Raw genomic sequence first — 124254 nt, 5'->3', positions numbered from 1 at the left:
AAGTGAAGATCAGGTTGCCTGTGAATTACTTACCCTTGTGCACGGTTACGGGTTGCTAGACAGCAAACGACGCCCAGGAAGGTGGAGTCTAAGGCGCCCTTGCAGGAAGACATCAGACGATCGAGTCTATGATCAGACAGTTCTACCAAATAAAGTGACAGGTAGCCACTTTCACCGAATCCAAAATTGATCGTATCTCTCTCTTTTAATTCTGCCTCCAGGAGAAGAGGAGGCCGCCACGGGTTCAAGAGACAAGGCAAAGGAGCCTCGTTCCACTGTCTTTTCCCTTCCCAATAGTATTTTAAGTCATTTAAATAAAGTTTCATTTTAATTATATTTACGCTCTGTGTGCCTGGTCATTGGGGTGGCTTTGGGACCTCCTTGAGGTGGAAACTAGGAAGGGGCGTGACCTGTTACATCTGAGGTTCGCTCCGACCTGTGACAAATGTTTGTTTTGGTCCCCAATATTGGACATATGATCAGCTTGTACTGTGTATTTTTGTCTGTCAGTGCCAATAGCCATCAAATAGGCAATGACCAGGTACCTGAATTATCAAACTGTTTCTATGGTTACTGTAGTCAACTAGATGTTATAAAAACAGGTAAGGTTTCTTGAAAGTGGTAGCACAGCTTAGATATGGTTATGGTGCTTGAACCGTGGTACTGCCCAGGACTTGGGTGCAGACAACCAGCCATTTGGTTTCTATGGTTACCATAAATCAGCTGGTTTAACATTGACCAAAAGAGATTATTGCTCATATAGGCATCTGCATATTTGGAGAAAATTACTTCACAACTTTGTTGTTCATTTCTGGGTGTGTTTTTTTCATGTTGGAAGTTTAGGAAATGAACTCTTAAATATAAAGTAAAGTATGTAGAACATAAGCACACTTTTATATAATCTTAAAATATCTTGTAAATGTTGGCATATTGTTCTTACTGTCAGAAAAAAAAGGTTTAAATCTGTAAAATTTCTGTTGCTGGGTGGTACCACTCTAAAAACAAACTGTGCTAAATAGCAATAAAAGTGGCTCACTGGCTCGTAATCATAGGGAAACCATTTTAAGTGCCATAATATAGTACCTGTGTAGAACCAAATTGTGCTATTTAGAACCATTTCTGGTGCTAGAGTGGTGCTATATCATAACCGAATGGTTCTTCATAGGAGCTTTTATTGCTGTTTAGCACTCATTTTATATAATGTAAGGTTCTGGGCCCGGTTCCCCAAAACGTTCTTATCGCTAAGTAGTTCTTAACCTATTCCTTAACCTCTCTCTTAACTCTATGGCACGATTCCCAAAACGTTCGTACGCTAAGTATATCTTCTGTAAGTCACACTTTCGTAAGGTTGGTCTGGACCATTCGTAAGCTCTCTCTTAGCGTTGTTTGAGCGCAAAACGCTATCGCCGCAGTCTTTAGAAATCACCGCAGCGCAGTACAAGTCAAACTATGATATGCTGACAATGATTTTATGTTATGGACATTTTTAAGACTTATAATAAAATATGTTTGCAATGGATACAGGACTATTGATGCAGTTGACTTTATTTGGTATCAGAACTAATGAATCAAAGACGGCGCCGGTGTTTGTTCCTCATTGAAGTCTGTTCCCTCTATGTTTATAGCGTTTTCATCACGTTACATTTATAATTTATTTAGAAAGATTAAAGATTTCAATTGGTTATACTAAAAAGCAATAATATCATGTATTCTATTATACAATTTATTAAATATTTCATATTTGACCGTTTTATGTCTTTGAACATATAGCCTTTCATTTTCTTTTCTTTTTTTCTCTACTGTTTGTTTTAAAACTGTTATGTTTCCAAACATAATAAATATAGATTATACATATAATATGATTCATACTGCAAAAATAATTGACTTACAATCAAGAACAGTCAAGATACATTACATAAATGCACACATATACATCTCAGTAGCCATTAAAACTTTCAATGTATATAAAGAATAAACGTATAATGTGATAAAAATGCTATAAAAACACTACACTAAAGGGAAACATAACAGACTTCCACACAACACCGGCCGCGTAACTGTTTAATCCATGCCAATTTTTTTATTCGTCAACCCTTAAACCTTTTGACATTTTGCCTGACGTGGCTAAATAAAAAAAACGCCTTCCAAGACAACTCATTATGGAGCTGCTAGATCTTCTCAGACCATATTCTCTATCTAACTAGGTTGCTTTTTATTGAAAACATTAATGGTAAGCAATAGCCTACCGCATTAAACAGAAATACTGCAATCAATTCTGATTGTTAAGTACCTTAACAGTCGTATAAAAGTGTATTACATATTTTTTTTAAGTCAAAACCCATGTCAAGAAGCGGCACAAGTGGTGATCGATTGCAAATAATTCAGCACCTTCACTTGGGACAGCGCCATTGTACGTCGTTCTTAGAGGCAGCGTGTTAAGAAGCTTCTTAAGAGACACTTCGGGGAACACACTTAGGAACATCAACAACTTTGGTAAGATATATCTTTTTGAGTCTTCTTAGCACGCTAAGAGTGAACGTTATCGGGGAACCGGGCCCTGTTTGATATCTTTACAGGTCAACTAAACATAATACAATGTTGAACGTTTTTGGGTACATTACTGTACCTTTGTACATTTAAAGGTACAGTTAACAGGGAACTTACCCCTCAAATTTAAGTGATACAAAATTGTTACTTAAGCTACACAATAGTTTTTTATGGTATAATATTGTACCCCAAAAGTTTGAAGTTCAAGTTTGAAGTTTATTAATTTATAGAGCACATTTATATACAAGTGATGTACAGGAATGCATAAAAGATAGAGATAAGAAACATAATAATCGTTATAATAATATTAATACAATTGAAAGATAAAAGAAACTTAAACTAAATATATTAAAAGCCAGAGATTTAAAGGTTTTAAGAGCAGTTTAGCATGGAGCTATTCTAATGTGGACCGGAAAGCTGTTGAATAATTTAGGGCTTTCAATGGCAAAGGCTTTGTCCCCTCTGTTTATTAGATGCGATCTGGGTACCAGAAAGAGATTTTGATCTCCAGATCTCAATGTACGTGATGGGCTATGGGTGAAGAAGTTTAGACAGACAAAGAGGTGCTTTGTTATTTGGATTTATAGACAAAAAGGAGAATTTTGAAGTTGATGCAGAAATGAACAGGAAGCTAGTGCATGTCATGGAGGTGACATGATCAAATTTGCACTGTCCTTTAAGGAATTTAGCAGCGGTATTTTGGATTCATTGAAGACGTGCAACTAATTAATTTGAAATGCCACAGTAGAGGGAATTACAGTAATCTAAGCGAGATGCAATAAAAGCATGGCGATCTCCAACGTTTTCTCAGATATAAATGGCTTGATCTTGGCGGGGAGACGTGGAAGTTGGTGCCTACCACAGCATTGATCAGTTTTTCCATTTTTAAGTTACTATCAAGAAACATAATATTCTACCAAAAAAAAAAAAAACATTTCAATGTGTTGTATAAAAGTACAAAAATTAACCTTTGAGGGTACCACCCCAGTGAGAGAAAAAAATAAAAAATTATTATTTATTTTTTACCTTTTATTTTGACACTGTGTGGATTTAATCTGGTTTTACACTTTACAGCAAAAAAAAAAAAACATTGAAAAACTATTTTCTGGGGTGTACTGTATCTTATTATAGCTGCTTTTCTGCTGACATGTTTGTAATTCTTTCCTCAATCCAAAGCAACACATTTTCATACATACTTGACACATTGTTCCCTTCTGACATAATTCTTCTGACACACTTCCCCTTGGACATAATAACGCAGAGAAAAATTGTAAACTGTGACACACTACTGTACCAAGTCTGACATTTTCAATGTGACCTCTCCATAGACATGTGTTGCGGCTCTATTGCAGTGACTGGAGAAATGACGTGGAGCATATGTCTGTATTTACGCTAGGCTCAATACTGTCCTTAATGTAGGCTACTATCCATCTAAACTGAGAAATACATTAAGGATTGAGGGGATGATTTCAGAGGTGTGGTCATCAGAGACGTATATCTCATCCAGTGTGTCCCTGCTGTTACCCAGCAGCTTTGACATATGAGTGATCTGGAATAGATGCACACACTTGGTTCCAAATAGTTGGATGTCCATATATGTGGACATGATTTTTTTATGTTTGCACCATAATACTTAATTCTGTGTAACTGGGACCTGTTGTACACAAACGTAAACAATTACACTGCTTCATGTTCTTAGAAAACAATTTGTTATTATATTTATTGGTTTCTTTCTTTGGGAAGCTGAACAAGCTTAAAATTTCCCTCACAACCAACAACACATCTCTTTGAAGATGTTGGTTGGTGTGTGCATGCGCTATTCCATTTGAAGTGCCCATATAAGGACTTCCACTGTACTTCTAGCACTGCTAACGCAAAAAGAAAAACTTTCAGAAACTTGTACAAACCCAAAGTGCATTTGGCACAGAAATACTTAGTCATACGTCCAAATGGTTATTTGAATCTTTGCCCAGTTTAGCATTAGGAATCCAACTTTAAATGTGTTATAAAGTCAGAATCAAAAAGATGGACGTAGTGTCTGTGACGTCACCCATACGTTTTTAAAGATCGTTTTTTAAGCTTAATGTAGGCAAGCATCTTGCTCGCATCACTTACGGATATACGAAAATGAGTAAAGAGGGGGGACGTGAGTGAAGCTGACGTGGCTGGTTGCTGAAACCACGCCCCCCTAGCTTGACTCTAGTGACAGCAGTGGCTGTTCAACCGTCACTCAAGTGGCCACGCCCTTAATTATGCAGAACTTTAAGGCTTAATATAATTATTTTAACCCTAACAGTTGTCATGAAGGGCAAAATTAGCAATAAAGACTAAGAACAATTTTGTACCAGGCTGTAAACATATTATTTTCTGCTGTAAAGTTGGGCATTTTAACATGAGGTTCTACGGGAATTGACTGCCTTTTGGAGCCTCTAATGGCCAGTCGATGAATTGCAGCTTTCGTAAAGGCTTCTTCAGAGAGATCAGAAGTTTGCCCCTTGATCAGAATGCCCCCCAAACATATCAAGATCAAACACAGGGAGTTAACCTTAGCCTTTTTTTCTGCATAAATCAATGTGTGTAATAGTCAAGTGGTTAGCAAATAAACAATTCAAAATATGATCAACAAACAGCTGTCGTGATCATACAGTACATTTCATTTTTTATATAAAATGAAGTTTAAGATTCTATGCAATGAACAAAACCAAAATGCTTTTCATTGTAGTGTATAACTATATTCAAAATATTTTGTGACAGAATGCATAACCAGGATAGCATCATAAGTTTGTGATTGCAGTGCCCTGATGTGAATTGGGGCTTAAGGAGTAATTCTGGCAACAATAGAGAAACAGCATTTGCAAGAAGCCCAAGTCAAGGGTCAGTTCCTTTCCATCAGTGACAATTTCACAGTGCAGATGAGGCTGAATAGGCTCGGATCAATCAGATGAGCGACACAAGAGCCAAAAAGAGGAAATTGCTTTTTTCTTTGTCGTTTAGATGCAATTATTACTCAAGTTGACTGAAATGGTCCACGTGGGTCTCAATGAACTTTTCTGGATCTCCCTGTAGGAAGCGTAGGATTTTATTAAGCTCTCATTAATCATTTGAATTTGGCATCCTTTTAATATCTACACCGGATTTGTTGCCATTCACAATCAAATTGTCATTTAGCTTGTTTTTTTGCCAGTTGCTGTCAGGCCTGTACTGGAGATCTGTTTCATTAAAGTGTTTTGTCAGATAGCTGTACATGAATAAGACTTCTAAAACTAAATATGGTTTATTATCATTTCAAAAATGTATGTTGGTTAAAAATTATGGCATGAATATCATACATTTAAGACAGATTTTTTCATATTCACAAAATTATTTGTTGTCTAAAATAATATTTTTATAGAAATATATTTTTTATAGAAATTACTGTCATGGTTAAAATATCTAAAATAAAACAAATATCTAACTTTTAATGAAATAATGACTTGAATATACATAAAACTTATTTTCTTTTGGGAAATGGAGTCTGGAGGGCGATGGCTGGGAAAAACATGGAGAAACAGGGAAACACAAAATGGGAATGTTACAATTACATATCTATATATTTTTTTAAAGTTTATGAAATAAACTATTATTAGCTATTTCTATCAGAATTTCAAAACTAACTTAGTACTGCAGATTATTATGAAAGGGTTAGGTCCATATGCGGAAAACACAGACATCATTTTTTAAGATAATAGACAACAAGTATCTCTACCGTCTGGATTATTACACAATAACCATAAAAAAGTCATAAAAAGTAAAATGTGTGAGTGGGTAAAGGGGTGGTGGGTAAATTTTAAAATCACATGATGAAAGTAAGAATACCACCAATATTTTTGCTAACAGTACAATTTACTACTACTACAATTTACAACTACAAGTTATTAGAGCTATACTGTAATGGTTGAGACTTACATTCTTCCAGCAATTCAATTTCAGAGACGGCTGACTAATTATTGTGCTCTCATTGACCCCACTGATCCCTTTTATTTAAATAACATGGTACACGATGCCATTAACAAACCATCTAAATGGTTCTGTAAAGCACCTTTAACATCTGAAGAACCTTTCTGTTTTACAAAATGTTAAAAAAGTAAAAAGGGTCATTGGACCTACCTTTAATAAGGACAATTTGTAAATCTCAACTCATATATATTTTTTTTACCCTGGACAATAATATCAAATGTTAGAATTGTAGTAAATAAACAGTCCCAATTCTCTAGAGGACATTGCATGTAGGCTACTATCACCAAACTGCAAAAAAAAAAAAAAAAATGTGTTAGATATTTATACTGAAACACAAAATTATTAAGTATTCTTAAAAAATACATTTACTTGATAAGCAAGGTGGGGTCTTGTTTACTGAAATTATCAACATCAAAGAGGTTTATACTAAAAACAAGTCAAAATATCTGCCAATTGTTTTAAGAAAAATAAACTTAAATTTAGTTTATTAAATTAAGTTGAAACTGGAATTAAGTTTACTTTTCTACCCCATTGGCAGATAGACTATTATTTACTTTTTAAAGCATAAACTTCATGATTTTCATAAATTATTTCAGTTAGCAATACTTAAAATCCACTTAAGCCACTTAAGTAAATGTATCTCAATTTTAGAGTTCTTAGATATTTATACTGGAAAACAAGACAAAAATACTAAGTAAGACATTCATTTTTTTGCAGTGCAATCAATTGGATCACTTTTAAATCCACACACCAAAAAATACTTTCTTTCTTGTCTTGTCTTGTAATTTTGTCTTGTTTTCAGTACAAATATCTATTTTAAAAAAAAAATCAAGATGTATTTTTGATTTGCAAAATGATCTAAGAAAATAAGTATAGTTTTAGACAAAAAAATATTCAATTTAAGTGAATTTGAGCTTAAAACAAGTTTAAAAAAAACATCCATCTGCCAATGGGTTAAGCATATTTTTTTGATTTTTTTATTGAATTAAGTGTTGTAATTCATTTAAATTTGTTTGTTTTTTGTCTAAAAACTAGACTTATTTTCTTAGGTAATTGTGCTCATTACGAAAATGCTACTTAATTTAGAAATGTTAAGATATTTGTACTGAAACAAGACAAAATACTTAGAAAGTCTTTTTGTTTTGCAGTGTAGGATTTTTTGTTCAATACAATAATATAATAGTCTAGTACATAAACCAGTGTGTTGTAATGATTTTAATGACACTAATGTAAAAAATGAGATCGTCCCAACAAGTCCACAAGTTAATTAAGTCTTCCTTTGTTTGCTCACGAGAAAGACAAATTAATAAAAAAGTGGAAAATATAGAATAAGAAACCTGTATGCAATAAAAAAGCAATTGACAATAAAATCAGATTTTCACAACTTCGTCACTTAAAGGTTCACAAATTTGAAAATAATATTAACAGAAAGATATCCGGGCCATATTGGGTCTTTAAACTGAGTGGGCATCTGATTCATGTAAGAGTGGGCATCTGATTCCCCTTTATTTCACTTAATCCCCTCCCATCCCCCTTCAGTCATCTCCGCATTATCCTCTGTGCATTTGAATTATTTTGTCACGGGGGTCTCTCTCTCTCTCTCTCTCTCTCTCTCTCTCTCTCTCTCTCTCTCTCCTCCCGCCCCCTCGCCTCACATTTTTTGCCCTGAAAAGAAACATTTCATTTCTGTTTATCGTCTGCTTGTGTCGGGTGTTTGTGGACTCATGTTGATGCACAGAGATTGAAACTGAGCAACTTTCACACACTGACACTTCAGTCTGCAATTCACCTTCACGTGTACTGAGAGAAAAAATTATGGATTTACCTCTGAATTTGACCATGAACGCTACCGGGACATCGATCATGTGTGGGATAACATTACACTGGAAGTAATATCGATGTATGGCCGTTAACAAGGTGAGTTGCTATGCAACGTGATGTTTGCAGTTACAGGTGCGCGCGATATTAAATATAAAATCCAACCGTTTCTCGGATTGTGACTCATGAATTTTACCTCAGACATTGAGTAAGCAGATCTGTTTGGATTTATTTGTCAGTTACGTTAAAACGATTCATGAGTCATTTGGCATGGATCAATTTAATCGGATTTCACGGAAAACTCTCGATTTCAACGATGATTTAATTAAACGGAGAATGTCACGTTGGGCATCCGATGTGTTGTGAGTTCACTGCCCTCATAGTCTCAAATTTGTATTTCGTTTTCTATAACATTCAAACCACATCATGTTTTAGGAGGAATTAAGTGACTTTGCGTTGTTAATAAGGGTAAGTTGATGATATATGTGTTGTTTTAATTTATCCAATTGGAAACGTTATTTTATGGTAAGTAGTGCCTGAAATCAGTTAGCAACGTTCTGTATAAGTTTTTGTTATACGCTTAAACAAATGCGTTGTATAGATATTTGCATAGAAAACGTTGTAGAAACGTTGTAAGTTTCAACCAATAGGATAAAATAAGAAGCGGTAGGAGGCCGGTGCTTGCTGCTGGCACCCATTCATTTTTATTCATCCTATAACCGTGCACTGTATAAAATAATTATTTGTGGCGAAAATGAACCAAAACCCTCAAATGATCATCTGGGATGTCTATAATCTGCATGTCTGGCTATGTATTCAACATTCAGCTGTATGCTGGACCCTGGTTTAAGGGTTGGGGGTTGGGATGTGGATATCTTGGCTACTATCAGACTCACCTCATGAAAATAAATGAGCTACATCTGAAATTGCATTTTAGAGCATTGGTTCAGCTGACGCTTATTTAATTAGACCACAAGTAGATAAGGCCATGTGATGCTTTATGCTTGTATAACATTAAATAATAAATACAAGTAATAAATTAACTACACTAATTGCAGTAACATTTTACAATGCTTATCGAATCAGTTTATAACCATTTAAACACTCAACACCCAAATCAGGCGTTCCTGTATTGCTCAGTGCTAGAGCATTGCACGGGCAACACAAAAGGTCATGGGTTTGAGCCCAGGCAACCACACAAACTGATAAAAAATGCCACCATAAGTTGCTTTGAACCAGTGCAAGTCAAATTAAATCATTTGTATGACGAATTTTACATAATGATCTAACTCAAAATTGTTTATATGTAATTGTATTACATATGGGAATTGTACAGTGAATTAAAAGGTGCAACTGTTTCATTGATTCATTATTATTAAACACTGCTGATTCTGATTAAGTTTATTAATTATATATGAAGATGTACTAGTACTGACTTAACTGGGTGTGAAGATCAGGCTATGCAAGTGAAATTAGAATTGGAGTTATTGTCTTGAGGAGGCTAATAAGATTTTGGGTAGGTAATCCATGAATTAAAGGCGGGGTGCATGATCTCTGAAAGGCTAATGTTTACATTTGAAATTACCTAAACAAACCCCAATAGAACCTGGACTATCTTTTGATAGACCCGCCCCTAAGGCTGGACAATAATTAAATATCAATATATTTTGCGGTATATATTTTTTCAATAACGGTGATATGGTTTCTAAACACATTTCCGATATTTCAATATACATTACAGCGCCCAGTGGCCGTTTGCATGTAAAAAGGTGTGTGAAACGCGGATCAAGGCACTTCTTCCTTCCAAAGCGTCCTCCAGCATGTTTCATAGCTAAGCAACCAAGCACCACTTTCCGGGACAGTGCGGGAAAACGTAATGCCTGATCGGATTTAAATTGCTCATCTGTACCTCGTGTGAAATCATTGTTATTATGCGATCGATTACTCTGGTTGGGCTTTAGAGTGTTTGCCCAGAGAAGAGCTGTCACTCAGAAGTACGAGAAGGAGGGGCGGAGTTAGTTTGTGTCAAGTCAGAGCTTCTAATGATGACACCATATAGGGCAGGAGAAAGGGAGATGTAATGCAACACAAACTATGGATGAGAAAAATTGGCTTAAGCCATCAGGTGCCAATGTTAGAAAAGGGGAAAGATGAGAAGATGCAAAAGATAAAAGTATGCAGCTATGACACTCGTCTCATTGTGAGTATAATATTTGTACTTATTGTATTATAGTATCTCGTCGCATCCGATGAAAACCATGTATGTCCATTTTGCCGATTTTGGGAATTTTCAACGGATTGAATGTACAGGTTCATTTCCATATACAGTATGCTTCACATATCTAAATGGCCAATGAAAAGTCAGGGCTCCAGCATTTTGCCACCAAAATTTGAGAGTGTGACACTAAATTTTACGTCCAGTCGCACATGTGCGACCAGTAAATTTGACCTTTTCTTTGTGATGTGACACTGAATTTAAAACAGCACATTGTACTTTCTGCATCTATCATCAAAGTATTTTTTAGTAATACAGTGTATAACTTAGTAGAAATGTGAATATTTGGTTAGCATGTTGGTTTACGGTGTGTGCCCCTAAATTTTCTGGTTGCACCCCTTAAATTTTCAGTTGGGGGCCACTGCTCCTAGTGAAAAAAGTTAGTCTGGAGCCCTGAAAGTTGTGAAATCATGTCATCTGATTTTTATGTATATCCATTTGGTGTTAAAGCTGTTAATCACGCCGCGTATTTCAATTCAATTCAATTCAATTTTATTTATATAGCGCTTTACACAATTTGTGATTGTTTCAAAGCAGCTTTACAATAATAGAAGCAGTGGAAAGCATAGAAAAACGACAGATAGCACAACATAATACACGATAGCAGCTAAATTTGCTGCGGCTATGAATCAACATTATAAGCGTGCGTATTGCTAATGTAACGTAAAGAAGAGGGTGCTAAGTTAAGCCCAAGAAGGCTGCGTATCTCCTGCCCGGTGGAAGCATCTCGCAGGTCTCGTGAAGTTTCATCGAAGCTCAGCACTGGAGTGTATTGATTCATTGTCCCTTCATAGTTTGCAAGAGACATTTAATAAATTTATAGTTAATATATAAACTAAGCATATTTAATAAACTAAGACGTGGGCTATTTAATAAACTGAGCGTATTCATCTGTCAATATGAAACGCGACTTGGCCATTCTAATTAATGATCGGAAGAACGTGTATCGACCACCGTTACTGTAATATATGCATGTATGTCCATTTAAACTCAATTTTGGTCAAATGTGGATTATATCATTACACTGGCAAGAATATGGTTACATGTAAAGATGCCGTACCAAGTATGACAACGCTACATTCAACTGCTTTTGAAAAACTGTGTTTTTTTCACTTCCTGAAAAGTAACCGTTTTGGACATACGAGTTTCTACGGGCAGCGATTCTAATATATCATTATGTAGCTTGCTATGCAATTAAAAATAGAACTTTAATATACATTTTTCTGTCCAACTATCTGATGTAATAAGTAGCTTACTACCATTCAAAAGCTTTAGAGTCACTTTCACTTAGCCTATTTATTAATATTTTTCCACATATTACTGTAATAGCAAATTTATGAAAACTACGAAACTATGCAAGTTAAAACTGTGACTGAAGAATAAGTTATTAGAAGAATTATTTATTAGACCCTTGCATTAAGTTACTCCAGAGGAAAGGGTGTGATTTACAGTTTTGGCCAAGTGTTTATTGCAATGAAAATGAGTTAGAAAGTTGCAGTAAAAGTTTGAATTGGAGTTAAAGTTGGAGTTCAATTCAGGTCTCATGGAGTTTGAGGAAAAAAGATTAGACTTCTGCGATGTAAGATCATGCTGGTTGTACATAAGGTCTCCTTTCCATCAGGTGAAACTAGTCCCGAGAGCATGTGTAATATATTGTGTGTTATATTTGTCGGAGGTTTGGGTTTTGCAGTCAGGTTCAAGTGCATTTATTACTTGCTTCTGCTTCAGGTTTATGCTGGGCATCATCCCAAAGGAACAAAAATATTGTTTTCCTAGAACTTTTGTATAGAGTTGGCTAACCTTTTCTTAAACTTGACTATTAGAATGCTTTGTAACAACATCAGTCAAGAAAAGGGAAACATTTGGTAGCTCTTGTCTCAGAACCTACACTGTAAGACTGTGATGTACATTTACAATGAAATCTGTGTGGCACTACTAGATGCACAGATCGACCGGTCAGAGACCCAAATTGGCAGATTTTATGCAGTCAGTCTTACGACATTTTGATTCAGACCCTGTCCTTTTGTTGCCAGTTGCGCAAGCAATAACGTGACAGCCACACGCGCACACTCGCAGTGGAAGCGAGTAAGACCAAAGTCCGGACCCTATGTTACACATGCGTTTTCTCTTTTAGCTATTTACTTTCTCTTAAGCCTTAAATGGTTGTGTTTATGAGGATACTTGCAAAGATGGGAATTTTGATGCATATATGTATTTAAGGCCAATAAAGCGGGAAAAATGCTCACAAGCTTAATGAGCAGCAATTGCGCAACTTGCGCGCTTTTCACACACAGAAAGAGCAGCGGTTGCGTGGCTTACCTCACACACAAACAGCGCACGCATATAGATCTGTTGTTTGTGTTTCAATGGCTTAAAATAACTTGTTTTAAAACTGCGGTGCTTAAATACGTGTACAAATTATAAGTTTTCGTGACCACGCGCACAGGAGTGTGACGTGGGCACGTAACCTCGATAGAGACAACAGTCCAAAATCTCTACCAGTTGACAAATTTCTACCAGTTAATCATGTCTACCAGTTCATCGCCCATCCCTACTTCTACGTCACTCATCTCAGGGATTCCCCATGGTCTTAATGCTCGTAGCTCAAAAAACGGTATCGGCAGGTCACACCTAAGGAAAAATAGGAATAGGCCAAGAAAATTGCAATCGGTGCATCTCTAGGCACTACAGTATGTTTTTATATCATTTTTGTGTTCCTTGGGAACTTAATCCACTATCTTGGTGTTGCTGTTGCCATGTGTTGCCTGTTAACAATTTAGAATGATTTTGTTGAGATGTACATAAAGGATGTGCATTTATTTCATGTTTTTTTTTTTTTTTTTGATAAATCGATAGGTCTGAAAAACGAGTACTCTATTAACTGGGGGCGGGGCATATACGTCATGGTGAAAATGAAAATATTTTTATTAAAAACACTCAAATAAAACTTACTTTTGTAGAAACTATGACAGAAAAATTAACACAAACTAGATTATTAATGAATTAAATGTTTTTAACAGAAACCTCTTACAAGAATAGCTGCGTGATGAAGTGAAACTAAAGGGTTAATAAACACAAACTGATGCGCTTTCTATATGACACAGTCTACATAATATTAAGCCCTATATACAACATAAATGTATTGTACAACATGTTCATATATCTGTACAAATGCAAGACTTAAACTAAGTTATGTACTGGAGAGAAAGTTTAACTCCCGTTGTGGATGTGCACCATAACACGTCCAGCCAAAGCACGAGCTTCATAACATAAAGCAGCTTTTGCTATCATTTTAGCGATTAGCTGTGTCGTGTTGTCCTCTCACCTGTTAGATGTAATGCTAGAATCGCTATGGTATCTCTTGACATTTGATGTTTAAATATGAGATGAAATGAGGGAACTTGTGATGGCGCTGTACATTTTGCATCTGACTGTATTTTCGTCCTAAATCATGGCATCATTTTAAACCATAGTGTCTCAGTGACAGGTGTGTTCGGCTTCACAGCTTGCGCGGATCGGTGGGTTGCCGCAGCATGGGTGCGCAGACTTTATCCGTTTGTTTTTGAATCATGCATGGTAACGTACCTGATGGGTCCGTGTACGTTTTGATAGTTTGTTTTTTCGTTTAAACCAAAAAACAAAATAACGAGAAACCACACGTTTTTCGTTTGTCGTTTCAAACAAAAAAAACAAAAACCGCTAAAATAAGAGCCGTTCTTCCGTTTTTGGTTTCTGAATCTAAAAACGAAAAACGACTAAACCAAATTCAAATAACGGTCCGATTTTGGTTTTTGGAAATTCCTTTTTTCATTTCTCCGTTTGAAGATCTACATTAAAAGAAATACAGGTTGGCCACGTGACGCGGAAGTTATAGTAAATACAGCCTATCAAAATAAAAGCCGGCCATGCAGCACTAACGTAACACCAGAGTAACTTTAGAAGAAAAAAATCAATAAATAAATAGGCTTAGTTGTTACTGTTAGCGCAGAGTTGTTACTGTTAGCGCTATATTATATAATTAAATTAATATTTAATGTGGTTCCCACCAAACTGTTCCCCCTTTCTACCAGCAGGTGGCAGTATTTAAACGACTGACTGTATTGTGTCTTTGGTAACTGTGTTTTAAATCAAGATTACTGATACAGATGTATTTATTGTTGTTCATTTTGATTTCATTTTCGATTTTATTTGCAACTAGTTATCATTATCGTCATTCACCCCCCGCCCAGAGTTAAACCTGCATGCCCTTCTGTTTTAACCTGATTCTAACACTGCTATCAGCTTCTTAGCAGCTCAGATCAAACTAACATCAGAAATGTCCTAATGCAGTAGGCCATCTGGCCAAAATAATAATTTACCAGTGTGTTATATAGTGTGTGAATCTTTCTCCTCTATACACATTCCAGTGTGTATAACATACAAAACCCCCATTGTGTTACACAAGTAAAGATAATCCAAGTCTTAAACAGTTTTTCAACACATATAGCACATACATGCTTTCAATGACATTGCATTTGCAATCTATGGCTGCAGAACATTAACTGTGAAGCCCTAAGGCTTAATTCTGTTTATTATAATTGCTTCTATATAAACATTTTATCTGTCTAGTATAAGCTTCCTCACATTATCAGTTTGAAATTAATGTTTGGGCGATGTGTGTATGCAGATGTGAAAGAGGAAAGTCTACTGGACAAGAGAAGACAACCAACCATGTATTTCATTCAGAGGTCTGAAATATGACAAAATACCCCCCACCCCCGTTTCCAATTCCACATCATCCATCTGCACCCCCCCCCCCCCCACACACACACATATTCTCACTCCTCCTATTCTACTCAGGGAAATTAAAACTGTTCAATTTAAAAGTAGTGTAGGATCAAATACAGGAGTATTTTCCATTAAATGGGTTAAATACAATTTATCAGCATGCATATAAAATGGGTCACTCCACGACTACAGCACTGACTCAGATTACTGATCGGAAACTGATCAGTTAACGGAAATTGATAAGAAAAATTTGGTTGGTACAGTTTTGTTGGATTTAAGTGCTGTGTTTGATGTTTTAGATCATAGTATATTAATCAAAAAAATTATGTTGTTATGGATTTGAAGCAGCTCCTATTAAATGGATGGAGAGTTATCTCAGTAACCGAGAGTATACTGTGTATTTTAATGGTAGTTACTCTGAGGTTGAAGAGATGAGGTGTGGAGTGCCCCAAGGTAGTTGTTTAGGGCCTCTTTTATTTTCTATCTTTACAAATGATTTTCCCCTTGTGATGGAACATGCCACCATGGCAATATATGCAGATGACAGTACATTATATGCATCTGAAAGAACAGTAGATCAACTTAATAACATCTTAAATAAAGAAATGACCTTAGTTACACAATGGATTAGTGCTAATAGATTAGTCATCAATATAAAAAAGACAAAATGTATGCTAGTTGGGTCAAACATTTTTTTAAACACGACACCCACATTAAACTTGTTATCTGGAGATACTTTGATTGAACAAGTAGAAGAAACTAAATTATAAGTTATAATTGTTGATAGCAAGTTGTCTTGGAATAGTCAAATAAACCAAATTTTACAGAAAATGGGTAGAAGCATGGCTATTATTAGACGATGTAGTAAGTTCATTCCTTGTTGGACAACAAAACAACTGGTTCAGTCATTAGTGCTTTCTCATTTGGATTATGCCTCAGTTGTTTGGTCAAATACAAGTGAAAACAATCTACACAGACTTCAGGTTGCTCAAAATAAAGCAGCTCGAATTGTTTTGGGCTGTCCATATAGAACCAGTGTGATTGTTATGCATGATAGTTTGGCTTGGTTAACTGTAAAAAGTAGACTTAAGTATTTGTTAGTAACATTTATGAGAAATATTATTGTATCCAAAACTCCAGAAACAGTTTATAATTAATTGTCCTTTTTTCAGATGCACATAATTATTGCACTAGACAAACAGGTGAGATGCGATGTGTGTTGCCTTTATGTCGAACGAACCAAATACAGCGGTCAGTGTTTTATCGAGCTATGGTTGCATGGAACTCATTACCAGGATTTTCGGTGCTGGAAAATAATAAAAAAATGCTTTAAAAGAAGTTAAAACTTTTCTTGTTCACACAGTGATTATTGATAGTTGTATACTCTGATTTTTTATGAAGATTTATGTTGAATTCAATGATTTAGTTTTGTTTGTGGATATAGAATATGTATTGGAGTATAGAATGATACCAGAAAATGAGCTGTTTTTGAGTTTTTCTTTTCTTTGACATTGAGCTGCTATGAACTTATGTATGTGTATATTGTTATTGTGTGTAGGTGTGTGAATGGTGTAAAAATATAAGTGAAACATGTAATAATGCCACCTGCTGGTAGAAAGGGGGAACAGTTTGGTGGAAACCACATTAAATATTAATGTCATTATATAATATAGCGCTAACAGTAACAACTCTGCGCTAACAGTAACAACTAAGCCTATTTATTTATTTTTCTTCTAACGTTACTCTGGTGTTACGTTAGTGCTGCATGACCGGCTTTTATTTTGATAGGCTGTATTTACTATAACTTCCGCGTCACGTGGCCAACCTGTCTTTCTTTTAATGTAGATCTTCAAACGGAGAAATTAAAAAAGGAATTTCCAAAAACCAAAATCGGATCGTTATTTGAATTTGGTTTAGTCGTTTTTCGTTTTTAGATTCAGAAACCAAAAACGGAAGAACGGCTCTTATTTTAGCGGTTTTTGTTTTTTTGTTTGAAACGACAAACGAAAAACGTGTGGTTTCTCGTTATTTTGTTTTTTTGTTTAAACGAAAAAACAAACTATCAAAACGTACACGGACCCGGATGTAACAAGCACCCAGCCGCATTTAATGCTACCCAGACATACAAATAGCGCCATAACCACAAATAAAAAAACCTACATGATCATCGTTTTCGTGATCAATCATCGATGCCACGTTCGAGTCTGTGAGTTTTCAGAGATGTTGTTTGCAGATGGAATGTTGCAACAATGCCAGTGAAAAATTATATTTAGAAAAGATAGAGATGACATTTTACTTGCACAAATCACAGCCAGCATGTATCATGAGTTGACATTTTTAAACATATGGTGACATGAATTCTAGTGTTTCTTTTGTATGCTAATGCTCTTCCCCTGGGATGAATTATGAACTTGGCCAGCAACATCTGGCATATATGTGAGGATTTGAGTCAGGATTGGCCTGTTCTCTTTCTATCAGTCATTCATTGTCTGTGATGTAAGAACTCAAGAGAGGCTTTACATACTAATGAATTGTTGACCAGCAGGCATTAATGCAGAACTGACTGACTTAAAGTCTCAAAAGAATTGACTGCCTTAAAATATACTCTGTGGTAATAAAAAAGTGTCATGTTTTTGTTTAAAGATGCTGAAATATGCAGCACAGACCAAACAAGCTATATAACAATCTAAAAATTAACAGGAAGTGATAATAATATCCAACCTCCAAATATCACAGTTTGTTAAAGGCGCTGTATGTAGTTTACAGCGGCCTGTAGCGGTGATGTTGCAGATTGCAACCAATACGTTTACAAGCGTGTGCTCAAACTCATTAGTGACGGCCAGACTGAGATGTAACACACCGGAGAAAGCATCACACAACATGCTGGAAACTCAGGTAAACTCCTACTGCAACGTTTAATTGACTGCATTTATCCTATGTAATGTGGTGTTACGTAGGTACATTTACAGTAAGATAACGAAAACGGTTAGTGAACTACACTGAACAATTGCGGTATAACAGTAAAGCCTGGTATACACTGTGCTATTTTAAATAGTCATTTAGGCTTGATGCTTGCCACACTGTGATATTAATATCGTAGTTAAGTCCATGTGACACTGTATAATCTCAGTTTCCATCAATGTCAGACTGTACGAGTTTAAAGACTTTTAAAAAGCGGACGCACGCAAACAAACGCGTCCGCAGATTTACGTCATCGATCGACGACGGCTGGGCGAACACACGCTAAAGCGAAGGCTAGCAAACCGAAACAACATCTACAAAACTAAAGCACATAATCGAAATATATTTGACATGCTTTGTAGTAATGTTAGCTTACCTGTCCAAAAGGATGAAAGCCAACTCCGGATCCGTTTTTATACCCAAAACAAAGCGATCAAACTTTTTTGCGATGATTCACTTTGTGCAGTTTAACCGTCAAGAGGACAATGGAGTCACACCAGAGTTAAATGAATGAGTGCGTTTACATGCACAGAATAAGCGGATAACTATCAAAAATCTGCTTATTATAGAAAACTGTTTTCATGCGTTTACATGCAAATCAATAAGCCGGCTATGCAGTCAACTGCGTTTACATGGGACTTGGAGAATTATCAGTTTTCTCGCAGGCAGTGACGTCACCACCTATAGTACATAATAGTCGATCAAAAAGCCGATGGCATATCTGACTTAAGCTATATTGTTGTATCTCTTCTTGTGTGTGCAGAACCTGTAAATGTAACATGAGCTTCTATTTTAACAGTTTCTCTGCCAACTGCTTTAGTCGAGCGGAGACTTTTATGCGTTACTTTGCGCTTACTTCCGCGTGTGACGTTCATCTTTCATACGCGGGGACATGCGCACATGGACAAAACCGTGAGAAAGCTGGTTAAGGTGTTTACATGCCACGCGAAATCGGCGTAATGAGCAAAAAACTACCTGTGCCGATCGGTTTTTGCTTACGCCGTTTATGGGCTTTCCCCGATTAAAGAAAACCGCTTTACGCGTTTACATGACCCCACGTGTTATCAGTTTATTGAGCATAATCGGCGTAAGACTGTGCATGTAAACGCACTCAATGTTTGACAGATAAACCAGAGCAAACTGGTTAACGGTATTTAACAAATGATCCAGCTGTGTTCATAGATATGCATCACTAACCATATGACATCTGGTCATTAGGGTTACTTTAAAATACTGAAGCCGCGGTCACACTAGACTTTTCGTCCCATTGACTTCCATTCATACATAAGCAAATCCGTCAGACTGGAAACGCAAGTTTGTGCAATATTACGCAGGTCGCTGCGTACTGTAGCAAAGTTCAAGTCTGATGAACTCTGACCTGCAAAATGTCACGTGGAGCATTGTGACCTGTATGCCACTGCATGACTTTTCTCTCTTCTGAAAAGCACAAATGGATGAAGCCAAAGATCATATTGATGATCATATTGAATCCCTGCTGCAACGTCCGTCAAAGTCTAGTAGGCTTTAGGCTGTTTAATAATGACCAAATGCCATTTAATCTTCATTTACAGTACATCATGTGGTGAATAATGGCTAAAAATGGCTCTCAGTGACTTTAAAATATTATATTAACATTCAATAATATTCATTATTGAAAGAACATAAATAGTACCAACAAAGGTAATTCTTACGATGTTAGCTGTTGGTCTACTCATTTAAATGACCCTATGATTGATTCAGGATATGAACCGATATTCTCTCAAGGTTTTTTAATGTGAGTCCTCTGAACCATATAATGTGTTTTTATCGCTCTGGTAGCTATCTTGATCCATTAAAGTGGAAGAATACAAGGGAAAATAAGTCACAACAAGATAAGAAATAGACTGTGTCACTACACCAAATTAGGCTTTATGTGCACTTTATCACATATTTGGTGTTAAGTACAGTATATTATATAAAATGGGTTTGCTGGCTCAAAGAACTGGTAGATTAGCAGTAGTTGTGGCTATAGCAGCATGACAAGCTGCTAATGGGCAGTTATATTCATTATCAGCTGCCTGTGAAAGAGGAACATATTGAGATATTTCACACTTGCTGTGATTCCAGGATTTAATCACATTATAGCCTCATTATTTTCATTTGGGTCATATTGCATGGTGGAAACATGAATGATCTCTAAAATATTTAGATGCATAGGATGAATAAAAAAAAATTATAACAGATTTATACTTGAGGACCATAATTACAGAAACAACTCATTAATATGAGGTTTCAGTTTTTAAATGATTATTTTTGGTGCACTAAAATGGACATGGACAAATGGCGCTGTCTGGTTTGCCGCACTCAAAAACCTGAAAACTGGCTGCAACATGCGTTTGCAGCATCACTTGCATAGTGCATAAACATATTGAACATCACCAAATTTCTATTACACATTTATCGAGAAAAATTATATTACATTAATTATTGTTATAGTCTTATTGCCCAGCCCTATGTTGTTAAACCAACATAAGCACATTCTATAAGAGTTTAACATTACGTTGTCAATTTTTTACACTGATGCATGGTTACAGGGTTATTGTTTTAATCCTGAAGAACCCAAGAACCCTTTTCTTCTTTGGAAAATTATGAACTGTGCATTAAATTACTGCTATAAGCTCACTGAACACCAAAATATCCACTTTTACAATTTTAACCCTTTATTCCCTAATTTAGCATTATGCAACTCATCCCATTCTCACTCCCCAGCAGGGGCGTCACTAGACCCCTTTTACTGGGGCACGTGCCCCAGTGTAAATCTTTTGTGCCCCGGTGTAAATCTCAAGTTTAAATTTTAGCAGTTAACTAGTGCAATCCTTTACAAAGACAATCGCGGCAAAAACGGATCTTTATGCAAAGTAGTTATTCAATTTAGGCTTGTAAAAGCAACGAAGCAGTCGCATTGACGCGTGCACGCATGTATCCATGGCCGCGCGCGTTTGCGTTCACCGCGCACAACCGCATTCAAAAGGTGACGCCACGCGAGTGCTTATGAAAGCGTAACGAAACTAAAGTAAGTTTCTAAATAAAAATGCTAATATTATTTTGACTCGATCATTATTGGCTTCTGTAGATGGACATCAGAAATGTTTTGTGCAAAGCAGGGAAAGAGAAGAAGAAATGAGAGATGAAACGTTTAAGGGAGGTTAGACAAACTACATCCTGACCCTGTCAGGTCTCAAACATTAGAGGAAAAATCTCAGGAAAACCTCTTGTCAAGTCTAAAGAATTGCATTGTTGCTGAGAAAATCAACAGATGTATGTGTTATACTGTTCTGTATTTTCAGATATGAAATTAATATTTAGTTTACTAATATTTAACTCTAGGAAATAACACAAACAGTTAGCAGTAACTGTGACTGAGATTATATAGTATAGCAGTCATAAAATGACTGGTTTCTTAAAATATTCTTGTAAAAATAAGTTATTAATCATTGCTATCATTGTATAATGTAGAAAATATTTCTCTGCTGTCATTATTTCCAAACATGTTATGCCATTTATGCCTCCAAACATGTTAATAATGTTAGGTATGATGAAGAATACTCTTGTATATATCTTTCGCAGTAACTGTTGCACTGTAGAATAGTGGGTTAAGCAAAGGACATTGTATAGAAGTGTTGCACACCTCTTGCACACAGCAGGCTTTAAAAAAAAAGTCAGCAAAAAATGGGGGGCCTGTGCCCCATTAGAGCTTTATGTCTAGCAACGCCCCTGCTCCCCAGGCGTCAAAATCTGAAGCATGTTCAAACGCCTTCAGTGACAGTATGATCGACGAAATGGGAACTCCATTGCTTTCATGCTAATTCCTCAACGTCGTATGTAGACGAAAGGGCATCATTGTAGTGTGATGTATGTAGGGCTGGGCAAAAAAATCGATTTTTCGATTAATCGTTTTTTTATACGTTGTCGATTCAGAATCGATTCTCAAAGAACAGAATCGATTTTTTTCCCTGCAAAAAATGAATGTAATATTAACGTTAATCAAATAACTCGTCTTCTTCACTAGATGTCACCCTCTTTTTTGCCTTGTGCGATGTTACTAAGGAGCCTGTCATTCTTTCATTCAGTGCTTAAAATGGCGGTTTTAGGTGCTTCATCGACGTTGATGCCACCTAAATATAAAAAGTAAGAGGTATGGAAGCATCCCGAGAACCGGAATCAAAAATTGAATTGAGAATCGGAATAGAATCGATTTGATAGCTTGTGAATCGAAATTGAATCGATCTGGAACATCTGAACCGAAACCCAGCCCTAGATGTATGCGACGTAAACGTATGGTCAACGCTTCTGGACGTTAACTACTCAATTTTTGTTCCAAATTTTTTCCTATTGTCGCTGGGTTGAACTTTCAGTTACATAAAATTACATCCTAACCCAAACCCAACCCTAACCCCAAGCGATAATGGTATAAAAATCAAAAGACAAAAAGTATAAACCAATACAGACATCCTAACCCGAACTCTAACCCTAACCCCAAGCAACAATGGTTTAAAAATCAGAAGACAAAAAGTATAAACCAAAACTTAAACTGACATCCAAACCCGAACTCTAGCCCCAACTCCAAGCGACAATGGTTTAAAAATAGAAAAAACTGAGTAGTTACTGTCCAGAAGCGGCATAATCCTGCCGATCGTCGCATACATTGACGTCGCATAATGTGACAGCCTCACCTTCCGGGATGCCCTTTTGTCTATATCCGATGCTGAGGGATTAGCATGAAAGCAACACAGTTCCCATTTCATCGATATAGTGACGCATAGGGGCACCCTTCGCGTCTTCATACTGAGGCCGAAGGCGTTTGAACATGCTTCAGATTTTGATGCCTTGGGGAGTGAGAATGTGTTGCATTATGGCCAAATTTGACCCTTTGGGCTTTAGGCGTATAATTTCAAAGAATCACAATAACAAAGACTGTTAATGTAAACTATTTTAAATTTAGGAAAATAACCAGTCAACCACACATCTACATTTAACAATGTTTTTTGCTTTATTTGTTGCATGTTAGAACTGGATTTCAAATGTACAAAAACACTTTGGCCAATGGAAACAAGACTGTCACTGTCTTGGGCAGAAGATTCACCACCATCACTTTATTGCGGTTGAAACAATTCATTAGAATCTCTATCGCTGTCCAATTCAGGGCCAAAGTCACTATCATCAGCTTCAAGTTGCTCTAATATTTTTCTTACAGTGATCTTTCTCAGTTGCTTTCTCTGTCCTGAAAAGGGAGCGGCCATAGTCCTTGAAAGGATTTACTACTTTATTAGTCTCTGGCCCTGTACTGCTGAGGTTAATTAGTAAAATATATTATACAAATGAATTTATTACAAGGCGTTAGCCAAATACAGGACTGTCACCATTCTCCATCAAAGTCACTCAAAGAACCAAAGGATCATTTTTGACCCAACATTTTTTTGACCCATACACCCAGAGGGTCATTTTTGGCCCATCGTTTTTTTAACTAGCTCAGAGTGACTAATTTACCTAAAAACTAGGGATGCACCGATATGGAAATTTTGGCCTGTACCGATAACCGATAACTCTTTATATTTGGGGGCCGATATATATATATATTTATATATAGGCCGATAAATATTCATATTAATTTCACAATAAAAAACTCCCAGACCGCGGACATCTTGTCTTTGCGCTAGACTAGCATACTCTTCTTGAGCCCGCAACACGTGTCATCTTCGTGCTATATCACAGAAAGCACCAATCAAAACTCCACATGGCCAGCAATGAGCAAGTGAAGTGGTTCAACAAACTGAAATAATCCATCATTTATCGGCCTAATTTTGCTATCAGACCGATAATATTAAAAATAAGCAGTTATCGGCCGATAACGATATGTCGGCCGATATATCGTGCATCCCTACTAAAAAGAATATAAAACGTACTTTTAGTCATTTTAATTTTTGTATATGCTTGCACATAACTTGAAAGGCTACCCGGGTGCTTCAAGGGGGTTTTCCGGGGGAGAAGCGCTGCGAGGCATCGCGTGTACAGTAGGACAACTCACAGGTATTGCACACCGCACGTGCATGTTAAATAGCGTGAGGTTAGTCAGAGTCTATTTCAAGATCCAGAATATGCATTAGCAGCCTATGTTAATCATTAACTGTTTAGGACAAATATGATGTTGTTAATGTTAAAGCTAGGATAGGTAATGTTTGAGAGCTAGCAAAATTAGAAAATGGCACCTCTTCTAAGCTACACCCCCTCTCGTTAGCACTCCGTCCAAAGCTACGCCCCCACAAACATGAACGCGCATCCACAGTCGGAGTCAGCTGCAGGTCACAGGAAAACCGAGTATTTCAACACATTATAGGCATCAACCAAACGACTCCATGTCTCATTCACCTGTAACTCAACTGATTTACACCGACAGAGAATCTAATGTTAGCATTGGGCTAATACTAGCTACAAAAATAGCTACGTTGCCTAACGTAACATTTATCATGGAAATAACAAATCCCCCCGAAGCAAAACAAATTATTACCTGTTCAGCAGAAAGACCGCAACCTCGGCATCGCTTTTCAGGCCCTTCAGCTCCCTCAGTTGTCTCCACCGTTCAAATGCTCCACCGATGTTTACGCGAGATTGTCCTCTGGCTTTATCCAGTACCTGTTTAGTTGCAGCCTTTTCTGCCTCAGATTTTCTTTTTCTAGGTTTTTTATTAGGGCGAGCAGTTACCAGCAAAGCTGGCAGTGGTAGTTTTGGCTGCTTTTTATCTTCCATTGTGCCGGTGCCGCAAACTCCTGCTTACTCGGTGTAGTGTTCAGGGTGACGATGACGTGATTAGTGCACGCAGGACAGCGCGCGCAGTGGGGCTGGGCCACGAGACATGAAGGCATCTGATTGGTTCTTTACACACGCACCGAATGGCAGTGATTGGTGTGAGTTTTTACTGTCCTGCAGCTGCTACAGAGGTCTGATTGTTTTCATTCCGTTTTCTGAACACATAATGTATTAACTACTCTCAGGATAGAAGGACCATTTCACCCAGTATAATAAAAAATGTATCTGAACAGGATTACCTACGCTAGCTTTAAACTATGTGAGTGGCGCAGCAGGGATTTCAGCAGCGCCCAGTGCGTCACCTCCATGCTGCTCTTTGTTATGATGACGCATGCAGCCATGAAACGTGGGTGTTGCCAGATTGGGTGTTTTTTTCCGCTACACATTAAGGCCTGTTTACAGTGTGTTTTAGCCGGGTTTTCGCCTGGAAGACTCTATTGAAATCTGGCACCCTATTAAACGACGTGTTAAACTGAGAGAGCGTGCCGTTCACAAGCACCAGAATGAACAAGTTCACAGTAACGTTCAGTTCACCTTCGCCCAAAATATGAACGAGTCCATGAAATTCTGTTCAATGAACTCATTCAGGCACAACCCTGTTTGCATTACTGACACTGATAAAAAATCTGTCTTAAGCTTTTTGTTACAAGTTAGAATTACCATACCACTGTATATCAAAAAACATAAAACATGAAAATTATAGTGTTACTGTTTGTAACAACTTATTATTGCTTGCTGCGTTCCAGAAAACTTGGATGTTGGATATTAAACCAGTAAATAAATGCATGGAACGGCAAACAAAGTCGTGTATACGATCTCTCAACCAACCCCGACCTCAGCGAGAGAAGTAATTTGACATAACAGACAAGTAGGCAGTTACCACTTCACAGCCTTACGTGACCCACAAACAAACTTTAAACTATGTTTACAGCATAATGTTTATGAACATGAATACTAAAATATCCAGGCTGTTACTGTTTGGCACAAGAGCATAAACTTCTCTCAGCATCTCATAGTGAGATCATGTGGTAAACATACGGATTGACTGGAAGCATTGAGGTCGGAGGTAGGATATTTCACAACATAATATCCTAAATCCGAGATGTCTGGACAAATCATATAGATGAGGGTTCTGTTCCCAGTGCATATGCTCCTCTGATCCTCTTTGTTGTGTTGTTTACCATCTATGGCTGTAAGAAAGGTGTTTTGTGATTTCTCAAGATACTTATTTCAGTGATATATGTTAGGTAATAGAAATATTTTATGTGCAGTGTTCCAAAACAAAAATGCTAATACCGCTTTAAATCATTTTAATTAGATGTGGACAGCAGCGACTTCAAGTCTGAAACTAACAAGCTCGTTACAAATGAAGAGAATAAGTGTAAACCGAGGCATTATCATATACATATTATGACCTATTTCTTCAGGCACTTGCATAAATTATGAGTTCGTTATATATTTTTTCTGATTTCACCGCATGTGAGCCGAAAGGTTTCCTTGTGATCTAAAAATAGATAGATTTATTTCACATAGATCTTGCGCAGGAGAGCAGAGACAGATAGGATGTGTAGTGAACAGCAGATCCTGTAGGGAAACAGCGTGATGCTGAAGAAACAGTAAAGCTTGATCTCATTAGTACTGAAGCGCACAGCATTCACTTTGATCCAGAATCTATTTGTCTGTCTGATACAACATGGTGGAAGGAGCTTTGCATTAAGATGAACTTTTATTTAGCAAATAATAATTTTGCATGACCTAGAATATTACATTTAGTGAACCCAAGTCAAAAAGAAACACTATGGTCACACGTTGCTTTCTTATGGGAGGTCTTTGTTCTTGATGCTCCAAGTTTCATTTCTGAATTCTTCCATAGGAATTTATCAAAACCTTTGTGGATGCGTATGGTGATATTTTTTGATTAAATATTTATAACAAATGTTCAAATGTATACAAATATGTGAATAATATTCTATACAGGTTTTCTGAACTGTTTTATTTATTTTTAGTGGTAAAAGATAAAGCGATGTAACTTATGATGTTATTGACATTGGTGCCATATTTTATTAAACAGCTGCATAATGATTTGTATATGTGAGCTGAGAATAAGTAATATATTCTGGTCCTTTACAAGGCCATTGTATGAAATATTATGCACACATTTTATGAGTCATGTGGGCAACTTCCATGGTGTACAGATTTGAAGTAACATAAGGGAGAGTAAATTATTTGCTTGATTTTTATTTTTGGGTGTAATATATGAAGAGTTTGGTTCCAAATGCAATAAATCTATTTTGACTCATTTGGCTAAATGTTTTTTCTATACCGAGAAAGTGACAAGATGAAAACCACTATTTTTTGTTATAAACTTTTAAATTCCAATCCATAATTAGATTTTCAAAGATTTATTATAAAAATATATATAAACTTTTATATAGCATTTTTAGGTTATGAAAACATTAAAAATTCCAATCTATAATTTGATTTTCAAAGATTTATTATAAAAATATATATAAACTTTTACATAGCATCTTTATGTTATAATAACATTAAAAATTCCAATCCATAATTAGATTTTCAAAGATTTATTATAAAAGTTTTATTATAAAATATTTTTTCGCAAAATGCAATAAAACCATAACAAGTTTTTTTTCAAAATGCTGTAAATCTATTGAATTAATATATAAATGTGCATTCATCTTTGCCAAGTTATAATTATTTAGTTGACTAGTGTTATACACTGATTAAACATTAATGGCATTAATCAAAACACTTTGAACAAATTTAGATGCTGTTGTCATCCTTGGGACGTCGTCGCTGAACTTTTTTGACAGTGATCAGCTGTAAAATGTTTTGGTCCTGCTCGATTTTTGTTGATTTAGAGTAAAATAATGAAAAGTTTTTCATAAGATCCACTGGGATCAATGTGTTAGCATAACAGAAGCTTAATGCTGTCGTTTGAGAACAAGCAATATAGCCTACGGTATTTATTCGTCGCCTGAGTACCCAAGTGGCTTACATTTCTTCTGCGCCACAGAAAACCACCACAGGTTTATCAAAGCCATCAAAAGTATTATTTTGTTTTTGTTTGTTAATCATGAAGTACAAAGTAGATGAGGAAAAGTAGGATTTTGTGTGTATTCAAAGCGCCGCCATTATTGTTTTGAGTGCGTGGAATGGTGCGCTGTGATTGGTTGAGCAGATTTGTTGCATTCTGCAGAAAATGAGGAGTGGCGTATATCGCGTTTTGGAAAAAGGGAGAAAAGATGACAGAATAACACGGCGGATATCTGATTTTGCGTAAAATTAAGATTAATACTGACTTGATATAATGCTGATTTTGATGGTAACTCATTCTTTTTAAAAATGGCATTTATGGCGTCATATAAACCCAGCTATAAAAACTACAAAAGAATGTAAAAAGCAGCTTTACTTTTAATTTGTGGCACTGGTTTCCTGAGACCCAATGTGAACAGTTGTTATTCAATAATAGTGAAAAATTTAAACAGAAATAATATTGCTCTTGGCATAAAGCACAAAAACATAGACCGTAAATATTGTGGTGTAGAGCAGTAATGACTTTCAGTTTCTGCCAAGGATATTTCCGAGTGTAAACAGGGCTTAAAGTCAGTAGGGATGCACTGGAAGGAAAATTCTTGTCTGAAGCCAAATAAAATGATAAACTCTGAACCGAATACCGAACAATTTTGCCAATTTTCTTACCATTGCACAAGAATGTCCTTTTTAAAGAGAAGGCCATGCACGTCAAAGCCCACGTGTAAGCGAGATATATCTTCTTCTCTGTACTTTAGACTGACAGTTTAGAAAGCACCACAACAAATGGCTGGTGATATTTTTTAGCTCTGACCCAGATGAGAGGAGATCTTCAGCTCTTTAAACAGAGAGCAGCTTGAGCGGCGTGATGACCTACTTACCATCGGTTTGAAGAGCAACCATTCATCACGTTGAACCGCTCCTGTGTCTAACACAATGACGTACGGCTGGCACTGTGATAATCACAATCACGTTACTTGACAACACAAGCGCTTTCCTGTTATGACACATGAATGATGGACACGGAGAATATGATGTGTTTGAATGTCAGATGATGGGATACAGATGGGGTTTGTCTTTAGCTGCCTTTAACTTCAGTAATCATCATGAATCATTTGTAAATTAAAGGTTGTTTATTAATGATGTATGACTGCCGGCAATTTGACGATAAAAATGTTCTTCATCTTAGTTGTCAAAGTTGTAGGATGATGTTGTGTGATATAATCCAACGTTGCTCATACTTGATGGACAAACCACACTTTGATGGTTTATATGTTTATAAACAGGGTTTGAAATTAACTTTCTCACTTACCAGACATTTTGGCTACTAAATTTAAGGCTAATATTTTAAATTTTCTAAAGTTACTGGTCATTCAGAACTTCTACTGGCCAAAAAAGAAAGAAAATAACCAGCTTTATGTCACATTTTTATTTTGTCAACATTTATTAAACATTTTATTATTATTTATTATAAAATCGAACAAAATTTAAACAAAATTCTGTCATCCTGCCATCTCCTCTCTTCGTCTTTCATCCTTGTCAGAGAGATGTCGTTTCTTGCGTGATGCTTATAAATGTTAAGCATATCACTGGAAAAGAATTCATGAAGTGTCCAAATGTATAGTGAGCCTGCCAGTGTCCTTACCAGTGCCCGAGCCCCTGTTCATAACCTAGGGAACGAAGGAAATGATGGGGACACATGGATAGACGAGCCGTTCACACCCAGTTTGCCTCTTGGTATTAAAATCTCTGCTCTTCTTCTCTTGGTCTTCTTGGTTGTTTCGGGCAGCTTTTTACGCTGGGGTTAGTAACATAGCCACATTATTATGTTCAAGTCTCGAGCCTAGCGCACTGTTGTTTGAAGCGTAGTGACGGGTGTTGTCAAGTAAGCCAGAAATGCGCAGAATGTTTTGCAATAATGCTGTATTTAGTATACCATGATGACTCATGATTTGATTATTTGCGCTAAAACAAATTTGGCCTGCGTTTTACAAAGAAATTAACAATTAAGCATAATTTAAGTTAAGCGCCAAATTGGCTAGAGATTTAAAGAGCACCAATGGTCCGATTCACGATTTTACATTTCCTTTGGTTAGTGTGTATTAGTAAATGTTAACGATATGCAAAAGGTACAAAACCAAAGTAAGCAATGATGCCAGTTATCGTCTCCAACGTAAATCTCTTTTCTTGGACTACAACAAACACACCGATTGTAGGCAACAGTTTACTTCCTGGGATTGGTGATGTTGACAAGACCGACATTAGCATAATTCCTTTAGCTTCAAACTCACAGCCTGTAAGTTAACTCCTGTTAGCATTGTATTGTGAGCGAATCTTTCAAACATGGTAAGGAGCTGCACATTTCCGGCTGACGTCAGAGGTATTCAGGCCAATCACAACGTACAGATTAGCTGGCCAATCAGGGACACAGAGCTTTTCCAATCCGTGCATTTCAGGAAGAGAGTGAAATCTGAAGATACAAAAACCACACGAACACATTGTATTATACCAAATACACAAAATAAAAATTTTTTTAGCAATGAAATAGGTGCACTTTACCAACGTTAACCGACACAGCTGATTTTTATCCGCATTTGGCAGGTGTTCATTTCAAAGTTACATTTGGCAAAAATGGGCATAATAGGTGCCCTTTAAGAACTTGTTGTTAGAAAAAGCAAGTCTATAAAGTCTTAAGTCTTCCTTTTTAAGTTGCTTGTTGATTTCTAACCTAAATATAATTCTGCAGTGGAAAGCCTCGAATTCCAGTCAATATGTAACAGCAACATTTGTAAAATCTTTATTAAACATCACTTTGCTATTTCTGTCTCTCTTCACAGTGTCACAGCCAAATGGTTTGGATGCAGATTATAAATAACGTGATAATGTGAGTGTCATTGGATCAGTTGCGAGAAGTTTCAGAGATCAGCGCAAATACAGACAATCCCACCAGCTGGAGCAGTTCCTTCTGTTTGTATGCTGGACATAAAGCTCAGATGACTGAAACAATCTGGCATCGTGTTAAATTATCCTCAGAAGATCAGAGGACTTCTCCATGTTAACCATCTCCATGCTATTGAGAAGATTACAGACACAGGAGAATGTCAACAGAGACAGAACTTCAAACAGATGTCAAACTCAGCGTCAAAAAAGAGTCCAAGAGAAGAGGTCAGTCTTTCTCTAAATATGTAAAAATATAGCATTGGCAGAAAATGTATCCTTGCGTTATGACATTTTTTACATAAGCAAGTGATTTTTCTGCAGGACACAGATTTTCAATTGCACGTCACACAGCAAGATTTAATTTCCTCTTTAATTTACACAGAAAGTCAGTGCAAAAAAATGCCACCAAATGCCACCAGCTACTTTGTTAGTTTAAATCAGGGGTCTCCAACACGTCGCTCGCGAGCTACTGGTAGCTCGTGTCTTAATTGCAGGTAGCTCGCTCGTGGGTTTATTTATTTATTTGTTTTCTGTGGTTGTGGCGCATTTTGATGTCTGGTTAGTGTTACAAGCGCCTGTGGTACTAAAAATTGTGTGCGTGTTTGACGTCGCGTTGTAGACCGGCGTATGACATCAGTAATTTAACATGTATGATCCAAAAACAAACAGATAAGTCCGCGCATCTGCGTCCCGGCAACCGGCCGATCCATCCGCGCAACGCTGTGAAGCCCGCGCCACAGCAACCTACCGATGCGTGCGACGCTTTGAAGCCGAACACACCTCGGATCGAGACACTATGTTTAAAAAGGATGCCGTGATTTTCGGATTCACGTTTTGGTAAAACGAAAATACAGTCGTTGTCACAAGTTCAATGGATTATCATCCCATATTTAAACATCAAATGTCAAGAAATACCAGAGAGCCATATGAGCATTACATGTTGACTGAGAACAGGTAAGAGGATGACATGACACAGCTAACGTTAATCACTAAAATGATAGCAAAAGACTTAAGGCTGCTTAATATTATCAAGCTTGTGCTTTGACTGGACGTGTTTAAAAGCATGCTGATGATGCGCATTCAAAACAGGAGTTAAACTTTCTGTCCAGTATAACTTAATTTAAGTCTTACATTTTCTGCAGATGCACGTTCTATAATACATTTATGTTGTACCAAGGCTTAATATTATGTAGAGTGCGTCATACAGTATATAAAGCGCATCAGTTTGTGTTTATTAACCCTTAAGTTTCACTTCATCACGCAGCTTTTCCTGTTAGAGGTTTCTGTTAAACATCTATTTCATTAATACTCTAATATTAATTTTTTTGTCATAGTTTCTTCAAAATTAAATTTTATTTGAGTGTTTAATAAAAATATTTTTATTTTCACAATGACGCCCTTTCATTGCCTCAGTTAATCGAGTACTCGTTTTTCAGACATATGGATTAATCTAAATGAAAAAAATGGCATACATACCTATTATGAATACAAAAGCAGTAAATACTCTATGTATGTTTGGATCATCTTTCTAAATCTGATCTTTAATAAATGATTTTTTTTATTCAAAATGTGTTTTTTTTAAGAATCCTACCCATATATAAGAGGTAATAAAAAGTATAAATAAAGACAACATGAAAGTTTTTTTTGTTGTTGTTGTTTAAAAGGATCTGTACTTTCATTTGATGTATCGTATGTTAATGTTTAAAGAAATGCATTTTCTGGGAGGTATTAAAATTTTGTGAAAATATTTTAAAAAATGCTGGCACTGGCTGGCAACTTAAAAAAAAATGCTGTAGAGGAAAGAGTTCAAATCACAGTGAGTTAATAGATCGTTGTGTATTACCCCCTAATTTAGGTATTACGTGAGAAGTAGCTCTCGACCACTTTTGTTTTTTAGAAAGTAGCTCTCCAATGAAAAAAGGTTGGAGACCCCTGGTTTAAATAAACACTGTATATTTGCTCATATTACAATACTGACCTTTTCTCTCAGTGTAAGTAATATCTCTAAACTAACTTTTAGAGTTTGTCCCCAAAAAGGGACAAACCCAACCGTTGGGTTGTTTATATTTGACCCAGCAATGGTTTAAAACAGCCCAACATTGGTTAAATTACAACCCAGGTCATTCCTAATAGGAATTAAGGGGGTTTAAAATCCCCTTAAACTTGAAGTCGCAAACTTGTTGTGTTTATGTGTTGTGACGAATTTCTGAGTGAAACAGAATATTAAGCAAGGAAAATGGTGGGCGTGGCTTGGGTTTTCCACTCTGCTTTGATTGGATATAGAAAAGTAGGCATTTTATTCAGAATTAAGGCCTAGTACATGGACACGGGTATTTTTAAAAATCCCGTCCACACATGCTCGGTTTAAAAGAGATCTCAGTCCTAATGAAAAAGCAAAAACACGCTATCATGCCACACCAGCAGGCGGCGATATAACCCAAATCGTAAAGCCCCCTTGGCCAATCAGAAGCCTAATAAAAGTGACGTCGCAAGGCAAAAACCCCTGTTTTACTGTCTACACAACAATCCTGGCGTGGGTTTTCAAAAATGTTCGGTTTCAGTGCCCTGATACTGCGTTTTCATGTGGACGAACGACCGAACCACGTAAAAAATGTCACAGTTATAAAAATCTTTATAAAAGACATTATAAATGTACATTCAAATGGGACGTAAACGTTAACGTTTCTGATTTACTTTTAATGTGTGATGTCGTGTTGCCGAACTGAATTGTGGATACGTCAACGTTCTGTAAGTGCCGTTGCTCGAGGCAGACGTAGAACATTTCTCAACTTTTCAAGGGCCAACACATGTGTCAGCCAATCAGATCACATTATGCAAATAACCTAGTGCGAGCCAGCTTACGTTTATGCAAGACCGGAGCATGTGCTGCGACCACTGTGATTGGCTGTTGGCTACGTTTCAGACAAGCCTTTTTTATTACAGAGAAGAATATGTTCAGCCCCTTCCCTCCGAAACTATGAATATTTGGTGTTGATTACTACAGAAGCTTCAAAGCTCAAAAAATGGTATTCGGACCAACCCTAGACTGTAGAAGAATCCAGCATTACCGTATTGATTTTTGTTTAAACTTAATTGTGCTATTCCTGTGGTTTCTGTAAAAAAATAGTAATTGTATAAGATCAGTAAGGACAGTAAGACAGATCTTTAAACCAGAAAGCTGTGTTCAGTTGTGTTTCAATGAGTTGTTTTTTATGAAAGATCTGTATACCTAACTTGATAGGTATATTGTTCACTGTCCATGAATGATAAATTAAATCGCCTTATTTTCCATCTCCATAGCAACGACCTCAAACTGATGTTAATCCTTGTGAAAACTGAACTGAACACACAGCTGTCACAAAAACACAAAAACACATACAGTAATATAAACAAATCTGTTTATACTGTTTATAGCTTTGTGAGGGGGCCATGTCAGCGTATTCATAAAAACCTATTCGTTGTCTTTTTAAATGTAATTTAAATGACCACATGGACATTACTTTGAGACTCATGAGAATACTTACTAATTATAATATTGACACGTTTACTGAAAAGCCCTTAATCGGTTACATTTGTATTTAGAAAACAAGGTCTACTGCCAAATATACTGCCTGCCCCTCGATCAAGACGCATGTCGGTAGGTGTCAACTGCATGCGGTGCTATACCACCGACTAACTAACGAAATGAAAGTATCGTAAGATCGGAGTGCTTGTTACGCTTTCGAATGTCTCTTGCGGAATGTCACATTTTAATCAGTCTGTGCCGAAACGCATAAAATTAAGAGCATGAGGGGCCCCTAGTGGTTCAAAGCCCTACGCAGCTTGTGTACCTTGCGTAGAATCGGCTCTGCTTTGGTATATCATCACTATTTTTTAAAATCTTTTTGTACATTATATATGGACATTTATAATAAGAAAAGAACATTAATTGTTAAAGCTCTGCAAGTGTAAATTGAAAATCATTTAAAATATTTTTATATTGTTACATTTAAAAATATGTTTTCTTCTGGATCTAATGCTTTCTTTTGAATTTGTTCAAACTTTTGGAAACTAAACTATCAAATGTCTTTTTTTAAAGAATGTTTTTATTATTGTCCACTTTAGACATTTTATCAGTTTTAAATTTTGCAACTACTATTCATCTACCAGTTATAAGAGTATTACTTACTGCTTTATATCTATTAACACTTTATTGCAATGATCCCTCAACAGACATTTAACTATATATAAGTAACTACATGCAGACATGCAAAACTTCTAGACTTTTAGAATATTTCAGATAGCGATATACTTCCTGGCTCCCACGTCACCCTGTCTTTGTCGTTAAGCCTCACCGTTGGTTGAATTTGATATACACATTCAGACGCACTTACCCCTGGAGGCGTCCCCAAAGTGTCACCGCAGTGACGCAGCGCGAGTTCCCTGGAAAGGGAACTGTAACAATGTATCTTAAAAGGGTAACATAATGTAACCTTGCTCTCACTTGAAATGTGTCCCCACATTTAGTCCTTGAATTTGAGGGTATAGGACCTGGAATGTCCTTGAAAGTTCCTTGAATTTGAGTGAACTAACTAGGGATGCACCGATACCACTTTTTTGGAATACGAGTACGAGTACTTGCATTTCAGTACTTGCCGATACCGATACCGAGTACTTAATAAAAAAAACATGATTTAAATTTACAGGTAACAGCTTTAGTCATATAATTTAACAAAAAAATTATAGAATACTTTTCCAGTTTGATGTAAACTCTGCCTCTTTGGACAACACAAGAGGCATTAACCCCTTACACGCCGCTCAAACATAGACATTTCTCAGACCGTGGTATCGATTCCAGGTATCGGGGGACTTTTAACGAGTACGAGTACTTTAGAAAATGTGGTATCGAGGCCGATACCCGATACCAGTATCGGTGAATCCCTAGAACTAACGTGTGGGAACCCTGTACATGTCAACCTATTCTGCTAACTCTAACCTCTTCACTAACCCTACACCTTACAGTCTACTAATAGTCTAATAAGAGTTTGTAGTTGCAATGTTACTTAAAATTATTTAGTAGAATGTCTAAGGTTGACTATTAAAATAAAGTGTAACCAAACCAGTGGACAAAATAGTCTAATAAACAAAACAATTCATAATTAAAATATTTCTGCATTGAATTATGTATTATTTCTAGTAAGTCATCTGTTGGGGGTTCAGAGGTCGTCAGTTCCTTTATTGAGCCTCTAAAAAGTAAACAGCCTCCTGACAGACTGAGGCATCTGGAGAGTCTTTCTCCTCTCCATGTGCTTCCATCTGTCTGGCTCTCACAGGACTGTTTAACGTCTGAAGTTGGCTAACACTCATAAAGAGACAGCAGGCTTCTCCGGGAGGTCTTTTCCAGTGCTCTTTTCTTCAAACAGATTCTTGGTTTTTTCAGAAGAGAACAGAAATTGTGCGAGAGTAACAGAGAGAAAGAGAGAGAGAGAGAGAGAGAGAGAGCAGAAAAGAGTAGTGTAGTTCAAATCATAGCATGGTCATTTTAAAACCTTTATATTGGTTTATCAAAAACCCAGAAGATTGGAAAATGTGTCTATTTGACTGAATGATTAAAAGTAAGGTTACATTCCAAAATAACTAATATGCATTAAAATATATTTTGATAAAGAGGTTTAAAAATTTAATTTAAATTTCATAGCCCAAACAAGCATACTGTATTTATTTGAAGCTTAAAAAATAGATGTTTAATATGCTTAAGATGTTGCAGCCTTCAGTGGTTTAATGAACTGTAAGTTGGCACTCGCATCATACTGTGTGTGATTTGAATTTTTGCCATGTTCATTTTTAATGCCAAAAATATGCTAGACTCTTCTGCAGCTGTCCCAAAGTTTAAAGAGACCGATCTCTCAAATATCTTTTTACAGGAACAATGTGTTCGTCTTGTTTCGCATTAACTTCTTTATCCCCCAACACCTTGCATTCACCCTTAACTGCATTGTGAAACTGTGATGTGAATATACAGCGACATACAGTGTCATACTGTAATTTACAATGCAATATGCATGGTAATAAACCTATTTTATTAAAATAAAACCTAAACCTATTTATTTTTATTAACAGGAATTTACTGTAAACCTAATCTGCACAAATTTACATTTTACTGTAAATTTAGAGTATACAAACCCCATTTTCAAGCGTATGTGCTTTGAGGACAACATTGGCTGGGTTGCAAGTATTGTCCATTTTTCCATAAAGGCCCTGTGCCATTTGCCCACATAACTATCAATCAGGATTACACTGGACAGTATACATAAGATCCATCTTCACAGAAAACACTGCTTGGTGTCTACTGTATATGGGTCCATATGAAAGAGGGTAAAAATAATTTGAAGCAGTAAATCAAGTGATTAATTTAGTGACGATTTAGCCTTTTGTTATTGTTTTACTGAAATGTTCATTTAAGGTCACCATTATGGTGATCAGTGTTTACTTGGGCACTTCACACTTAACTTGCATTACTTTAATTATTTTTCATCAATAACAGCAGTGTTTTAGTGGGAACAATACTGTGTTGGGAAACAAAAAGTAGGGATGATCCGAATAATTGCCCGCAGATCGGAATCTGCTAATCACGAAGACAACAATCTGTACTCGGTATTGGCTGCCAAAATCCTGATCGGAGCATCTTCAACAAAATTATTTGTTTAGAAAATGGTGTCATTCCGCTTAATGCAATATTGCAAAAATTTTGTTTAAAGTGTGTTTGTCAATATGATTTAAAGTAGCACTCCTGAAAAAATACTTTACATGGCTAGGAACTCAGTTACCAGTGTTTTTTTTCTGTAAATTCTAAAAAATGTATATACAGCACATTTACAGTGAGAATTTTTAAGGGGGTCGCAAACCGCTCAGCGTTGCGCGGCGTAAAGTCGTGTCTAGGACAACTCGGAGGTATTCTAAACCGGAAGTGACAATTAAATAGCGTAAGCTTCGTCAGATTGCTTCTACTTCAAAATGCAAAATATACATTATCAGCCAATGTTAATCGTTAATGATTTGGGACAAATATGATGTTATTTAATGTTAAACTATGTGAGTGAGCCTCTGTGGCGCGACAGGGATTTGAGCAACTTCCTGAGTCGTAGCTGGGCAGCGCGGACAAGCGCCACCTGTCGGCGCTGGTGTGCGTATACTTATACTGTAGAAAGCAATGTGTTCAAGTTTTTTAGAACAGCGCTGAGCTGCGCATCCTGTGTGCGACCCCCTTAACAGTGTGACTTCATATATAAGTAACTAGAGATTAAACTAAACTATTGCATTTTTGTTTTGTTTTTGCAGATTTAAATTTACATTGATGTATTTGGCTGCCACTTTATTCAAAAGCATTTTTTAGAGCATTTAAGATAATCATTTTTATTAATTTATACATCATGATACCTGGGAAATTGACCCATGGTCTTGCATTGAAAGCTGCACACCAAGCAGATATAAAATCTTATTTTAAAACTGTAGAAATATAATATGACCCTTACACTGAATGGATGTGACTGAGGTTGATTATCTGAATAATTATGCAGAAGAAGCAGTAAATTATGCTGAAAATAACAAGCTTGACATTATCACAGCCACATTAAGACAACGTTAAACCACTAAAGTTAAACAAGAAAGCATTTAGTCTACACAAGTGCTTTAAATACCACATTACCAAAGTCTTCTTTAAGTGCTTCACTCTTGGAATTAGGTCATTGTGTAAGCAGTGTTGTGTGTCTAATTAATTTATACATAATTATATAATTCCCCTGAAGCATTTCCAGTTAAATTGTCCTTTTAAAATGCTATATAGAGTCAATATCAACACTTCTGTTATTTTTAGCATTGATATCTTTGATTTGATTTACTTACAGTACTTGCATCATATAAACCATAAGGTGTTTGCTTATGTTTTTAAACTTCATCCTCTTTAATCCTTCACTAGCTGTTACACTTGCTTAACAACTGAAACTGCATCTAAATCCTAGTTGTTGTTGTATTTTTACACTGATATTCGCTAAGCTTTAATATGTGTTCATATTTGTGCTAAAAAGGATCAGGCACCATATGGATGTGTGCTTATATAGACGCTGATGTTAATGGATAGTGTTTTACTCCTGCCGTTTGATTGGCAGGGGTCTCCCCTAATGACCCATCTGTTCAACTTTCTGTTAAATCTGTGATTTATGTTGCTGTTGTGTTAGTTTTGTTGTACGTGGCTTGTTGTTGTTTTGTCTCTTTGTTGTGTTCTTCATCTATGCTTTTTGTTGCCTTTGTTATTTTTATTTTGCTACATACAGTAAATCTCTGAAATACTTTACATTGTTTGATCAGTTTGGAGCACAGGATTGTTTGACGTCTAGTTTTTCTTTAAAAAAGTATTTAGTGTAGATTGTCATAATGGAAATCCATCCAATATTAAAATATTGTAATGAAATAATTTCCTAAACATGCCCCTCGTATTCCATTGGTTGGAACAACAACAAACTCACATTGTCGGCTAAGCCCATGCTGTTACTTCAAACCTGTATTCTATAGTCACGTAAATTTTTTCCGCTTTTCTGTGACACTGTCACGTTTTTCCGTGTTTAAACTTGACTGTATCACGCATTTCTGTTTACGGGTCACTGTCACGTATTGGTTACTCAACTGCTTTTTCCTATTTTTAAACCATTGTCGCTTCGATTTAAGGTTAGATTTGGTGTTTGCGTTAGGATATCACTTTAAATATTGGTTTATACTATTTTTTCTGATTTATTTTTTCATATTTTTATTTTTAAACATCCACCCATCCATAGGCAAATTTTGGATAAAAGGTTTTATCGTCGAGCCTCTATACCCATAAAATTGATTCATAGAGCAAGACATAAGATGACCAGGCGGACCATACATAAAAGAAAAAGAGCCTCTGCTAGACTAATATAATTGTCCTCAAAAGTGTCCTTCACTTGGTGCTCATCACAAAAAGCTCTTTCATTATCTGAGCATGTTGAGGGGTTTTGTCCTCCATTCAAATTCTCTAGATGAATCATCATTTTTAGTTTCTTCAGTTTAATTGTTCAGTGTATCATATGCTCATTATTTAAAATTGGAACTCTTTTATTTTTCTCTATATGCATCACATCAAAATAATTCATTTATGCAATGCTTTCATCCAAAACATTAATGTAGAAAGAGATTAGCAAGAGTATATACATGTATGAAGCAAACAACTGTATGGTGCGTTTTCAAATTCATTATTGTACTTTATTGAAGGGGCGATTACGGCAACTGAAATATTATTTAAGACTATTAGTTATTATTTATATATTAATATCATATTTCAATTTAACCCACTACTGTATATCTACAGTATTTTAAATCAGTGTTTCTGTAGTTCAGCTAGTAATGCGTATTGCTACCAATGCCAGAGTAACAGGTTTGAAATATTTAAAGGATTTATTGGTAACACTTCACAATAAGGTTATATTTGAAGAGTTTGGTTCCAAAACGCAATAAACGCCATTTTTGAAAAAAATGAGTTACTGCCAGAATCAGCATTATATCAGGTCAGTATTGAAAAGTAAATTCTTAATTTTACGCAAAATCCAATATCTGCCGTGTTATTCTGTCATCTTTTCTACCTTTTTTCCCTAAACGCAATAAACGCCACTCCTCCTTTTCTACAGAATGCCATAAATCCACTCCACAGATTACAGCGCACCATTCCACGCAATGTAAACAAACAATGGCGGCGCGTTGAGTACACGGAATCCTTGTTTTCTTCATCTACTTTGTACTTCGTGATCACCAAACAAACAAAAACAAAATATTACTTTAATAGCATTGATAAACCTGTGATGGTTTTCTGTGATGGGAAAGAAACGTAAGTCATCAACATCTAATAATTTACACAAGAGGCACTTGGAGACGGGTGCTTATTGTTTGCCCGGGCCGACAGCATCAAGTTTCTGTCATGCTAACACATTGACCCCAGGGGATCTTATGAAAAACTTTCAAAAATTTTACTCAAAGTCAACGAAAATCGAGCAGGACCAAAACATTTTACAGCTGATCGCTGTGAAAAACGTTAAGCGAAGACGTCAAGTATAACCGCAGCAATGACAGTGTTCTTAATATGACAAAGTAAGTGTTTTGATGAATGCCATTAATGTTTATTTTTTTATCAGTGTGTACAACTTGTCAACTAAATGAATATAACATGGCAAAGATGAATGCACATTTATATAGGCGATTGATTCAATATAGATTTATAGCATTTAGAATAAAAACTTGTCATGGATTTATTGCATTTTGTGGAAAAAATTATCCGTTTTTATAATAAATCTTTGAAAATCAAGTTATGGATTTTATTTTTTTATGTTTTTATAAGCTAAAGATGCTATGTGAAAGTTTGTAACAGAAAATAGTGGTTTTCATCTTGTCATTTTCTTGGTATAGAAAACACGTTTTTACCGAAATTTGTCAAAATGGATTTATTGCGTTTTGGAACCAAACTCTTCATTTGTTAGCAATTGGTTAATGCATTACCTAACACGAACCAATGTTGAACAATACTTTAACAGCATTTATAAATCTTTGTTATTAACCTTAAGGGTTGTACTTGTTAGTTAATGCACCATGAACTAACATTAGTAACTGGATTGACATTAACTAACATTAACCAGGATTAATTCATGCTAAAAAACTATATTGTTGATTGTTTGTTCATGTAAGCCAGGGGTGGGGAACCCTGGTCCTGGAGGGCCATTGTCCTGCAGAGTTTAGTTCCAACCCTAATTAAACACACCTGAAAAATGAAATTAAAGTCTTCAGGATTACTTGGAAATTAAATTCAGGTGTGTTTGATTAGGGTTGGAACTAAACTCTGCAGGACAGTGGCCCTCCAGGACCCAGGGTTCCCCACTCCTGATGTAAGCTAAGGCGGCCATTTCCAAACTGTGGTCCGCGGACCACTAGTGGTCCGTGAGGGTGCTGCAGGTGGTGCGTGTAAAGGCAAAAAATATATAAAATTATATATTTTTTAAGAAAAATATATTTTTTGAAGAATATGTTTTAAGAATCTGTTGTACTGATGTGATGACCAGTTTTAGTTTTAGTGCTAGAAAGCCTATTTAGAGGTGCAGATAAATTCAGGACTTTGTGTAGACATATTTTATTATGAGGTGGTCCGCAAAAATTCTTGATTACAAATAGTGGTCCACACACAAAAAAAAGTTTGAAAACCCCTGAGCTAAGGCATTTACTAATGTTTAGTAATACAACCTTAATGTAAAGTGTTACAGATGTATTATTTCAACGTTTATTATATTCAATTACATTTATAGTTCAAATCTGTTTTTTACGGAGACCCTAATGGGACATGAAGCAAAAATTAAATTAAGTTTAGTTTCGTGTGCGCATGTGAAACTATCACATACTCACGTGAAACTTTTGCGTGTGCATGTGAAACTACCACGTTTAGTTTCGCGTGCTCAAGTAAAACATTCGCGTGCGCACATGAAACTTTTGTGTGTGCACCGTAAACTATCGATTGTGCACGGAAAACTATCGATTGCGCACGTAAAACTAAACTTAAAAAAATTCTGCACATGAAGGTTTCGCATGAGCGCATGAAAGTTTCACGTGAGCACATGAAACTAAAATTAATTTTTTTTTACTCCAATGTCATCTTAGGGGCTCGGTAGTTTTTGGATTTAAAAGGTGTGTATATTTTTAGTGGCATCTAGTGATGAGCCTGTGAATTGCAACCAACAGTTCAGTCCACAGGTCACCCCTAACTCTTGAAATGCATTGAAAAGCTACGGTATCTACCACAGGACAAATATGTCATCATCTGAGCAACGCTATCTCACGAGAATTCTTACATATTTTACGAGTTGGCTAATTCATATTAATTCATAAGTTTTTAAATGATTTACGTTGATCTCTATGACATTGGGGTTAGGTGCGGGGTTAGGATTTCGGTTTCATTGTTATTTTTTCATGAAAATCGTACGATTTTGCACGATTAACTTCGTATGAATTGATACGAATTAGCCAACTTGTAAAATATGTAAGTTTTCTCATGAGATCAGGCTGGTCTGAGACAACATAGTGACAAAACGCGCTTTGTAGATCAGTTTGTCCTTTACGCCCCATTCAGACAGCCAACGACAAGCAGTAGCAGAGGGACGCGATCTCATTCATTTCAATGGAAACCTGGCGACTTCCGGCGACACGAGCGAAAATGACCGTTGGCGACCGTATGGGCGTGTCCAGCGACGTGAGAAAGTTAAGAAAAGTTTAACTTTATGTAAATGTTGAGCGAATTTCGGGAGCGACTACTAATGAGAACAAAGCAGTGGAGTTCACGTCATCCTTCTCTCGTCAGTTACTGGAGTGGATCGTACTCATTTGTTTATGACAAGCAGATTTAGAAACGCCTCATTAGCTAAGTTTCTATCCACTTGTCAATCGCATTATCTGAAGTTCGGTAAAAAAACGTATGTGAATGAAGCGGGTGAAAGTGTGTTTCCATCCAACGGCTTTAAAGCGAATAAAAACCTGTACGTAATGACGTCACATGCTAGTTTGCGATCAAATTGGTATATCGAGTTGATTTGAGACATTTGAAGGTGTTTCCATTCATTTTCACACTGAATCGCACAATATTCAAGCAAACATTTGCGAACAAAGTTTTGCTAGACAAAATGGATTGCGCCATACCACAAGTTATAAGTGCGTGCCAGCTGAGCTGATAGCGACATATCAAGCTATAATAATAAGAAAATGACGTTAACATCAAATTGCTATGATGATGCAGATGCATGTAAATGCCCGACGACAACGGAGGCATTAACGTGAAATGATAGTCCGTATCAATGCTTAACGTAAATGAGAACGAAAAATATCTTTCCTGTGCTGTTAATATTGGAAGCCAATGAAACTACGAGGGTTCTTTGGCCGAGGCGGAGCACGAGCCCATGTAAAATGTTAGAAATGAAGCCCGAATCCGACCGAACCCATCGGGTTCGGGCAAAGATCTTCAGCTCTAAAATAGCCGTTTGGTAAATTAAATTTAAAATGAATGTCGTCTCGTCGTTTGTCCACTACATCTGACTTTGTTGACACACGCCATGTGTGCCACCAGAGCGGACCTAAAACTTTTTGTTCTTAGTTTTGTGTGTGGGTTGCAACCATAAAATGACCTAAACCTTAATCGCAAATCATTATTTATTCGGCAAATAACATTTCCATCAGCGTTTATTGCATAAGCCATATATCGATCAAGATAAAATCCGATGAGATCGAACGTATTTCTTTTGAGTCGATATTCATGAAATTCAATCGAATTTTACTGTTTCCATAAGGCATTTTTCATTCGATATCACTTAATTCGGATAAAAACAGGTGGATGGAAACATGGCTACTGAATGAGACGAGCGACACACAGCGATAACATCGCTGGCTGTCTGAACGAGGGGTTAAGCGCAACTGTAAAAACATGACGACGACGACTTCCATGTAAAGGGACTCACGGTGTATATAAAAACGTTATAAAAACAATACAGTTCATTACGTAAGGTCTTTTGTACACCACTGATAATATAGTTATGTATATTATACAGCATTTCTGTCAAGAGATCATCCTAAAAGTTACACGATGCATGGATAGTGAAATGATGATCCCATTTCAATAATTGTATAATACAAATGGAATTGCTCTGATGTGGTTCCCAGCAACATAGATTCATATAGCTCGTATGCACATAATCTCTAAAGACATAAACAACAGCACACCATCTCATGAGCTTTATCACTGTATGATCATGTCTGAATGAATCACAGTCAGCCTCAATCTATCTGTGTTTTTCAACAGGTCAGGACCGCAGTGAGCAGGCACTGATTCAACGCTTCAGGGGAGATGGCATCAGTTACAAGGCCAAGCTGATTGGCATTGATGATGTGACGGCTGCGCGTGGAGACAAACTGTGCCAGGACTCCATGATCAAACTGAAGGTAAAACCTCTGACAGCAAGTAGTAGTAGTAGGAACAGTATTTGTTGATCATGCAATTGATATTACATTTACTGATTTGCTCACATGTGTATAACATTTTCTAAAATCTGAGAGAGATGATAAACCCTTGATAACATGACAAGGTCACATAGGCATATTTTTCTGTACTGTTACATGTTTGCATCTCCACCTGGTGTGTGGATTTCACTAAAGGAGGGCTAAAATAACAGTAATCATAAAATTGCTGTTGCTTTATGACTCTGTTGACCCTTTTAGAGCTCCATGCTGTGTGTCCTTGATAAAACAGCCTTTAAAAACCAAACCCTGTGTGAAGCTGAATTACTGTAGGACACAATAAGACCTTCATTCTGTGTCCAAATCGGGTCAGCTTTCTTGCTGTCCACTGCTGAAATGAAGTCTATTAAAGAATGATTTGCAACACTCTACAAAGATTGCAGCAAGCATACCACACAAAAAGTAATTCAATAGTTTTCAGTAGTAATATTAAAGCTAATGATGCAGTATCTAAAACAACAAAAACAAACGTGACCCGTACTGACATAATGAGTTGGAATGTGCACGGTCTAATTTTGAGCTACATGCGAAAAAGAGTATAAATTGTTATATTTTGGTCGAAATTGAGGTTTTCATAAAATAAGTGCATTTAGGCCTCGTCTACTGATCTCAATGATGTAGATAGTCATTAAACATCTAAAATGATTTTTATTTGTACATTTTCCAAAAGGTGTACCATCCTAAATGCTTAATCTAATACGAAGATGTGTCACTCCCAGGGTTTCCTGCAGAAAAATTGTTAGTTAAGGTGGCCGGGGGCGTGGCAATCAAAGGGGCGGGGCATTCACGTCATGATGAAAATGAAAATATTTTTATTTAAAACACTCAAATAAAATTTAATTTTGAAAAAACTATGACAGAAAATGAACACATACTAGATTATTAATTAATTAAATGTTTTAACAGATTCCTCTAATGGGAATAGCTGCATGATGAAGTAAACTAAAGGGTTAATAAACACAAATGTTGTAGCACGTCTGGCGAACGATGATAGATAGCACAAAGATTGTTAAAACTGATTATTTCCCACTATTAATTACATTATCTTAAAGGAGTGTAACTACTGTAGCATGTAAATAATGCACATAAATAACGTGAGCAAGAGCGCTCAACAATTATATCTTATCAACAGGCACATTTTTTTAGGTTTAGTTATCAAAATGTTTTTTTTGTGTAATGTTCTGTAGATCGTGGCTTTAAAGTGTTATGAGGAATAATTAAACAAATGTTTATGTTGCTTTTCATTTTACCTAAAAAGATATAAATGCATTGTCAGTTTGGTCTTCGTTCATCACTTGAAAGACAGTTTTGGTCACTTTATCAGAAAGTTGTTTATGTGTGCTGCTTGTGAAAGAAAATAAAAGTTACTCATTTGTACCTGGTCTTGCGCCCTCCCAACCCATGCACACGCACATAGATGATTCGACTATCGGTCGACTACGGAAAGATTCGACAATTCTGATTCGGATATGTAAATCCATAGTCGAGGACACCCCTACTATATACTAAACCCAATTTTTATGAATGTGGTAGTCATACTAGAAATAAAAACAACTAACATTAAAAGCTAGTAAAGGTGAATCACAACTCTCACCAACAACTTCAACATCAAGCTTTTTAACAACTCTTTCAAACATGATAAAAAAATATTTTAAAAATGTATTTGTTTATACTATCATTGTCTTGATAAAGCAGTTCGGATCTCGTCAGTTTTATTTCAGATCCCAAGTTTCTACAGCATCATATTATCTGAGTTAGGTCAAAGAGCAATAGATTTCCAATAGCATTCCCAAAAAGCCATGGATTACTAATCTACTGAATAAGCTGGCAGCTAACCGATCCACCGCCATCTCTCTTTGTTCTTGAGTCAGTCTTGAAACAGGATTTGACAGCTCATTAAGGGAAAGCATCTTTGAAAGTATTCATTATAGTTAAGCTGTTAAGTGCTGAATCAAGATACTGTAGACGTCAATTGAGCAAACCCGCTTTAAGTGACCATGTGTTAGAATTGCTTTTTAACTACACAACAAAAGGCCAAGAAAATTAGAAAGCCTATTTAAAAGTTTCAGTCAGCACAATTGTTGTCTTTCTACACACACACAGAAGTCATAGATCAGTAGCATTCAGGGATTTGGACACATCTCCATTGACTCTTTTATAGTGCTAAACGCAAAGGAACAAAGCAACCTTAGAAAATGATGTCGGACAGATGAGGTGTCATTTATGTGACCTTCCATGCAGCTATCCAAAGTGTGCCGATCATTATATCGTGTTCAAGAAGGTGGGAATAAACCTTTACTGCACATATATTCACTGCTATCCTCTTTCTTGTTTTACTGCTACAGGGAATCGCTGCCTCGGCACGGTCAAAAGGAAACCATAAACAGAGAATTTTCTTGACTGTGTCCTTTGGTGGAATCAAGATTTATGATGAGAGATCAGGGGTGAGTAGAGGAACCCATTCATCCAATTGATTTACACATGTACTTTGAATGTACTTTTATATATTGAAGTCCGATTATAGTGCTCATGGTTGCGATTTTGCACACATTTTCCACCATCTCTCAAACCCTATACAATGCAATTGCTACCATACCTTTAACTCGTTCACCGCCATTGACAAGATATCTCGTCAATTAAGAGAAAATGCTTCCCCGCCAATTTTACGTCTTTCCGCAATACCGCTATTATCCACCAAGTGGCGCCCTTCCGCAACTTTTTAAACCCGGAAGTATTGCTCTATGGCAAGCGGCTGCATGTCCGTGTCTGTTTTAAAGATCGCTCTGAATGGGATCTCTATGAAAAGTCCGTCACAAAAAGGAATTATCTCTGTCAGACAGAAAGAAACCCTGTTGACCCCGCATCCAATTTGGCCCGCTGCTCCATTTATTTTCATTTGTTATCTGACGATGACACCAAGGGAACCGCTAAAACGTGCATTCAAAATTGATTGACAGGTCTGTCTCAACGAAAATTAACATACAATGTCACAAGTGCTCTTTGCAAACAGAACGGGGGTTGGAAAAGGACTCGATGCACGCACGAGAGATAGTTTCGGTTGTCTCGGGTCCGTTCGGCAAAAACACATTCATTTAAATAACTCGATGCCGCAAATATTTTACTGGTTTATTATACTAAACAAACTGGTTATTTAAAAATCAACCTGGACAACGGGGCGCATTCACACTATGCGATGAAGTTATAACATTATCAATCTACAGGTCTTACAACACCACCACACTGTCCACGAGATCTCCTACATTGCCAAAGACACAAAAGACCATCGCGCCTTTGGTTATGTGTGCGGAAAGAAGGGCAACCACAAGTTTGTGGCAGTCAAGACGAGCCATTCGGTTTGTGCCTTTTGTTCGTATACAGTACTAACACTATAGTCTTAACGGTAAAAAGCTGTTAAACTCATTTTCCTTTTTTTTTGTAGGCAGAACCAGTTATATTAGACCTGCGTGACCTGTTCACCCTGGTCTATGATATCAAACAAAGGGAGGAGTCACAAAAGAAATCTCAAAAAGATCAGAAACACTGTGAGCATGCCATCTATCAGGTAGGACCTAATAACAAAATCTAATGTCAACACAAACACTTGTCACTTCAAAGCATAAAATGGGTTCAATTGCAGTACAATTGTAGTACACAATACATTTGCGCCAAAGACTGTTAAAACTCAATAATTTAGGTTGCCTTTTTTTATTTATTTTCTTCATCCTCAAATGAAGAGAAGTTATTTTGTTTCCACTAACCTTACGCCTTTTTTCATGAATTTATTATTATTTTAAATGCATGAATACTAAAGTGATAGATTGGGATTTTAACATGTGAAGTTAATTTCTACTTGACTTATTTTCAATTCAAATTCTCCAGATACCCTTGACCATAGATAATAAATATTTTTTGTTTATAAATATTTAATTATTTTGCTTAAAATTAAGAATGTACTTTTTAATACTGACCTAATACAATACTGATTTTGGTGGTAACTAATTTTTTTTAAATTGGCGTTCTTTGCATTTTGGAACCAAACTCTTCATTTGTAGCAATAGCTAACAATATATTGTATGGGACAAAATTATCGATTTTTATATAGCAAAAATCATCAGGCTAATGATATAAAGTAAAAATCATGTTCCATGAAGATATTTTGTAAATGTCCTACTGTAAATATATCAAAAACTTTATTTATCAATAGTAATGTGTGTCCCTAAAGACCTCATTTAGACAACTATAATCAATATTTAGATTTTTGCACCCTTGGATTCCAAATATTCAAATAGCTGTATCTCAGGCAAATATTCCTACAAACCATACATCAATTGAAAGCTTATTTATTTATTATTTATTTACGTTGTTTCTTCCTCATAAATGTGCATACAAAATTTATACATACAAATATTATTGGTTCTTTTAAGAGCCCTCTCTTTTCCATTTGTTGGGTATTATTGCTTCTGGTTTGTGCCTTTTAATTCTCAAGTATGTTGTCTCCCAAAAACTTGGGTCATTTTTGTCACATCCATAACACATGTATGTATCCCTCATTTAAAATAGAAAACATGAGTATAGACTGATATTATTTTGATGTCTGGACTCTTATCCTCTTGAGTTTAAGATGGTATATTTATTACAATATATTGGTAATAAATGCATTCTTTGAGGAATTATATTACCAGTTTTGACTGCAAATGTCACGTTCATAACCCTGGAATTGCTGATATTTCAAATTTCTTTACCGCCATGCTGTATATTTTTGCTTGTTTATCTCCACGGCTGACACAGACCATTCTGGAAGATGAGATTGATGATCCGGTTTATCAGGTGAGAGAGATTCACACTTTAAAAGCAGTTACTCTGTACTCTGTATGTTGACAAGCGTATGTTGGATTTATAAAGAATGGACATATTCTGCTTGATTTGATTATCATTTAACCCCTTCATTTCAGTGTTTTTGATATGGTCATTGCTACAGTAGTGTATTGATATGCAGTCATGTTGTGTTGTGTTGTTTTGTGTGTGTTTTAATCATACGCAGTCAAAATGGATGTACTCTGATCTTTAAAACCCTGTGCTCACACTGAATACAGACAAACGTAATAGTTTTTTTTTTTACATTAAAACCTCTCACCAGCCCGCTAAAGATGAAAACTCATGAAAGTCCTGTTTAGTTTAGCTGTAAAGCTTTTGCATCAATTTGCAATAGAAATCCAGTGTTTTTGTTTATTTCGTACTATGTACCAATTACATTTTTTGTATTTGAGAAGTGTGAAAATGAAATAAGATATTGCTTTTCAAAAAATGTTGAATCATAAATGACATAAAGATGGATTCACTCATTTTTTTTTATTATACATTTATTTAGGTAGTGCTGAATGTTGTTGTCTATGTCTGATTGGTTCCCTATGGGGCCTCTCTCATTTTCTTTCTTAACTCCTCATAGTACATTGTGTTTGAAGCCGGACACGAACCCCTCCGTGGCCACCAATCAGAAGAGAGCGTTTACCAGGTACTTTGTTACACCCCTCCCTTCTCTACAGTTATAAAAAAAGATTTCGAGATTGTTGAATTTTTTTTAAATATTCATTCTATAACCTTATTTCCTCAATGAAAAACACGAATTGTGCAGTAGTCGGTCAGATAAAAAGTGTTTTAGTAAATCCCTACAAAAGACAAGATACGAATCACATACAGTGGGGACTGCAACAGTCTACGACCACAACTTAATTTGTTTATATTTGCTAATGATATTGTCATAAACTGTGTACTTATTATCATCAAATGAAATAATCTAATTATTATCAATATGCGACCCATGCTTGCATAATGAGTTAGACTGCACACCATTTAATTTTTAGCTACAGGCAAAAGAAAGTAAAAATGTCGATTTGGGTCAAAATTTCAGGTTTTCGTAAAAATTAGCACATTAAGCCCTCGTCTTAAGTTTGTGAATCAGGCTGGGGGGGCACACGTGCTAAACTAAACTAATGCTTATATCTTCTGTATGTGAATGTTGATTCATACAAAAATGCTTTTTTGAATAGTTGTGTTTGACACATGAAAACGTCTCGGGTAACGTATGTAACTGTTGTTCCCTTAGAAGGGAACGAGACGCTGCATCTCCCTTGTCATACTTCCTGCGTCCCTGTAACGCCGTCTTTGGCAATATTTCAGATAGTGATATACTTCCTGGCTCCCGCGTCACCCTGTCTTTGTCGTTAAGCCTCACCATTGGTTGAATTTGATATACACATTCAGACGCACTTACCTCTGGAGGTTTCCCCAAAGTGTCACTGCAGTGACTCAGCGCGAGTTCCCTCGAAAGGGAACTGTAACAATGTATCTTAAAAGGTAACACGATGTAACCTTGCTCTCACTTGAAATGTGTCCCCACATTTAGTCCTTGAATTTGAGGGTATTGGACCTGGAAAGTCCTTGAAAGGTCCTTGAATTTGAAGTTAACTAACGTGTGGAAACCCTGTACAAAGATGCGTGTCTATCTACATGCTATGACATTTTGTTTTAAAACATACAGGAATTAGAAAATAAAGTGCAGGACTTGCTTGATGTTAAAAGAGTTATTAAGAGAGATAAGACATAAAAACGATCTTCCTCGCGCTGACTGACAGTTTCGAAGCATGCACAGACATGCGGGTGCGTGACCCTAATATAGTCTACACAGAAATACAGTTTTAAAAATATCTTTTGACCGTTTATAATCTGTTAAGTCTTAAGTGAATGTTTGGTTAACTGTTGGGTATCTGATGTGTAAGATTATATTAGATCCTTGCATTACAGTAGATCTAAAAGCTTTCTGTCTCAATGTCAATCAAACAATAGAAGGAAAAAAGTTAAACATATATTTTTCCTTTTTTCACATTTCAGTGATTTTAAGGTATGGATGCTGTGATTTAGCTTAAGAATCCTCAAAAAAAAATCAACTAGATTTTTCTCAAAAATTTCTCAGATTTCAACAAATCATACATAATTTTGAAGTTGTTTTAATAGTAATAATGTAAAAATATAAATAAAACATTTCTGACTCATTATGCCAACATTAGTCATTTAAATAAAATTAGTAAAGGTAATGGTAATTGAATAATTTCTTCGTTTATTTTGAGCTTAGATTTTAAGTCCAGTGTATATGTAAATATTTGTGTAGTGCAGTAAGTTTTTCATGTATTTTTTATAATTTATTATAATTTTTAGGTTCCCACAAGTCAACAGAAAGAAGGGATCTATGACGTTCCGAAACGCCATTTTAAGACTGTAGGTGTTCCTGATACATTCACCCAACCTTCCCTCCTCATTCCTCCCTTAAACAAACCTCTCAGTATTTTTCTCCTTCAGTACTTTTAAAGGCTTTCCTGAATCCTATAAGAAGAAAAGTTATTAATTCGCAAATTGTCCTCGGTTCAAATCTCATAGCACAAACTTAATGAAAGTGAAATGGGTGAGGGGATAACAAACAGTGGCGCTTGTGAGAGGTTTGTTTATGGGCTTCATCTCTTATGTGGAAAAAAATCATACAGCATTTATGAACATAGAGATTTTTTTTAAATGAAAGCTGTAAGAAATCAAATTCATGATTGGTTACAAAAGTACTTTATGATTGCATGGAAAGTCATCATAAAGAGGAAACTCATGTCGTTTTCACCATTAGTGTAAAGTTTTTTTTTTGTATAACCATTAAGCTTTAAAGGGAAATAAAGAAGCAGGCATTTATTGTAAAATCCCAACCAGAGATTTGCTTTCACTAAAACGAATCCATGATGAACTGTTGCTATCAGTCCATTTCACAAAGTGTTATTGCTTGTCTGTTCATTCAGTTGGAGCCTATCGAGTGCCCGGATACGTCTTTACATAAATCTCCAGCGCTCAATGTTTGCTCACAAATGCCAAACATTGATCCTTCTTGATGTATGAGCACTCAAGCCATCTGCTGTGATGTGAAAAAGTCTGCATTAGTTTTTTTTCTGACCATGACCGTTGTGTTGATTTCTTTTTGCACATGTATTGGGTTCTGACTGCATGAACACACTCATATTAGTGCTTATCCATCTGTTTGTGTTTGAATGTTTCACCTGATGTTGATGGTCATGCTGTCTTTGCGGTGTATCTAAAGCTGCTTGATATGTTGAATGGGCTGCTCATAGATGACCACACATCTCAATGTAAAGCAGTGCCTACTGGTTGAACTGATTCTGGCATCTTCTCCATCTCTAATTGTGTTTCAGAATATAAACCAGTTTGATCTCTTCGGTGACATGGCCACTCCTCCAGATATTCTTTCAGTAAGTAAACCTCAGGAGATCAATTAAAAGTCATGTGTTCAGTCTTAGAATAAGACAAAGATTGTTTTTTTGGGGGGGATTGTTGAAAATTTGCTGTTAACTTTTTCCCTGCCAAGAGAAAATGCTTCCCTGCCAATTACGAGTATTTCCGCAATACCCCTATTATCCACCAGGTCCATAACTTATAAAACCCAGAAGTATCGCCATAGGGCAAACAGCTGTATGTCCGTGTAAATTTTGAGGATCGCTCTGCATCTGATCTCTATCAAAAGTCTTTCACAAAAATTTTATTATTTCAGCTTTTTGCTCAAAATTTGGGTATATATTTGAGAGATCATAAAAAGAGAACTTATAAAGGTAGGATGAAACTTTTTTATTGTTTGTTTGTTTGTTTGAAAGCAGAGGGTCTGTTCTTTCATTTGATATATTGTATGTTTATATATTTTAAGAAGAACATTTTCTAGAAGGCTTGTGTTGAAAATCCTGAAAAATGCTGGCTCTGGCTGGGAAAGCGTTAAAGGTGCACTGTGTAAATTTTAGCGACATCTAGTGGTGAGGTTCCTCCCTTTCGCTGCACACTAAGCTACAGTAGCCACAACATTTTGTCATCTCGGATGACATATGCTGCATCCCAAATCATCTACTTCCATACTACATAGTAGGCGAAAAGCAGTAGGTGAGTCGTGAACCATCTGGAGAGCAGTCACCCAACTAAGAAAAAGAGTTGTCATCATAGTTAAAAATGTCCGAAAGCGTTAACATTTCTTTATGCAACGCTTGCTTAAATTAAAAGTACCTTTGTTATCTAGCTTAACTACCTGTGTGGAAAACAAGTGAGAAGGAAGTGGTTTACAGACATATAAGGAGAGACTTGCTGCGTCTGAAATCGCCTACTTCCATACTGTACTATCTATAGTAAGCGAAAAGCAGTATGCAATGCGAGTGGTATGTCCGAATTCATTGTATTCAAAAAACTGTTTGCGAAAAGTATCCAGATGCTTACTACTACTACTAATTAGTCGCAAAATCTTAAAGTGTTCGTCCCGGGAGAGGATTTATCCAACAAAGAAGAAGATGGAGATGTGTTGTTTTATATGACTCAAAGACTTGCGCTTGGTTATGCAAGCAAATGAAATTACATATTGCCTAAAAATAATCCAAAACAGTCACTCGACAATTGACAGGTATATCGAATAATTTTAAACCTTATTCCGCCACGTACACTTTTCATTTTTTGCTCTTCTGCATTTTGTCATCCGACTTTGACACGGCACATCCGGTAGCTAGTTTAGTAGTTAGGAGATTGATCATAGTTCACTATAACTTTAGCGAAATGACAAATAATGTTAATGCCGTGGCCACGGAAGGTAACCTTTTGGGACCATGTGTATACTGTATGATGTTACAATCAGATATTAAAAGTAAATGTATTATTATAATTATACTCTGATCTGATTGTTTTCATAGATGCCGGCGTCACCTGCTAACACTGTGGATCCCGGAAGAAGACGACGGCGTCATCCTCCAGAACTCTTCACCCATTTTAGTCCACCAGCGGTGCCCTCAGGTACAGTACAGTTGCTATAGCAACCACCATCTCCTGTTTCCTGAGTTACACAGATATTACGAAAAACATATCATTCATCAAAGGTCGGTCACTTTTAAAGGGAACCTATTATGCAAAATCCGCTTTTAAAAGTGTGTGAACACAACCAGCCTACAATGAAAAAAAATGTTTTTAAATCCCCAAACCAAAGCAGTTTCGTAAGACATGCTGTTTTGATTCTCTTGTTAATGTGATGTCACACAAACAAAGCCCCGCCCACAGCCACTGCCTGACTGATAATTTTACTCAAAAGCTTTCACGGTTGTGTTTATTAGCACATTGTTGGGCTAATGCGGCTGAATATACTATGTTCTCAGACTGTATTTAAAGAGATAAGATCTATTTTTAACCAAAAGCGCTCACTGTCTGTTAATAAGGGAGTGAGGAGTTGTAGCTCATTTGCATTTAAAGGTACAGACATGAAAACAGCACGTTTTTGCTCCCATCCATATAGTGGAATTTTGGACATGATGTATCAAATTATGTATCTTTTGGATATTTGTTCTTGTATCACAGGGTATATGACCATGGGTGCTATCCAGGCAGCCCATTGGGCTCAACAGTCCTTTGCTGCTCAGGCTGCACCGATGGCCTTCGGGGTCCAGGCGCCGTTGCAGATGGCTCAGATGATTCCCAGAGGTCAGCCTGTGATCTGGGGTCAGGCCAATCTCTTTCACTCCCCAGCCACTGGCCAGCAGCAGTGGGCCTTCGTGCCAGCTCAGGCGGTGGGTATGGGGCCGCATCCATTGCTTCAGGGCCTGGTGCCCATAGCTGCCATGCGGCCGCACTCCTGTGAACCCCCCGACACTTCGTCGGCCGTAACGAGCCCTCAGCACTTTGTGGACTCTGCTCTGCGGCACGGCAGATCTAAAGACACCCTACACGAAGACCCTCAGGAAGAGGCCATAACGGGTCACGTTAATGCAGAAACAACTTCAGATCCTGCACAGGCTGCTGGGAAAAAGGACGTGGATGAGCTGGATCTTACACAGATGAGTTTGACTCCAGGATCGTCTTTGTCACCATCCACGAATGATTCTCGTGAGTTATAAACATTTCCTAACAGTAACTGTTGCAGATAAATGACCAAAGATTGATGACCACATATGGGCTTTAAAATGTAATTCAATCTAAAGTTAGGATGAATATTTAAAGTCATAAACGAAATGTTACCATTTCTGTCATCATATCAGCTATTTGTTTGAAAATATGTTTAAGCTCAAGTGCATGCGGCCATTAAAATAAAAGAGATTTAAGATTTTTTTCTGTAGGTCCTGAGCAGGAGTCCACATGTGTAGCAGATGTTCCCTCGACAGCACCTTCACTCCTAAACACAAATGACAGCTCAGGTCAACTAACAGAAGAAGAAGCGGTAATGAATCTGTTTCTTTCATTAGACATTAATTTGACTTTTTATTGTGATCCATTTTTTGTTAAACCCCATTCACACAGCACTTATCCCAGAAAATCTCTGTAAAATTGGCAGAGAGGCTTCTGTGTGAACACAAATGCGTCCCGTAAATTTTCTGGGATCGCTCCCATAAGGAGGACCTAGTAACATAGCCATAACATACACAGACACAATGTTGATAAGTAAATGATGAAGCTGATTTGTCAGTCACATGACGTGCGGTGCGGACCCTGCATTCTGAAAAATGTAAATATTTTCAACTCGCTGTGGTGCCAATGCGCCTGGAAAACAGAGCATGCCACACCGCACGTTGCGACGTATTTAAAAATCACAAAAAATGCTGGTGGGGAATGAGTCAAGATCGTTCACAAAATTTACAAATTTTCAGCCCAGGTCTATCAGTTCGTCTCCCAATTTATGCTGCTCAGCATTGTTTTCCAGAAACTCTTTCATATAAAATCCTGAAACAATAGGCAGCAGTGATGGGAGTAACGCGTTACAAAGTAGCAGTAACGGACATGTAACAAAGTATTTTTTTAAATCAAGTAACGCAATTACAATTACTGAAATTTAAATAAGTTTGTTTCTTGCGTTACTCTGTTTTGTAAAAAATGTGTATTGTAAAAAACGACTTGTGTATTACCCACAATGTAAAAGGAATAGTCTACTCTTTTGCCATATTAAACTATGTTACTAACTCAACCTAGACGGATTAATACATACCTATCTTTTTTCAACGCGTGCACTGTACAGCGCGTTATGAATGTGTTAGCATTTAGCCTAGACCCATTCATTCCTATGGTACCAAAAAAAGTTTTATTTTGTGGCACCATACTTACTGGTATAACTCCTCATGTAACAGTCTTAAAATAAAGAAAACACAGAAGTGTTTGGTACCATAGGAATGAATGGGTCTAGGCTAAATGCTAACCTATTCACGACGCGCTGTACAGTGCACGCATTGAAAAAAGATAGATATGTATTAATTCATCTAAGTTGAGGTAATAACATAGTTTAATATGGCAAAAGGGTAGACTATTCCTCTAAATAGACCAGGGATCCAAAGTAATAGATTGAGACCTGACCCGGACCCGGCTGATCATTTAAAATATAGACTTCTGTGTAGACCTCTAATTGATAGTGGTGCATACAGTATGTGGTGACAGCACAACCTGCTGGTCAAAAATGACATGAAAATAATACTCACCGTTGAGCTAAATATACTAAACTAGTGTCCTGATTGCTGCTTACATCTCAAAGGAGAGCCAGACAGACAGAAAGATAGACAGTTTTCATCCGTGGTTTGATTCTCTCTCTGTCTTACAGGTCTCTTCTCAAGCTGTCAGCGCTGATGCTCAGCCACCAGATGCTCAGACAAACATGACAGATTCATCACAGGCTGATGTTTAAAGACAGATGACTTCTGGGTAGGTTTTCTTTGTTTCTTCTCTTCATTGTTTATTAAGGTTCTGCAGTGACCCATTGGTTGTGCATTCTGACATCAATGTACAGTGATTTACTTCATGCTGTTAGACTTTCTTTACACTTTATTGCTCAGAGGATTATCTTTCACAGCCCAAAAGACTTCATGGCATTCTCTGGTATGATTCAATTAGGTGATCTGATTTGCCTTAGTTGCTACGTAAATGTCATTATAAAAAATAAATTATAAAACAGGCAGTTCTGGTCCTTCATTCTGATTGGTTGCATTCTAAGCTGTGATAAAATACCCCGGTAACTCCAGGGCTCAGACCACATTACATAGCTTAAGGATCACTGGGCCACTGTTGCTACGTACTGATTTATGAAAATAAACACCACAGTCTTCAATCATATTTAAATTTTTTCTACAATTGCACAATTAATGGCGATATCCAGATAAATATGACAGCTGGTAGGGGGCCCCATGTTAAGACCGCCTCCGACTGTAACTGCACCTTTAAAAAAGGTCCAAATATGTTCCATTTTGTTACAGATATGTACCTTTGAGGTTCCAATAGGCACATTTTAGGTACAAAAGTGTACTTTTTGAAAAGTACCGCCCGGTGACAACTTTCACCTTCTTGTACCTTTTTTCTGAGTATCCAGATTCTATACCATATGCTCTGTCAATCCCACAATCCCTTGCACAAGCATGTCACAGCACAGAATGGATGCAATGTATAAAGCATGAAGATCTGTTATAACTGTACTGTATGTGTCCTGTATTATAACATCGAAAGCTATATTTGTATTTTTATGCATAGGAAGAGCCATTCTGGACATGCAGAAGATTGCTGAGAGATCAAGACTAGCTGTGTACTGAGCTCACAAACTTTAAATATGTGATTGAAGGTGCATTTTATAACAACATATATGACTAACAGAAGAAGCAAAATCTATTTTTAATAAAATAATGTGCACCTTTATTTCAAAATGGACTTTAATATTAGCTGTCCACCAGTAGTTGCCAACCATTCAAATATTTTTTTCATCTTAAAGGGCACACATTATACCCATTTTTACAAGATGTAATATAAGTCTCAGGTGTACCTAGAATGTGTCTGTGAAGTTTCAGCTCAAAATACCTCACAGATCATTTATTATAGCATTTCTAAAATGACCCTATTTTGGTGTCTGTACCTTTAAATGCAAATCAGCTACAGCTCGCCACTCCCTTACCACCAGACAGTGAGCGCTTTCAGTTAAAATAGATATATTCTTGTGAATACAGTCTGAGATCATGGTATCTTTAGCCATATTAGCGCTACAGCGTGATAACAAACACATTTAGAAGGCTTTTGAGTAAAATTAACCAGTCAGTCAGTGTCGGTGGGTGGGGCTTAATCAGTGTGACATCACATTAACAACAGAATCAAAATTGCATGTCTAATGAGACTGCTTTGGTTTATTGAGGATTAAAAACGGAGTGGGTGGATTTTTTTCATTGTAGGGTTGTTATGTTCAGACACTGCGACATATGTATATCCAAACACCTTGTAAAAGTGGATTTTGCATAATATGGGCCCTTTAAATGATACGTCATCTTTTTGGAAATTAGATCGGTGAGATATAACTGTGAGGATATTAGAAAGTATTAATTTAGAGAACTGCAAAACATTTGTAATGCTTGACAGATTTAATGCATTTCACTATTTTCACTTTATTTAATTCAATTTCATTTATAAAGCAGCTTCACTTGAAAAACTTTAATTGTGTAGCTGTACATTTGAAATACAGTAAGAAGCCAAAAACCTCAGTTGAAACATGTTACTTTCTTTTTTTTTTTATGAAGAAATTGTATGTTGATGTATTTGTCATCAAAACAAAGAGAGAAAATAAACTCATTTCTTAAATCGGCCATCTGTTAAAAGCAACGTGATGACAGATGCTCTTGGTTTTTTTTTTTAGCTTTTATACAATGACACAATGTTTAAAAAAAAAATGACTTTATATCTTCTAAGTACTGCGTATCTAACGTATGTTTTTCAATGACAAATGTATTCGTCTGAGCTTTTGAAACATGATATTTGCTCTTTTTATTGTTGCAAGCTCAGTGTGGTTTATAACAGCAATACTGTGTGTGAATATATCCGTACCCTCTCAGGGTCGATGTTTGTATTAATGACAAACCTGTTCATTGTGCATTCGCCTCCTGTATCAATCTGTATGAAAGTATAGATGGTCCACAGTAAGGGGTCATGTACACCAAAGCGTTTTCACCTGTGGTCGACGTATGTTTTCAATTGTTTACAATGTTAGTGCAGCGCTTTTCAAAAATGCCAGCGGCTCCTTTTACACGCCCAGCTTGTTAAAGGCGGAGTGCACGATTTTTGAAAAACACTTTGGAAAAGGGAGTCGGGCCAACCACCAAAACACACTTGTAACCAATCAGCTGTAAGGGGTGTGTCTACTAATCGTCAATTGTTGACTGGGTTGCGGGTCTATCAAATGAAGGTCCAGATTCTATTGGGGTAGGGCCGTGTTTGTTTAGGTGATTTCAAATGTCAACATTGGCTTTCAGAGATCGTGCACCCCGCCTTTAATGTCGCTTTTCACTCCAATCATACTGGAGGAGGGGCGGAACAAATATCCCAACAAACAACCGGCACATCGTTCAACAACTGATAAACAAAACCGAACTATCACAGCAACCAAAGCGATTAGCTTAAAAAAGCTGGCAAGCGCCCATAGTTGTTTTCATCCGCTTTTGGTGTGCATGCTCCCTAACACTGATTCAAGAACAATGCTGTAGTTATTGTCATCCATAAACATTTGGTTATCAGATAAAATACCGTGTGTTTATGTTTTCTCAAAATCTGTTTTTATTCATCCAGTTCTGTTGTTGTTGTATTGCAGTAATTTGGCAAATTAATGGTTTGTTAATAAAAAATGTTAGCAAAATGAAGCGCCGTGTTAATAAGTCATCCATTGAACTGACTTTCTGAATTTTTACTTTGCATTTTGTCAGAAGAACAAGCAAATAATGTCTGTTAATATTTGAGATTTATACAAGAGGCGTTCAATTTAACTTTTTCGAAATAATGGCATCACGGTGATATCCAAAAGACTTAGAGCGATAACCAATTTCAGGAGCTCATTTACTGAAATAAAGCAAAGAATTTGACATTTGTATGTCATATTATATATTTGCTTATGTTTGCATGATGGGTTTGATGTTTTTTTTTTCACGCAAAATAAAAATGTTGTCATCATCTCATGTTTGTAACCAAACCGATCAGAGGCCCTATTGATTTTATCCTACTATGGAAGGGGCTTCTGATCGGTTTGATTACAAACATTTCTTAACCCTGAAGAACCCAGGAAAATCCAAAAACCCATTTATTCTATTGAACAAATTTGACCCCGTGGGTTCTCCAGGGTTAAAATATCTTCATATGCATCAGAACAAAAAAATGTATACAGGTTTATAACAACACGAGTCAGTAAATCATGACAGAAATTAAATTTTGGGGTGAACTATCACTTGAAACTCAAATGTCCTGGCCATATTTCACATAGAAATCAAGCAAAAATATGTAATTTTTTTATTTAAAAAATAAAATTATGTTATTTTACTTTGCCATTAATGTAATGCAAAACATAATAAAATGTTTTAAACATTTGAATGCATTATAGTTATTAGAATAAGAATAGTAAATGTGCTTAATTTTGTGTTACAAAGTTATGATCAATGCAAAATAACATTTTATTTTTATTATGTGTATTATAACTTATTTTGGAGGGAAATGTGACCTGTACATGTTATTGTAAGATTCACCACTGATCATTTTTGAAATTATTTGATTTTGTTTTAGCGGTTTACATTGTCTTTTGTCTAAGCTAATAGTGTTTCAATGCAAAGTAATCTGACACCACATCATGTAATTTTGCCACAAATAAAATTTCATACAATTGTACAAATATGTCATCATTATAAATCTATAAATATTATTGTTTTTTTGTTTTTGCCTGTTGCACAGATTAGAAAGCTTATAAATATTTTTTAAGTGTCCAATTGTGATACAATAAAAATGCTGGGATATTTTCAACCCAGCACTGGGTCAAAACCCATTGGGATGTAATTTAACCTATGCTGGGTTGTTTTAACCCAAGTATAAATGTTTTCTGGGTTAATTTAAACCAACTGCTGGGTGTAGCATCATCAGAGGTCCAGCAGAGAGCAGCAGATTCATGTATTTTCATTTATAATGACCGACTGTTTATTGTGTGAACAATTGTACAGTATTTTACTGTATTATTTTATTTTTACATTGAACTTGAACTTTATTAATTTTGCCGTTTAAGTAAATAACCACTTCTCAATTTTCTTTATTTGGAAAAATAGGCAGTGAACTAGTTTAATAATAAGACTAATATATAATGTATGTTAAAGTAAATTAAATGAAAAGATAATATGAGTATTAGAGGAATTTTAATCGAATTAAAAAGCCACAAAAGTTAAATAAGACTTCTGTAGTGTTCAGTTGAAAGTCCAATGGTTACTTTAAATGCAGTTCAAACAAACAAACATTTGTCTATTGATTCTCTCTGTTGAGTTTTAGGTGATGCAACTCATTTACCAGAAATGAAGACTTCAAATAACAAATCCCAGAAAAAAACAAATGCTTTGAGGTTTTTACATTTGTACTTCCATTTGAGATGTCATACAAAACACATTACATTGAAATTTTTCATATGTAGCCATTACACAAAAAAGACTTTTAATGGAAAAGCATCATGCCCTGGTCATTCAGTGTTTTGCAACTTTATCCAGGATGCCCTCACTACTACAGGACTTTGTTGAATGTTTTAGGTGATATCATGTGATTTGGTTTAGTGTTGTCCTGTGCAGTGTTTGTTTAAATGAGAGGAGGGGTCTCATGGGAAGGTTTAGGGTTTGTGGTCCGTCACTGCGCTCCGTACTGAAGTCTGTTCAGGTGTCTTTTTACAATGATTTGCTTTCTGACAGCAAACTCAGCGTACAGCAAAGCAACACTTTGTCTTGCCATAATATGGTATGGTTATATTTTATTTCTATAGTGCAATGTTAATGTTAATCTTTGCGATCTTTAAAATGGTTAACTATATGGTTAATTTACCAGTGCTGTACCTGTATAAAGACCTGCATAGTCTGTAAATGTTTGTTGATTTTTGGCTCATTGACTGTACAGTAGATCTCTTGCACAGTAAAAAGTTGAAAGATTATTTAAATTGGTAACACCTAAAAAAAATTTTTTTTTCAACTTAAAATGTCACTTTGGTTTTACTTTAGGTGAAAATTATAAGTTGAAAAAATGTACATAATTTTTCTTTTCACTTCTTACAGTATATACTTTAGTGTTAATAAAAACTAACAAACATATTTGAGTCAAATATTTACTCTGTATTTAATCAAAGAAAATATAATAAAAAATGTATTTATCATTTTCTTTTTTTATTGGAAGATACGCTGTAAATGGTGTCCTAAATCAATAACAGTTGTTCTGCATACCTCGCTGTAAAAAATACAGCAAGTTAAAAAAACTAGGTTTTGCAAGTCAACTCAACTTACTACTTTATGTTTTGACCTGTTATTAAATTGACATTTAATTGTTAAACTTCATTTGTAACATGAAATTCATGTTTATTTTTTTCAGAGGAGGCACAAATGAGAAACTCGTCAAACATTGTCATGTGTGTGGCTCGTCATATCAAAATATGTGTTTCGTGCATCATGTGAACCTATGTGCTGCTTGTCATGACAAAATAGGTGTCTGCTGCAGACGCTTCGTTTGCTTGCATCTCTTTTATCATAAACCCTTTCGACACGTATGCAGCAGGCACGTATTTTGACATTATGTACATACAGTGGGGAAAATTAGTATTTGTATTGGAAAGTATTGGAAAATATATTTATTATGACTCAACTTGTATACTTAAATGTTCTGATTTATTTCTATGAATTCAATATTTGGCTTGATGCAGCAGGCACGTATTTTGACATGATGCACATACAGTGGGGAAAATAAGTATTTGTATTGGAAAGTTTTGGAAAATATATTTATTATGACTGAACTTGTATATTTAAATGTTCTGATTTATTTCTATGAATTCAATATTTGGCTTGATGTTACATCTGGTGGAAATTTTATGTCAATAGCCCAACTGTAGAAATCTCCTTACTGATAAAAATGCCGATGTGTCAAATACTTATTTTCCCCTTGTAGGTTCCCATGACACACCAAACACATATTTTGACAGGACGAGCCATAAACATGACGCATATTTTTGCCTTCTCAGAAGACTGATAAAAATGTTTTTTTTTACAGTGTATAGATGACCTTAGAAATGTGCTTGTGTTTTTTACTCTATGTTGCATTTTCCTCTCATTGATTTATTTAAAAAAAAAGCATAAATCTTCCTTTACCAGTGCTGTTATAGTTTATAGTTCAGGAGAACCTGTGGATTGTTCACTGTCTGAATGGTCTTCATGGACACGCTGTGACCCCTGCCTGAAACAAAGAGTGAGTACTGTACAAACAGTGCTAACATTCTCAGTGTCGCATGACTTGTATTTAAATAGTGACCTTTGTGCAATTGAATAATTCTCTTTATTCTTAGTATCGATATGCCACATTGACACAGCCGTCTGAGTTTGGAGGAGAGCATTGTCATGATCACGGCCGAGAGGAGGAGCCCTGCACTCCTCCAGCACGATACTCCTGTCAGAAACCTGCTCCTCCATGCCAGGGTTTCCGTTGTACAACAACAGGTCACCAAACAACCACCACTTCACCAAACATCGAAATTAAAATCAATGTTCTTATATAAAGGATACAAATAGAAAACGTCCTTAGACAATACGTACTGTATACGGTACCAGCGCTATCTCATGGCAATTTATACGTATTTTACAAGTTGGCTAATTCGTATTAATTTGTACGACCACATTTGTACTTTTTTACAATTTTCATTGACCCCTGCGACGTTGGGGTTGGGGTTTATGTTTTATTTTTTTAGGGTTGTCAGAAGATTAATCGCGATTAATCGCATACAAATTAAAAGTTTGTTTTTGCAAATATATATATTATAGCTTTGTTAACATATGCAATGTATATGTGTATTTATATAAACATAATAATTACACACACATATATACGTATATTATGTAAACATATTTTATTTTGTATGCGATTAATCGCAATTAATCTTTTGACAGCCCAAGTTTTTTTTATGATAATTGTTAGTTTTTGCCTGAATAACTTTGTACGAATTCATGCAATTCAATTTAAGCGTCCTTGAGCTCTGGAAAGGCGCTATATAAATAAAACTTATTATTATTATACAACTTAGCCAACTCGTAAAATATGTACGAAGTCTCGTGAGATCAGGCTGACAGTAGAGTATAATGTAAGTGTCATCGATCTTTTGTAAGATTATTTTCAACTATGCAAGGTGTCTTTAACATACCACATGTCACAGAAAAGTACCAGGATGAAAGTAAATGAGGCTGTAATAGTTGAAGAAAGGTCGTAGGTTTGAATGATTTGTATGTCTTGTAACAGGACGCTGTGTGTTTGAGGCTCTTCGCTGTAATGGTGATGATGACTGTGGTGACGGCTCTGATGAACAGGGCTGTCATAAAGTCTACAAAGCCTGTAGTGAACCCACTGAGGAATACTATGGAATCGAGAACCTTGCCAGAGGGTTTGATCAGATTTTATACTGTGCACTTTTAAATTACAGTTCATATTTCGATCTTACGCATCAGTGTTGCATGCATCCACTTTATATTTGTGCCATCACCTCTGGATCTACACCCAAAATTTTGTGAGATCTTGTCGGATGAGCACTGTTTTCATTTAGGTAGCTGTATCCCATCTAGCCAAAAATGCTGCTTTCATCCTAATCCTACCCCCAAACCTAACCTTAAAACCAACATCTTGCTGGATTTTGGCGTTTGCTGTATCCCTTCCGGCCAAAAGCGGTTCTGACTAGAGTAGATACTGCTATGGCCAGATGCTGGGTTTAGGGTTAGGTTTAAGGGTAGGATTAGTGTGAAAATGAAATAAAGCTTTGGACCAGGGCTTTGAACCAGATTTTTTCCCAATTGGTATTAGGAAATTAAACTTAAATTATTAGTCTACATATGTTAATAGAGATTACTATCTCTTTAAGATAAGCACGAACCTGGTTTCTGCCTCTAATCTATAAATGATATATAAGACACAAACAAATGTTTTTATTAGAAAAAGAATACTGTGGTCAATCGAGATCATTTTGTTTGTATGTGTCCTGTCAAGAACAGAAAGATTGTTTGCTTGCTTTTTGAAACGCGTCTCTCTGTGTATGCACTTTTGAGTGCACTTAAACATGCGCACACACACAGATGGAGGACAAATCCAAACGGCACTTCGGGAAGATGATGCAGCATAAACAGCCGCTCCACATAAAGTGAAAATTACGTTGTTTTTCAGTGCTTTATTCGCCAAATGTATTTTAATGGACTACAGTATGAGACACAGTAGTGCAACTCTCTCTCAAGTTTACACATCAAGAGTTCTGATCTTTGAAGGGCATAGGGATAATCACGTTTGATTGGAGTCGGACCGGACACATTCAATCGCATGTGAGTCTATGCGTACAGAAAATTGCTCACTTTAGCGCCTTTTTGTGGTTAAATTGTTTAAAATCACTTAAGTGTTTTTGAAACACATGCAAATGATCAACTTTCTCCCTATTTAATTTGCATGCGAGCCGAATCGTGGGTCGTGATCTGTACGGATCAACTGTGATCCGTTACACTACTAATTAGTATTAAAAAAACAAACATCTTGAGATACTTGGTAGCCTACAATATTAACCTCTATATGATTGAGCATTAAAGACTTGGCCTTGAGTAGACTACTTGCTGGTGGCAAGCTTCTTATTTCTCAGATGAGTCAACGACAACCGGAAGTGAACTTCACAGAGTCATAATGCACAGAAATCTTGTCAAAGAACGAAAAAAATTACGGTATTAACTGGTTACCACTATTATATATAAACGATTCTGTTCTGGAACATATATATTTTTAAAGTGTCTGGTTTCGTTTCTGTTCCTTGCAAAATATCAAGTTTCTGGTTTTCGTTTTCTTTCTGTGAACCGGTTCAAAGCCTTGGTCTGAACGCAGCTTTTGATATGATACCTATAAAGAATGGTAATTTACTTGTCATTTATTTCCCTTGTTATCAGAAATAAACTACTGTTAACTCTTTCCCCACCATTGAGTTTTTACAGCAATTCACGGCATCCACTAGGTGTCGCTTCTACCCAACTTCTAAAACACTGAAGCATCCACTGATCCAAATACAGTAAAAACTCTGTATGTTTTGATCATTGATGATCAACAAAAGTCCTTTACAAACATGCAATTGTCGGAGTTTTTTTTATTTTTTAAGAAACCTTCCCATATTTGAGAGGTGATATAAAGGATATATGTATATATTAGGGATGCACCAAATCTTTTTGATGGGGTTGGGATTTTTTTTCCACCCAACCCTAGGCTTGCGCTACGCTGGTCGACGTCACGTGGCCGTTTATTACACAAATCGGGTGCTGATGTGGAGATAAGAATTTTTTTTTCGGTGAGCCTTAGAGGCAGTTCACATTTCCTGGATGCACCTGGAAAAAACTAGCGCATTCCACCGCATCGCTTTCATTATGCATAGGCTTATGGTAATTGTCAAAATAGTTTTTCCCACTTGTCATCCTGGCATAATGTTGCCTATCCTTTTTTTTACAGTTAAAATCAAATAAAATGAAAAATACACTGCTGTGGACGTTGTTTACTTCATTAATGTGTTTTACTGTGTTAATGGAATAAGGATGCAAGTAGGATTCGGTATTCGGTTTCAGATTCGACCGAATCTTAAACAGTGGATTCGGTATTCGGCCGAACCCAAAAAATCTGGATTCGGTGCATCCCTAGTATATATACATTTAATATATTGTGTGTTTATATATTTAAAGAAGAACATTTTCTGGAATCAGATTATCTTTTATGATCAGATTACAGTTACTTTTATGATTTTTTATGGCAGCATTGATCTTTAGTGATCTTCCCCCATTACAACTAACAACTATTCAAGAATTCATAATGTAGTTCTGCAAGGTCTTTATTTTTGTCATGTATAAATCAAACACATAAAGCAGAGATCATCTCTTCTTCATTTCTAGAATCAACATCATGAACGGTAAACTAGAAGCAGTGGTGCTTGATAACCGCTATTATGCTGGTGGATGTTTGCCTCATTTTATCCAAGATATCCGCTTCAGGAAGCCATATAATCTCCAACAGTACACAACAGAGGCAGGTTTACTTTCTGAATCACATTACTGCAAAACTAGTTGCACGATTTAAAAGTATGTCTTTAGTGTTACAGTAGACGTGGATTACAGTATTTTGTATTTTGTTGTTCACAGACAAAAGGCTCATTTGATTTTAAGATGGAGGCATTTGATTCATTCACTGAGTACTCCATGAGTGAAACCAAAATGACTCTGTCGAAGACCAGTGTCTCTATTGGAATAGCCATTCCTGCTGTATTTGAATTCAGTTTTAAGTATAATGACCACAGGTACAAGAAATCAGTCAAGAAGATGCGCACTTTTTCTGGAACGGTAAGATGTGCAACTTAATTCTGATTTATAAAGATCAAAATAAAGGGGTGAACATAGCCTACTTTTTTACATTTAAGTTGTTTTGGATCATAATTTTTTTTCCAGGCCCTGCGACAGATGAGATGTTTAGCAAAGTTATTAAGAATATAAACCAAAGAAACATTGAAATAATATCGACCTACATTTTTGTATACAAGTCATCCATTATTTAATTTTCTGTATTCTCATCAGAATAAGAAATTCATCCATGCACACTCTGAGCTTGTGATGGCACGTTATGCGCTGAAGCCCTCAAACTTGATGTTACACCCAGAGTTTCTGTCCCGTCTCAATGCCCTTCCCCTGGAATACACATACGGAGAATACCGACAGCTCTACAATGACTACGGGACACATTTTGTTAAAGAGGCAACGCTCGGTGGAGACTTTGACTATACCCTCGTCTTCAATAGTGAAAAACTTGAAAAAGCTGGTACATTTAGAAGTTCAAATAAGAAGGCTTATCAAAATAAATTGTTTAAGTTTCTACTAATAATTGGTGTTGTCTTGATTTAAAGGCTACACGCTCGATGATGCCAAAACCTGTGTGGATGTTGGTTTAAGACTTGGTGCAAACATTAAGGGAATTTATGTGAGTGGAGGAGTCTCAGCTGGTGGCTGTAGTGGCCTACTGAAAGAGTTTGGAGGTAAGCCAAAATCACACTTTAACATGTTCAAATGTTTTCTGTAAATTTGTGTATTGCGTGAATTTCCCTGAAGGAATTTACTGAAGGTGGCCAATGATGTAAATTATACAAAAATGGATGTTTACTCAAAGAAGCAATGATTAAGCCCCAATGAGATCATACAAATTCATACGAATTGGTCAATATGGTTAAATTCCCGCAGTATTAGATTGTGTCGCCGTTGTTCGTTTTGGAATGACATGACTGGCCAGTCAGAATCAAGCCTTCTGGAGTGCCATGTAATACTTATAAATATTTCATTGTTGACTTGTGGCACTAAGAAAACATAAAAATAGAAATATTGTATGGCATTGTGTGGCACGGCATGGCATGGCACGGCACGGCATGGCATGGCATTGCATTGCATTGCATTGCATGGCATGGCATTGCATTGCAATACATGGCATGGCATGGCCTGGCATAAACTTCACCTACCAAGCTAGACCAAGGACAATGGGAATATTTCATTCATATGTTGACTTGTGGCAGTAAGAAAACATAAAAATAGAAATATTGCATGGCATTGTGTGGCACGGAATGGCATGGCATTGCATTTCATGGCATGGCCTGGCATAAACCTCACCTACCAAGCTAGACCAAGGACAATGGGAATATTTCATTCATATGTTGACTTGTGGCACTAAGAAAACATAAAAATAGAAATATTGCATGGCATTGTGTGGCACGGAATGGCATGGCATGGCATGGCATGGCATGGCATTGCATTGCATTGCATTTCATGGCATGGCCTGGCATGGCAATTTATTGCATTGCATTTCATGGCATGGCATGGCGTGGCATAAACCTCACCTACCAAGCTAGACCAAGGACAATGTGAAACATGGGGGAATTTATACACAAGACAATCAAAGTCAAATTCCTACAGTATTCGATTGTGTTGCCGTTGTTCGTTTTGGAATGACATGACTGGCCAGTCAGAATCAAGCCTTCTGGAGTGCCATGTAATACTTATAAATATTTCATTGTTGACTTGTGGCACTAAAAAAAACATAAAAATAGAAATATTGCATGGCATTGTGTGGCACGGAATGGCATGGCATGGCATTGCATGGCATTGCATTGCATTGCATTGCATTTCATGGCATGGCCTGGCATAAACCTCACCTACCAAGCTAGACCAAGGACAATGGGAATATTTCATTCATATGTTGACTTGTGGCAGTAAGAAAACATAAAAATAGAAATATTACATGGCATTGTGTGGCATGGAATGGCATGGCATTGCATTTCATGGCATGGCCTGGCATAAACCTCACCTACCAAGCTAGACCAAGGACAATGGGAATACTTCATTCATATGTTGACTTGTGGCACTAAGAAAACATAAAAATAGAAATATTGCATGGCATTGTGTGGCACGGAATGGCATGGCATGGCATTTCATGGCATGGCCTGGCATTTCATTGCATTGCATTGCATTTCATGGCATGGCATGGCCTGGCATAAACCTCACCTACCAAGCTAGACCAAGGACAATGGGAATATTTCATTCATATGTTGACTTGTGGCACTAAGAAAACATAAAAATAGAAATATTGTATGGCATTGTGTGGCACCGCATGGCATGGCATGGCATGGCATGGCATGGCATGGCATGGCATTGCATGGCATGGCATGGCATGGCATTGCATTGCATTGCATGGCATGGCATTGCATTGCAATACATGGCATGGCCTGGCATAAACCTCACCTACCAAGCTAGACCAAGGACAATGGGAATATTTCATTCATATGTTGACTTGTGGCAGTAAGAAAACATAAAAATAGAAATATTGCATGGCATTGTGTGGCACGGAATGGCATGGCATTGCATTTCATGGCATTGCCTGGCATAAACCTCACCTACCAAGCTAGACCAAGGACAATGGGAATATTTCATTCATATGTTGACTTGTGGCACTAAGAAAACATAAAAATAGAAATATGCATGGCATTGTGAGGCATGGAATAAAATGAAAGAACAAAGCCCTTACAATATGTTTGGGATTTTCTACAGTAGAAGATTTTAACATGTAACCAGCAAAAGTTCTTGGTTTACTCTTAATGTACACATGTACATTTTTTTTTTTTTTTTGGTTTGATAAACTGCTTCTCGCTGTGGTGTTTTAGATGGCACTAAAACCAGTAAAATGGTGGAAGACGTTATAATTGTGGTGAGAGGAGGGGACAGTGAGTCAGTCTCACGTCTGGCTGCCAAACAACTGCCAACACCAGGCGACATGCAGCTGTGGGGCGACGCTGTCTTCTACAGTCCTGATTTTATCAATCGGAAGGTAAACTTATTATGATTATTCATAAAATGATTCATTTGAATGTTTATTGAAACTGTATCCTGCTGACTGTGGGTTAGTTATGTGTGGTTAAAGCTCAGAGTAATCCGTGAGGATTGATCCAAGTCAAGTAAAGTCATGTTTCTTTGGACAGGATAGCCCTTTATTTATTTATCTACAATGCTTTTGCTTTAAAGCAGGAAACAGCAAGAAAAATATAACACGGGAAAATAGGGAAATGATTAAATATTTAGAATATATAATATAAAGTATTATCGCAATTTTGATTTTACTTTGATTATAATCAAAATGTCTTCTAAATGTATGCAAAAATTCAAGAAAACCTAAAACCACTTGTATGCAATAATCAAATACTAAGCTATAATTTAATGTTTATAATAATGTTGATATATAAAATGTACATTATTATATTTTATATTATAATATTTTCTGTATTATTTATTTTTAAACATAATCTATATTATTATTATTATATACATTATATTATATATTATTATAGCCTACTTATTTTTTGGACACATATAAAGAAGATGTGTAATGACAAATCTTCACGCTTTCCTTCCTCACTTATTAAATCTCTATATGAAAGCATCTGCTTAGTGCCTAATGTAAACGTCATGTAAATGTAATGAGAAGTCCAAACGTCAATCTTGATCTCCTGTCTGTTTTATTAATTAAATGTCATATTTGTTAATGCATCCAATTCTGCTTTAATGTTACTCTGGCCAGTGGACGGCACTGGCTTCTCCAGCGACAGCAAAACCTCCCAAATAAAAAATGCGAAGCAAAACAGAACTTACGATAATAAATACGATCATGGATTTTTTTTTCAAGTTCTTTTGCTTCTATGACAAACTGCGCTAAAATTTTCTGTGGACCAGCGCTGCAGAAAGCCCATATATGGCGTGTTTTATGCAAATTACCATACCTCCAAATTCACTAACGTGAGAAGTTCAAGTGTGTGTATAAATACGAAAAACGTACGCAATTATTAGTGAATGAGACCCAATGTTTCTACTTTCTGATTGGCTATGTAATAGGTGGCCCATTAATATGATGAATAACAGGCACCATGTGAAATTAGAAATGCATTTGAACCTTACATGGAAATGGCTCTTAAAATGAATAAATAAATAAATATATTTTAAGAGGTGGCGAATTTGAATTTCACGAAGTGGCTAATTTGTATGATTTGCTTTTGCCCTTGTGACATTGGGGTCAATGTTGAGGTGGGGTTTTGTATTTTACAAGGTGGCCAATTCGTTTAAATTCGTTTGATTTGCTTTTGACTCTGTGACAATTTGTATGTATTTTACAAGCTGGGGTATTCATATTAATTCATACGTTTTGCTTTTGCCCCTGTGACATTGGGATTAGGGTCAGGTTTCATATTTTTTTAGGTTAATCGTATGATTTTGTACGATTGACTTTGCACAAATTCATACAAATTGGCCAGCTCATGAAATACAAATTACTTCTCGTGAGATCAGGCTGCATTATATCAACAAGTGCACCCCAGCAGCACCCGCATAGCTGGGTTGCCGGTAATTTACCGTCGATTTACATTTATGTTATTTACTGGCAAGAGTTTGTTCAAAGTTAAATAAATTTTAAATATTAACAAGTCTTTATCTTTACAGAATAAAACTATAAAATTACAGCCTCATGCATAGCATTCTGGGAACCAGAAATCATCATCAACCTTTTTCTGTTTTTTGCTTTAGATTTTGTTTCCCAGAATGTTTTGCTTGATGCTGTTTTTTTTTAGTTTTACTCTGTAAAGACAAAGACTTGTAAATGTTTAATGTTCATTTAACTTTGAACAAACTCTTGCCAGTAAATAACATAAATGTAAATCTACGGTAAATTACCGGCAACCCAGCTGCAATTTCTACGGAATTTTTTTACAGTGAAATTGGTGTTGTAAACTGAAAGATTCAAATACTAAATATTTAAAGTATTGATACCTCTTGTGCACTAGACTGAAAAAGTGAAAGCTGTCCCTTCTTAAAAAACGTACTTCAATTTACAACACATAAAAATTAAGTTTTATGTTCACTTTACAGTATGTGAAAATTTTAAGGTGAAAAACTTTAATAACTACTTCAATTGGTAAAACCTAAAATATTTAAACATTTTCAAGTAAAATTATTCACTTAAAGTGAGATCATTTAAAGGAATAGTTCACCCCAAAATTCAAATTATTTTTTACTGATGAACACAAAAGAAGATGTTGATAAATGATGGTAAGCACACAGCGGATTGTAACCATTGACTTTTATAGTACAAATACGATGGAAATCAATGGTTACAATCAGCCGTGTGCTTACCATCATTTATCAAAATATCATTCTTTTGTGTTCATCAAAAGAAAAAAAAACTCTTACAGGTTCAGAACGACATAAGGCTGAGTAAATGATTCATTTTGGGGTGAACTATCCCTGCAAATTGAAAAAGGAAAGTTTTAGTCGTAAATGAAGTCATAAAGTCAAGTTAATCCAACTTATGATCATACCATAGTCTTGGGTAAGGAATAGACTGACAATTGCTAAAGAGATAAATTTTCCAGCTCCCCTTAAGTTAAACATTTGATTCTTACCATTTTGGAATCCATTCAGCTCATATCCAAGTCTGGCGCTAGCACTTTTAGCATAGCTTAGCATAATCCATTGAATCTGATTAGACCATTAGCATCACGCTAAAAATAAGAGTTTTGATGTTTTTCCTATTTAAAACTTGACTCTTCTGTAGTTACATTGTGTACTAAGACTGACAGAAAATTAAAAGTGCTGCCGTACCAATATTACACAGCGCCCAAAAATAGTCCCCTTGGTAACTTTCAATAGCAGGGGATTATTTTTAATATCACTACGCCTGCTGCAGCCATGTTACGACAGCAAAGTCCTTGATTATTACGCCAGAATGAGAGTATAATTTAGAAAACTAATATCTGCTTAGAAAATCACAACTTTAAATTTTCTGTCGACCTTACGCTGATGCTAATGGTCTAATCAGATTCAATGGATTATGCTAAGCTATGCTAAAAGTGGTATCGTCAGACCCGGAGATCAGCTGAATGGATTTCAAAACCGTAAAAATCAAATGTTTAACTTTAGGGGAGCTGGAAAATGAGCGTTCCTTTAACATTTTCCAAGTTTGCAAACTGACAAAATGCAGTAATGATATCATGTTATAACAATATTGAACAGCTGGAACCGCTGTATGAGCTGGTGACCCCACGAGACTTCTCCAGCGCTAACATTCTGAAGAAGAACTTGAGAAGAGCTTTAGATGAGTACATGAGAGAGATCAGCTCCTGCCGCTGCTCACCCTGTCTCAATAACGGCATTGCCATCCTCAAAGGTGAGATCAGTCAAATGATAACACTCTCAGTGAAACATTATTGTTATATATTTTTAAATAATCATTTTTTCAGATTGTAAAACAACTTATTTACTGACTGAATGTACAGTATGTTACTCTTCAACTCAACTTCAAGTCAAGTACAATAACTTTTATGTTTAAAAATGTTTTTGTTATCAGGCACAAGGTGTGTGTGTATTTGTCCACCTGGTTTCAAAGGAGTGAGCTGTGAGATTACCCACAGGACAGGTATGGCCGATAGCAATATTACTGTTGTTTTATTAGCTTTCATGTCTATAAAAATTCATATGATTAATAAGGGTCTCCCTCACTTTGCATGGACACCTTACACACATTTCTCCAAGTCTGTGTCAAAAAGGTTGTGTAGTTGCTCTTGGATTTGACTGTCATTATGTTTCTGATCTTGAATCCAATAAAATGTTGCTCTATGGGCATTTTGCTTGTTTTATTACACATCCAGCATCAGCAATCGATGGCAGTTGGAGTTGCTGGTCTTCATGGTCCCCCTGTACAAGTAAAACTCAGAGCCGGACCCGCCAGTGTAGCAATCCGACCCCGCAGAACGGTGGGATGACGTGTCTGGGACCTCAGGAAGAATCTGCCGATTGCTGAAACTGAAGGACCAGTTTCTCAAACAAAGGACTTTGTTTTTAATAAGACAAAATAAAATCAGACAGTTATACATTAAATACTCTTTATTGTGGATCTTTTATATTGTTAATACATGCATGTAATAAAATAAAACATATTAAACACACACACACGTTGCCATATTGCATTTATACAAACTGTATATTTGATTCCCCTAACCTACCCCAGTTTATATTTGAGTATATTTGAGTTTGATTAATTATATTTTTTTACACAAGCAACACACACATCTCTGCTACAAATAAACATTTGACGTTTGTTTCTATTACTTACCATTCTTGGACAATTACACCAAACGTGACCAAAGTGCAAACGTTACCCCGTAGGTGGGGTTAATTGTAACAGGCAGGGGGTTAGTTGTAACACTTGCTAAAAATTTAGTTTGGAGGCAAATATTTCAATACTATTTTGTTTATTTACTTGAAGTGGATATTGTTTATATATTTGTCTATAATAGACCGGTCTCTACACTATTCATCCCTCATCTAACCAAAGTTCAATTATAAATTAATACAAATGTCTAAATATGTGAAAAAAGCAGCACAATTATGACAAAACATTTTTTATATGTGACCCAGTCTGTGTAGCCAATTCAAAACAACGGCAAGAATTACGTTAACGTTAGCGGTTTTCATATCCTAAGTGCAAAGGGGGTTAACACAGCTTTACAATTAACCCCGCTGGGTCAAAATATTTTTAAGCCCACCAAAAACGTTGCTAAGAGCTGCAGACATATTTCAAAACGATGCTATGTTTTAGTCAACAAGACACTGGTTAATATGACATAGCATTGGATTTGGTATCTTACACACCCAACTTAGAAACCGAAAAAAACATAATATTAAAAAATTTACTTGCATGCCACCAAAACACTCGTTCATCAATAACTCTCTGGAAAAACATTATACATTTCCAATAATTGGCGGGAGATCGTCTTTTGGCAGTGTGGAAAAAAATACTGGAAAACAAAACGGTCAACCTTGTGCAACAATGTTAATCCCACGTTAGTTTTTGCTCCGTGCACCCCTACTATTTGCACGGGATTAGTATTATCTGGGGACCTCATGTGATTTAGAAATTATCTCTCTACATCTAATATTATCACATGACCTCTGTGTTTGGCGAAACATACATGGGGTCACATATCTGGCAGATTCGCACGGCATTTTGATCACAGACCACCTCTGCAATTATTACAAATCGCTAGAGGTCATGTAATACTGTAAACCTAAAAGTTAACTCAACTCAAACCATTTAGGTAAACCGGTTGCATTAGTTTTAAAACAAATACATTTGAGTACTGTGAACTTAAACAAATTGAGTCACTTATATTTAAGTTCACACTACTCAAATATAAGTGCATAATGCAGATGACTCAAGTTCACAGTACTTAAATGTATGTGTTTTAAAACTTTAATGGTCTAATGCAACCTGTTTACTTAAATGGTTTGAGTTAAGTTAACTTTACAGTGCATGCAAATAGGGCTTTATTTACTGATCTTGTACAGTATTTAGTGTCTGTTTATATAGGTGATAACCTCTGTTTTTTTTTTTTTTAATCGGTTATATGATACTGCATCTTGGAAATCCGCATTGTTGTGGAAATCAGATATTCTGAAACATTATTAGGCACATAAATAAAAAAAAAACTCAAGGTACAAAAGTTGTCACTGGGATGGTACCTTTAAAAGTCATAATATCCATACTGTAAGTACCAATTTGCTATTTAAAGGGAAACTCCACTTGCTGATCTCTTTTAGCATAGCTTAGCACAATCCATTGAATCTGATTAGACCATTAGCATCATGCTAAAAAATAACCAAAGAGTTTCGATGTTTTTCCTATTTAAAACTTGACTCTTTTGTAGTTACATCGTGTACTAAGATTGATAGGAAATTAAAAGTTGTGATTTTCTAGGCAGATATGGCTAGGAACTATACTCTCATTCTGGCGTAATAATCAAGGACAATGGCTGCAGCAGGCGTCGTGATATTACGTACTGCCCACAAATAATCCACTGCTATTGAAAGTTACTAAGGGGACTTAGTGATTAAAAAAAGTGGAATGTCCCTTTAAGGTACCAATATGTACCTCTTAGGTATCAATGTTTACCTTTGAGGTACCAACATTCACCTTTTAGGTTAAAAAGTGCACTTTTTAAAAAAGGTACCACCCCAGTGACAACTTTGGGAATGTAATTAAAATACACACAGACATTAAGAATCGAAGTATTGACACTCAAATGGCGAGCTTCATGTCGCAGTGCATGCTGGGTATCAGCATAAACGTATCCATGACTCCCAGCATGCACTGCAGCATGAATAAATTAAGCATATAAAAAATTTTCATAATTTGGCTTCATTTAAGCTGAAAAGTCAACACGTTTACTCACAGTAGTTTATGGTAGATCACCGTTATTTTTCACAATAGTAAAGTTTTGACACCATGTGTTGGCATGTGTTTCACCTTTATTACTGCACATACATTTTAAAGTGGCACTGGTTAACATTTGTGCGTAAAACAAAATGATAGAATTATAGTGTAAAGTAAGTATGAGTGAATTTTAGCAACTTTTTGTTTGAACCTTGCGTCCTTGACAAGCTAAACCACGGTTTGGTGCAGGGTTGTTACATTCCCGTGTCCGCGTCTTTTTTCCAGATGTGCAGGAGGACCAGCTGCTCCAGCAGCTCCAGGATCCATCTGTAGGACCTGCTATAAGTAATAAAATGATTGTTTCCAAAGTCCTATTTAAAGCCTGTATTAAAAAGCATCTAAGTACAACATTTGAATTTTGATAAAAGACGTAAAGTTAGTATACTATCGCTCCCGAAATTAACTTGAAATGGAAACTTGTGCTTTTTTGACTACTTCTGAATGATGTAGGACATGTTATAGTTTGTAAAGTAAATCACCTTCTCTTTGAGTCACTTCACAAGCATCACCACTGTATCCACCTTTACATATACAGCTGCATTCTGCCCTGGAGAGCACAGGAAATCCATTGTTCTTGCAAGGGGCACAGTGACACGTGTTGAATATCTGCATGTACTCTTCCCATGCCATCTTAAGATGGGGCATCTTTGGACGCAGCTGCTCAGCTGCCGTGCTAAAGCGCACCAACTCGTATATTGGGAGAATCTACAACAAAACCATAATGACCATTAAACAATTTAAGGCAGTGGTTATCAAACTGGGCCCCTGGTTTTATGACATTTTATAAAATACATAAAAAAATAAATAAAAAAAATAAGGTTACTAACCAACAGCACTATAATTTTTATAATTTAATATGTTTTGTTTAATTCAAATTTTAAGCATTAGAGTGTTTTATGTCATAAATTTTATTTGGGGTACCACGAAGTAATGTACCATACACAAGGGTGGCCACACGCCAAAAAAGTTTGAGAACTACTGATTTAAGGGATAATTTTTCACTTTCAATTACATTCTTTAAAGGCAGGGTGCATGATCTCTAAAAGCCAATGTTGACATTTGAAATCACCTTAACAAACACGCCTCTACCCCAATAGAATCTGGACCTTCTGTTGATGGACCCGCACCACACAAACACAACCCAGGCAACGATATCGGTTAGTAGACACGCCCCTTACTGCTGATTGGCTACAATTGTGTTTTGGTACTCGACCTGACTCATGCAAAAAATCATGCACCCCGCCTTTAAGGTGTTAAATGATGGCATAGAAAAACACTTTCTTGTAAGAACCTTTAACCTTCCTATTTCCCAAGAGGTTCTTTGTAAGGGAAAGAAGCAATGAAATGATAAAAAAAGAAGGTTAGTTGGGAAAACCAAATTGTTTCTTTTATGGCATCGCTGGGAAAAAACTTTTATAGTACCTTCTTTTTTAAGAATTTGTACTGTACCATCAGCAACACTGCTTTAAAAGCTGACTCCAGGGGCGCACAAAGTAGGGGTGCTGGGGTGCTGCAGCTCCCCCTAATTTTGATCCTTTTATATTTAGCCTTTGTCAAGTGTCACATCTCTTGGGCTTAACTTAGCACCCTCTTCTTTACGTTACATTAGCAATACGCACGCTTATAATGTTGATTCATAGCCGCAGCATATTTAGCTGCTTTTGCTATCGTGTATTATGTTGTGCTATCTGTCGTTTTTCTATGCTTTCCACTGCTTCTATTATTGTAAAGCTGCTTTGAAACAATCACAAATTGTGAAAAGCGCTATATAAATAAAATTGAATTGAATTGAATTGTTGGCAAACGCTATTTGTCCCAGATCTGCCCATTGAGTTGCTTAAGAAAGATGGGCAGAATTCAACATCTTCGTTGGCGCATGTGGCTCATACATCTGGCTTTTGACATGATACCTGTTTCGAATTCACTAGTTTCCCATTTTTATCACAAATCAAAAAGGCTTTTTCACTAAAAAGGAAGAAAAAAAATACAAAAATACTGTGGTGCAAATAGTATCTAAATTGCAAAAAAATATTTTCAAGAAAACAAATTCTTTGTATTTTTGTCTTGTTTTCAGTAAAAATATAAAAATTCTTAAATGAAGATGCTTTTTCTTGATGAGCAAAATGACCCAAGAAAATAAGTCTAGTTTTAAGAATAAAAATATCAAATTTAAGTGATTTTGTGCATAAAACAAGCAAAAAATCTGCCAATGGGGTAAGTAATTTTTTCTTGAATTTACTGTTTAAGAAAAATGTTCAAGATTTTTTTGCTTTCCCCATAGGCACATTTTTTGCTTATTTTATCCTCAAATTCACTTAAATGTGATATTTTTGGTCTAAAAACTAGACTTATTTTCTTGGGTAGTTTTGCTCATCAAGAAAAAGCATCTTTTTTTTAAGAAATTTTGATATTTTTACTGAAAACAAGACTAAGATTTTTCTTTTCTTGAAAATCATTTTTGCAGTGTAATATAAAAAGTATAGTTACCAAAGAGGCTGCACCCATGCCCTCACTAAAACTCTTTCTTAAACTCTCAAAACTATGAGTTATTATCAACCTAATTTGGAGAGGATATTAAAGATTTAAAGTGGTCCGGACCTGGGCGACAGCATATCCACTTACGGCCATACACACAGCACCCCAACTTGAAACATCTCCCGCACACCTGGTTGACTCTATTAATAGTACAAGGCATATAAAACACAGTAACAATATACAAGCATGACGATAAAGCACCTCAAATTCAATCAATGCCGGGTTGTATTTAAGACTCTTTCCCCAATTCTTGTAACTTTCGCCATCCTTGATGACCAAGTTTGCACTGCTGGGGCCCGTATGTCCTCCTTTCACAAAGTGAATGACATCCTCAATAACTCTGTCGGTTTTCCTTTCAACTGTTAAAAAAAGTTTAAAGAAGTGTGAAAAGACAGATACAACAGATCAACCACCAAAAAACTGTACGTACATTCACTCCCTCCTCCGCGTTTATCACAATGTCTTCCTTTCAGTGTCATTTCGGCAGTGATCTCCTCCGACACAGTCAAGCCCAAAGAGCCACCAATGCAGAGACCGAACTCACGCCCTGTTAGTTCTGACAGCGACAAAATGTGATGAAAGAAACATACGAAACATTAGAAATGTGAAGATATTGTGGACCTGCAGTTAAAGTGTAGTGGTCACTTTCAACCCACTTTCAATGTGTGCTTTTTAAGTCTAACCTTTTCTTCTCATGGTCTCCTTGTTTACAATCGCAACATAATCCATGACTCCACCCATGGTTCCCTCTGTGACGTAGTGCGTGCCGTATTCATTAAAGAATTGGGAATAAGCGGCAAAGTGGTACTGGTCAGGAAGTTCGGTCAGAGCCCACAGCATCTCTTCATCCAGCATCAAGTCTTTGCTCCTCATCTTAAACTTTGCTGTCTGCACTGTTGACAACAGCCGGATGAACCCCACCTCCTAAAGATGCAACATGCAGATTAAGACCTGAAGATTCATTTAGGGTCACCAGAGTTGAATATTTTGTGACTTTATACTTTTATTATGCATTTCTTGTCATATTGGCACTGCCAAGTTTAAAAAATAAAATAAAACAAGGGTCAGCCAAAAATGTGGTCATTAATTATATTTTTAACCATAATATCCTTTCTTGTTAGTTTTCGGATATTGTAATGCATTCACTTTAAATAAACATGTCGGACAAATGCATAAATGTAAAAAGTTAAAATGACAAAGACAAATCAAGTTATTTATTGCATGAATATATACATTAGTCAAATGTATTACTTTACCTTATTTTTGTATTCTGATATGTTTTTTATAAAAGTGTGTTCGTGGCCCATATTAATACCAGCTTCCACATGATAGACTCCAAATGACAGTCCAAAGTTTGAAGATGATTCTGTCTTCATTGCTTGGAGCAAACTAACAGCATCCTCATAATAATCTGTACCTTCCTCAGTAGATGCTTGTGCCTTGCAAGAACAGAACCACAGTAAATCTGATGCACATCCAAACTGGATCATATGTTTTTAGTTTGTAATGTGTAATATAAAACAAGTAAGGTTTTCATAGGAAAGGTTCATTTTCTAAATCCACATTCATCAGCAAAACATTTTAAGGGTTATGTGACCCAGTACCACAAAACCAGTCGTAAGATGAATAAATAAGCTTTCCATTGATGTATGGTTAGTTACGATATTTGGCGATATACAACTATTTAAAAATCTGCAATCTGAGTGTGCAAAAAATCTAAATATTGAAAAAAATTATGTCCAAAATATGTCACATATTACTGACAAGACATAACATTTTTATATATTTACGGTAGGAAATATACAAAATATCTACATGTATCATGATCTTTACTTAAAGGAACAGTATGTAGGGTTGTGGCCAAAACTGGTATTGCAATCACAAAACTTGTGGGTAAAACTGGTACTGCAATCACCCAACTGGTGGCCAATAAACAACAACATAAACATCAGTTGAGGGTTGCAACTCCACTTTTTAAATGACAATATCCTGGCCGGACCGCTGTTGTCAGTGATATAAGTATTTGAAATGAAAATGATTTCTTAATGTCTAGTGATATATCAGGACCATTATATGATTAATTGATATACATTTCTTACATACTGTTCCTTTAATATCCTAATGATTTTTGATATTAAAAATTGACAATTTTGACCCATACAATGAATTGTTGGCTATTGCTACAAACTCATGACTGGTTTTATGGTCACAAATAGACTAAATATAACACACCATAAACTGATAGGAGAGGTAGTTGTAAGGTTTCCGGTAATACTTTTCATCATCAACATAACCGAGGTGTTCACAGAAGGGATCGTAGGTGAGTTTGCGCCACTCTCCGTTATAGATGTATTCACAAATGCCTCCATAGTATTTGGGGTCAAGAACAGGATTCATAAAAGTATCCAATAAGGCATTATATCTGTTGAGAACAATTAAAAGAAAATGTTTGGGGTTGATAACACATACTGTACTTTAGTGTCGGTAATACTTTTCTAATGAAACACAGGGGTCCCAAAAACTAATTTGGCCATTGCATTGGATAACAAATTTCAGTGCACACCAAATAATGTAAGAGCTATTCACAATCTTCCGAGCCATTTTTGCGATTCGTTTTAAGCCATCAAGGTGAATTTTTAGTGGATGTATTAAATTAGTTCTCAACCGCTGGATCATCAGTACAAATTTGTAATCCAGACTGTGAAAACCAAGGGGCAACTTTATGATCTCTCTGATGAAGCCAATACAGAAGTGACTTAAACTGCAATTCATTGACTGGCCACTAGAGCGAAAAGGGAGTCAATTCCAATAGACCCCCATGTTAAAATGCCTTACTTTACAGCTGAAAATAATATGTTTACAGCCTGTTACAAAAAGTGTTTTTGGTCTATATAGCTAATTTTGCCCTTCATGACAACTGGGAGGGGGTGAATTTATTTGTAACTCGTACGTATAAATTATATTAAGCTTTAAAATTCTGCATAAATAAGGGTGTGGCCACTTGAGTGACAGGTGAACTACCGTCGAGCTAGGAGGGTGTGGTTTTAGCAACCAGCCACCTCAGCTATACCCACGTCCCGCCTCTTTACCCATTTTCGGTTATCCGCAAGTGATGCACAATGACACGCTGCCAAGATGGCGGCGCAACTACTGGCTTCAAAAAAGCTCTTCGCAATCCTATGGGTGACGTCACAGACACTATGACCATATTTTTTATAGTCTATTTTGTGATTTACTGTCATTTTGTGAAAATTTTACCTTGATATACTGGCGTAGTAAGATCAAAAATGTAAATGTATGACTGAAATCAAACTTTGATGCTCCAAATCTCATCATTAGATTATAAAACTTTTATCTGGATTCATAGACACCATCACAAATATGCTGCATATTGCTTTTTTTAAACCAAACAACATTATTTTTGTGAAATATTTAGCTTGTAAAGTGTGTGCTTGTGCTCCTCTAAAATGAATTGCACTTGATGTGCAATTTTATTAATGCAATTGCGCTCATACATTTTTAAAGACCCAAGTGTTTAAAGACCGGGTAAAGTCATTATCGTCAATTGTTTCTAAACACATTATAAATGTTAGAAATGTATTACAAAGTGTAAACTATTGTAGTACTGAATTGTGGAGTTACACTGTTAAACAGTTTTTACACATTTCTGAGTTCAGGATTATTTGGGCAGGGTTAAAACGGTGGCTTGATGACACACTGGAGCCACCAAGCATGGCCCCACCCCTAACACAAAGCTCATTTGGATTTACATCCAAAAAAAACGGTACATTTTTGCTCACCCCTGCTGTAAAAATCAGCATCAAACCAGCATGGGAAATATGCTGGTCTATGCTGGTTTAGCTGGTGGTCACCAGCATACCAGCACCAAAAACACAACATATTCTGCTCTTGCTGGTATGACCAGCTTGGGATGCTGGTGCTAGTGCTGGTTTGTTGCTAGTTTAGCTGGTGCTAATGCTGGTGCTGATGTTGGTTTTGTGCTGGTTTAGCTGGTATTCACTAGCAAACCAGCACCAAAACACAACATATGCTGGTCTTTCTGGTATGCTGTTTTTGTCAGCATGGAAACAGCACATATAAAGTGGCAATATTAACATGCTATTATAAATTATATGTGGGTTATAATTAGCTAAAGCTTTACATACACACTTTAGGGACACTAATGACATCTTAAACACGTCTCATAAAATGTCCCCTTTACTTGCTGGTGCCATTGTATATCTTCAATAATCCAGTTCTATGACTTAAAGAAATACTTGACGTGTATTTTTTAGTTATCATCATACCCTTGAGTGCCTTTCTCAGCTCCTGGTATGAGCATCATGTCGGTTTCTGTACATTTGGTTTCTCTTGTATTGATGACAGTACAGTTAGATTCATCTTCCTCTGATAGACATTCGATCTCACCATTACAGCGAAGCTGCTGTCCAATACAACGTCCTATGAGGACACACACAGCATTTAAAATACGTTCAGGAAAACCTATAAACGCAAATGCAAGCAAAAATGTTTACCACTTGGCCCACATGCAAACATTTCTCCGCAGTGGTCCTGAGGTTGACAGTCTCCCTCTTCTGGACATTTCCTCTTATCCCACTGACTGTGAACACACTGCTGACCCCCAAACTGAGAGGGACGTTCCAAGTACTGGAAACGAAACTACAAAACACTTTTAACTCAGATTTTATTATTAAATAATATCACAGAAATTAAATGTCTAGGATGTAAGAAAAGTTAAGTATTGTAGCCCTATCATTTAATGTATAAGAGGGGAAAAATACATCATCTGAGTCCAATAATTTAAAGGTTTACCGTCCTCTCTGTACAAGAGTTGCATGGTGACCATTCTGACCAACTCTTGAGTTTACATTCAATAGGAGCTGGTCTTCCAACACTTCTCATATGTCTTGAAGAATTAGCCCTTAATCGATAAAACATTGATTTATTAACAGCAATGAAAAACATGAGAAGAGTAAATTTCTTGTTACCTGTTGTGTAGTACGTCATCGGTAAATCTGCCTGAAACACAATGACTAAAACATAAAAGAAATCCTCCAAACGTACAGAGAGAAAACACAAATCCACACATAGCTGAAATAAGTGTTTCAAGCTTTGAGATTTATCTGATAGGTAAGTCCACAAAGCAAAAGCTGTTTGTCTTGTAAATGATCAACAGGGTTACAGTAGGTGATGAGGGGGAGTACTTACGAAATACTTGTCACAAACCACTTACGGCAAAAAACTAATTCTTTGGCCAAAATATATTTTAAATATATGCTAAATACATTTTGAAGAATTAATGCTCAGTTGAATATATTTTTGAATTTGGAAATATATTTAGTTTTAACCTTCATATATCAACATATACTTCAAAATGTATTTCAAGGGGAAGCAAATATATTTCTAATTTTACAACCCATGTGGCAAAAATTTATTTTTTGCCTAAATATATTTTAAATATATACTAAATACAAGTTAATTTTATAAAGTATCTTTTTAAAGTTGAAAATATATTTAATTTGAACCTTTTTAAAACTGTTATGTTTACAAGCTTGTAACATAAACAAAGTTTTTCTTCCAATACGACGTGAATATATTTCCTCGGATTGAAATATAATGGAGGGCTAAATATATTTTTAATGCTTTAAAATGTATTTTCTTTTAAAATATATTTAAAAATAAAAAATGGCCACATGTTATATTTATTTTTTAAAAAGTTAAATAAGAGTTAAATTCTAATTCTGAGTTTCCTTATTTTTATTGACTCCATAGCTTACGTTTATTTATTTATGTACTTAATGGACACATAACGTCACAGATTTTAGGCTACTTACGTTTTACGTTTTATTATTGCGTTTGAATATGATTCATTTAAAGTTTGGTTGATATCTTTGCTACTTACTGCAGTTTTGTATTCGTCTTTATGTGAGGTTGCGCAAACCGATCAGCGTTTGACATCAAAGTGCCACGAGAAGGATTCTGAGCAGTCTGCTCTCGCGCTACTTTGATGTCATACTGTGATCGATCTGCGCAGTTTCAGTTAAAGTAAAACACACCTCTTTTGCTGGGAGCTTAATTAATATTAAGTATCAAGCGTTTCGCAAGCAATCATTTGCTATCTTATTTACCAACTTCTCTTTTGACCAATCAGTTTGAACTGCCGTTTACCAACTTTTGCCTTTCAGCCAATCCAGGGCGATTACCGGCGTGGGCCTATTAAATATTCATGAGCCAAGGCTTCAATAGCGCGCCGGGTTCAAACGTGAAAGCGTGTTGTTTCGTCTGAATGAGTTTTTTGGATTCGTTTATATTATGTGAGGTTCATGGAGTCCGTGTTCAGCCAAGAAGGAGATAAAACAAAAATGGAGCAGGTAATGAAGTTATTAGCAGTGAGATAACAAACTATCTAAAATTTTAAAAGGTAAACACATGTTATACCAAACGGATGTATGTATGGATCGACGTTTATATCACAAACACGTAATTTGCATTTAATTTAACACTTAATTATTTAACCAATGTGTTTAAACACTAAATATTGCCCTACCTTATGAAAATGAACCATGGTTATATAAAAATCTAAATTTGTGGTAATCAATCTGCTAAAAATATGGTTACTTCACTATTAAAACCATGCTTTTTCCTATGGGTACACTGACTGCTTGTTAATATTTTTAATATTTTGGTTTGTTTACCTGTATTGATGATAAATATATTGCTGTCAGTAGTCTGATCATTTTATATTGATTTTAGGAAATCTCCAGTTTCAAATCCATCAGGGCAAAGTTTCAGGAAGAGATCCTGGCAAAAAACAGACCTTTGTTTCCGGAGAAACCCAAACGCCTCCCAACTTTAGGCCGCTCTGGTTTTATAAACATAACCTCAGGTTCAACTGTAGAGACGACCGTCGGTCGGCCCTCCGGTCTTCCCAGAGTCATTTTCAGAGAAGACAGGAACGTTCCTTCAGGAAAATGGCCTGTATCTTTCCCAAGCTTTTCTCACACAACACCTGAAGACAGTCGGTTTGAAGATGGTAGGAACAGACCATCATATCAAGTCCGACATTTGCCCCTCGTGTTGCCACTTTCGAGCGAGCCAAAGCCCGATTCTGCTGCTCCTTTATCGAAGGGAATCACATCACCTCTCAGATGTATCAAGAAACCAATGCCTGCACCATACAAGCCAGCCAAAATGTCACTATCCAGTAAAGAAATAGGAAAAATTGGTCACACCGAAGAGCACACTGCTAAAGCTTTGAATTCAGGACCCGTTGAGGTCCACCAGGCTACGGTGTCAAACCCTGGCTCGCAGTGTCCCAGTCCAGAGCATCCGTCTACATCTTCACCAAGCGAATCGCTGACGGGTTCGTCTCCTAGTAGTGTTTCTCAGTTCTTCGACCAGCACGTCCTCAGCACGCTCGAGAAAGCCAAAAGAAAGCTCTCACATAAAAACCTGCTGGTGTGTGGCAGACCAAAGGGGTTTTACTTAAATAAAAGTACAGCTTTCACCGATAGTCCTCCATCCCCGACTGGATCTGAGAGCTCTCACCCTGAGACTGTGATTCCTGCACGGGGAAGATGTCCATTTAATGGCGTCCCTGTTTATGCTTCCACGTCTCCTTTGAAGGTCAATAAAACATCACACAGTAAGTCGCTAAACGTTCAATGATGATGAGTACTTATAATAGAAAGTTACCTCATAAGATCCTCCCTCTATTGCTGATATTCATGTACCACACATTTTAGGTACCATCACTTACATGAAGCTAAATGGAGTCACACGGACGGAAAAGGATCATTCTCCAGTACCCAAGCCTCTACCTGACCTGACATCCCTGGGCCTTGTGCCCTTAAAGCCACCTAGACCTCCAAATGTGAATCTCAGCAGATATACAACTAAAGGCCACTTCATTGACTCGAGTGAAACACACAACACTGGTAGGTGGCCGTTTATTCCCCTGCCTATTTCCTTGTTTTCTGAGTTTTTACTTGATTCATTCAAGATTCAGATTTTCACTCCTTTACCTCCGTCCTGAGGGTACACTGCAAAAAATGATTTTCAAGAAAAAAAATCTTTGTATTTTTGTCTTGTTTTCACTAAAAATATCAAAAAATTCTTAAATTTAAGATCTTTTTAAAATCCATTGGCAGATTTTTTTGCTTGTTTTATGCCCAAAACACTTAAATTAGTCTTATTTTCTTGGGTCGTTTTGCGCATCAAGAAAAAGCATCTTAATTTAAGATTTTTTAGATATTTTTACTGGAAACAAGACAAAATTACTAAAAGTTTTTCTTGAAATTCATTTTTTGCAGTGATAGGATTGTGAACAGTCCGTGTTGGGGTTCTTTTAATAATAGTTTCAAACTCTTCTGTGGACTCAAATGGCCTGCAGGGAGGGCAGTGGAGTCCTGATGATCTGTGATGATATGTAAATATTTTATTAAAGTAGTTTATGTGCAATTGCAACTGTTACTTGTTTATTTAAAGAGCCCACACTGCAAAAAAAGACTTTCTTACTAAGTTTTTTTCTTGTTTTCAGTAGAAATATCTAAAAATTCTTAAATCAAGATGTATTTTCTTGATGAACAAATATTAGACAAAAACATATCCAGTTTAAGTGAATTTGTGCTTAAAGGTCACATTCTTTCTGATCCCATTTTTAAAACCCTAGTGACACTGCAAAAAATGATTTTCAAGAAAAAAATTCTTAGTATTTTTGTCTTGTTTTCAGTAAAAATATCTAAAAATTCTTAAATTAAGATGCTTTTTCTTGATGAGCAAAACCACCCAAGAAAATAAGTCTAGTTTTTAGACCAAAAATATCAAATGTAAGTGATTTTGTGCATAAAGCAAACAAAAAAATCTGCCAATGGGGTAAGCAATTTTTTCTTGAATTTTTCTTGAATTTAGTGTTTAAGAAAAATTTTCAAGATTTTTTTACACTTGAAAAATGAACACATCTTATATTGCGCACTGTAAACACAATCATAGCTTCAAAAACACTGAAAGAACGAGACCTTTAAAACAAGCAAAAAAAAACATAAATGTAGAATTTAAAATTCAGCAAAAAAATGTCTTATTCAATTGCCAGATTTTTTTTGTTTGTTTCAAGCACAAATTCGCTTAATATGTATGTTTAGATTATCTTTATTTAAGAATTTTTTGATATTTCTACTGAAAACAAGACAAAAATACTAAGTCATTTTTTTGCAGTGCATATCAGTTTTTTTCACCTTCTTAATCATTTACTTAAAGTACTTGCTGGGATGAAAAAGTGCATCTATTTAATTGCTAAAAAACAACTTTATTTTGTATATTTGGTATAATACAATGTGTTTGTGTGGTTAATGGTTAAAAAAACATTATTATCCACATACCGTACATTTTGTAGCTCCAGATTTCACTCTCTTCCTGAAACGATCAGATTTGAAAAGCTCTTTGTCCCTGATTGGCCAATTAATCTGTACGTTGTGATTGGCCTGAATACATCTGACATCAGTCAGAAATGTGACGCTCCTTACCATGTTTGAAAGATTTGGCCACAATGCAATACTAACAGGAGTTAATTTACATGCTGTGACTCAGAAGCGGAAGGAATTACGATAATGTCGGTCTTGTCTACATCACCAATCCTAAAGGGCTCGTTATAGTTGTGCGTAGGTCCTACGGCGTTGTCGTGATGACGTAGGTTCCGCGTCGGTTTTCATTTATACTTTTGCTTTGTCGTCCACGTCGACGTGCAAACACGCGCACAGACTGCTGGTAGGCAGTATCCACGCGTGTAACCAGAATAGCAGCGCGACCGTCCAAGAAGAAGAAGATTGGCAAGTTAACCCACAAACGAAGAAGAAACAGCAACTTTGTTGTGTGTGATTTGAGAAGACCAGCAATGATGGAAGTAAATAAACAGTGACTTTTGTTGCGGTTTGAGTTAAATCACTCCTTAACTTGGCTCATCTTTGTTTTCGCCGTCACAAACGGAAATACCTATGATACGGTTATTTTACCTGACGGGAGGGATTCTAGTGGACAAATCACAGCGCTTGCTGTCTGCGTAGAACTGACGCGCTGTTAAAAATTTTAACAATCTAGGAGTATAAACAAGCTTAACTCAAAAACTTTCTTTTATTGGTAAAATCTGTACATTTTGCATGAGTTTTTAGTTTTCTGATATATTTTAGTGTTGTGTGATGGTCACATGAAATTCAGAGTAAACAAATAAATTGTATATTTTTGTTAGTAATTAAAACATTAATTTCTTTTTTAAATTATTTATTTACATTTTATGATTTAATTGTATGTAATTACAAGGTTTGTGAATCCTTGCTCCATATAATACTCATAAAGTTCACTATTTATTTATTTATTTATTTTTTTGGTCTGTTAAAATATATTTATTTGATATAGGGGCGGTTTCCCGGACAGGGATTAGACTAGTTGTTCTAGACTAAAATAAATGTAAAAGCTGTCCAAACTGAAAACAACTTGCACTGATATTATCTTAAAATACATCCGTGTTCTTTGTTTTGCCTCAAAATGCAAACAAGTAATGTTTTTAGTAAGCCATGTTTGTTTAAACTAGTTCTAGTCCTGGCTAAAGCTAATCTTTGTCGGGGCAACCACCCCATAAAGTTAATTGAGTTCAAAAGATTTCTTTTTGGTAAATAATGACTGATTGTGTTGTTTCAGAATGTAAACCTGAATCTGAGTTTCTGGCCACCAGAAATGCATCGCTCGAAAACCCAACTCCTCCACCCCCTGAATTTCCAGATTTTGATATTTGTGCTCCAGATACCAATGACAGTAACCCGATAAATATAGCAGCCCTTGAATTAGAGGCGACTGAATGTTCCCACAGAGTTTCTGAATTGTTGCCTCAACCAACCCTTCCGGATGAGGACGACGGTTTGCGCTTTCAGGCTACGCTGGTCCAAGTTAGTGCAGGTCATGTTGGTCCAAAGAACACGTGGTCAGGAGAGCTTCACAGTGGATCTGTAGACGAAGAGTCGAGAAGTGTCGAGGCGGTGCCATATCTACCGTCGGTTCTTCCTCAAGAAACGATGACTGCAGATCTCAAAGAAAATGGATCACATGCTGCATTTAACCTGAGCAGTGAACAGCAACTTACATCAGAACCAAAGTAAGTTTTTTTTTTTTTTTACCTATAAGAGTTTGAGCTGTATTGTGAATGTGGTCACAGCTAAAGGGCATAGTTGCCAGCATCAGAGTAATGCATAAACAAGAGATAGATTTAAAAAATTTTTTAAGATCTATTCATGTTTACATTAGGGCTGCAAGATTAATCGAATCACGTCAGTAAAGCCGGTTCCTTGATTAGTAGTAAATCACTATAAGCTGCTTTCAGATGGAGAGACATTTACTACACAGAGCCGTACTTCTCTGACAAGCGGGGAAATATCGCATTCATAATGGCAGGCGATTAATTCGGGATTATGAATGCGATATTTCACGTGCGATTTATCGTGCAGCCCTAGTTTCCATCTACCTATTTTTATGCTCATTTTGGCATATCACATAATAACGCCAAGATTAGGGCTGCACGATTCAAGCTAAAATGTGAATCACGATTTTTTCCATGGGAATTGAGATCCCGATTCTCTCACCCGATTCTCTTTTTTTAACAAAAACATTTATTATGCACTTAACTAAAAAAATGTGCTACAGGACTTTCAGTTATAATAACGTGTCTTAAAAGTCTCTTTTTCATATTTTAGACCCCTTAAAATTTATAGTAATTTAAAATTTGTTAGCTGTTAAATTGCACCTGTGCTTTTTGTATCAAACTGGCCAAACTTAAAACTTTAAAAACACTAACGTTAAACCTTTAAAAGACTAAACGATCAACATTTTGAGGCATCAGAGAGAAACGCAGACAAGTAACAATGACCACGTTTACATGCACACCAAAAATGCGATTATTTCCAATAATGCGAGTAAGGTCTTAATCGCAGTAAGATGTTTACATGACTGGAGCTAACCTCTTCACTCCGGTTTACATGCAGTTTTTATTTTCGGATTATTCACACAAAGTTCAATGCAGAGCACAAATGATGAACTCACATATATGGTCCACTGTTTTAATTTACTTACGTTAAATGACAAACACGTTGTTATAGATGTATTTCATTATCCGGTGCCGTGATGAAGATATAAATATGACAGTGCCTGTAAAGGGCGTTCACATGATATAAAAATATAGTTTTAAAAATCGTTTTATATTAAAGATAATAGCAGAGCTCACACAACAACTATAACGATAGCGATTTTGGCACATGATGAACGATAAACCATTGACAGCCAATCAAATCTATTTGAACTTGAAGTGCACGCGCACTTAAAATGCAGCAGAAAGCTCATTCATTGCTGAGGTTTATAACATAAAATTACCTCAGGTATCCAGCGCTGATGCTGTGAAATTTTTCTACCACACTGACTACGCCAAAAGGTATGATATTATTACACAAACTACTACATTCATTCAGTTGAGGACATCTGCTGGTTTCCCGCTGTGTAAATGCAACAAGAACAGCATATGTACATATTCAGTGACATGTAAACAATTGCAAAAAAAGTTTTTATTACAAGAAATATCCAATATTAGGTAATGCCGCGCTCGTTTTATCGAATTAGCATGAAGTTATCATTATGATGTGGTCACTAATATATTTATCGTTATAATTATCGTTATAATGTCATTTAAAGGTTTTATACACTGCTGTCGTGTTATTTGAGCTGTTTCTGAATGTAGGCAGACTGCTGACAGCGAGTCGTGTTGGCAGAGTTCATGTAAAACTTCCTAATGTCAAGATTAAAACGAATTTGTGCTTAAGGTGCGTGACTAAAACACACGTGCACTTAATTAGTGCGGTATAAATGCGATTTAAGCGTTTACATGGACGCATACTGCGATTATAAACGCCGTACGCCACCTCTTTTAATGCGACTTTACTTATTGCGATTATGAGCTTAATCGCATTATTTTTATCGAATTATTGCGTTTACATGAGGTAAAGTATAATCGCAGTATTGACAAAATCCCATTATAATCGCATTATTAGGGTGCATGTAAACGCGGTCATTGTTCCCCTCGTGCGAAAAACCCTTTCTAATGGGGAACGCACAGAGGCCGTTTCTCAATGTGAAGGCTGCAGCCTCCCTGGAGGTCGCATTTCTAAACTGCGCATCATAAAGACAGTCTAATTTCAGAATATTAACAATTAACATTATAAAGATGACTATTATTTTTAATTAATAATAAATTGTTGAAGTATGTTTATGACTTGCGAATGTAATGCTCCGTTAACTCAAATGAACCAGGCTTTATGACGTATACAGCCTGCATGCGACCTCCGGAGGTTGCAGCCTTCCGATTTAGAAACGTCCGGAGCCTGAGGTAAATAATTTCCTTGCCTTCTTTCGAAACCAATGTTGTTGTATCTTCACTTTCTCCGTCGCCACCAAGATTTTCCACAATGACACTTGTTTATCCTCTCTTTTTTGTGAAAATTGCCGCTCCAGATCCACCAAGTAAACGACTGTGTTTAGGTCTGCCGCCTTGTTATACGTCACGCGAGTGACAGCGGAACGCCGCAAATGAGATGAGAGAGAGGAGAGAAACGATCGGGTCTGATTGGTGAATGAATAGGGTTTGGTTTTACCCTGTATGAGTGTGTGTTAGCAAGTTTGACTGATGTTCTTGGATTGTAATGTAAATACGTGAACACTTAAACGCAGAATCTGAATACAGGGAAATACTGTATATGCAAGTGAATCGCCGTCATTTAAAATGAGGATCGCATATATGTATGAATCGAGATCGTGATTATTTTTCGATTAATCGTGCAGCCCTAGCCAAGATGCACATAAATTCTAAATATGCGCATCAAAAAACGTATGCACTTAATTGATTCCGATAAATCTCTTATCCGATAAAAAAACATGCTCATGAACTACGATGGAAACACTTTAACTGAATAAATCTCTAGATGCGCATCAAAAAGTCATTTGACTTTGCGCGTTGGACCACATAACTGGACTAACCAGCCAGCAATGTCGTGCATCGTTGAAAATGTGACACCTCGTTTTGTTATAGAAATAAATGTCTATAATATTGTATAATCAATTTATTGATTCTGTGTCCACATTACATATTGCAACATTTTACTTCCTTTGTGGTTTAAGCTGTTCTGGGTCAGTACTGTATGTCTAGTTTGAATTATTTCACCAAGTGTTTAGTGTAAATACTGATATCGCATACTAGTCGACTTTAAAAGATGATGTAAGCGGGTCGTCAAAAAAATCAGATGCAGGCAACAAATCTGGATTGGGCATCAAGATTTGCAGTGTAAATCCAGCCTAACAGGTGTATAGTATTTTGTCTGTGCGCTCTGGGGTCATTATAAACGAAAATAATTAAATATAGTGACTTTGCATTTTTTTTACCAATATTTAACGGCATTTTATCAAGGAGTGAAGATTTTGGTATCTTCAGCTCACTGAATGAAAACGCTGCTTTATTTACAAATATTCTGCGATGTTCCAATTATGCGCATACGTTAAAATGCAACTTTTGATGGAAACATAGTCTAGCTATTGACTAGAGATGCACCGATATTAACATTTTCCATCGATAGCAATTATTCAGAGTGATATCTGCGATACCGATTGCTTGGTTGTTATATTAACTTATATTAACTTAATTCACTTTACTAGCATTAACTAAACTGAGGATTACATTTTCTGAATGTTATTCATTCACATAATGACCATTAACCCTCATAAGCCCATTTTTTTGCTGTATGTTCCAGTAAAAATGACCCCAGAAATTGAAAGAGTGATTACAAAAAATATATAAATGTTTAATTATACAATTAATATCTATTTTTTTTTTTTTATTCCCATCTATACATCAATGCTGTGTTTTGGGATTTATAAAGTACTTTTTTACCTGTTTACCACTAAATTCCTCAACTACACCATTAGCTTGCCTGTAAAATATCACATTTTTATGAAAATTTCACATAAATTATTATATAAATTTGATTTAAATTGTTTTTAGATATTGATCTAGATGTTATGTGTTAAATATGGTCATCTGGTGTTTAGAAAAAAAAAAACATAAAAGAATTACAGTTTAGGAAATAAATCATTTCAACCAGCAGATGCCCAGAGACCCATTCATTTACTGGATGTGGCCAACTGCCCAACATCAGTACTTTAGTGAAACATTTTGTGAATTTATGTTTATATAAACATTATAAAGGACATTAAAAATAAATATTATTCAAATAGTAGATTTTTTTTTAGTTTTTGATGCATTTTGAAATGTCTGTTTTTACAAAATGCCACAGAAATTTGTGTGTGTGTGTGTTATTGAGCATGTCTTTTCTATATTGCATTTGTGCTCTAGTACCAGGCCTATTTTTCAGTGTAAATTTTTTTTTTGACAAATAAATAGAATTTTTTTTTCCCATTCATTTCAATTGGGGTTATTTTTACCCACAATGGGCCTCTTGTGGTACATTTTTTACACCTCTTTAGAACGAACGAATTGAACATTAAACTAGTGATGTTTCTTTACATTTTCTACACACAGAGCTCAATTTCATTGCATTTTCCTGATCTCTTTTGATTTACAGGATATAACAGGCATGACTATCGGCTGTTTGTAAACTATCGGCTGATAAAGAAAAATAGTTTTTTGGTCCGATACCGATTATTGGTCAATATATTGGTGCATCTCTACTATGTAGAGTGTAAATGTTAACATGGTTGTGAAAAATGAAAAACTACAGGTATTGCATAGATATTAAAGGGGGCATACCATGAAAATATGACGTTTTCAATGTTTAAGTGCTATAATTGGGTCCCCAGTGCTTTTATCACCCTAGAAAATGTGAATAAGATCAACCCAGTAACTTAGTTTTGGTAAACCATTCTTCACAAGCATGTGAAAAATAGGTAATTGAAATTTGTCTCCCTTGATGATGTCAGAAGGGGATAATCCCCCCCCCCCTTAATATGCACTATCCAACCACGACACTAGCATTTATTGTATAGTTCAGCTCATTTGCATGTTAAAGGGCACATTTTTGCTCACACCTACAAAGTGTCAATTTTAACGTGCTATAATAAATTATCTCTAAAACTTCACATACGTACTCTTGGGACACCAAAGATTTATTTGGCATCTTAAAGTCTTGTGAAATGTCCCCTTTAGCATATTTATAGACCAAAACTATCCTAAATTTTATATTGCAATTTTAACTTAATGCTTATAATACTCATGTGTATCTTTAATGCAGGATTTTTTTCTGTGTAATACAATGTTGTAGATTTGTTTAATAATTTGGGTTTTATAGACAACATTTTTCAACAAGCCTTTCCAGTCTAATCTTTATGTGTTTTGTATTTTTCGTGATTGTCTGGCTCAGTTCTTCTCTTCAAGACCATTTCCGTGAAACCAGTGAAAATGTTTATGAGGACGTGGAGGCGGTCCCCAAATTCCCATTTTCTCAAAACTCCAAGAAACGTAAAGGAGCTCCAAAAAGTGAGTGTTGCAGTAGTACAATTAAAAATGTTTTCACTGATTTGTGGGAAATGTGATTGTATGTTTGTTTTACAGATCCATATGCTGATAATGGCCATGTGGTGAGTAACCTGATGCAAACCTAAATGATTTAAAATTCTTGTTTTATTTCAGTTCTTGTTGTCATTATGACCAAATCACTGGGAAGGATATGGACAAAAAAAAACATCTGAGAAATTAAATGATTTTTAAATTATCCTTGATCAAACATAACTGCACTAAATGCACTATTATCATCTGTGTAGCAAAACCTGAGCTGTATCTGAGATTTAGACAAAGTATGTGTTTTGTGTGTTATGGTATTGCATGATAATGATAATCTAATCCTTGCATTTTCCAACCAGGTTATTTTTTATCTTTACGTCTCTGAATCCAGTGGTAATAAAATGGAAATATCTCTATAGTAATGTCATATTTTAATTTGTCTGACAGAAAGTGGAAGGGCGGAGGAGTATGTGGCTTGTCACTCCATGGTTGGTTTACATTTATATTATCATCATTTTGTAACAACAGGAATGTTTTTACATGCAGCACGCACTACAGTATTTCAAACAAAAATGTTTTCTGATCTTATATCCTGAAGGTCTAGTTCTGAAGATCAAAATGGCCAGACACAACACGACAGGTATCAATTGAATTTATATATCAAATTGAATCTGAAGATTTGTCTCTCAATCAGGTCTCTCTGACTTGTTAAAGTATATTATGAAAAACACTTTTATTATTCTTTTATATATTTGTGCATAAATTTGGAGGAATTTTACATTTAAACATTAGGTGGATTGCCGTCCCTTCCTGTCTTGCAATGTGTGTTATATTAAAACTAAAACGTTTGTCTTTATAAAACTTCTTCTGTTGCGTTTCATGCAGTTTAATAAGTTTGCTTGCATGATTTTAATTGGAGGGCTTCAGAAAAGGTCACGTGATTTCCGGTAAGCGAACTGATTGTGATACAGCTATAGACTTAAAGGAGCTGGATGTATGTTTTTGACTGTACTAAATCAAGAAAAATACTGTAATATATTTGTAGATATTTAGGAAACTAAGTTCACATATCTGTTTCTCTGGAAATCTGCTGTAGCCTGTTATTATTTTTTTGAAACTGTATTTACTGGTCAAAATATCTTTTTTTTTTTTTTGGTCTTTGTGATCCTGTCACTGCCAATTTAGCCAATAGTGTATTTCGACAGCTTGATTGCCAGTTATCACAGTTGCTTAGATGAGACAGCAATGGACAATAAATCTGACCTCTGGCGGATACTACCTCCGAAATGAGCCGCAGATTGAGGTTTGAATTATGTTATGAGTTTGGTTCCAAAAAGCATTAAATACATTTCGGCCAATTTGGTTTTCTGCTCGATTTTTCATTGACTTTGAATAAAATAATGGAAAGTTTTTCATAAGATCCCCTGGGGTCAATGTGTTATGCTGAGTTTACACCAACAGCTACCATCTACCGTGCCTAGTTTGCCACTTGAACAGTTTGAATGCATTTGCCCATGTAGAGCGAAGTAGACGCGTGGAATAAGCAAGCATTTGACGCGCGTCAGAGGCAAAATCCGCTTCTTGTGGGAGGGGCAAGTGCTATGCAGTTGTCTGTTTGCAAGATGACTGATGTTGATTGTGCATTTATCGAGAGAGTTTGTATTTGGTAACCTTACTATAGGGGGAAAATAAACGTTGCGGGTCGATAAACGTTACATGACTCAAAAGTGAAGTGTGTATTACAACTTACCAGGTTGCCCAATGTCCTCACTGACACTCTTCCAAGCGAGGTCCTTTTTATTCCTGTCTTTTCTATAGAAATAAGAACTTGTTTTGTATAGCTCCAGGTGACTGCTAACGGACAATATCAAGCGTTGGTTGAATGAGTGACTCCGGGCGGGGCTGCCACCGCAGCAGCAAGCAGGCTCCTGATTGGTTAACGCGGCGCGAAATTCCGCCAAAGTTCAAATTTTTCAACGTGAACCGCAAAATGCACAAAAAACAACATTTGCCTGTACAACGCTTTATTCGCGCCTTTCACGCGAGCTAGACGCGCGAATAAAGCGTGTATACGCGTCTTCCGCGCCGTGCCAAACGCCTCTTCCGCACCGTGCCAAATGCCTCTTCCGTGCCACGGGACCTCCAAAAGTGCGTCAACGCGTCTTCACATTGACTTAAAGGAATAGTCTACCCTTTTGCCATATTAAACTATGTTATTACCTCAACCTAAACGAATTAATACATACCTATCTTTTTTCAATGCGTGCACTGTACAGCGTGTTGTGAATGTGTTAGCATTTAGCCTAGCCCCATTCATTCCTATTTTGTGGCACCATACCTACTGGTATAACTCCTCATGTAACAGTCTTTAAATAGGGAAAACACTGAAGTGTTTGGTGGCTTCCCTGTTTGGTACCATAGGAATGAATGGGGCTAGGCTAAATGCTAACACATTCACAACACGCTGTACAGTGCATGCATTGAAAAAAGATAGATATGTATTAATTTGTCTAGGTTGAGGTAATAACATAGTTTAATATGGCAAAAGGGTAGACTATTCCTTTAACATTGAAATCACTCATGCTTCACGCCTCTACCGTGGTTGGTGTAAATGCAGCATTAGCATGACAGAAGCTTGATGCTGTCATGTAAGAACAAGCAACAGCCGGCATTTTTCTTTTGCTTGAATACCTCTCACATAAATTATTAGATTATTAGAAAACTAGGACTCTCTGTGTATTCAACGCGCTGCCATTGTTTTTTACAATGCATGGAATGGTGCGCTGTGATTGGTTAAGCGGATTTATTGCATTCTGCAGAGAAGGAGGAGTGGCGTTTATCGCGGTTTGAAAAAAGGGAGAAAGATGACAGAATAACATGGCGGATATTAGATTTTGCATAAGATTACAGTGTTTCCCATACATAGGCTCTACTTGGGCGCTGCGCCCAGGTAAATTGCGACCCGCCCAGGTAAAAAAAAAAATCACTTTACGAATTTCCGTATTTTCTGAACTCGACTGGATGACCCTTGTTTTGGAGAGAGCGCGAAAGAGAGAGCGCGAAAGAGAGAGCGCGAAAGAGAGAGCGCGAAAGAGAGAGCGCGAAAGAGAGAGCGCGAAAGAGAGAGCGCGAAAGAGAGAGCGCGAAAGAGAGAGCGCGAAAGAGAGAGCGCGAAAGAGAGAGCGCGAAAGAGAGAGCGCGAAAGAGAGAGCGCGAAAGAGAGAGCGCGAAAGAGAGAGCGCGAAAGAGAGAGCGCGAAAGAGAGAGCGCGAAAGAGAGAGCGCGAAAGAGAGAGCGCGAAAGAGAGAGCGCGAAAGAGAGAGCGCGAAAGAGAGAGCGCGAAAGAGAGAGCGCGAAAGAGAGAGCGCGAAAGAGAGAGCGCGAAAGAGAGAGCGCGAAAGAGAGAGCGCGAAAGAGAGAGCGCGAAAGAGAGAGGTGGGGGTCGGGTGACCGTGAAGATGATGCACGCGTCATAAACTCATCATCCAGCGCGGCAAACTGGATCAACTGCAGCAGCACATACGGAGCAGCCAGGGAACACACTGCGACCAAAATGGTCGCATATGCTTATGTGCATATGTGTTTATAGCATCTAAGTTGGCTTCATTTTGCGTGCAAGCACGTTGTGTCTCTCCGGTTGAGTGTCCGTTCACGTGCTCTCTGTTTCTCAATGAATTGGTCGCGACGCGAAGCAACCTCAGTGTCACATAGTATCCTTTCATGTTTCTGAACTTGAGCAGAGTTTTACCAATAGAGGTCTTTCTTCACTGAGGACGCGGGACCCGTACGGTTCCGGGTTTATATTTTAAATGGTCAGATGGGTCCGGGTCGGTCCTAGTTCATTACTTCGGGTCCCAAGTCTGATTAATATTGTGTGTAAAACCCGAGTCGATCGGAGAACGGCCGTGAGCGCTACCGCGCTACAGCTCGAGTGCTGTTTTAGCGTGCCTCCGGTTTCTATGGCGATAGCAACTGGCTCTTGTCATGACCACGCGCCGCTTCATTTTCTTTATCCCATTTTTTAATAATCTTACTATTAATAGACAATATCTTTACTAAAATCTAAACAGTTTGCACAGAGATTGTAGCAAAAAGCAGTGCTAATACTGAATGAGCAAAGCTCTAGCTGACTCAGGATATAAAAAACGCAAAGCTGTAATGTAAAGTCTGTCATCGGGACGGGACAGCAAGTAGACTTTTAAATCTGAAATAATTAGTGGATTAAGCTTTTTTTAATCGGCAAAAGAGAAATAGAAAGCAGAAGCAGTAAAAGTGCCTATCTTATAGAAGTTATTAACATTATAACATCAGTCACATTTATAATCTATAGACCTGCACTGTCTATATAGGCTATAGTATACATAGTATTGTATATAATTGAGTTTGATAAAAGGGGTCATCAAATTGCTTCATATATCAGTGCAAAAACATCAAGTGTTTTCGTGGTGCTTTGACAAACAGTGTCAGCTTTGTTTATGGCAAAAAAAGTTTGGGGTGGTTAGATTAATGAACTATAATGTGAAATTAATATGAATGTTTTATAAATCAAAGTATTGTGTTGTGTCACACATTATTAGTTCTTTGTTACATGTATAGTAGACCATTTTTTGTCGGTGGATAATAATGATTGCCCTTTTCACCAGCTACCACCACAAGTAAATTTCAGATCTGTGGGAAACACTGGATTAAGAATTTACATTTTAATACTGACCTGATACAATACTGGTTTTGTTGTTATCTAATAAAAAAGACATTTCTTGTGAACCAAACTCTTCAAATATCCACACGACTGGGTTTGTAATTTGCAATCAACAAAAACATTGCAAACATAAAATTTAGCAAATATAAACATATGCTTTCCATCATTAGTTGTGCTCCACAATGTGTCTGACAACCTGAGCGGGAGGCGGAGAATTACTAAATATGCTTTTGCTGTTTACAAACAAAACAACATGTTCTATCGAGTACACGTAAGCTTTAAAGGGGACAGAGAATGAAAAACCATTTTAACCTTGTCTTTTTTGAACAATGGTAGTCTACCCACATTCACGAACATACAAAAAGTGCTAGACATGCTAAACATCTCAGTCTCATAGAAATTCCTCTTTTAGAAATGTCAGCCAGAAAACGGCCCAATCTGAAAAACTAATGCTTATGACATCATAGGCATCTCACTGCCCCTCCACTTTAAAATAATTGGCTACATTTTTTGAGTGGCAGCAAAGTCAGCCAATCAGTAATGAGATTGCAAGTTAAGCCAGTAGGGGGAGCCAAATAGGTGCAAAACCACTTGTTTAAAATCCCCCACCCTAATAGAGCTATCTGAGAGAGGTTTTTAGGAAGCTTTTAAGGCATTACAGACCCAAACAAAAAAATGTTTTGTCTACATGTCACATCACAGAATAAGGATAAATACCCTGTTTAATCATTCTATGTCACCTTTAATCACATCTCAAGAATCGACTTTTGTTATGTCGAGATCACGAGAAAACAAGCAAGCAAAAATAATAATAGTGCATGGCCTCTCTCGCCTTCCGTAGAGAACAAACAATCTTCAAAAAATTTAATTTAAACTGCGGTACCAAGTTCAGCCGCTAGAGGTCAATGTTACATACAGCTCCTTTAATTTTATTAAGTGTAAAATATGTTAAAATGTAAACATATACTGCAAAAAAATGAGTTTCAAGAAAAATTATTCTTAGTATTTTTGTTATGTTTTCAGTAAAAATATCTAAAAATTCTTGAATTAAGATGCTTTTTCTTGATGAGCAAAACGACCCAAGAAAATAAGTTTAGTTTTTAGACCAAAAATATCAAATGTAAGTGATTTTGTGCATAAAAACAATTAAAAACTGTCAATGGGGTAAGCACATTTTTCTTGAATTTAGTGTTTAAGAACAATTTTCAAGATTTTTTGCTTGCCCCATTGGCAGATTTTTTTTTGCTTGTTTTAAGCACAAATTCGCATAAATTGTATGTTTTCTTGTCTAAAAACTAGACTTATTTTCTTACGTCATTTTGCTCATCAAGAAAATACATCTTGATTTAAGAATTTTTAGATATTTCTACTGAAAACAAAACAAAAATACTTATTTAGAAAATAATTTTTGCAGTGTACTTTAATGTGACATGTTTTTGTTTTTAAGTTTTCCCATTATAAAGTGTCTTTTATAATATTCTGCACAATAATCTTACAGTAAACATACAGTACACTTACAGTACAGTTTCCTTGGACTCACACAGAAAGGACCAACAAAGCCCTGAACACCACGATGAAAAGGACCAGAAGAAAAAAGAGAAGCAGCGTCTGGAGAGGGAGAAGAAAGAACAGAAAGAGAAAGAGAAGAAGAGGAATGAGATGCACAAGAAATTTAAAGTTAGTCAATACCACCTACATCTGTACATGTACACAACGCTTAAGTCCTGATGTGCTTCTCTTGTATCTCCATAGATCACCGGGCAAGAGGAGCCCATGTATCAGGCCAAAGTTCTCGTGGCAAGCAAACTGCGCAAACACGACCTGCCAGTCAAGAGCGGAGACGTCATCAGCATCATCCGAACCATCAACTGCCCCAAAGGCAAATGGCTGGCCAGAGATGCCAACAACAAATGTGAGAGATGCTTGAAAATCATTTGTGGGAATAAGTGGTGTCTCAAATCTAAAGGTAGTCAACTATGCAAATGCTGTATTGTCACCACATTATACATATCTTGTCTTGTTTAGATGGCTACATATCAGTGATGAATGTGGAGTTGAACATTAAAGAGATGTTGGAGCTTGGAAAAAGGGCATCACAGGCTGCTGGGCGAGGGCAAACAGATGGCGATAACATCAGCTTCAGCAGCAGGTGGACAAAATCATCCATATCTCTCAAACCAGGGGTTTGCAACCATATACACTTAAAGTGCAACATAGGAAGTGTCAAATTTTTTGTAATCGCCATATCACCGCCCCACCAGAATTTGTGTTTGTTATATTAAATGCAACTTGATGTTTTTAGTTTTCTAATGTTACAATGCAGTATATTTAAAGGCCACATATTATACAAAATCCACTTTTACAAAGGGTTTGGACATAAATGTGTGTTGGCTGTGTGAACACAATAACCCTATAATGAAAAATTCACATTAAATTAAAATGTCTGTTTCGATTCTCTTGTTAATGTGATGTCACACAAACAAAGCCCTGCCCACGGCCACTGACTGACTGGGTAATTTTAGGGGTGTAAATTGAACAGTTCATTACGATTCGATACAAAAAATTTATTTTCTCCACCAGCGATGCGATTTTTTTTCTGATGCATCAAACGCTGCTTCGATGCGATTACAATTCAAATTAATTTATCAATATTTTTATATTGCGTGCCTAAGCAGTTACATTTTTACTTCATTTTACATGAACATTTAATGAAACTCTTTGAAAAAGGCATAATCTCTATCCCAATTGGAACATTTACAACAACTAACTAACAAAATACAATTTTTTTTTTAAAATAAAGAAAAATTTATATTGAGGGGCAAAATGTCACATAAAATCAAGCAATTATGATGGCAAGGGTCAAAGTCTGTTAGTATTTTGTGCCAAAATGTGCAATAGTGACAATCACTAAGATAGTTGTAAATTGAAAACTAAATTAATATAAAAAAAAAAAACTTATGCATTTCATCTGTCACACAACATCAGATCAAACCGTCAAACAAGTGCTGCAGTGGTCTCTAAAAAAAATAAAAATAAACTGATCAACATGTCAGGATATCACCTGCAGTGCTAAACACATGCTCGTCTTCTGTCTTTTTCGCTGTGTTTTCGTCGCTATAACTGCTTTATTGCTGCATTACGTTCAAAATAAACAGAAATGCTCGCTTTAGTGGAAATGCGTAGATAGACTTTACGTCAAGGAATAAGGACATGGAGAGTGTCAAAATAAAGGTACCTCAAAATGTTTTTTTCACGTGTGGGATCGATGCATCGGATCCTAAGAAATAAAATTCACTAATTCGACTAAAGCTACTATTGTCCCAGACTTTATTCACAGGAATCTGATATATTTTTAACCAAAACCACTTGCTGTCTGTTTGTAAAGTAGTGAGAGCTGTAGCTCATTTGCATTTAAAGGTACAGACATGAAAACGGCGCTTTTTGCTCCTACCCAAATAGGGGCATTTTGGACATGATTTATCAAATGATCTGTGGGGTATTTTGAGCTAAAACTTCAGACACATTCTGGCCGAAGCGGATTCTTTGTTTTACGTCTTGTAAAAATGAGCATAATATGTGCCCTTTAAAATTGAACATTGGTTTATTTTTCTAGTCCTCTGATTGGACGAGTGATGTTGGGTCTAACAGCGCTGGGATGTTTTTCTGTTTACATCTCTCTGCTTGTCTGTGTTTCTGTCCAAAGTACAAATGTGTCGAAGAAATGTTGCAGGACTCATAGTTGTGTAATTTTACTTGGAGCGCGATGCTAAGTGACACACATAGTTTGATGCTTTGGCTTTTATTTTGGTTGAAGGTGGAAATATTTAACTTACTTTCTGTACTTCAGTCTTGTTTATAGAGCCGTTGGACAAAAGCAATCTTATAGTTGCACTCCTGCAGTAAAGATACAAAAAAAATCCATACCAAAGTTCATCTTGTAACGGTGTTTACACTTTTCTGACCCTCATTTATACTGACATGTAAATTGACCTCTTTAAAACGTTTGACTTTTGTAGGTCTTCTCAACAGAATCCAGTGCTCACAAGCAGCTGTAAGTTCCTCTAGTTTGTGTTATTTTCTGTTGTGTTTCAGTGTTTTATTAATAAATTGCTGTGTATTTAATGTTTGCTCTCAGTCACTGATGACAGTGAAGAATGGACCTGTGATGAAGAAACAATGTCGCCATCTGCTGATACTTTGTAAGTATTGCATTGGATTCTGTGCACAAGGGTTTGGTTGGATTTAACTCCATGAAGGACAGTATGACTAAATGTCTTATAAAAGGCTTTAAAAAGGACATTAATTGGTAATGTAACATGTGAAGTTAAGGGAGACTCTGATCTGTGAGTTTGTATTACTGTATGAAGACACGTTTGACCAATAGATGAACATATAGGAGACTCATCACAGCCAGCAAAAAGGATAAGAAAATTATATTTTGTTATTAATCACTTAAAATTAGAAACCTTTAGAGTATCACATCATATCTGGTTGCAGGTAATCCTCTGCAATAATTTTTTTGATATGTGACCCTGGACCACAAAACCAGTCCTTAAAGGTAGGTCTGTTAGCATTTTTGGAATCTGAGGGTACAAAAAAATCACAAGATTGATAAAATCGCTCTTAAAGTTATCCAAGTCCTTAGCACAGGGTTCCCACTGGTCCTTGAAATCCTTGAAAGTTTGTGAATCTGGGGAAAAAATTCAAGGCCCTGGGAAGTTTTTGAAAATATACATACATAGATACAGGTCATTGAAAGTGCTTGAATCTATTTTATGCAAGAAGTTTTCTGGAAAAAATCCATATAATTCCCTGTGTAGTGTAGGATAATATCATAAAAATTCTGGACTTTTTAAGCACACTTGCTAAACTGTTCGCTTTAAATGCTTATATCTTCTGTATGCGAATGTTGATTCATACCAAAATGATTTTTTGCATAGTTGTGTTTGACACATGAAAACGTCTCGGGTTACGTATGTAACTGTTGTTAACTGAGAAGGGAACGAGACGCTGCGTCTCCCTTGTCATACTTCCTGCGTCCCTGTAACGCCGTCTTTGGCAATATTTCAGATAGCGATATACTTCCTGGCTCGCGCGTCACCCTGTCTTTGTAGTTAAGCCTCACCATTGGTTGAATTTGATATACACATTCAGACACACTTACCCCTGGAGGCGTCCACAAAGTGTCACTGCAGTGACGCAGCGCAAGTTCCCTCGAAAGGGAACTGTAACAATGTATCTTAAAAGGTAACACGATGTAAACTTGCTCTCACTTGAAATGTGTCCCTACATTTAGTCCTTGAATTTGAGGGTATTGGACCTGAAAAGTCCTTGAAAGGTCCTTGAATTTGAAGTTAACTAAGGTGTGGGAACCCTGTTAGCAACACACATCACTAATGATGAATACATTTTTGATATATTTACAGTAGGAAATTTACAAAATATCCCTTGCATAATCTTAATGGGTCATACACACCAAACGTAAGTTCAGCGAGTTGAATGATTTGCGCCAGTAAGTCAATGCAAAGATGCGATCAGATGCGTCCTCGCGCAGGGTGGCGCGCTTGCCGCAAAAACACGTGTTATTCGCCTTATACGTGCCTGCAAATGACACAAATACGATGCCCTGCGTTTGGTGTGTACGTAGCATTACATAATATCCTAATGATTTTTGGCATAAAAGAAAAATCAATCATTTTGACCTATATGTATTTTTGGCTTTTGCTACAAATATACCCATGCTACCTTAAACTTAAGGTTTTGAGGTCCAGGGTCACATTTAGGTCTAGATTGAATACAACCCAAAGCCTCAAGGGATTGTACACAATTTAACAAAATTAATGTAATATTTTTTTCAAATAGGACTAATTGTAGCTTTTTCTGATTAACCGTGTAGTTTGCAGTAGTGCTGTCCCTGGATAACACCATCGACCGGATGTGTTATTGTGTAATGGATGTATTTTATTGTGTTTGGTTACCTGTTGTTATATTTCTCATCATTATAGGAGTCAGAACAGAGCTGTCTCCATGCCTGACATGTGTAAGTACAGGTGTTTGTTTCTCAGGATTAAGCACTTTTCCTGTATTTTATACATTTTATCCCTTTCCCGTCTCTCAGTTTACAGTAACTTTTCTACTCATCATACCGTGAGCGATGGCAGCATTGAGGAAATCCATACACAGTGAGTTACAGTCAGACACAGCAAACACGACTCTTTAAATTTGGATAGTCATTTTAGGGAATTGTTTTTAAACGCATTATAAACAATAGAAATGTATTGCTTAAACACATTAAAAAGTTTGTAAAATAAAACTAAAAAATATGTAGTACATTGCAAAAAATGACTTTCTTACTTAGTATTTTTGTCTTGTTTTCAGTAGAAATATCAAATTTTTTTTTTAATCAAACTGTTTTTTTATAAGCAAATGTCTTAAGAAAATAAATCTAGTTTTAGACAAAACATATCAAATTTAAGTGAATTTGTGCTTAAAACAAATTAAAAACTTAAAACTTTTTGCTGTTTTTTTTTTCTTGTATTAAGTAAATTCAAGAAAAAATACCTTATTCCATTCACAGATTTTTTTTGCTTGTTTTAAGCACAAAGTCACTTAAATTTGATATGTTTTGTCTAAAAACTAGACTTATTTTCTTAGGTCATTTGCTCGTCAAGAAAATACAGCTTGATTTAAGAATTTTTAGATATTTCTACTGAAAACAAAACAAAAATACTATGGAAGAAAGTCATTTTTGCAGTGTACTGAATTGTGGAGTTACACCGTTAAACATTTTTTCCACATTTCTGTGTTCAGGATTATTTGGGCGGGGCTAAAACGGTGGCTCGATGACATACTCGAGCCACCGCACATAGCCCCGCCCCTAACACAATCATGAGCATCTATTCAGGTTGACAGCTTTTCTGTGAGTGGGCATGGTTTCAGTGGATTTTGATTTTGATCATTAATTTGAACTATTTTTACGTAAATTTGGCTGGGTGGTTAACATCACATTTAAACTTTTAATAGACTTTACACAGACTTTAAGAGATCTGTAAATAAGTGGATTGTTGTAACCAAGGCTGTCAAGTGTTCAGCAGATGCAACATTGAAAAATACAAAAAAGTCTCTCAGCCTAGTTTGCATTTGTGAAATAGGTATGCCTAAAAATCTACACTATTATAACCTTAATAACGCATGAATTCATGTTGGATAAATTAAGACGCACACCTTAGACAGTAGATAGTCGTCAAATGTCAAAAATAATCTTTATTTGAATGTTTTCTGAGAGGTGTACAATCCTAAATGCTTAATGTAATACAAAGATGCATTCATCCACTTTTTGGTTTTAAAACATGCAGGAATTAGAATATAAAGTGCAGGACTTGCTTAATGTTAAAATAATTATTAAGAGAGAGAAAATGCGTTAGTTGTAACAGGCAGGGGTTAGTTGTAACACTTGCTAAAAATTTACGTTTCCAGGCAAATATTTCAATACTATTTTGTTTATTTACTTGAAGTGAATATTGTTTATATATCTGTCTATAATAGACAGGTATCTACACTATTCATCCCTCATTTCTAACCATAGTTCAATTATGAATGAATACAAATGTCTAAATATGTGAGATAAAGCAGTACAATTATGACATAAAAATTAAAATTATATGTGACTCAGTCTGTATAATAACCATACTAAAGTCTCAAAATCAAATTCTGAGATAATGAGCATCAAAGTCTGATTTTAGACATTCACTTCATTATAATTTCAATCTTTGACGTGACCTTATTCAATCAATATTAAAGATATGAACAAAAATTAATTTTGACACACGATTTGTGATAAAACAGGCACATTTATTTTGTTGGCAGCCAGCAATCATTCATTTGTAGCCGATTTAAAACAATGGCAAGAATTACGCTAACTTTAGCTGTTTTCATATCGTAAGTGCTGAAGGGTTTGTTGTAACACAGCGTTAAAATTAACCCCGCTGGGTTAAAATATTTTCAAGCCCACCAAAAAAGTTGCTAAGAGCTGCAGACATATTTCAAAATGATGCAATGTTTTAGTCAACAAGACACTGATTAATATAACATAGCATTGGATTTGGTATCTTGCACATGAACTCTGAAATATGATGAATAAATTTGACACCAAAAACAAATCGCTCAACCCTGTGCAACAATGTAAATGGTCTGTGTTACAACTAACCCCGTGTTAGTTATGCCCCGGGCAAACCATATTTGTCCTCGGCCATGTTGAGTATTAAAACCTAAAAATTGTTAATTTAAGCATGGGCGTCGGAAGCAAATGAAAAGTGGGTGGGTCCCCACATAACCCCCCCCCTCCCCCCCCCGAAAAATAATTTACTGCAATAGATGACATTTTCATGTTTTCTTTTAATTAGCCTGAACATTTGCGTTTATTAAATTAAAGACAGTAGCCTATTATGGTCGAAATTCTGGTAATAGCCCTTTAAATATTTTGCAAATAATGACAGATGTCATGTTTCATTTATCTTTCTCTGTGTCATTTTTTTTCTCTACTCTGCTGACAGTAGGCTACAATGTTTATTTTTTATTTTGAGGAAATAAAAGGTAAGAAAAACGAATGAAGGTAAACTGATACAACTTTTGTATACCTTTTTTATTTGTTATACCCAATTTCTCTTTCTCTCTCTTAGAGAAATATAAATGTGAGATTCTGGAAATGAGATCACTTTATTTTATGGTATCCGTCGGGAAACAATGCTGTCATAAGAGTTTGAGCATGTGTACTTCTAAAACACAATCGATTAAACAGAGGTATGACTTTATGAATTCTGCAAATGTACCTCGCAAATAATAACAATACGTGAGGACGTTTATGTCGCAAATGAAAAGTAATTGCAGGCTTCTGTAAAAAAAAAAACTTGAAAATTATCCAGCGATCGTGGGACCATAATCAAAATAAACTATTTTACAGCAGTAATAATATTTTAACAAGTAGCCTATACTTTTAACGTTTGAAAGGAACCACATTTAGTGCTGTGTTAATTACCATTAAAAGCAAAACGGGAGTCTCTGTGCCTCCGCGACAGACGCAATTCTTCTGGCATCTCTCCTCATCATCTCCTCTTTTTTTCTTCTGTGTCTTGAACTTGGGGCTCGAGTCCGACCTAAGGTTCGAGCTGCCTTTAAGAACACCAAGCTAAGTTCGTTTACCGTTAATTATTAAGACTAAATGGGCAGGCAAACTCTTGAAACAATGAAAGTAAAATAATCCGCTATAATATGGTTTTACACGTCTATAGAAAATATACTATAAATAAAGCAGTTATAAATTTTCCTAATGCATTGTTGTTTGACATTTACTTCTGTTTAAAACGTTATTTGGCAAAGGAGGTTTTTCAGCACTATGTTCGAACAGCAACTCAGCGTCCACTCACCCCCGCGAATTATGTTTAAAAGCTGAAACGGGTCCGTGGTGTAAAAAAAGCAAAGGTTTGGGATCCCTGCTCTAGTGGAATGGATTTGGACTAACAGCGCTTTGATAAGTGAACAGACAAATGCGCTAAATTAGAGAAAAAGTGGGTGGGTCCATTATCATTGGTCTTAAAAAGTGGGTGGGTCCTGTCCCACCCACGTATAATGGTTCCGACGCCCATGAATTTAAGGTACATATAGAACAGATAAAAATGTGCAATTACTTCTAGGTTACATTTGAATTGATTGACAGCCCCGACTATTATACAACATCCAGTAGGGTAATGGAAATGATAATAAAACACTTGGAAATATTTGACGTTTATGTAAAATTTCCTTGCTTATGTCAGACATGAAGCTCTGCAGAAGCTGGCTGTGTTTTTTCAGAATGGCCATGAAAACGGCATCACCACTACAGAAGATGAAGCATGTCTACCGAGGTATAATATACCTTATCTTTAACCATACTTTTATTTTAATGTTTTTTTTAAGTTACCTACGATTTTGTGTGTTTGCTTTTTCACAGCACCGATGATCCAAGTAAGTGACTTTAGTAACTACACTATTTCTTGGTGTCATCTTATGTTTACGTTACAGAAGATTTATTTGCTACTTCCCACAAATCGTTTGTGAAAGGGTTCGTTTAAAGGACGTCTTTATGTCTACTTGTTTCTCTTTATATTATTATTTTTGTGTGATCCTTGGAGTACAAATAAGATAATCTAGCACAATCTTTAAACATCAAACTGAATATTTTGTAATACACGGCTTTGTCTTTTTCACTTAAATTTTTCAATCAAAGTATGTGTAGTTCCAGGACACACACACACACACACTATTATATCATTGTCTTGGCATTCAGATTTTGAACTGCCATCTTCTGAAAGTTTGCGCTGGTGAGATGTTTTAACCACTGGAACAAACTCAAAGACAACTTACATTTGGATAATTTTGTTCGTAATGACATCACACTTGTTCATTCTTTAATGCACTTGATGTATATCAGAGGCATTTTGCTATAAACCCTTTTTGAATGTATTCATTTTTATAAACCTAATAGTCATCTTTTCTACTCAATAGGTTTTCTTAGTGCTGTGGATGAGCCACCATACTTGTGAGTATATAAGAGAAAATAATGCAGATGGCATAATGCAGGCTGAACTAAAATTTAATGTCCAAAACTTTTTTGTGGACCTTGTGCTGGTTTGTAACTTCTTGGCATCTGCAAACAAATGAAGCTAGAGCTTTACTTGGCACTAACTTGTCATGGGTTGGTTACTCAACTGTGTGTTTTTCTTTTTTATTACCATTGTCGCTTCGGTTTAGAGTTAGATTTACATAAAATGTCATCCTTACCCAAACCCAACTCTAACTGTGGGTTCACGCCAGACGTGAGTTCAACGATTTGCGCGAGTAGATTACATACAAAGTCAATGCAAAGACACGATCAGACGCGTCCTCGCATGGGGCGATGCAAAGGACGTGATATGGGCGGCATGTTTGCCCCGAACACGCGCTATTCGCCTCAAATGCGTCTTCGCCCAAGTTGAAAATATTCAACTCGAGCAAAACATTCGTATGACATGAAGTTAAATCCCGCGAGTAAGCTAGAGCGAGGAACGCGATTGACACGCGTCTGGAGGTCTTGCGGCACAAATGAGCCATTTTGCACGTTAGACGCGATTCTGCAGGAATGCAGGAATGCGCATGTGAAAAAAATTTTACTTTGGCGGAAAAACAATGAATTAATTTTAATGAATTACGGTGAAATCCCGGCACATCCCAACACCATGGGGCGCTCTCGTGCAGAAACTCCCTTTGTGCCACAGAAGAAGTAGCATTACAAAGGTATTCCAGGAAATGTCTACAGGAATATTTATATTCTTCAATGTTCTTCAAATTGTTTTAGGTATTTTCATGATAATAAAGAATATTTTGAATTATTTTAATTAACGATTATTGCTTTTTTAAATGCATGTTATAAACGACACCGACTTCCTACTGACCAAATGCCGTAGTACACGCACAAGCTGTGCATGAAACACAGAATCGTTGCCTTGCGATTCAGATTCGATTTCAGACAGGAATTTTATTGGGACAGATGATTAATCGGTACAACCCCAGCGTTAACCAATCAGGAGCTTGCTTTTGTAGTGACGTGATTACATGAAGCAAGCGTAGTCCCAGAAGAATTCTAGAATGACTAGAAGTTCAAGCGCGGCTTTCACGCGTGAATAAAGCGAGTAAACTCAAAATGTTCAAGCGGCAAACTAGACGCGAATTTGACGCCTCAAACTCGGCTGGTGTGAACCCACGGTAACACCAGGCGACAATGGTTTAAAAATAAAATAAAAAATAGTATAAACCAATACTTATAGTGACATCCTAACCAAACACCAAATCTAATCCTAAACTGAAGCGACAATGGTTTGAAAATAGGAAAAAACAGTTGAGTAACAAATACATGACAATGACACATAAACAGAAATTCGTGATACGATCCTGAAAAAAACTCTGAACTTTGTGACAGTATCACAAAAAACAATAAAAAAATTACGTGACTATAGGTACATAATTTCGTGAGACTGGGTAGCGATTCTGATAGTAGTCTTTTTTCCTATTGTGAATTCAATGGTGCTTCTGTTTTCTGCTTTATTAGAAATATCTTCCTTTGTGTTTAGCAGAACAAAGAAATGTATACAAAATATATTTTGGGTGAACTTTCCCTTTTGGTGTTATCTGAACGTTTTACCTCACCACATTGTTTTTGTACAGTGATTAAACGCTTGAATTGAAACAGCACGTATATTTTGTTATCTAATGTACTGAGTAATAACACCTTTGGAAAGTGCTTAACATTCACGATTTGTTGTTGTTGTTGTTGTTGTGACAGAGAGGTTGAAGACTTTCAGTTTGCAGACATTGATCTTCTGCCGCCGCCACCTCTCTATGCTGACTCTCTATGAGGCGTCTGGTATGTGTGCTACTGTTTTACTCACTTAATATATAAAGAGTTAACACTCAGATAATGGATAGACAGCTGGTTGTTTTCCCCAAGGGTCTTGTATCACACTAAAGGGGCTTACTTTGTGATAACAACCGGCTGTAAGTAAGGTTAAAGGGATAGTTCGGCCAAAAACTATATTAAACCAATGATTTACTCACCCCCAAGCTGTCCGAGTTGCATATGTCCATCATTGTCCAGACAAACACATTTTCGGATATTTTATAAAATGTTTTAGATCTTTCAGTTGATTAAATGTAATGTTACGGGGTCCAGCCATAGTCCACGACCTTCAAGTCCAAAAAAAGTGCGTCCATCCTTCACAAATTAAATCCAAATGGCTCCAGGATGATAAACAAAGGTCATCTAAGGGTAATCCGCGCGGTGTTGTTGTAGAAATATCCATATTTAAAACTTTATTAACGAAAATAAATACCTTCCGGTAGCGCCACCATCTTAGACTCCTCTGTATTCAGGAGAGAGTATTAGCGTAGTGTACGCACTTTTCTTAGTGACGTATGACAAATTCGGAGGGCGGGGGCACAGAGCAGCAGCAGAGTAGCCTCCGTAGGCTGCGTAAGCTCTCATCCTGAATGTGGACGCGACTAAGATGGTGGCGCTACCGGAAGGTAGTTATTTTCGTTAATAAAGTTTTAAATATGGATATTTCTACAACAACACCGCGTGGATTACCCTCAGAAGACCTTTGTTTATCATCCTGGAGCCGTTTGGATTTAATTTTTGAAGGATGGACGCACTTTTTTTGGACTTGAAGGTCGTGGACTATGGCTGGACCCCGTAACATTACATTTAACAACTGAAAGATCTAAAATATTTTCTAAAATATATCCAAAAATGTGTTTGTCTGGACAATGATGGACATATGCAACTCTGACAGCTTGAGGGTGAGTAAATCATGGGTTTAATATCATTTTTGGCCGAACTATCCCTTTAAGAACATGTTTAACAAACGCAGAACTTCCGTGAGGAAAACACATTTACTTTTTGTTTAAAGATAAGACATTCACATGTCTTGAACTCAGTATTTTTGTTTAATCATTTGTAAATATAATGTCATTTGTACCACGGGGCTGTTGAATGCTTTATTTTGATTGGTTGAGAAATGTTTCACAGGTATGTGTTGTGTTTCGATAAATGGACACCTAACATTTTTAATGTCTTAAAATAATCACAAGAGCAATGTTTGTGGTAACCGATAATCTGATTAATTGACTCAGGCTCTTTTAAATTAAAAAAGTTTTGATTTGAATTTGCATAATCCTGACATGACGCCATTCAGAGATATTGCGTTGTTGGCAGAATCCGTTAAATGTCATGTGATTTAATATCTTAATCCTCTAAGTGCACAAAAGATGAATTGGTTGAACTATTGGCGTTTACCCAGTAAAAGGAGGTTTAACGAAAATATTAGGCCAAATTTTTTTCAGAAAGGGCAGTGAAGAGAGACTAGAGTGTTTTTAGTAGTGGAGATTTTTTTGCATTTACTTAAAGGGTTTTGCAGCTAAAGAAAGTCAAATTTGTTAAATAAGAGTGAGATTTGTGAATATAGGATATTTTTATCACTAAAAAAAAAAAATTTCATTGGCATTTAAGTAATATGAGTAAACCTAAAGTGATAATAAAATTCTCGCTTACAAGAAAAATTGTCAGATGCACTTAGAGGGTTTTGCATCTGTACTCGACATATGCCTTTTTTATCTAATGATTAATAGCAGCATCAAAAAATACTGTCTTTGTTCAGGGTTACACAGCTGTAACAATTTATTTATTTATTTATTTAAAGGGGACATATCATGAAAATCTGACCTTTAATGTTTAAGTGCTATAATTGGGTCCACAGTGCTTCTATCAACCTAGAAAATGTGAAAAGATCAACACAATAACTAAGTTTTGGTAAACCATTCTCTGCAAGCATGTGAAAAAATAGGTCATTAAAATTTGTCTCCCCTTGTGATGTCAGAAGGGGGTCTTATTATAATAATACCGCCCCTTAATCTGCACTATCCAACCACGTCACTGCATTTAGTGTAGAGAGAAAGAAAGAGAAAATATTTGACAGCACAATTGAGTTTCAATTACAACAAATCACCATTATGGTGATCAGTGCTTGCATTTCATCAACTCATTTGCTTTTAAAAGGACACACCCAAAAATTGCACATTTTTCTCACACTTAAAAAGTGTCAATTTTAATATGCTATAATAAATTATCTGTGGGGTATTTTGAGCTTAATCATATGTACTCAGGGAAAACCAAATATTTATTTTACATTTTAAAAAAGTCTTGTGCAATGTCCCCTTTAAATGTCACTAGAAGTAAGTCAGTCAAGATATTTTTGTTTTCTCTACAGTGCAATTTGAATGGAGTTTCTTCACTTGATCAGGTGACTGTGGTCTGTGATCATCTGTCAACTACCTTTAGTCACTGGAAGAATTTAAATAAGCTTTAATAAATGTGCTTTGTATATAAAGCTATGTGCATTAACTGTGGCATTTTGATGAAATAATCCTGCAAGTTTGGATTGTAAGCAAAGAGTGGGCCATGAAGAATACATGGCAGAGCAAATTAAAGCTTAAATGAAATGTGAATTGCTAAGCACTTAGTCATCTTTAAGGATTAAGAGTTCCTTAAAATGAATTCCTGTATGATATCTGTGTAAACTACTGTGCACCTTTTGAGTTGGTTTTGCTTTTTTGTTGTATTGTCTGTATTGTGTGGGAAATTTTGAAAGTTGGTGATTTAATTATATGTTTGTTTAGAAATGAAAATATGACTTGTGAATGTTAGCATGCAATAAATGGGTCAGTATACAGCAGATATTAAGACCATTGTAGTCCATTGACTTTTATCCGAATCGACTTAAAAGTAAATATTTATCAGTATGTGCCGTATAATCTCTAAGAGTCGAACCCACAACCTTTGCATTATTAACACGCTGCACCAATGAGTGTGCCACTATTTGGGTGTTTGTATATGTCTATCCTACAATTATTTTGCGTATTTTTGACCCATAATGGGTAAATATTGGACAGAACACATGCTGGGTTAAAAATTACCCAATGTTGGGTTTTTATGCAGCCATGGGGTATAATAACCCAGCAGTGTGTTCTGTCCAATATTTTCCCATTATGGGTCAAAAATAACCCAGACATTTCTAGAGTGATGCAATAAAGTTCATGTTTTTACTAATTTTTGACATGCCCAAGACTGTGATAAAAGGTTAAAATCCAGTCCACAATTTTTTTATATTGAAAATATGTAATTTAGTGTGTTTTTCCCCAAATCAGTGACATCTTTTATAAACTTTGCAATTAAAGAGTTAAATCTTGGAATTTCTGTATATATTTAGTGGTTTTGATCAGGACTGAGGTTGATTAACAGATTTGTAAAAAAAAAAAACGATTACAATTTTACAGCAGTTTAACTTCGGCTACGTTTACACAGAAACGATCTGAAGAGAAAACTCAAAAGTGGCGTTGCATTATCACTTTTTTTACTGCGTATTTACGAGCGTGTTTGGGGGGAAACCTTCTCTGATCAGTAATACTAGCTGTGAATATTTCGTACAACTGCTGGAAAGACTCTTGTATATTTATCAGAGCTGCTATGGCAACTTGAAGGTCTGACATATGGAAATAATCCAACATGTTTGTTGTTATTTTCCTGAACTAGCTCATGCCTGTGATGTAAACACGTACGTGACGAGAGCCATCGTAAGCAGACTTTTGCGTTTTTACCGGATGTGCCTCATAAGCCTCTGGCTCTTTGATCGCCCCCTGGTGGCTGGCTGCAGTACAAGTCCTAACCCCACCCTCTCCATTCAAACAAATGGGACTCTGGTCTAAAGAAAAAAAAATTTACACTTCCAATAAAAGTTTCTGAAAGATGGTTTTTGTCCTTTCAAGTAGTTGTTATCATGCTGATATATGTTCAAGTGTTAATTTTTGTGATAAGTTTCATTTTAGCTAGTAATTTGATGCTATAGAAACGGGGCGTGTTGTTATGATTGGCGTGGTTGAATTGGTCGCGCGGGCGTTTGGGCGGAAGTTTGAAACTGCGGCTCCGCCTCTGGCTCCACGGACGATTCCTTCTGCGCATGCATTGGCTCCAAACCGACTTTTTTACGTAACATGGCACCAACCATGGTCTGACATTTTTGGCTTCAATTCATTACAATGGACGGAGGCGACGTCGCGTCGTCAATCTTATTTTTTTGTCTATGGTTTCACTTTGGAGGATGGTTTCACTTTTTTGCGTTTTTAAGCCCCAAAAACAGCATCGCCATGTAAACGAAAGGCACATCGGATAAATTATTTATACGTTTTCACCCTCGAGTGTTCTCGTGTAAACAGGGCCTTAGTGGATGTTTTCATCCCCAACGTAACTCAGTCTCACCCCATGGCGTCAATATTTGACGACACTTGACCATGCGTCAATATGTTGACGCGGAGGGTATACCTTTCGCGTCATTTTTTGACGAACTGGGGACTTCAATACTATTACGTCCGTTGCATTCTCTTTCCTATTTTCTTACCATTTTCGCGTCAGTTTAGGGTTAGATTACGCAAAATTAAACAGTGTACGCGAAATTAAACAGTTGTCACCTGGCGTTGGGGTTAGAGTTAGGTACGCGAAATTAAACAGTTGTCACCTGGAGTTGGGGTTAGAGTTAGGTTTGGGTAGGGATGTCATTATGTAAATCTAACCCTAAACCGACGCGAAAATGGTAAGAAAATAGGAAAGAGAATGCAATGGACTTAATAGTATTGAAGTCCCCAGTTCGTCAAAAAATGACGCGAAAGGTATACCCTCCGCGTCAACGTATTGACGCATGGTCAAGTTTCGTCAAATACTGACGCCATGGGGTGAGACTGGGTTGCCCAACAAGAATAGGTAGTGAATTTGACCACGATGCATTGAGTTCTTTAAAATTTTCAAAGCATTTTCCCCAAATTTGTTTTCATTTAAGAATTGTCACCAAAACTCCATTTGCTGAAACGCAGAGAAAGTTGTGTCCAAATTAAGACTCAAAACCACCCCGTAGTGGATGAAAACGTCCCCAACAACACCTAAGGGTTAAGATATATGTGACACCTTGGATTAAAAATATATATATATTTTTTTTGTTGGTTTCATTTACTGTCTGGCTTTTAGGTTTGCTACTGGCCTCTTTTAAAAACATTTGAAACTAGAAAAGAATTTCAATAAAACCACTGAACGGGATGACATGATGGCTTAACCAGAATGTGCAAACATCTTTGACATCACATGCAACCCAGCTGAAATTTTGACCCCTTAACTGTGCTGTAAATTCCATTTGCCATAGTCATATAAGGAGATCTCACACGCGTACTTGAGCGTTTTCTGTTGTTAATAGGTCCCTCCATCACTTCACAATCAAAGAACACACAACAGACACAATACAAAACAGATGCTTACAAATAGTGCGGTGAGCGGTCGATTAAAGACCTGATCCAAAGGTTGTAGGTTCAAACCCCAAGTGTGATTCATTATTTGAGAAATACTATGAATTAAGTTGAATTGCAGGTTGCTTTACAGCATCTGCTAATGTTGACAGTGTTATTTTATTACTTCAGATATGAGAAATCTGCTGTATGAATATAACACACAATTCCAGATGTGCTATGGAGAGTCTCCGTTTTGTAAGTTGTCAGGTTTACAAACCCTGGTTGGTTTAATGGACACCATGTGGTTTGAGTTAAGGCCAATGAGAGGGGGTGGAGGGGCTGTTCGTTTTGGAAAAGAGGGTTTGTTGGAGTGCTGTTAGTTTAGTGCAGTGTTTAGTCCTCAAAGGCACCGAGCAAAACCACGTCGTTGTGCTTTCAGTTAGAAGGAGAATACGTTGCATTTAGTAGTTTGAGTTTAATTGTGAGTTGTTGTTTTAGATTTGAGTCTTTAGTGATAAATCAAGGTTAATAAATGCAACAGTTATTGGTGGAGAAAGCCATGACTGCAGACAGCAGCAACGGACTGAATAACAAGAATGACTGCAAAGACTACAGAAGAAATCGACTGATGGTCGGACTGGACCTTTTCTGCTTGTTTCTTGGTAAGTCATTTAGCATTCAATGAGACTTTTTTCCCATCACCTGGTATTAAGTATTTTTTAAGCCTCTATTGTTCATGTGAAGGATTCCTCAGATCATCTGGTTTGTTGTAACATGTGGCAGATGAATTTACAATTTTACCACTTAAATCTCAGGTTATCCGTTTTATTATTTTGTCCTTTTTGAAATTGCACCTAATCCATTTAATCCAATGTGTCGTACCAATAAAAAATTTTTATGGAAAAATGTGTTTTTAGGTCGGTGAAAGTTGTTACTGGTGGGATAATGTGGTATAATGGTAACACATTACATTAAAGTTGTGCATGTTATTAACATTAACTGTTCATGTTATCTAATGCATTTAGTTTTCAGCATTTAAAAAAATATATTTGTTAATGTCAATACCATTTAGTGCAATATTCACTGTAACTTTTTCATTGTGAAACTTTGATGCAACCTGCACTAATACTGCAACTGTATACACTGTAAAAATGTTAAGTTGGATCAACTTAAAAAATGACTTTAATTGGTTACGCCTATACATTTGAAGTTTTTTCAACGTAAATTCCCCCTTTAAGTGAAAATTTAAGTTTAAATAGTTTAGGTGTTACCAAATTAAAGTATACTCAAAAAAGAAAAAATGCTGGGTTATTTTCAATATAACCCGATTTTTTTTTTTGTATTTGACCCAACATTGGGTTAAAACAACCCAGCATTTTGTGTTGAAATTACAACCCAGCAAGCTGGGCTCTTCCATTATTGACCTAATGCTGGCTCAAAAAAAGAGTGTAATTTAAGAAAAAATGTACCTTCGTTTTTTTACCTCAAGTGACAAAATGTATGTTTAAATAACTTCAGATTCAAACATTTACTTCACTGAAAAAAATGATTCATTCAATTTACCCCATTTTTTTTAAGGTAATTGGTTGCAATCAATTATTTAAGCTTTAAACCAAAAAAAATTAGGAATACAAAACAAAACAAAACAAAAAAATGTGTTTAAATAAATTGATTGCAACCACTTACCTTTAAAAAATTGAGTAAATTGAATGAATATTTTTTTAGTGTTTACAGTATAGATCTGTAAATGTTATGTACCGTCTTATCCCACCTGTCACTTTTTTGCCATTAACATGTTTACTCATTCCATGACCACTGAACAAAATTAAATAATTGTGAATTCATACATTAATACTAGACATCTTAAAGAGTCTTTGTAAATTTTTTTTTTGAAAGAATAATTACAAACATGTATTAATTTATATTAATATATTATAGCTATAGCTAGTTACCAGTACCCAGTAATACTGTAATTTCTACATAATTTTACAGTGTACATGTATAACCCTTTGTTTATGGGGCTTTTATGCAGCCATCATCTTCTCATGGTTCAAACAGGATGTAAAGGCTCTGGTCCTTTGACATTTTTGCACCATCCGTGAGAAACTGCACATATTTAATTGAGACCCTTTATTATTTCCATATGTGCAGGAAATGGACCGAAACATTCGATAACATTTTTAAAGGTTTATAAATATAAACTTTTTGGTGGGATTAAATGTGTTTTAATTTTAAACAAGAAAATGTTGATATAATAAGAGCTAATTTCCCAACAAACTGTACACACTTTCGAATGATTGTTGTTAAACCAGCCGGATAATGGAGGATATAACGCGCATGAAGGAATTTAAATATTAATATCAACTTATCGGAAAGCATAGAAACTATACAAACTTAAGCTCCCTGCCCTGTCAATACTCTCATATTTCACTTATGCTATATTTTTTCCACATTTCTGACATACCTCAGTACTCTTGGTTTGACATCTGCTTCCTTTCTGCATTCAGCACTCAGATGTTTATGGTGCTCATGAAATGTGAGAATCAAGTTCATCGTACTTAAAGCTTTTACAAGTTTTACAAACAAAACTGTTGCACTATTGTCATGTCATTTTTATGCCATTGTTACTTGGGTTTGGGGTTAGAATGACTTTGTTACATAAAATAACATCTTAACCCAAACCCAACTCTAACCCTAACATCAGGCGACAATGGTTTAAAAACCAAAAAAAAAAAAAGTATAAACCATTAGTTAAAGTGATATCCTAACCCAAACACCAAATCTAAACCCAAACCAAAGCGAAAATGGTTTTAAAATAGGAAAAACAATTGAGCAACCAATAGGTGAAACTGACATGGAAAAGAAAGTCTGCGGTACGGACATGGACAAATGCAGAGATTCGTGACGACATGGATAAATGAGAAAAATTTTCTGTGATTTTACCGCGGAAATTTGTGAGATCAGGTTGTTTAAGTATATCCAGAGATAACTTTTTTTGCCACCTATAATACTTTTGTTTTAAACTAAACGTGTTCTGAATTCATTTTAAATCAATTAGTTTAGCCTCTCAGATTATACATGGTTAATTTTTTGTTAGAAATTACAGTATTACTGTCGCTGTTTGCCAGTAATTAACTGTAGATGTACATTTGTTATTTACTGGCAACAGTTTGTTTAAAGTTAAATGAACATTAAACATTAACAAGTCTTTGTCTTTACAGAATAAAACTATAAATAACAGCCTCATGCAAAGCATTCTGGGAAACAAAATCTAAAGGGAAAAACAGAAAAATGTTAATGAGGATTTTTAGTTTCCAGAATGCTTTGCATGAAGCTGTTATTTCATAGTATTATTTTGTAAAGACAAAGACTTGTTAATGTTTAATGTTCATTTAACTTTAAACAAACTTTTGCCATTTAAATTTACAGTAAGTTACTAGAAAACAGCTACATAACTACAGTAAAAGTTTACAGTGTAGATTTGAACTATAACATGAAACCATGATAAATACTGCTGGCTAATTGTTTATTTCTCTATAGGAAATTAGCATAATAACCTATTAAACCATATTCACCACTTTCAAAACTAAAGTGAAGTGTAATAATGTTCAGTTCAGTGTTGTTGAAGTGTTTTAAAGCCTAATTCATACATTTTTTTAATGGAGATCTGAGTGGCTGCTGGGTGTTTGGTAGACCAGGTCCAGGGGACTCACCCTACAAGTCTCTATAACATTCTGGTTTCTAAGGGTATATCATATTATAACAGCACACCCCATGTTGCACCCCTTAACTGATTATTTCTCTCTTTCGTTGTGCCTGTAGCTGCCCTGCCATTTCTGATTATAGAGTCTGGAGCTGTGAAACCCTACAGACGTGGTTTCTATTGTTCAGATGAGTCCATCAAATATCCTGCCAAACACAGAGACACCATCAGCGATGGCGTTCTGTCAGCGGCCGGCATGCTTATCGTCATTCTTTCTGTAAGTCTGTGTTTATACTTTTGGGAGAAAATATATACAGTGCGGGCCCAAAAGATATTTGGACACTTATGTCACACTGTAAAAAAAATATGTAGAAATTACAGTATTACTGGCAACTAGCTGCCAGTATCTTACTGTAGATTTTACATTTATTATCTTCTACAGTAAGTTACAAGTTAAGTAATTACAGCTGATTTTTACAGTGCACATTTAGGTAGCGCAATAGGGTTGTATTAGTATGCTTTAAGTAACACGAACAAACAATGAACAATATAGATTTTCAGCATTTATTAATTCTTTGTAATGT

At 36.2% G+C, this 124254-nt stretch overlaps 4 protein-coding genes across 6 annotated transcripts in view; 3 read left to right on the top strand and 1 right to left on the bottom strand.

Annotated features, from left to right (window-relative positions):
• The first annotated feature begins 31271 nt into the window (after nt 1-31271).
• On the top strand, nt 31272-76058 carry c8b (complement component 8, beta polypeptide). The gene is given in 24 exon segments (XM_065262288.2): nt 31272-31423; nt 45069-45208; nt 47629-47727; nt 48505-48636; nt 48723-48845; nt 50072-50110; nt 50730-50795; nt 52496-52555; nt 53524-53580; nt 55048-55147; nt 55703-56227; nt 56458-56558; nt 57924-58024; nt 64489-64582; nt 64680-64830; nt 65624-65765; nt 68278-68410; nt 68524-68721; nt 68953-69193; nt 69279-69407; nt 71577-71740; nt 74968-75121; nt 75302-75370; nt 75603-76058. Coding segments are annotated over 24 exon segments (3237 nt in total). The 5' UTR covers nt 31272-31356; the 3' UTR covers nt 75755-76058.
• A 2185-nt stretch (nt 76059-78243) lies between these two features.
• c8a (complement component 8, alpha polypeptide) lies at nt 78244-85942 on the bottom strand. Of its 2 annotated transcripts, none has more exons than XM_065262287.2 (11): nt 85771-85942; nt 85595-85703; nt 85297-85441; nt 85069-85222; nt 82994-83183; nt 82018-82200; nt 81445-81685; nt 81192-81317; nt 80963-81120; nt 78706-78931; nt 78244-78502 (listed from the first exon to the last, which is right to left on the bottom strand). In XM_065262287.2, exons 1-11 carry the CDS (start codon nt 85869-85871, stop codon nt 78357-78359), a joined length of 1779 nt encoding a protein of 592 aa, XP_065118359.1. In that variant the 5' UTR covers nt 85872-85942; the 3' UTR covers nt 78244-78356. The 2 variants fall into 2 exon arrangements, with proteins under 2 accessions (XP_065118359.1, XP_065118358.1); XM_065262286.2 differs by having other exon boundaries at nt 78244-78505; nt 85771-85941.
• Nucleotides 85943-86537: 595 nt separating this feature from the next.
• Nucleotides 86538-117827, top strand: LOC135744244 (uncharacterized). 2 transcript variants are annotated; one of them, XM_073814913.1, is made up of 20 exons: nt 86538-87153; nt 87536-88427; nt 88528-88719; nt 91472-91922; nt 97237-97352; nt 97428-97453; nt 97824-97864; nt 97975-98016; nt 103620-103752; nt 103828-103987; nt 104101-104224; nt 106092-106126; nt 106211-106274; nt 108081-108115; nt 108194-108257; nt 111885-111974; nt 112061-112074; nt 112615-112648; nt 114428-114508; nt 116910-117823. In XM_073814913.1, exons 1-19 carry the CDS (start codon nt 87106-87108, stop codon nt 114498-114500), a joined length of 2634 nt encoding a protein of 877 aa, XP_073671014.1. In that variant the 5' UTR covers nt 86538-87105; the 3' UTR covers nt 114501-114508; nt 116910-117823. The 2 variants fall into 2 exon arrangements, 1 of the variants encoding a protein (XP_073671014.1); XR_012336811.1 differs by lacking the exon at nt 112061-112074 and having other exon boundaries at nt 116910-117827.
• Nucleotides 117828-120318: 2491 nt separating this feature from the next.
• The window catches only part of LOC135744067 (phospholipid phosphatase 3-like), a 13101-nt gene continuing 9165 nt past the window's right edge, over nt 120319-124254 (top strand). The window contains exons 1-2 of the mRNA XM_065262022.2: nt 120319-120629; nt 123790-123947. Of these exons, the coding sequence (XP_065118094.1) occupies nt 120500-120629; nt 123790-123947 (288 nt within the window). The 5' untranslated portion in view covers nt 120319-120499. The remainder of the gene's footprint in view (nt 120630-123789; nt 123948-124254) is intronic.

The sequence above is a fragment of the Paramisgurnus dabryanus genome, chromosome 6, assembly GCF_030506205.2.
Source record: "Paramisgurnus dabryanus chromosome 6, PD_genome_1.1, whole genome shotgun sequence".
Lineage (NCBI taxonomy): Eukaryota > Metazoa > Chordata > Actinopteri > Cypriniformes > Cobitidae > Paramisgurnus > Paramisgurnus dabryanus.
This window is presented reverse-complemented; position numbering and strand designations above follow the sequence as displayed.

Excerpts from the sequence above, each read along its gene's own strand:
- LOC135744244 (XM_073814913.1), top strand. The coding sequence starts at position 87,106 with ATGGAGTCCGTGTTCAGCCAAGAAGGAGATAAAACAAAAATGGAGCAG. Across the intron at positions 88,428-88,527 it reads GGTCAATAAAACATCACACA|GTACCATCACTTACATGAAG; the intron begins GTAAGTCGCTAA and ends CACACATTTTAG. Across the intron at positions 106,127-106,210 it reads TCCAGTGCTCACAAGCAGCT|TCACTGATGACAGTGAAGAA; the intron begins GTAAGTTCCTCT and ends GTTTGCTCTCAG.
- c8a (XM_065262286.2), bottom strand. The coding sequence starts at position 85,871 with ATGTGTGGATTTGTGTTTTCTCTCTGTACGTTTGGAGGATTTCTTTTA. Across the intron at positions 85,223-85,296 it reads GTTTGCATGTGGGCCAAGTG|GACGTTGTATTGGACAGCAG; the intron begins GTAAACATTTTT and ends GTGTCCTCATAG. Across the intron at positions 78,506-78,705 it reads TGAAGTGACTCAAAGAGAAG|CAGGTCCTACAGATGGATCC; the intron begins GTGATTTACTTT and ends TATTACTTATAG.